The sequence below is a fragment of the Phragmites australis genome, chromosome 2, assembly GCF_958298935.1.
Source record: "Phragmites australis chromosome 2, lpPhrAust1.1, whole genome shotgun sequence".
Classification (NCBI taxonomy): Eukaryota; Viridiplantae; Streptophyta; class Magnoliopsida; order Poales; family Poaceae; genus Phragmites; species Phragmites australis.
Window position 1 is genome coordinate 37,082,997 of NC_084922.1, and position 140,479 is coordinate 37,223,475.

Sequence of the window (140,479 nt, forward strand, 5' to 3'; positions counted from 1 at the left end):
ATTGCTTAGGAACGTGGGAGAAGCACAAAAATCTTACCCGGACGTCACCCCTCGAAGGCCAAGTCTACTCGAACTTAAGGCTGAGCTCTAGTCATGATCGTGGTCGAAATCGTGATCATGATCGTGATCTAGCCACAGGATAACACGTCAGTAAAACAGGCATAACTCTCTCATAGGAAGTCCGTTTTAGGTAATCTTGGACATTTTGAAAAGCTTATAATGAGTCATTCCAATGGATATTAGCTTAACCAAATATTTCTTCTAGTGTAGTCAGAGTCGAAGGAATAAGGTGTTGCGCCACCTTTTTGGGTCTTGTCAGGTCTTATAATCGTGTCGGGGTCGGAGTCCAAGTTGTGCACGCCTCTTTCCATAGCTGCACAACCCTAGGTCAACCTCTTCATGTCCCTCCTATATATACACAGTAGCCATCGTAGTTTAGACTCGGATTTAGCTTACATTATTCTATTTTAGACAGTTTTGCTGTTTATCGGTTTGTTGAACCCCAACTTGGGTACTTCATTGGTAATTAGCAATATTCAGATTGCATCTACTTGTTCTTACTCGTGTTCTCGATTCGCTTGTAGGAAAAGCCTTCTTGGTGAGGTCAACCACGTCTTAGCACGGTTGATAACCACGGAGTAGTGGTGTAGTGGTTGCAAGGGTTTTCGATCTGATTTGTTCGGAGTCTTTGTATCATTAACGTTAAAGCTCCACCAATCAACTTATCATATTATTTTTCGGAAGATCGGGCAAATGCACATCATAAGCTTTGCATGTAAAAACTCTGTAATTCGCCAAAAATAGGGTTGACATCTGCAAGAAATAAAATTAATGTTTTTGTATGTTCTTTGAATTTCCCTCCTTCTAGTTTCCCTCTGTTGGTTACCTTGTTTTTTTGCAAGTGTTTCATTTTCGGTTGTGATTTTCGTTTTCGTGTTTGAGCTGAAAGTTTTTGCCTTGTTGGAGTCGATCTTCTCGTTGTTAGAGTCATAAAATTCGCATACAAAATATACATAATTGGGTATTGAATTCTCTTGCCTTTAACCCATCAACTTGGAGATTGTCTTCACTCGGTGTTCATGTTTTAATCTTTGGGTGATTCTTCTTAAGTTCCAAGATTTGTACGGGGATAAGTCATGGATTGATTTACTGTCAAACCTAGTGTTCTATTCCAACCATAAGACCCATCTTTTGTTGGATTTGCAAGTGTGGATTTTGAATTTTGAGCCTCTGTTCTGTCTAACTCAGAACTTCCGGTACAAACCCGAAACTTTCGGATTGAAGTGTCACTTTTGTGAGAGAGAATCTCGACTCAGAAGTTCATCCAAAACTTCCGGAACCAGATATTCCAAATTTCACCTAGAAGTTTTTGTGGACAGTGTTTCAATGATGAACATTGTTTTAGCACTAAATTCCTCTTATGGGATCTTTCGGTGTCCTTTTAGTACACTTTTTTTATCAAGTTTCCACAACGTTTTTATTGCACCTTGCTGTGATTTTCTTACAAGATGTGTTAGGTGATAAAATAGGAAAAGATCATCAGCTTCGAATAAAATTTATTAAGACATCTATTCACCTATTTTAATTGTGATTTCCAGTGCTACATAATATTTTGTTGGATCTAAAATACTCTTTCCAGTTTCCACGCGCATCGATGTGTCATTGTACACAGAATGTCACTGTGTTAACGAGGACGATCGACAAGAGGAATCACCAGATTAGCATTAGAATAACGCCGTATTTGTCTTCTTTTTTTTGGTTCTGGTCAGGTAAGAGAATTTGTGACTCCAGCAGTCCAGCTCGACGCTTCCATCGAAACGCACCCACATCCACTGTAGAGATCCCGCGTAATTACGGAGTCCTCACGCGCTCTATTTTCCGTCTATCCATCTTGCTTTGAGATCGGTGTTCCGTTCTGGTCTTCTGCTCTCGTATTTGCGTTTTCGTCCGTGGCCGAGTCTTTGCTTCTCGTGGCCTGTTTTTTTTGTCGAATGGGGAGCGGAAGAGTCTAGACTCAACTCAATATCTCGGCCGGCTCCTAGGAAAGGAACTCATTTAAATGTACACACGCTCGGATGAGCATCCTCTGATTTCACCTCTTCAAAGGCATGGCGTAATTTCACTCTGAGAAGCATTCCATCTATGATCTATTTCTGAGATTGAATCTCAATTTCACTAGAATTCAATGTTTTTCGGTTAATTATATAATATTTTTCAGTTTCGTAACTAGTTTAACATTTTTCAATTAGTTATGTAATACTTTTTGGTTTAAATTGCAATCACGGTGACTTTAAATGGGTAAAATCAGAGGATCTGTTTCGGGATTAGTGGTGTTTGGTCCGTTTTCGCCCGCGGTTGTTTGGTGTCCAGGTCGTTAGGTTGCTACTTTATTGCAACTTTCCATTTGTAGCGTCCGTGTCGTTTGGTTGGTACTGCTATGGTTCGTAAATTCAGATCTGCATCACTTTTTGAAGCCGAAACAATTTTGTAGCAGATTAAGGCTTCACATTGTAATCAGATCTAAACCCTCTATTGATAATCTGATGGATAAAAAATCGTGTGTAAACGGTGTCAGAAACACCCGTTTTTTCAGAAGTCAGAAATCGAGTGCTTTCATGCAGAAAAACACTCGAGCTAGAGAGGTCCTTGAAACGCTCGAGTAACATCATTATCATGTGCCACAGCTCACAACTAGCACTTAATAACCAGCCACCAATCTCCATCGGACGAGGAATATCATTTCAGGCTGCTCCATCTGATGCTCTTTTGTCGCTTATTGTTTCGGCACAGACACAACCAATTATTTTATCAAACCATTGAATGTTTCAGAGACAATGCTCCAATAAGCCTGGACCTTTCTCTGTATTTCTTTTTTTCTGGAGAAACGACAGGCTTGGAATTTGTGGTGCCAACATATATGCAACTGGAATATCGCCATGCGTGATGCCTAGCTTAGATGCTCAGGCCTCTCCGCTCTTCGGGCCATTTGTCTGCTCCCATCGAAGCATCTCAGCATCTCACTACAAGCAGAAAGAGTATTTTAGAGCACTGGCTTCACTAAAGCTGTCCTGCAGGAATGGCTCTGCGAGTGTTCTTTAGAGAGATTATGTCGGCAGAGGAGTTATAACGAAAATGACATGTTCTGTCAAGGTGGATAACTACTGATTTCGTAGAAAGGCATGCACTATGTTGAGTCGAAGTTGAACGAACTTCCCAAGACGGGAATTTTGCTAGTATTTGTAAGTTACATAGAACCTGACCTTCTTGGTGATGGCTAGGTGCGACAATGTTGGGCTTCGAGTCTTTTTCCTTGTTGTCTAGGAGGGCGCCATGACCGAGCTCTTGCTTTGGGGCCTCAGTCGAGCCTGCACAAGCGTGACGTTAATGGAGACATGGGGTACTTGTTAGGTCAGGCACTCATGCCTGTCCTTGTTGCTAGGCACCTTCTTAGTCTCCTGAAACTAGCTAGTAGCCCGTCAACGTCGAAGCTGACAGTGCCTCCGGCCGATCGAGCCGGCATCTTGTAAGCACAAGTCTTGTCGCGTACTCGCTCGCGTATAAATAGCACCATACCCAAACACCTCGCTGAGACGTGTAGTGGAGTGCACTCTCCGCGTGCGTGCCTGATCAACGCATACACGGACTCGTATAACCAACCGGCGCCATGGAGATGCTGAGCCGGAGCCTGCAGAGCATGGCCAGCCCCGACGCCAGCGTCTACTTCTCGGGCGCGTCCTCGCGGCGCCGCAGCGGGGCCGACGAGGTGGACGAGGAGGAGGCGCTGCAGTGGGCCGCGATGGAGCGGCTGCCGTCGTTCGAGCGCCTGCGCACGGGCCTCCTGCGGTCGGAGGCGGACGCCGGCATGCGGCGGTTCGCGCACGAGGAGGTGGACGTGCGCGCGCTGGGGCTCGCGCAGCGGCAGGCGTTCGTGGAGCGCGTGTTCAGGGTCGCCGAGGAGGACAACGAGCGGTTCCTGAAGAAGCTCCGCGCGCGCATCGACCGCGCCGGGATCCAGATCCCGACGGTGGAGGTGAGGTTCAAGAACCTGAACGTGGAGGCGGACTGCCACGTCGGGACCCGCGCCCTGCCGACGCTGGCGAACGCGACGCGGGACGTGGCCGACTGGCTGCTGGGGCAGGTCGGGATCAACCTCTCCAAGAGGAAGACCCTCCACATCCTCAAAGACGTTTCCGGCGTCGTAAGGCCGTCAAGGTGCGCACATGCATGCATGTCGCTGTTGTGTAATGTGGAGCACGAATATTTTCTTGAATCGTATTGCTTTGTCACCAGGATGACACTTCTGCTTGGTCCACCATCATCTGGCAAGACAACGCTTCTGCTGGCCCTGGCCGGCAAACTAGACCCAACTCTTGAGGTGTGTGATCGATCAGTGATATAAAAGTACTTTGAACGCGTCGGCTTCTTGATGCCTGATCGTGATGAATCGATCGTTCGGCTCTGACTTGCCTGTTTGAACGCCGGACGCAGGTGAAAGGAGAGGTCACCTACAACGGCTACGGGCTGGACGAGTTCGTGCCGCAGAAGACGGCGGCGTACATCAGCCAGAACGACGTCCACGACGGCGAGATGACCGTCAAGGAGATCCTCGACTTCTCCGCGAGGTGCCAGGGTGCGGGACGGAGATACGGTGAGCCGCCGCAGCACGTCGGGGCCGGGGCGTGTCTCTCTCTGCTTCTTCTGATACTGCAAAAATAGAACTGAAATGTCAACTACTAATCTTTTGCTGCGTCACTCATCGGCAACGCTCGCATGCGTATGCCGCGTGCAGAGCTGCTCGAGGAGCTGGCGAAGAAGGAGAGGCAGCTGGGGATATATCCCGATCCAGAAGTGGACCTGTTCATGAAGGTGTGCTGTGCACTCGATCATTCCTCATCACTTCTATCAACTAGTGATCTAGAACATGTATGTCCTTGGAGTACTGTTTAACATATTGTGTACGGACAATTTTTCTTTTGCTGTGATTATTTCTAGGCCACTTCAGTTCAAGGAGCCACTCTGCAGACGGACTACATTCTCAGGGTAAGCCCCCAAAATCGTAGCGTTATTTGTTTTTTCACGGTCGAACAGAAAATGGCTATTCATCCCTTGTCTCCTCATCCGCTACGTCCGAAGATTTACAAAGCAGATAAATGGCTATTCATCCCTGAGCTCTCTGTTACGAGAAAAAAAAAACTTTTCCGATAGAAAAAATCAGGATCTAAAAAAAGATAGAAAACATCAGTACTGTTTTAGAGAAAGCAGAAAAATGCAAAGTATTACTTAGTTCGTTTTAGGGGAGAAACTTTTTTTTTATAGGAAAAAAATTAGTAGAACATGAATCGCCCAAAAGGCCCATATATTTGGGCCTAACGAGAGCCTTTTGCTCGGCTCGGCAAGCCAATCTTGAAGTGTCTCGCCAAGCCCAACAAGGCATAAGGATCTTTTTGGATCCCTGTATCCGAATATGCATACATGAGAAATTTATATTCGTTTATCTATTCTCATATACAAGTTAAATTAGTTGTCTATATAGCGGATGGAGCCTGTATGAGTCATCTTATATATGATACGTTCAAATTGAGTTCCACTTATATTCAGACCGGACAGATACATGCTTCATGAGCTATAGTGTTAATAGAAACCACTCATCAATCTTATATTATAGAGTTATTATATAGACAATCAAATTCCTTTATAGATTCATTACAATCACTCTTACAACTAATCAAATACTTTTAAAAAAACACTATATACTGTACACCTCCGCCAAACTGTTTCCACTCACCCAGCTATACCACACACACCCAAGTCGACAGGCAGGGTAGACAAGGAAAAGCAGTTAGTTGCAGCCGCAGACAGTCGCTCGCGTCGCGTTCCCCTCTTCCCTGGCAAAATCGTGACGTCTTCGGCGATGCCCACGGTTGTGATGGCGTTGGTGGGTGCAGATCCTCGGGCTGGACATGTGCGCGGACGTCATCGTCGGCAACGAGCTGATGCGCGGCATCTCCGGCGGCCAGAAGAAGCGCCTCACCACAGGTCCGCGCGCCCCGCCTCCCCTTCCTCCCCACTCGATCCTGCCGTGCTCCCGGTCGCGCTCCCTCCGTCGTTACAGCCGTGTTTGATTTCAGGGGAGATGCTGGTCGGACCGACCAAGGTGCTGTTCATGGACGAGATCTCGACGGGCCTCGACAGCTCCACCGCCTTTCAGATCATCAAGTGCATCCAGCAGATCGTCCACATGGGCGAGGCCACCGTCGTGGTGTCGCTGCTCCAGCCCACGCCGGAGGTCTTTGAGCTCTTTGACGATGTCATGCTACTGTCCGAGGGGCAAATCGTCTACCAGGGACCCCGGGAGTACGTGCTCGAGTTCTTCGAGAGGTGTGGGTTCCGGTGCCCGGAGAGGAAAGGTGCCGCTGATTTCCTGCAGGAGGTTCGTCATTTCGTCACATTAAACTCCCTAGTGTATTTTTTCGAACATTCTTTGGCAAACGTGACATGCTTTCGTCATGAAGTCAGTAGAACTGTATAAATCAACATCTAGATTAGCTTCTTTATATGTAGGTGAGCCTCTTGTGTTGTATACTAATACCCAGTAGATTTAACACATTTAGTTTACTATTTAGAGTTCGTAGGAAGACAGACTTCTTATAGTTCGTAAAGGTTCTTGATATATCTAGTTTACTTGTCTTGCCAACCAATATAAATGGCACTCCTTCCATTAAAAAATTTGTGCTGTTTTGGAAATTGTGTAGTCAAACTTCTATAGTTTTGACCACTAAATCACTAATAGGGAAGAAATATTTTCATTGGTCATGTGAAAATCTTATCATTAGATTTTTCGTGAAAAAAAAACTTCATGATATGATATTTTTCATTCTTTCGACTAAAATATTTATATAAAAATACAAAGTTGCATGTTGGAGACCGTGTCGTTATCCAAAACACCATATATTCCTAAATAGAGGTTGTACTAGGCACAAAGCATAGCATATAGTTCTGATGGATGCTGTTTTGGAACAGGTTACATCAAAGAAAGATCAGGAGCAGTACTGGATACAGAGCGAAAAGCCATATCACTATGTATCAATTCCTGACTTTGTTGCAAAATTCAAAAAATTTCATATGGGGAAGAGCCTCAAAAAACAGCTTTCAGTTCCTTTCAACAAGAGAAAAATCCACAAATCTGCTCTGGTCTTCTCCAAGCAATCTGTTTCTACTTTGGAGCTTCTCAAGACCTCATGGTCCAAGGAATGGATTCTCATGAAGAGAAACTCGTTTGTCTATGTTTTTAAAACAGTTCAGGTACCTAAAAAGCCAGACCATATTCTAACGTGTCTCCCAATGCAGTCTTAACATCTTTGTGTACCCACAGTAGAGTACTTAACGGGGGTATAATTCTTTGTCTGATCGTCTTTCCTTTCTTTTGAAGGGAATCCTGATTGCACTAGTAGCATCAACAGTTTTCTTGCGAACACAACTCCATACAAGAAATGAGGCAGATGGACAACTCTACATAGGAGCACTTATTTATGTCATGATAGTTAACATGTTCAATGGTTTTGCTGAGTCATCTCTTATTTTGGCAAGGCTCCCTGTACTCTACAGACATAGGGACTTCTTGTTCTATGGACCATGGACTTTTACACTTCCGAATATTCTATTGAGAGTCCCTACCTCCTTGTTCGAGTCGATAATTTGGGTAGCTATAACCTACTACACCATTGGCTTTGCCCCTGAAGCTAGCAGGTGCACCATCATTGTAACTCTGTCAAGCTAAAATTATTTATAATTTGAAATTTTATGTTCGCTCTCTGACCATAACAGTAGCTTATTCATTTTGCTGCAGGCTCTTCAAACATCTGATTGTAGTCTTCTTTATCCAGCAGATGGCTGCAGGACTCTTCAGACTTGTCTCTGGCATATGCAGGACGGTTGTCATAACTAATACGGCAGGATCTGTTGCAGTCCTTCTCATGTTTGTACTAGGAGGATTCATCCTGCCAAAAGGTAACCGTCCATGATTTCTATTGTCCTCGGCAACATAGTTGGACATTGTTTGGCTGTTTTCCTCGGTGCCATGGTTGTACGATTCGAGAAATTATTGATTATTTATAAATATGAAGGGCTTGAAACCCACAGTTGAGTGCTCGAAAAAATCTCAGCATAAATAATGGGAACTGAGGAGTCTTAAAGTCAGCAAATGTTTTTTCTTTTATAAAAAAAGTTAATAACTGTCAGTACCTTATGACTCAAAAACTTGAATTATTTATTAGTAAATCCTTTTATAATGGACACTGCAGTGTTGAGTCTTATTGTGGCAGTTGGCATAACCAGTTAACCACTGCTCATTGTTATAGATGCAATTTCAAAATGGTTGATATGGGGTTATTGGTGCTCACCTCTTACGTATGCATACATTGCTCTTGCTACTAATGAGATGCATTCTCCAAGGTGGATGGACAAATTTGTAAGTTAATTCATGATCATATTATTGCTGTGTTCTAGTACAAGTAATTGCTCTTGACTTTCGATTTGTGAATCAATAGGCACCTGATGGTAGGAGATTGGGAGTGGCAGTTCTAGAAAACTCAGGTGTCTTCACCAATAAGGAATGGTACTGGATTGCAACTGGTGCACTTCTAGGGTTCACTATTCTGTTCAATGCGATGTTCACGCTGTCACTTATGTACCTAAACTGTAAGTATCTACACTTTGCACATAAATAATATGTCATGACATGCATCATGCAACTCCTTTATTTGCTTAATCAGTATTTCTCTTGTCTATGCTAAATTAATATTTTCATTGTAAGGCATAACTTGGTTATAGGGGTGTAATTGGATCGGATACGTACGGATATAGCTCATCTTGTATCCTATCCCATATTTTTTATCGGAGTCGGAGTCGGACACGGATAGTATCGGATAATTATTTCTTCATCATGTATCATATCCTACATTTTTTTCTCGGAGTTAAGTCGGAACGGATAGTGCTGCAAGCTTTCGGTTAGTTGGATAGATGGAAATTTTTCACTTCATTTGCATCCTCACACAACACATTAAACAATATATGGGTGCAATCAAAGTGAGTATAGAGAGAGTGATCGCTAAAATATGAAAACAAGAGCATTCAGTATTATCTGTTTGCGGATGTGTGACAATCTACCTACATATTATCATATTTTTAAGTGAAATCAAAATAGATTTTCTCGTAACACCTAACATTCGGATACATCGAACGGATACCAGTCATTCTGTATCCTATCTTTTTATTGGATCCAGAGTCGGACATGAATAGTGTCAAATAGTGTCGGATAACTATTGTTGCATCCCATATTTGCTTCGCAAGCCTTCGATCAAACAGTTCGGTCGGGCGGGCAAGCGGGAAATACCCGTCCTGTTTTCACCCTTATTTGTTCTTTTATATTAGTAATTCACTAAACTGATTGTCCTGTCCCTTGAATTAGCTCTTGGAAAACCACAAGCAATTGTGCCTGAAGAAACTGATACAAGTTCAGAGAACACTCAGGAAGGAAAGAAGATAACAGATATAACACAGAGAACTACAGTCCCAACACCTGAACCGTTATCCTCAAACTCAATGATCACATGTAAGCTTGCTTTGTTTCACTTCCATTTTTTCCTCGTGTTTGGAAAAAGTTATGCTACTTTACCTTTAGTGCTCAGTCTAATTATGTTTTTCCTTGTTTCAAGTGGATAAGGTGCTTGAACAATTACGTGGCCATTCCCCAAATACTTCTGATAGGTCATACATGAATGCTTCTGTCAGAACTGCTTCAGGAAGAGGGATGATTCTTCCATTTGAACCCCTATCCATGTCCTTCAGTGAGATAAATTACTATGTTGACATGCCTGCAGTATGTTGCCTTTCCGTATATTATTTTTCTTGAAACCGCATTTCCATGTCATTGCCCATTTTTATATCAATGAATGTTTTAGGATATGTGTTGGTCAAACTTTTTAAATTTTGACCATCAATATATAAATAATTATGTGGATTGAGAACATAAAATTGATATAACTATATTCATCGTTGAAAAGGCTTTCTTTTTTATTTGAAATAACAAATTCCATAGAAATCATATTCATTAGTCAAAGTGTCATATTGGAGACCATGTCAATGTCCTAAATGACTTACATTTGCAATCAGAGGGGTAATTATGTAGATAACATTTAATCTGAAAAATTTGATCTGAGTATGAATTTCTTCATGATATTGTTTCCGAAGAATAGCCATTTTGCATTGGTGCCGTTTATCAGCTAATTAATGCATGAATCAAAGCATTAGGTGTGCAGAGACTTTGTAATGTGACTATGTGAGTTAACATATTTTCTACATAAGCTCTTGATTATGCTGATGCAAATCTTCGCAAACATGATATGTTATGTTAGGAATTAGGACATATTTTTTGTGCATTGCGGTGGTTATCTCATAACCTGTAATCTCATTTGCAATCTGTGAATATATCAGGAGATGAAGAGTCAAGGAGTAACCGCTGATAAGCTTCAGCTGTTGTCAAAGATATCTGGGGCTTTTCGACCTGGTGTTCTCACTGCCCTTATGGGTGTGAGTGGGTCTGGGAAGACTACCCTCATGGACGTTTTATCTGGAAGGAAGACTGGTGGATATATTGAAGGAGAAATCTATATATCTGGTTACCTTAAGAACCAAGCAACATTTGCAAGAATATCAGGGTACTGTGAGCAAAATGACATCCACTCTCCACAGATCACTATAAGGGAGTCCCTTCTCTTCTCTGCTTTCCTGCGTCTTCCCAAGGAGGTCACCTATCAAGAAAAGAAGGTACGTTCTTGTTTTCTACTCACAGTATCAACTGTCAACTGATATCTGAAGATAGTGAGGTGTGTATTGTATTTAACTCACTGCAGTGTTTGCTGGGGAATGTTTATGAATAGTTTTTTTAGGTGAATTAGGTCGATTAAAGTGGGCTTACATATGTGTAGATATTCGTGGATGAAGTTATGGAACTGGTTGAGCTTAACGGTCTCAAGGATGCTATTGTGGGTCTCCCTGGTGTGAACGGGCTCTCGACAGAACAAAGAAAGAGATTAACAATCGCTGTAGAGCTTGTGGCAAACCCCTCGATCATCTTCATGGATGAACCAACTTCAGGACTTGATGCAAGGGCTGCTGCAATTGTTATGAGAACTGTGCGGAACACTGTCAATACTGGAAGAACCGTTGTCTGCACTATCCATCAACCAAGTATCGATATTTTTGAAGCTTTTGACGAGGTAATGCATTTGCATCTTGTGGAGATGATCTTCTCATGTATATATATACTTGTGCTATGATCCTAAGATTATAACAGGGGTAAACATCCATCAGGAGGATAGTCGGACGGTGTTAGCTACTAGGGATGAGAGATTATACTATAGATGATAGAGACTTAGAATATTATAGGAAACTAGATTAATTTTTCTTGCTTGATTACAATAATATGCGGATGTCCCTTTATATAGAGAGAAAAAATTATAATCCTAAATCAACTCTAAATCCATACTTACCAAACTTATCTCCTATTGAATTGGAAACTAAATCAAACTTATCTCCTAACCAAATCAAATCCAACTCCTACCAAACTTATCTCTTAATAAAACGGCAAGCCTTGATCTCCTGTCATAACATCTACTGAACTCGAGCTACAGTACCCACTACAGCACCGCTAGTACTGTTAACATGCAGGGGCAGTAATCCCTACATGTGAACAGTACCTCTGCGTATAACACCTGCTTTACTTAACTCTCGCCCATGACACTTGTGCTTTAGGACCTGTTTGTTTTAGTCTAGGATTCTAAAAAGCAATTTCTATACTGTAGATTTTAAAAAGTTGGATTGTAAAAAGCTAAGGATCCAAAAGCTAAGAAGTGTTTGTCATCTTGAATTCTAGGGTGAATTGGATGTTTGCTTTGGTTGCGTAATATCCGTAATACCCCTAGCTTTTCATATTTGATCATGATTATACGATAATTGAGCTGTGTGGTGTGTGTGTATTTGTAACTACAACATTTTGGACTTGTAGCAAGGTGAGAAATACGAATTTTGTAATAAAAACCATCTAAAGTAGGCGCATCATGTGAGGCTTACTGTGCTAATTGCAATGTTGGGCGACGGCGTGGGCGGCGGCTGAAGGGGCCGCAGTGTGGGCGGGTGTTGGGGTGGTGGCGGTGGCAACTGGCGGGCAGGAGGGGGCGATGGCTATGAGGAGACCGAATAGAATAGAAGGATGGGGAGAGGAAAAAAGAATGGTTCGGGAATAGTAATGGCATTGGTGGGTAATTACCCTAGGCTTGTGTGGGTGCTTCTATTTTTCCTACAGTCACAATCCGTAAAAAGCTAGTGGGAGGTAGTTTGTGGATTGTGGTAGAAAATGATGTTAGATTTTGAAAAGCTGATTGTATAATCTACTCGTTTGTTTTAACTTTAGCTTTTAAAAGTTGTTTTTCATAATCCCTAGCTAAAACAAACATACCCTTAATATCGGTTTCTCATCATGCAGCTGCTTTTAATGAAAAGAGGAGGCCAGGTCATATACTCCGGGCCATTGGGTAGGAACTCACATAAAGTTGTCGAATACTTTGAGGTGTGTGATACGATATTCAAACTACTTCCGATTATCACATAGCTTTTACTTTCCTGTTATCTTGTGTTACCTTGCAACAGATTATGCAATAATAAGGATACATTTGATCGTTCTCTATTTGAAATTCTTTCTTTGAAAGTCTCCATATCATGCAATAATCTTTAAAATCTATTTATCCTTGTATCAAACCAGGCAATTCCTGGAGTCCCAAAAATCAAAGAGAGGTGCAACCCTGCTACATGGATGTTGGATGTAAGCTCAGCTGCTACAGAGGTTCAGCTGAAGATTGATTTTACGGAACATTACAAGTCATCAACCATGTATCAGTAAGTGCAGAACCCCTTTAACTTCTTGGTGTAAATCTGTTCGGATCATTTTTAAATTTAATAACAAGAATGCATAGGAGAAACCGTAGATCATTGATTTTATGGAGATTGGGACCTGAACCCATGACTTCAAACCACCACAACCTTGTGCGCTGCCACTAGCTTCGTGGATGTCCTCTATTTGCACATCTTTTTCAAAGAAGCGAACATCTATCTGCAGTGCAGGAAGCATTGCGTCATCAACATGCACTCCTTAGAGATTTGTAGTGATACACCATTCTACCTTGAACTATACTGCAATTCATGCATGAATAGACCTGCCTCTTCCTGCTTTTTAAAGTATCCAGGTGTTTTAGGTAATGGCTGCTTTGTTGTATGGCTGACTGTTTTCAGGCGGAACAAAGCATTAGTCAAAGAGCTGAGCAAGCCGCCTCCTGGTTCCAACGACCTCTACTTCCCCACTCAATTCTCACAGAGCACCTTTGATCAGTTCAAATTCTGCCTCTGGAAGCAATGGTTGGCTTATTGGAGAAGCCCTGATTACAACCTTGTCAGAATTTTTTTTGCATTTGTTACTGCCTTATTGCTGGGGACTATATTTTGGAGGGTTGGCAGTAAGATGTATGTTCTTACCATGCTAAGTTGTTTGCTTTTGCTTTTCAGCCATTTATTTTATCGGTAATGTGTATTACAGGATCCTTAGCTGTTTGTTATTTGATGCAGGAAGAGTTCTACAGATCTTTTGATCATCATCGGATCAATGTATTTTGCTGTCGCGTTTGTTGGTTTTGAGATTGTGTAACTGTTCAACCTGTTGTTACTGTGGAAAGGACTGTCTTTTACAGAGAACGTGCAGCTGGAATGTACTCAGCTATACCCTATGCTCTCGCGCAGGTCAGTAATATTAACTAGCAATTCATCTGAACTCAAAACACATTATAAGGTCATGCCAAGTATGATGTACATAGTAAAAATGTAGCGTAAAGGAGAAGCAAAATAATTTGAAATGATGATGATGTTGTTGTTGTTGATGATGATGATGAAGTCTGATAGCATTTGAAACATTAATTGGTTCATTTCTCTCTGTTCAGGTTGTTGTTGAGATACCATATGTGTTCGTTGAGTCTGCCATTTATACTCTTATCGTGTACTCAATGATGTCTTTCCAGTGGACGCCAGCAAAGTTCTTTTGGTTTTTCTACGTCTCATTCTTCACCTTCCTCTATTTCACTTACTACGGTATGATGAGTGTCGCCTTATCACCGAACCAGCAGGTTGCTTCCATATTTGCTGCCAGCTTCTACTCCCTCTTCAATCTCTTCTCAGGGTTCATCGTCCCAAGAACGGTGAGTCACTTTCTTGCTTTCTTCAATTAACTTTTAAGGACTCCAAACCACCATGCACTACAATCTCTGTATATTAACCTAAACCACGTCTTGTTCAGAAAATCCCAAAATGGTGGATTTGGTACTATTGGATTTGTCCGGTGGCATGGACAGTTTACGGACTTATTGTGTCACAATATGGTGATGTGGAGGATTTTATCAAGGTCCCTGGCCAACCCGATCAGCAAGTCAGGCTTTTCATCAAGGACTACTTCGGCTACGACCCGGACTTCATGGGTGTTGTGGCAACAGTGTTGGCTGGCTTTACAGTCTTATTCGCTTTTACATATGCTTACTGCATAAAGACATGTAACTTCCAACAGAGATAGAAGTATAGGCCTCATTTTGAATTGCAAACTGAGATGTATGTTCGAGAAAAGAGTATCTAGGTTGCGCGAGATGTCTATTGCCGTACTTGTAAATTCTAGTGCTGGACTAGTTTGCACCATCCCAAGTTATATCTATCGTATCTATCAGTGGCTGGAGCAAGGACCCACAATGCAGTTAACTTTTTTTTGGTACCATCTAAACCGTTAAGATTAGATTTGTGCACAGAATCGTGCATAACCAGGGAGATAAGTGGATAGTACTGTACCAATTTTCACTTGGAATTAATATTTATTTATCCGTATTACGAACACAAGCCCGTCTAGCTCAGTCGGTAGAGCGCAAGGCTCTTAACCTTGTGGTCGTGGGTTCGAGCCCCACGGTGGGCGGGATGCTTATGATATTTTTTGGGATCTTTTGTTTTCCATGATTGTAGTACCATTGTTTTGCAACACTTGTGAAGAAATGCACGCAGCTCTGCAGACAGCATATCGGTGACGAGTAAAACAGGTGACGAACCGTAGCCACATGCACCCAAACGATGAAACATTTACATCTCACACCACATCACAAAAAGTAAGCCTGATACTTTCAACCCAGAGGCCGCGGGTATCGGTACAAGGAGGAGATGAATGCAGCACAAATGGCAAGCTTCTTCCGAGAATATGCCCGATTTATTATGGTTCAAGGCCGTGCAAGCAACGCAACTAGGCTGACTCCACAACCCTGGCAGCTCTGCCATTGGACACGGCCACTCCAGACACCTCGGCAATGCTGTCATTTTTGTTTTGTTCTTCTGAGGACCAATACTTACTTTTGTACCAACCATGGCCACCTACATCAGGCCACCCTACCAGTTGGACATATGCCAACAGAGCGACCTCCTCGATCGTGTCGAGAGAGCGGGGGCCGTGTGGCGCGGCACGGTGCGTGCCGTGGTGGCGGAGCCGACGCCGACGAGGCATGGGCGTTGCTGCGCGACTACTGCTCGCTCGATAGTTGTGATGAGTACGGTTAGTGTTTACTTATGTATGCATTTATATTTATAGTTTTTACCTGTGAACATCTACGGACGAGAACAAACATCAAACCTGTCATACATATGTGTATCTACGGGTATGACTTGAAAGGGCAACGCTAACGGCGATGTCGGAAGGTGGGTTGGGGCGACGCAAGACGGGGAGGAGCTGGCGGTGGTTGGGCTAGGATTGGGAGGCGGTAGTGGAGCGTGCTGGGAGCTTAGGAGAGGGAGCGATGGTGGGAAATTGATAATAGGAATACGTCAGCTAGCTGAGGAATAATTGGGGTTTAGAGGATTGAGTTGGATCTACCTCTCAGACTGGTTGCACGGGTAAATGAGTTTCGCGTGTATAAGTATACTTTACTGGTACTTGTATCCATCAGGTAATATTTTTTGTCCACGAATATATCTGTTGGTACCAAATGCTACTTATATCCTATCTTATTCGGGTATTTATCTGTGAGTAAATGGGTAATCGGGATAAATTGATATCCCTAACGCGGAGGGTCGACCTGGGTGTGTGCGGTACTATGAGAGGCCCATGAACATGACTGCACGTGGGGGAGGCCGTGAGGTGGTCTAATGAGCTTGTGGAGCTTGACCTCATAGGCCTACGGTACAACTACAAGGTGGTAGAGAGTAACAAGGGGTTTGGAAGGTACCACGCCACCTTGGGTGAAGCACGACCCCGCTAGGTGCATGGTCAAGTGGTCATTCGAGGCTGACTCGATGATGGGGTGGACGTTGGAAGGGTTAATGGAGTTCCTGGAGAAGCTAGTGCATGGCGTGGCCTAGCGTCTTGAGAAGATCATGGTGAAGGTTGATGGCGTGTAGATAAGTGCACATTGGAAATATAACTTCGTAATGTGGTGCGCACACATCTTCTATCTCGACAATATATTTGCATTGAGATTCATATTAGAAGTCTAGTGCCACTCTATTGTTTTCACAGTTCTTTCCCTTTGAGTTGATATTCCTTATAGATTTTAATATGAAAAACTGAGTCAAAATTCAAGCCTATCTCACATAGTGAGAGTACCATACTAAAAAACATTATAAGCGTGATTGGATGAATGACTAAGGGTACAACCAGTCCCACAAGGTGTGGATTACATCCTCATACTGGTTGAGTGTGACCTGACTTATTCCTTAGTTACTCAACTAAGTGTAACCTATAGTTTCTATGTTCCATTTAGAATGTGAGATTTTTCGTAATCTCTTTTTATAATTGAACTATTTTTCTATAAAATTATTACTAAGAATCTGTCAAATTCCAAAATTCATACACGCCCTACTTCGTTTTCCAGCTTTAAGCAACAAACACCGCAAGCAGCGCCAACGAGTGGCGTTGTTAACCTGTTAGGCCAAGAAGGTGCAAGCAAAAAACTCTTTCGCCAAAATTCAAATTTCCTGATGGTCCCATCTCACTGGTACGTGGTATGCCCGCCGCTCGCACCGTCGTCTCCTCCCGCCTGCGCGACCCGGCCCCGCCGCCCCTAGTCTGCGAGGCGAACCTCGCCGCGGCCCATCTCGAGTCCTGCGCCGATGCGCGTCACCCGCCCCGGATCCACGCGCGCCTCCTGCGCCGCTGTCTCCTTATCCTGCCCTTCCACTGGAACGCCCTCACCCGGGCCTACCTCCGCGTCGGCTCGCCCCGCGCCGCGCTCCGCGTCGCCGCGCGCATGATAGCCCATGGCGCCGACCCCGACCGCTACACGTTCCCGCTCGCCCTCAAGGCCGCGGTCCAGGCCGCGGCCCCCGGTTCGAGCCTGCGGCTGCAGCTCCACGCCGCCGCCACCAAGCGCGGCCTGGCGCGCCACCCCTTCACCGAGAGCGGGCTCGTCAGCAGCTACGCGAAAGCTGGCGACCTGCGCGCCGCCCGCAGGGTGTTCGACGAAAACCCGCACCGGGGCCTCGGCTCGTGGAACGCAGTAATAAGCGGCCTCTCGCAGGCCGGCGAGTCTATGGAGGCGTTGGCGTTGTTTCATGAGCTGCGGAGGGGCGGCATGGTACCGGATGATCTGACCATGGTGAGTGTTGCTTCGGCGTGCTGTGCGCTTGGCGATGTTGGCTTGGCGAAGCAGCTGCACAAGTGCATGCTACAATGCCTGCGCTCTGGCCGACTTGATGTGACGCTGTCCAATGCGTTGGTCGATATGTATGCCAAGTGTGGCCGCAGGGACCTCGCAGAAAGGGTGTTTGAGAGAATGCCTTTTAGGGATGTGTCTTCATGGACAACCATGATTACAGGGCTTGCTACACATGGTGATGAGCAGGGTGCATTGGACATGTTTGATGATATGCAGAGGGAAACGGTGCAACCGAATAGGGTGACGATGTTGGCGGTGCTCTCTGCTTGCGCTCACGGAGGGCTGGTGGATAGAGGGATGGGTTTGCTGAAGCAAATGGAAGATGGGGAGATCAAGGTAGTGCCAACTGTTGAACACTATGCGTGTGTGGTGGATATGCTTGGTAGAGTTGGCCGTGTGGATGAGGCACATGCTTTGGTGGAGCAGAGAATGCCAATGGAGGCAAATGTGGTGATATGGGGAACATTGCTCGGTGCGTGCGAGAAGCACGGAAATGTGAGCGTTGGGAAGTGGGCAGCAGGAAGGCTAGTAGAGGCTGAGCCATGGAACGATGGGGTTTATGTGGTGTTGTCAAACATATACGCTGCTGCTGGGATGTGGGGTGAGGTCGAGAGGGTGAGGAAGATCATGTCGGAGAGGAAAGTCATGAAGTCTCCTGGTTGCAGTCTGTAGTTCATGAAGTGACCACCATTGAAGTTTGCTCTCTGCTCATTATTTTGTTTTTCTGTATTCTTCTGTAATAGTTATAAATCAATCTTTTTTTAAGAAAAAAATAAACATTTTCATTTTATCATCTTCTGATCATACGCTTGTGTCCATTGTTGTTATGGTGCCAACTACAGATATAGTGGATGGGATGGTACAAACAAACTGCCAGTGCCTAATTAAGCAGAATATGACAAGCATATGATTGTGATATGGTAATTCATATCTTTGGATGCTCTCTTTTAGGCCGAGTGAGAATTGAGTATAAAGTAGTAGTTAAGTAAACAGCATTTGTCTGCTAGTGTCACAAGGTTTGTTGCCAGTGCTATACCATTATTACACTTTAATATTTCCCAGTACTTGATTTGCTCGAGTTAGGTTACCATCCAATATTTTTATCCATTGCTAGAGACAAGTTCCCATCAAATTCTGATACTTGTGTACATATTGAGCATGACTGTATGAAATATGTTAAATCTTAATAAAAGATCTACCTTAAATAATGTTTACGCTTACTGTCTTTCATGATCTGAAACTACTTTGAAGAACCATACTCGATATCAGTCTTAAGGTCAGTATTAGTACAGGACTCGAGGGCAGACATGACATCCCAGAGATTAAAGGTATGTGACTGAGAAATTTCAGCCTTGATATCTCTTACTTCGCAATTTAAGTGCCATTGCATTTGGAAGAATACACTAGTAACTACACAGAAGATTCTCACGTGATTGGTTTTTGTTTTAGTTGTAGTTCTTGTTAGTGGTAGTCTTCTTTGCACATTCTTTCACACGACACTTGGCGATTACTGCATCAATCTACTAAAATCGCTTTGCTGGTACTCGAAAGCTGTGCTGTTTTTGTCTGCATAGTCTGGTCTCTCAATGCTGTCGAAATAGCAAGTGCAGAAAGCACTCACGGGTGCATCACATGCAGATATAGCATGGGTCCTCAGCCATACATCTTTTAACTTCACCAGATTCCAACTTCCCTTTCTGTTGCCACAACATGCTTATAGGAAAAAGGTAGCCTAGACAAAACCGTGTACTAGTAACACAACAACAACTAGGAGCAACACTGATGGGTTCCATGAGTAATGGCCGGAATGGCTCGGAGGTTGGCATCCAGATGCCACCGGCGGGGAGCAAGACAGTGCTGGAGCCAATGGCACTTTTGGTGACTGCACCTCCAGTACCAAGATGGCCACGGCTGGGAATGGTCATGGTGGCAACCCGAGCTGCAGCCTTGGTGATGGCGCTGCTCTCAATGTCGCTGATGGTTTCCTCCAAGCAGCGGGGCACTCTTACCATCTTCGGCATCAAAATCCCGCTCTATGCCAATTGGTCCTTTTCTTATTCTCTGCAGTAAGTGTTTGAGCTGTTATAACTTGAAATGTGTAGTTATGCTGTGAAAATACTGACTTGCTCGGTTGCTCCGATGGTGTTGCTCGTGACTTCAGATTCTTGGTTGGGATGTCTGCAGCTGCAGCTGCCTACTCGCTGGCACAACTCCTCTTGATTGCACACAAGTCTGTGAAGAAAGCATCCATGGTTCCATCCCGGCGCCATGCATGGCTGCTGTTCGCTGGTGATCAGGTTTGCGAGTTCTTGGTCATTTTGATGTGATTTTGCAATGTCGATCTAATTACCTTAATTATTTGTGTCATGATGCATCTAGTGTGTGTTGTTTTATACTTTTCATCTTGTTTCGTGTGGCTGCATCTGTGTGCTACTATGATTCCTCTTAACTATTTTATGGACGGGTCAGCATCCAGTACTGGTGTAGGTAGTTGTCGGAGGATGAACTCCACAAGCGGGGATCCGGAGGGACCCCCTTTGAGATTCGATCGGGGATGATTCTGAATCTACCTCGTACGTAAAATAGATGGGAGTAAATGAGATGCATGTGGGTTGGATGATCAGATGCAGGAGGAAATAAATGCTCAGGGGATTTTAGACAGGTTCGGGTCGCACGGAGCGTAATACCCTACTCCTGTATGTATGCTATAAATGCTCTGGAAATGCCTCTCTGAGGTTCTCTTGTGTTACAAAAGTTTTTGTCTGAGTCTAGAGCTTCGTGCTTCTTGTTCTTCGTTAGTTTGTCTCGGTACTGAAGGACTTGTTGTCTTCTGAACCTCTGAGACCTTTGTCGAGCTTGATCTCCTTTCTCCGGGGAGCCCGCCCCCCTTTTATACCCCGTCGGGGCGGTTAGCGTGTCCAGAAAGGATGATGCGAGTTCCAAGACGTCATAAATGAAAAGCAACCATCATGGGCTGCAGTTTGATGTTACGGGGGGTTGAAAACGCGCCCCCGTCTGGTCCTGTCGTCATCATTCCGCTTTTCAGCGGGTGCTGCGGGGAGGGCCCACCGGGCAGTCACCGAGCAACCCCGCGTGCCTGCCCGGTCAGAGCGAGCCTAACACAGCAGAGCGGCAGGCGATATGCCTCGAGCCCTGCGACGTTATCCCGAGGCGCGCCGGATGACGCGCGATGGGACCTGCTGCATTAAATGTCCCCACACCTCCCTGCCAGGCAGTGGCAGGGACTGACAGCAGGCGTGGGGGGAGTGGTTGGAAGTGACAGGTCACGCTCCCTCTTAAATGCAGCATCGGGTCTTTCACCAATTGACACCTCACTGCTGAGCCCTTGTGGGGTCCACCGGTAAGGGGCTTCTCCAGTCCTCGGGGAACTCTGGGTGCTCAGGGACTACTGTTCATAGCCCCGAGCACTCTCTCCCGGATATGCCTTTTCTTGGTCTTCGGGGAACTCGGATGCTCGGGGGCTACTGTTCATAGCCCCGAGCATTTTCTCACGGAACTGTGTCTGCTCGGGTAATCGGGTACTCAGGGACCACTGTTCATGGCTCCGAGCGCTCTCCCCCGGAACTTGTACTTCTCGGGGAACTCGGGTACTCGGGGACCACTGTTCATAGCCCCGAGCACCCTCTCCTGGAACTTGGTCTTCTCGGATCTCGGGAAAAAGTCCCCGAGGGAAGGCGCCACGTGGCACTCTGCTGTCCTGGTCTCGGGACTCGAGAACCCCTGGTTCCCATGTCACCAACAGTAGTGTTGGTTGAGTTAGTTCAACTTCGAATTAGGACTGAATTGAACCAAGATCTTTCTGGCAAGTGGCACCTTAGAACAATTTATTTGCCTTTGTTATACTTGCTACCAGCTTGGCGCAACCATTTGCTGGCTACATAATAATAGTTTTCCTTCACTTAGAAAAAAATATTGTTGTTAGGAAATTCGAGGATCTGCCACTCCACAAGTATTTGGTATTTCAGATATGCATTATGCGACCCCATGTCTCCTGTTTCTTGGATCCATTTTCCAGTGAAACATGGAGTGACATATCTAGAAATTCAAAGGGGTAGCATATCCTGCAAGGCCTGAAAAACCTGTTATTGTAAAGCATATCATTGGAAATTCTAATCCTTGTGCATGTTGTTGTGGACTGCTGTAGGTTATTCCATTTTTCTCTTGATTACTGAACTTCATAGCCTTGTGTGTGTAAGAATACACTAAACCACCGCTGTGCAGAAGAGTAGGGTTTGTCACTTGGGCCACCATAGCTAAAGGCCTCAAGCGTCACATGCACTTAGTTTTGCATGTCTGCAACTATTACCAAACTTCATAACAACACCTGTTTTTAAGTGCATCACTCAAACTTTTTTTTCCTTGAGAACACTTCACTTCATGTTTTTGTGATATTTATGTTTCATGAACAAATATATATGAGAACATGCGAATAGCACGGTGGTAAGACCTCTAGGTGTGAGGCTACCAACTAGGGCTCAAATCCTGTTTCTTGCAAAAAAAGATCTCTCACCGTGTGTTTCACGTGATCGTGGTGTGGTCGTTTAGCAATAGCGTGCGGGTTGTAGTTGGCTTTCGGGGCCTTTTCTCGACCTTAATGCAATGCCTTCAGGATGTCTTAACCCTTAGGTCGAGTTTTTTTTTTAACAAATATATATAGCTAACTCACGCATATTATTTCTCATACTGTTATTGACTTTCTGTTTCATTTATTAGACGAAGAATAATTTACAAGATTTATTAGATGAAGCTTTCAGAAAATGTAGCACACGAGAGAGGCGACTGAGCTGTGTGTGGCCCGGCAATGGATAATGCTTGTTGGACAAACTGATGCATCTTATCTTTTGAGTATCGACAGTAAATTACAACTGTACCTTTTGACAATCCACGTTAAAGTGCTTGTGGATATCTGAAAAATATCCCAGCGAACTAGGAATCATGTAATCCCCCTGAGGTCGATAGATAATGTTTTAATGATGTTCATCCTTAGCTTTTTGTTTGCTTCCAAAACGTTCTTCATGGCCTCATCCTAACCTTTTTGGCCAATTGACCTCAGGCTAACCTACCTTTCCAAACATGTATATTCTAATCTCGTTAGTTGTATCATTATAGTTTTCTTTAGCTCAGCAAATACAATCTGAACATTTGTAACCCATGAATTCAAGAATAACAGCCAACTGTTGCCAACACGACAGGTGTTTTCACTGGCAATGATGAGCGCCGGATCGGCAGCAGCGGCGGTGGCAAATCTAAACCGCACCGGCATCCGGCACACGGCCCTCCCCAACTTCTGCAAGCCGCTGCCACGTTTCTGCGACTTCTCGGCGGTCTCCATCGCGTGCGCCTTTCTCAGCTGCATCTTCCTCGCGACGTCCGCCGTAATCGACGTTATCTGGTTGTCAAGTCTGTGAGATGATTGCTGTACCTGTACCTGTAAGATAGTAATCGACTGAACCCAAAATGTTTAGGCCATTTGATGCACTATGTGCTGCTTGGACAGATTGGAGTCGCCTGGATGTTGATGTGCAGCGTCGCGGTCTGAAAGATTAAGTCAAGTCCCGTTCGAGCACTCCACTGTCCCAATCATCACACCACCTACTGCTGCTTCCAAATTCCAACCACTTTTCCATGTTTCGGCGTGCTATTCGCGGCGGCCGTCCCCGGCGACGCATCGCGTGACACGCACAAGCCCAGTCGCGGAGGAAAGGTGAGAAGACGACAATGCCGACGCTCCAGAAAGAAAATGATAATAGTCTCGGTCGGCTCACGAGAGGGAGGTGGTAACTGAGCGGTGACTTGACGTTGCCGTGGTGTCCATCCCGACTCACTCGAGTTCTTAGAGCATCTCTAACTAAGTTCTCATATTTAACTTCCTATTTCTCTTATTTAGAAATTTTTCATCCAAATTTCATCTTCTATTTCTCAATGTGTTCCAACTAACCCCTCATATTTGACTTTATATATTCGAATCACTTCTATTTTATTAATATCCGGTAACTCTCTCTCCTCTCTCTCTCCTCTCTTCCTCTCTCTCCCAAATGAGGGGTTAGATGAGGAGTCTCTAAATGTAGGGGTGAGTGAAGAGATTTGTGAGATTCTTAAATAAAGGAGTCGGTTGAAAATCAATTTTTTTTTTTAAATATAGGATAGAGGATGGGAAGAGAGCTTGATTGGAGACGCTCTGATCGTCTTCGGCTCTACTGCTTCTACTTCTACCGGCCCGCTACCTTTTAACTCCACCGCCCGCGCGCGGTAACGCCTGCACTTGTGATGCTCGCATCGACCTCACCTGCCGTGTCGTCCGCTCCCCTCCCACTCCCGCCGCCTGCAGATGCCGCCCAAGGTGGTCGCCGTCGCCGCGGGCGAGGCACACACGCTCGCCCTCACGGGTGAGGACCGAGGACCCCCGCTTGCTCGCGCGAATTTTCTCCCGGCCCTCGCCGGGTTTCGGGGATCTGATGAGAGGTTCCGTGGCCTTTAATTGCAGGTGACGGGGAGGTGTACTCCTGGGGCAGGGGCATGTTCGGCCGCCTCGGGACCGGCCGCGAAGACGACGTGCTCGTCCCCGCCGCGGTGGCTCCCGCGGTCGCCGTGGCCGGAGGAAATGCGCGGCCCAGGTTCGTCGCCGCCGCCGCCGGCGCCTACCACAGTCTTGCGCTGGACGGTTCGTGCTCTGTTGCCTCAGCAATTTTCGGCTTATCGTAGCGTTAGAAGCTAGAAGTTGGGCAAGTTGAACGGCGACGAATCAGGCAAACATAGTTAGACTTAGTGGAGTAGGTACAGCATTTCTGAATTATGATGCCTCCGCGGTTTGTGGAGACTGGAGAGTAGTGGAATAGACGAATCACTCCCGACTAAGAATTGGATTTCTTGTTACTGTGGCCCAAAGCGTGAGCTTGCGACTGGCACTTCGATATTCCGGTGCTACAGATTGTAAGTTAAGTGATGGCCAGTACAGTTTGTCCCAGGCCCTACGTGCTTGCATTAGACGATAAGAGTGCTTGGCTGCTCCTGCACAATGAGCACAGGCCTTTCAATATCTTTGTCCTGAATTTTTCTGCACCTGCTTTGGGCGAATTCTGATATAGTCTGACCTAGCTGTGCATTAATGGAAGAATTGATGATGTTACAGTGGTCACTGTACAGAATATCCGCAGTTTGTCTAGGTTTTTGTATGCATATAAAATTTTCTTTTAAGAGCATCGCATGCATATAACTTATGTTTTGCATTTGTTATGCCTATCTAGAGGTTTAATTCTCTTCAGTGCTGAATGTTTGTTGCTGCAAATTGTTTCCAAAAACAATTAAACACAATCAATCAAGATACATATGCAATGACTGATACTGATTACTGAATAATATTCTATATGGCAGATGATGGTTCACTCTGGTCATGGGGCTACAATATCTGTATCCTTCATTCCGCTTAACTTATTTTTGAACGTTGCTAGATGCAAATCACTCAACTTATATTCTTGTCATTGTTGGGTATGTCACTACCTTGACTATTTAACGGATGGTCAGCTTGGCTATGGGGAAGAGAATTCCCTTTTTCCCTGTTTGGTTGAGCGTTTTCAGGATCTGGGTTCTCCTGAAACACTGGAAGATGAAGCACAGAGCACCAGCGCACGGACTTCCTTGAAGGTATGGGCATATAATCATTTTTAACAATGCTCAAACCGAATAATTGTTTTTCTGAGAAAGTTTGGCTTTCTATTTTGCTAATCCTGATGGTTGTTTTGTTACAGTTGTCTTCTGTCAAAGCTGGTGGCATGATGTCATTTGCCATAGACAGTTTGGGGGCCCTGTGGATGTGGGGAAATTGCCCACAACAGACCGATGCTGGAGAGTTCTGTATTGCAAGTAGCTCTGTTCCTCTACCTGTGTGGGATTTCCATGGATACACCGTAGTTAAGGTTGCATGTGGTAGTGAGCATGTAGTAGCCGCAGTTAGTGCTGGAGAGACCTATACTGGAGATGACCTTGTTTGTTACGCTTGGGGAAATAACAACCATGGCCAGTTGGGTCTAGGTGACAAGGAAAGCAGATCTCGTCCTGTGCCTATCTCAGCATTTGGTGAAGGATCTTCTTGGGACGTGTATGAAATTGCATGTGGAGCTTGGCACACTGCTGTGCTCACCAATAAGAAGTCTTTTGACCAGGATCTAGAATCTCGGTGCTGGACATTTGGCCTTGGTGATAATGGGCAGCTTGGCCATGGAACCACAGCCACCATTTGCTCACCACAACCTGTTGATGGTTTACCAACTGGATCCTTCCTTATTTCTCTTGATTGTGGATTGTTCCACACAACTGTTGTCTCCTCTGATGGAGAGGTGTGGTGCTGGGGAATGGAGAGAGGTCTCGGACTGTGCCCAGATGCTAGCTTTTCAGGAGTTGATGCAGGGGATGCTCTATATCCAATAAGAGTTCAGTCTCCTGAGACAAATGGGTTCAAGTTTCTTGGTCCAGTGCAGGTGGCCTGTGGAGCTGCCCACACTGTTCTTGTTGCTGGTGATGGGTATAGGATGTGGGCATGGGGTCGAGGCCGCAGTGGTGTGCTTGGGAGAGGCCAGACTGCTGACAGTTACATACCATGTGTTGTGATGTGGCCTCCTCTTGATGAGAACTTCCGAGAGATTCACGAGGACCGAGCGGAGGCATCAACATCAAGAGTGAATGACCGCACTAGCACTGAGTTGGAGCAGAAGTTATCTGCTGCCTCGGAGGAGTTACAGTTCCTTAGGTCAAAATTGACACTTATGGAAAGATATGCTAACATACTTCACATCTCGATCTTTCGTAAGCCGCTAGATGAACGGACGCTACCAAGTTCACTTCAGGATTCTCATGTCTTTGATATCAGGAAGGAGTTTGAGAACATCTTGGATGCAGCAGACACTGATGAACTTAATCGTTTGGAGTTCTTCTACCGCAGCATGCTTTCTGGCGTGAAGGACAAGCTTCTGAAGAGAAGAGTCCAAGAAATGGTCCAACAGTGTATTGTTTCGCTCTCTGCAGGGAGGCAAACCCCTCAAGGTCAGTGAATTGGATGATTATACTTGTTACCAATCTGCAAGTTCCACTGTACAGTAGCACCAAATTTGGTGTATCAAAATTGCAATAAGTCGTCTTGGTTTCGACCCATTGTTGCATCTGTTTCTTCATATATATTCCGAGTTAGTCGAACTATACTTATACGGTTGTACCAGAGATGATCACCTGGTCAACCATTTGATGAGGACAGCATTATTGACATGTCAACAATCAATGCAATTTAATTATGATGTTCTTTATATGACAAATACATAGTAGATTAATTTTATCGTGTGGAAACAATTTCTCTATAGATTATCAAAGATGAGCAAGACTATATGTTTTTCTGTGTTTAATATATTCAAGAGAACCAATTGAGATACATGCATAAGTTACGTGCTCCATGTAGTTAATTTACAAAGTGAATTGTGATGCAGTAGACAAGTGGCTTTTCCTTGCGTGTTTTATTGTGCAGTCCAAAAATTGGAGCCTAACATAGTGGGTTTTTCCAAGCTCTGACCTTTCTGGCTCTAGAACCCAGCTTCTGAAGAAGCCCTGGATTGCAATTTCTACGTAGATGGAAATTTGACTCGTATAGGTGGAGAAGCCACATGGTTACTTCTCGCTTGTACTCCGTCTTGGGTCCTTCGGTGTTTGGCTAGATTTTTCCAGCTCCCGGTAAGAAGCTCTCGCTTGTAGTCCATTTTGGATTGTAGATAAGCTGAGCTTACCAGGCTTTGGAGTCCAGAGTGTTCGGCTACAATGCTAGATTGTCCAGCTTCGGTAAGGAAGCTCGGCTCTAGAGTGAGGCCAAACCCAAACCACACCTTAAGCTCCAACGAAATTATTACTCCACCGCTAACTGCGGGCGAGTGAGGAATTTTTTATTTATATATTTTTTTTCTCAGTATTTGCAAGATTACACGGCCGTTTCAATAAATTGCAATAAAAGACTATTGTCATCCATTCATCGGACGAGATTAAGGACTCTTTCCCGTTCACCTTACGGGTCCCATCGGTTAGAAGATTAAAAAATACGATCATAACACCTATCACTGTTCAACAGGCTTGTAACATCCCAATTTTTAGCCAAATTTTAAATTTCAAAATCAGTTCAAAACAAATTCAAACCAAATCCAAATAAATTGCAAAACCTTTTCTTTTCCCTCCGTCGCCGCCTCGACTGCCGAGTGTGACTTCTCCCTCCCAGTGCCGTGCGAAGTCTGCGCCTCTACACCGCCGGCATTTACACGTCTTACATTTCCTCGCGTCGTACCGTGCGTGCATTGCCGCCGGATCTCACTGCTGACTCTACCGCTCTCCCTTGCCCGGTTATAAGAGCCCCTCCTCGCGCTCCCTCGTAACTCAACGTCGCTCGTTGAGCTCACTGAGGCAAGCATCGCTCCTCTCCCTCCCTTTCTCTCTCTCGCATTCTCTCTGTGCTTCCCTTCCGATGGCTGCCATCGTCGATCCGTCAACCCCGAGCTGCCGTCGGCCAGTTGAACCCATGGTGAACTTCACCAAACCTAACTCCACCTCTATAGCCCCTCTAATAAGCATTTCCACCTCTCCCGAGCTTCCACCATGCCACCATGGTCGCCGCACCCCCCCCCCCTCTCTGTCGTAGGCCGCCGTCAGTACCCCGTCGACCAAACCAAGTGACGACATGTGTTCACTACATCACGTACAAGCTTCCAGAGCCGAAAATCCTGACCCAAAACCATCTCCCCGTGGATTCCGACTTCGGGCGCCGCCATCCCCAACTCTAGCAAGAAATAGACCATGTTCCGGCCATCGCCGCCACTGACGTGCCCCCCCATCAGCTCTGTCATGTCGCGCTGAACATCCTAGACCGCTCCTCAACCCAATCCGAGGCCAGGAGCCGCCGATGGCGAGTTTTCCAGCGAGCCCCCACCGCAGACACCTCGGCTCCGCTGTCCTAGTGCCGCCACCTCGACGCTATCTCCCTGCAGTCTCCCTCCTCTCTGTGCGCAACCCAAAACGGGTGGGCCCAATCGTTAACAGTGTTGCCCGCCGTTACCTCCTTAGCTTGGGCTGGAATGGGCCGCCTCGACCCATGGGCTGACCTAATAGCTTGAGCCCAGCAGAAGCCCGCATACGCAGTGTAGCCTAAAGGAACAATAGCATTTTCTTTTTCCCGAAAATCCAATTTTTCCTGGAATACTCTCCGCTTTTCTTTTCCAGAATTAAATTGTCGATCAACTTTCGAAGCCCATTTCTCTTCTGTTCCAACTCCGATTTTGACGATTCTTCCACCAATATTCATCTAAATTCAAATTCTATCTCTTAATACTAGTTTATATTTATTTCAAATTTATTTATATTTTATTTGTATTTATTTGTTTGTGTGTTGGTACTGTTGTCTATGTGTCGCATTTTAGAAACCGGAGAGTTCAAGGAGGTGGAGAATGAGCCGGGAACGCAAGACTTTGAGCAGGACCCCTTCGAGGACCTTAACAAAGGCAAGTCTCAATCCGTTTCCCTTTTGATCATATTAAACCCAGTTTTATCACCTCATCCTGTAGCAGCTGTTTTTCACAGATTAATTGCATGAAGTATTATTTAAAGGCATAATTTAAACGGTTGACCTAGTTATGACCTACTATAGATTAGCCAGCTTATTTATTACCATCCTGAATATAATCTTGATAAACTTAGGAGATTCGTCTCGACTACTCTAATTAGGCTAAGACGATTACCTTGATAATAGTATGCTTAGGACTGTATACTTGCTGTTACTTCATGTGTAATCACTATTAGTTTTGTGAAATGGGTGAAACTTGGTGCTTTTGTGGTGCGTGAGTTGTGGGATAGGAAAACTTGTTGGTAATTGATAGCAACCGAGAACTAGTTAGAGCTGGGAAAAATCAGGGTTCCGTTGGGAACGCCTTGAGAGTTGAAGCTCTACCTGTGTGGTAGGCTTTGTGAGGAGAGCTACCTGTGTGGCAGGTTTTATGAGAAGAGCTACCTGTGTGGAGATATTTGTCTTGACTCGTTTAAGGATCGAGTTGATGTGACATCCTACTTAGTCTTCACAGTGCAGCCACTTAGGCGACTAGTGAGGTGATGCTGTGGTGGGTAATGATTTTGTTGAGTCGCACTACCATGACGGTGGTATGTGCCAAACTCACTTTGTGTAACACCCTGTGTTTAGTATTTTAGAAAATAGCAAAATTCACTCTAAATTAAAACTTTTTTAATTATTAAACTAGTATAAAATCAAGGAAATATATATTTGAATATGTATATACTTGTATGTGTGTATTCAAATATATTATTTTGGTTAAGTATTTCAAAGATCACTAAATTAATTTCTAAATTAATCGTTGCAATAAATTGAGCATATGCATTTTTGGTTTAGTGATTCTTATGGTTCTTTGTGTGGCGATTCGAATTTGAATGTCTCTCAAATTCAAATCCGTATAAGTTACTTCGGTAATTTCCTTTTCCAAATCAATCCATGAAAATTAATCTTCTAATCCAACTCAAATCTATAATTCACTTATTCAATTGAATTATCCCCATTTAATTTTGCTCTACTCAAATTGAGTCTCTCTTCAATTCGAATGTGCTCTAGTTCTTCTCTGCATCTCCTAATGACAAATCCAAGTTTAGATCTAAATTCAAATACTCATATTTGAATTTAATCTCAAATATCTCAAATTCTGATTTAATCAAATCTTTGTCGAATTTGTCGGTTTTGTATTCAAATGCAATTCGAATCATTCGATTTATATTCGAATACTTTCCGGTTCAATCGCTTCGCAAATTCAATTCAAATTGATTCCATTAATTCAAATTGAATTATTATACATCTCTTTGCAATTGAAATATATGCATTTGAATTTAGCCAATCTGATTCAATTCAATTTATTCAAGTTGAATCTTTACAAATGCATTTACAAATCCATTTCAAATTCATGTCATTCATTTGAATCATCATACATCTCAATTCAAATGCAATCAATTTGAATCATCGAATCATACCAACACAATGTCCATTTCAGTTCAATCACAATTGAATCATCCGTTCCGATCTAATACGATTTACTCAATTTGGATATTTACAAATTCAATTCAATTACATTCAAATTGGATCATATAAATCCAGTTCAAATTCAGATACATCAAATTGATTTATCACAAATATCTCACATTCTCTCTCATCTCTCTTTCTCTCTCACATCTCAATCTCTCTCTCTCTCTCTCTCTCTCTCTCTCTCTCTCTCTCTCTCTCCCTGATCTTCACATCACAGCAACTGTGCAAAAGTCCTCTCATCTCCACTTTCTTCCTCTTGCATTCACACCATGCCCATGCCTCCCTCTAATCTTTCACCCCAAGCAGGCAAAAAACCAACTTCCCTTTCCCCTCTCCTCTTCCTTCACCTGCAAGGCACCCTCCTCCACACACATACATGCATACATACAAATGAGCACACACACAGCACAGCAGCAGTAGCAGCACCAGCACCCTCCTCAGCTCTCCTAAAACCCTAGCAGCACCGGCACCCTCCTCAGCTCTCCTCTCTTCCTCGCTACTCCTCTCCGAGCATGCACCACACACGCACAGAAGAACAACGGCTCCACTGCACCGCCAGCTCACAACAACATTGTCTACGCTGTCGTTGAGCCGCACCGTCGCCGTGCGTGCTACTACCGTGCGCGCCACCACACATCATCCCGCCGTCGCGTCGCACCGCCGTCGTCGCTCAACACCGCAGTGAGCTCATCTTCACTCTCTACTGCTCTGTTGAGGTCGTTGCCGCCGGGAGCTCTCTCCTCCCTGGCCGGCCTCACTCCCCACCCTCCTTTGCGCCGTCGCACGGCGCGTCCCGCGCCCCGCCACCACACGCAGTCACGTTGTGTCGCCGGTCCGCGTCGCCCGAGCGCTGACCCTCCACGTCGTAGCGCCGTTCTGCCTGCGAGCCGCCCACCCACGCGCTCGCCGCATTGCACCGATGCCGGCCAGCTAGCCGCCCTCCGGCCATCTCCCCACTCGGTCCGCACTCACCGTGCCACCTCATGCTGTGCCACGCCGCCACGGCCCGAATCCGAGCCGCCGCCGGCATGCCGAGCCCCCTCCTTTCTCTGGCTTCCCTCCGGCCTCACCCCACTGGACTTCCTCCGGCCGCCGCCATGCGTGTTATAGTGAGTTCATTTATAGTGCTCCATTTATATGTATTTTTTAATTATTTCATATGATATTCTCTTCTTAATTCAAACAAATTTATAAAAATGTTTCTAATATGCATATATGCATATGCATATTAGTTAAAAATATTTTGTAGCAATTTATGTTGATAATTTATTAGCAAGTCTACACATAAGCTATTAGTACTGTCGGTGTATTTAGAACCAGGGGTCCCTAAGTCCCGAGGCCAGGCCGGCCATCCACCACATGTCACCACCCTGCAAGGTAGGTAGAAGCTAAGTCCCGGGAGAAGGTGCTCGGGGCCGCCGCTTCTGGTTCCCGAGCACCCTAGTTCCCCGATGATCCACAGAGCCCAAATACCAAGAAAGAAGTGCTCGGGAGAGAGTGCTCGGGGCTGCACGTGGCAGCCCCCGAGGACTCGGTGCCCCGAAGGTCCCACCGAAGTGCTCGGGAGAGAGTGCTCGGGGCTGCACGTGGCAGCCCCCGAGGACTCGGTGCCCCGAAGGTCCCACCGAAGTGCTCGGGAGAGAGTGCTCGGGGCTGCACGTGGCAGCCCCCGAGGACTCGGTGCCCCGAAGGTCCCACCGAAGTGCTCGGGAGAGAGTGCTCGGGGCTGCACGTGGCAGCCCCCGAGGACTCGGTGCCCCGAAGGTCCCACCGAAGTGCTCGGGAGAGAGTGCTCGGGGCTGCACGTGGCAGCCCCCGAGGACTCGGTTCCCCGAAGGTTCGCGCAAGATCATTCAACGACCCGAAGGGTTCCGTCGTCAGGGTGTCATCCAGTCAAAGGCCCAATGCCGCATTTAATAGGCACGCGCGGTCTGACATCCTGACATTCTCAGCTGCCCACGCCCCAGTGTCAGACCCTGCCATGCACTGGCAGGGGGCCGTGGGTCCATTAAATGCACGGGTCCCGTCCCGTTTCATCCAGGTGCCTCGGGATAACGTTGCCAGAATCAAAGCGCTCCGCCTGCCACCCTGCCCTGGCAGAAGAACAAGACAGGGTGGGCGCACTGGGCACCTCTGAGGCTGCCCGGTGGGCCCCTTTTAGGGCGCCCCGAGGCTTCCGCAGCGGCTGGTGGTCGAATGCGCGCCGCATTTCTCCACCGCCCCTGTCACTTCGCCAAGATGAAATGATTACGCCTTTCTCCGTGGCACCTTGGCATTCGCGTTCCCTCTTTCCCATTCAGGATATGTTGAGGTCGGCGCGCCTATAAAAGGAAAGGATGAAGAACACTAAAAGAAGAGAGCAAGAGCCCCCGACCACAAGACGACCAAGAGACCAGACAACCAACAATCTCCGGCGAACCAGGCCAAAGATAGATCGACAGACACTCGAACCAGCTCAAGTTAAGCTAGAACAGAAGAGCCTCAAGCTCTTTGTAAACAGTTCTCCCCTTAGAACCAGATATCTCCTTGAAGAATCTCCTTCAAGGATAAATATAGCGCTCATACAGGAGTAGGGTGTTACGCCTCCGTGCGGCCCGAACCTGTCTAAAACCCGGCGTACCCACTTTTCCTTGCATTAGGGTGATCGTCTCCCACCAGCCATCGCATTTATTTCCGTTCCCGATTATTTCCCACACAAGCTTTTCCAGGATCACCCCCCCGGCTGAATCTCTAAAAAGGGGTCTCTCGGGATCCCTGCGACAGGAGTTCACTCTCCGACAAGTACCGTTACAAATAACTTGCAAATGCATATATGCATGTTGGAAACATTTTTATAAATTTATTTGAATTAAAAAGAGAATATCATATAAAATGATAAAAATACATATAAATGAAACATTACAAAGAAACTTACTTTTTTATCAAATAATCTAGGATTGTAAGTATTTTAATAAATTAGTACATCATATGAAAAGAATGTTAGTGAATTTTTTCAGATTTTTGGGAATTTATTTGAGACATTAAAAATTGGTAAAAGTTATAAAAGTATGTTTCTTTAGAGAATTTTAATTAAATATTGATTTAAGATTTTTGGATCAAACCAATTAAAATGAGTTGCTAGTGAGTTCTATTTTTCTTATAAAAATATTTATAATTTTTAGACCACTCTTATACTCTAGATAAAATCAAAAATTAAACTTAAAAAATAAGCACACATGTGTTCGTAATGAAAGCGGCAGGTACAACCGTACAAACGAGCGGACCGACGTGTATATAAAAAGGTATCGCATCGCTCGGATAGTAGGTGATAACTTTTGTGGGCATGCTGATGTAACATCTCGCTAGTTTAGCCGTTAAGAGTAAGATATCGCCTATTAAATAAATGATATGTAGTCTCATCATATTTTTTGTATTTTTTAATCTTTTAACCGTTGGAGCTCATAAAGTATTATCTGCTTATAAGGGACGGACGGCGATAATTTATTATTACAATTTGTTGAAAGTGTAATCTTGTAAATAGTGAGAAAAAATATAAATAAAAAAAATTCGGCGAGTGAGCGCCTCCCGTTCGCTTGACCTGCGCGGCCGGCGACACTGTGCGCTTCACATGGGACGCCGGCCCGGCCTGCCGCGAACACGAAGCCCGCCCGCCCCGGCGTGGGAGCGGACTACAATAATTGTGCCGGCCGCTCAGCGAAACCCGGATCAAAACAGAAACAAAACGTGCTCCCCGCTAATCTAACCCCCGCTGTTTTGCCACTTCTGGGCCAGTACTTTGCGTCCCGGATCGCGATTAAACTAAGCTAATCCCGAGCTCGTTTGCGCGGCGAAGCCGGTGGCGCGTGCGCTCTACTTTGCCCCTATCGTACAGCGCGGAGGCGTGGCCCCGTGCATGGGGCGCTCGAGTCCCTCCCGGCTCCGACCCGACGTGCGGCCGCCGTCGCGCCACGTCCCGCCCCGAAGCGGCAGGCGCCAGCTGGCACGTGGGTCCCGCAGCGGAATATATAAAGTGGACCCCGCTGACAGCGACCGTCCACTCGATGGGTCAGGCGCCGGTGGGGCTAATGCTTGGTTTCCCTACGGCTTGCGCGCTTTTGGAAACCCAGCGACTTTTGATCCACTTCGTGACGGTGCTTTCCCACGCGAGCCGATCCAGGTATGAGTGTCCGACCGCTGGGCCACGCAAGACACACGGGCCCGGATGTCATTAGGAGTGTGTAGACTGAATCCAGTGCGGTATTGGTTTCCGTCAAGATGATCCGTCGGTTTCCATTATTAGAAGGGCCACGCCACCGGAGGCGTGCTCGAGGCAAATATCTTTGGATTTTGGAATCGCCTGGGAGTTTCAGTAGACCGGTGAAGGGCTCGAGGATTAGGTGTAAAGGCCGCGTGGAACGAGATAACGTCAGAGAGCATCAGTACCATTTTCTGCCGTGCCATCAAATGCGGACCCGATCCTCTGCCTTAATCGTGATTAATACAAAGAATTACTGTGTAAACAGTGTAATAAGACAACAGCTACAGTAGCCTGCATTAATTAATTGATATTATAGTAGTAAATACTGCAGCAACAGTACTGTGAAATACTGTAGCAAACAAATCTGATCTATGGTGCGCGTTCACTTAATGCAGATGACTGTAGCCTCTTTGTATGGCTCCAACATGAGATTAGCACAGTGCAGTATCTACAGTATTTTTCTACAGTACACAATCACATCGATAATTTGCTACGGGGTCCGGCTGCAAATCCCTTTTCACACGGGCAGGGATAACTGTTCTTCTCTGACTTTGCCCGAGCGTCGCTCGAGTTTGGTGGGTTCGTCGTCCCCCGCGGTGAGCGAGAATTTCGTGGCGTCAAGATGGCGTCGTCGTCGGTTCGTCTCTGCACTGCAGTCGGGTTTGGTGTTTAGTGCGGTGATACTAGTACTGTGCCGGTCGCTGTGCTGTGGTGCTGCTTCAAACTGGGGCTGGTTTGGGAGCGAGGTGTTCGAGGGTAAGGGTCGCGGGCGTTGTGCGGCTGGGAGGCGGCTATCGAGGCGAGGCGAGGCGAGTCGACGCGAACTAAAGCAGCACCGATTTAAAGAGGGTTTGTGTGGCTCGCTGCTCGCCTCTGCTCCACTCCTCTCACCTCACCTCCTCTCCTCTCACCTCGCGTTTGTGCGGCGGGCGGGCTCAGGTGGCTGCCGCGAGTGCTTCAGATCCTTATCTCCTTGCTGCTACGGGGCCGTTTGGAGTTTGGAGTTGTTGCCGCTGGCTTGGATGGGGTTGCGGGAGCAGCGGGTGGATGAGGAGGGTGCAGCGGATCGGAGGTGATCTGGCCATGGGGTAGAGTGGTGGAGGTGTATGGTATGGAGGCCTCCCGTGACGCTGGCGGCGGCGGGCGGCGGTTGGGGGAGGCGGAGGCGCAGGCGGAGGGCGAGGCAGCAGAGGAAGGAGGAGGACGAGGGGAGGAAGGGGGAGAGGTGAGCCTGCGGGAGTGGCTGGACCGGCCGGGCCGCGCAGTGGAGGCGGCGGAGTGCGTGCACGTGTTCCGGCAGGTGGCTGAGGCGGTGGCCGTCGCGCACGCGCAGGGGGTGGCCGTGGGCAGCGCGCGCCCGTCATGCTTCGTCGTGTCGCCGCCCTTCGCGCGTGTCGCCTTCATCGAGTCCGCATCGGGCTCCGACGCCTCGGGCTCGTGCTCGGGCTCCGACGCCTCCGAGGACGCCGACCCGACCGCCTCGCCTCCGCAGCGAGGCGACGGTGCCGGCCGGGGGGAGGAGCGCGCTGGGAAGGCGTTCCCGCTGAGGAGCGTGCTGTCGATGGAGCTCAATTGGTACACTAGCCCGGAGGAAGCGGACGATAGCGTTGGAGGCGGCGCTACCTTCGCCTCCGACGTGTACAGGCTGGGTGTGCTCTTGTTCGAGGTGCCTTTGCTTCACATGTAGGTGCTTCCATTCTGCGGACTCTTCTTGCCATCGCTAATATTTGAGACTCTCGGATTGCAGCTGTTTTGTACCTTCGAAACTATGGAGGAGAAGATGCGGGCAATGGCAAATCTGCGGTATCGTGTGTTGCCGCCACAACTGCTGCTCAAGTGGCCCAAGGAAGCATCCTTCTGCCAGTTACTGATGCACCCCGTGCAAGAAACAAGACCGAAGATAAGGTGCGACGTGTGACATTTACCCGTGTGTGAGTATATTATCGTTAACGCTGAGCAGGGTTGCGCTAGGGTGTTGCTTTAATCACATTGCACAACAGGAGGTACTTTAGTATATAGTTGTTAGCGCAAGAAGATATCTTGCACGAATAAGTGCGACGAGAGCTTACTTACAGGAGTGGCTCAAGCTTGAAGGAGTGGAGTGGAAGGAACACAAAATATGTTGATGGTAAAACCGTAAGCGACGATGTCTCAGTAATAACCGTAAGCGACAATGTCAGAATCTGATGTAAGCAGCAAGGCTCGAAGGTGTAGATAACGTCAGAAGGCCGTTGAGATGTTGGCAGAAGCACCATGTTTTGGAGTCCATGCGGAAGCCGGAGTGAACCTTTCAATTTCTCTGATGATGAGTCTTCTACCACTTGAATCGTCATTGCGGGGGTCGTGCGTGGAGGCAAGATATTTTCTTTATTCTCGACATAAGTACTAGATGGCGTGTGGTAATGGTAGTGCGTTTGACGGGATCATGTGCAGTCTCATTTGGGGTCTTGTGCCCACGATTCTTGCATGCGCCGAAAGGGGCTTGGCTCATAAATGCGATGAGACAAGTGCGCAAAAACCCAGGGTGCCACCGTAGGATGCCCCATGTGGGCATGGATTAGCCGGGGCGTGGCCACAAGCCCTTCAGCTAATAGCGATGCGTCTGACAGGGTCATGCATAGTTTTGCTTGGGGTCTGGCGCCCCCGACCCTTGCATGCGCTAAAAGGGGTCTAGCTTACAAATGTGATGGGATGTGTGCGCAAAATACCCGGGTGCCACTGCAGGATGACGCCACGTGGACAGGGATCAGCTGGGGCATGGTCACGGGCCCCCGGAGGAGTAATTGGAACTGCCGTGAAATGACGCACATGGTGTGCAACCATTCGGCCTAGCTAGAAAAACTGGGGCTCACCTAGCTGATCCTTTCTTGCTTGTGTAGGGGAGCGTTTCTCCTTGGTTTTTTAGAGTATGGTGTCCTCATCGTCGGAGATGTCGATGTTATCGATGGCGAGGTCACCCTTAGCGCTGGCACCGGTGCTTGCGACGTTGGAGCCGGTGGCCATGGTACTCTCCTCCTCGCAGAGGGGGCTACCTCCCATTGCTCTGTCTCGATCTTCGGTCCAAGCAGTTGCTCCAGCCGAGACCATCGCCATCTCCGATGACGAAGAGGAGATCGACTGGGATTCTCTAGAGAGGGAGATTGATGCGGAGGAGAAGGCGGATGCAAAGAAGGAGGCGACCAAGGCGAAGAAGGAAAAGGTCGAGGAGGGGGAGAGAGCCACGGTGGAGCTTGTTCCGTCGTCCTCTAGCGACTCAGGGATCGGCTACTGTATTAGCTTTTGTAGTGGTAGGCTGCAGATGAAGTGCATCAGCCGCGACATGCGTCGCTGATTGTAGCATCCTTGATCGTCACCTTGTACTCTTTAGCTCTCTTAGGATTTGTTTTTTGTTTGTCAATGTCTCTTTTGTAAACGTCCTTTGGATGTGCAAGTTTTTAGTAATGAAAATAAATCCTTGAAACTGTTTGATGTCTTTTCTCAGATCGAAATGTGGGCGATCCTCCGAATAGGTGGCCAGACGTGTGTTTTATGTGCCTTTGATCCCTCAAATGTGGTACCTTCCTTGGTTTTTTCACACGTCGTGGTTATGTTGGCAGCCGGAGCAACGAGCCATCTCTTCTATCCAAAGTTGGTACAGACTCCACTCTAAATTTGTTTTAAATTTCCGATTCAAGGCAATATATCCAGAGCCTAGTGGTGATTGCTGGGGATGAAGCTATCGAGAGGACCGAGGGAGGCAGTTCGCGACCCCCTCGGCCTTTAACCGCGGTGAAGCTCTGGAGGCGAGGCCACCTGGAGTCCCGCGGCAGTAACCGGATGTGAAGCCGACGATCGAGCCTAACCTGACAACGCCCTCTGGAGTCCCGCGGCGGTTGCCGGAGGTGAAGCCGACGATCGGGCCGAGAGAGGCGGTTCGGGACCTCCTCGGCCTTTAGTCGCGGCGAGGCTACGGAGGCAAGGCCACTCGGAGTCCCGCGACGGTTGCCAAAGGTGAAGCCGACAATGGGGCCGAGGGAGGCGATCTGCGTCCCGCTTGGCCTTTAGCCGTGGCGAGGCTTCGAAGACAAGGCTACCGGAGTCTCGCGGTGGTTGCCGGAGGTGACGCCGACGATGGGGCTGAGGGAGGTGGTCTGTGACTCGCTTGGCCTTTAGCCGCAGCGAGGCTCTGGAGATAAGGCCACCCGGAGTCCCGTGGCGGTTGCCGGAGTTGGAGCTGACGATCGGGCCGAGGGAGGCGGTCCGCGACTCCCTTGGCCTTTAGCCGCGGCGAGACTCCGGAGGCAAGGCCACTCGGAGTCCCGTGGTGGTTGCCGGAGGCTGAGCCGATGATCGGGCCAAGGGAGGCGGTCCGCAACCCCCTTGGTCTTTAGCTGCGGCAAGGCTCCGGAGGCAAGGCCATATGGAGTTCCGCGGTGGTTTACAACACCTTCGAATGTAGAGATATATTTAAAATTCTACTGTCTACTGTTTGAACAGAGGTGTAACTCAAACTAGGTTTGGTACCTTACCGTTGTCGGCAACTAGGTAATTGGCAGTATAAGTCGTGACTAGGCCGAACCGAGGCATGGCTTAGGTTCTACTACCTACTGCTGGACCGAGATATAACCTTAGACTTAAGTTTTTGTACCTCCGACATCGAGGCTTGCACCATCGACTCGCTGGAGGGGTCTTGCCTGCCGCACGCTGGATAATATTTTCAAGCAAGAGTACAACTTTTAAGCTAAGCTTCATACTTTACTGTTGAACAGTGATAAAGATTAAGTAAAGCTGCTTACTGCTGGGCAGAGGCGTGACCTAGGTTTTATAATACCCTGCTGCTGCCTATTAGTTATCTGTCGCAGAGACTTCCTAATAGCTAGGCTAGCTCTTTTTAGGGTATGCCGACTTTGCTATATAAATATAAACTAGCTGGATAAGCTATTGCTAGGTGGCTATAGACGGGCGTACCTTTGCAAAAATGGAGCCTTCGCCACAAGGTCAGGGGTCAGGGAACCTTCGCAGCTTGAAGGCGCTGGAAGGGTTGGTTCCCCCGGCCGTGGTTGTCTGTTGAAAGGTTCCCCCACCCCTCCGGAGGCCCAGGTGGGGCTACTTGTGCGTCTCAGTCCCCATCACCAGGGAATTGCATCGTTGGTGACGGAGCTGGAGGCGGCCTTGCGGGCCGAATGGGGCTTGGTAAGATCTGGCCTCTTGCCCGGTGGCCCGCTGCAGCCTCACGACCATCGAGTCGCCTGTTGCCAGCTTTTCCTTCTGTCGGGCGTCTCGTCCTCGTCCCGAGGTATTCTTTCCGAAACGTTACGAGGGTCCGACAGTGATTGGTACTGTAGCCACGTCTGGCCCCATGCAAGATGCAATGGTATTCTTCTGATAGTGTCGGAGCCTATGGTCGGTGCCCTCGGTGCCGGCAGGATCCGCAAGTATCGGAGCCTGTGGTCCCCTCGGAACTTCCTTCCACCCACAGGGGGAACCTCCTCGCCGGGTGACCAAGCTCTCGGAGGACACTGGCTCGACGGAGGTGCCGGGGATGTCGCCGCCAGAAGCATCTAGGGGTTGGGCCTAGGCATTGGTGCCCTTGGGCTCAAGCGCCCAGAACCATTGGAGGGTGGCCTGTTTTGCAACAGCCTCGGCTCGAACCTCCTGGGGTGCGGCGAGGTCCTCATCGTGTCACTGCTAGAAAGCTTCTTCGTCGATTTGGGCTTCCATGCCAACCTAGGCTATCGGATCGACGTTGGTTGGAGGGCTGCCACTCTGCCCAGCTGTGAAGTAGGCGGGGGCACATAGGGTGCCCGGTCGTAGCTGCAATGTGTACTCCTGCATGAGTGTGGCGATATAAGCGGCTGCTTGCGCTAGCATCTTGGTGGTCCTTGGTGGCGTCCTACCTCCCCTTATACTTTTATGTTCAGATCCTCACGGACGGCACGCTATTGGTGCAAGAAGATATTTTATACGAACAAGTGTGGAGAGAGCTCACTCACAAGAGTGACTCAAGCTTGGAGAAGAAGTGGAGAGAGAGGAACACCAAATATGTTGATGGTAAAAAGGATCGGTCCCTTGGTTTGATAGCCAAGGGTTTGTATTTATAGAGCAATTCGGGGTGCCGATGTACAGGTGTGCCTTTATAGCGATACAAATATCGCAATACGTCAAGAGCCTAGAGCCAATTAAATCATACATCATGGGTCTAGGTGGGATACCTTTGCCCCAAGTTTAGAAGATATTATCTACTATGACGATATAGTGGTGCAAGTGACCCTAAAGACGTGATATTTTACTAGTCATCAATTGCGGCGCCGCACTGCCAAGAGGTCAGGACGGCCTCTACTTGCGTCGGGGATGTCAGGATGGCCTCCACTTGTGTCGTATTAATTGTAGGTCACTTCCTTGCATGTGGAGGACGGCTAGTGGGTCTTCTCTGGTTGATCTTTTTTCAAGGTCTGATGGTCCTCCCTTCGGGCTCCGAGAAGCCTACCCAAGCTCTGGGAGACAGGGGCCTCCGGGAGGTCGGGGCTTCAGGAGATTGGGGCTCCGGGAGGTTGGTGAGACCGGGGCGTCGAGGGTCCTTAGAGACGACCCCCAACCTCCCTCGGATGATGGCTTCTTCTCCTGTCTTGGGGGACAGTAGCCGGAGGGGCCTACGGCCTCCAGAAGCTAGGCTTCTTGTTTTGGATCCAGAGCCCAAGGGCTCCAGAGGAGCTTCTGGTGGTGACCTTTTAGCAATGTCTGTGGTGTGAGGTATTTCCCCCAACAATAGTAGTATTACTTCTCCTCAAACCTGTGCACTGCATTAGTTTCCTAGTACATGTGCTGTAGTGGTACCCTTTACTGGATATAATACATGGATTTGATAGACATGGGGCACTGTCGATTGGTGACATGGAGTTGTTTGAAGATCAAGATTGCCTTGGAAATGTCAGGTACTAAATCTGGGAACAGGAAAAAGGCACCGCAATACTTACGAGCACTAGCACAATCACTGGATTTGTTATCATCAGTTAATAGAGTGGAAGTTATGAATAATGCACCACATATTCTAGATTGGACATTCTTTTTTATGTTTCACTTTTAGAATAAGTGCCAATAAACAATCAAAGAGTTATGACAACTAATCATCCAACTAAGAGATTGCAGGCCACTTCTGCCGGTTCTCTATTGCTCAGCTACATTGTTATCATGTGCTGTTGTTGCTTTGATACCATTCATGGTTCATGTTTACTTTTCAAATAAAAAATGGCTCTGTTGCAGCAAAAAGTGCCTGCACACTTTGCATCTTTGAAAATTTCCCAGCTTCTTTTAGGTATATACTGTAACTTGCTTATATGAAAAACATTTCCAGTACAACTAGTTCCTGAAATGTGAACTATGAATGTGTAATATTGGTTCGATTAAATTGAACTCAGTACAAGATGGTGCAGGGTGTTTTTACTTTAATTTCTCATCAGATCTTTATGTATGGCTACAAAGACCTTTTTTAGGACTTATACCATTTGGAGTAAGTTCAGGCCAACATCAAAAAGTAAATTTGCTTCATTGCCTTCTCTCTACTGCAATGTGTTAGTTGGTCATACAACCTTGTCTCTTTTGATTTAACATGTACAAGCAGTTGTTGTCTAAAGAAACAATAATTTTGTAGTGTATTTCATTCATGCAAGGTTGCTGATCTTTGGTTTATCTTGCTAAGATGTATATTTATCTAAGAAAATTAGGACAGTAAAGCTACATCTCGATAGATTAGCTTTGTGTTTTCCTATGAGGCTGTACCTCCCTGACTTTCCCCCCCTTGTTTGTTCTCTTTTTTGTTTCTTAGTGAGGTGCTACAGAGTGATTTCCTTAACCAATTGCGGAATAACCTGGAAGAGCGCGAAGCGGCACTTAGGTTACGTGAAGAGATAGAAGAGCAAGAATTACTACTGGATTTCCTTCAGCAGTTGCAGAAAAGAAAGCAAGATATAGCAGACAATTTGCAGGACACTGTTGCCTTTCTCTCTTCTGACATCAATGAGGTACTCCACCAGCAATCAGCTCTTGGACAGTGTGTAAACTTTTCATCCGATTTAGATAAAGAGGTTTGCTCTGGAACTGTTGAAGATCAGAGTGATTGTGGATCCAGGAAGCGTAGACCTGAGCTGCAATCTGTTGACACGGAGGAACAGAATCATAGTCTGGAAGAATGTTCCAGAACAGTGCCATCCTCTGTGCTAATTCAGGAAAGTGTTTTGTCAAAAAGCTCCAGGTTGATGAAGAACTTCAAAAAACTTGAAACAGCTTACTTTCTAACAAGGTCCAAGTTGGCAAAGCAAGTTGGCAACCAAATAAGTAGTCATCATCAATTTGTCAAGAGGGCTACTGGTTCAGCTGTTGGGACTGAAGGGAGTTCAATAGATGATTTTCCTTTGGAAGGACAATATGGTAGAAGGAAAAGAGGTTGGGTGAACTCTTTTCTTGAGGGATTGTGCAAGTACTTGTCGTTCAGTAAGTTGAAAGTTCGGGCAGAACTGAAGCATTGTGATTCGCTGAACTCATCAAATTTGGTATGCTCCGTAGGTTTCGACCGGGATAGAGAGTTTTTTGCAACTGCTGGTGTAAATAAGAAGATAAAAGTGTTTGAGTATAATATGATTGTAAATGAACATCGTGACATCCACTATCCTGTGGTAGAGATGTCTAATAGATCAAAATTAAGTTGTATTTGCTGGAACAGTTATATGAAGAGCCATATAGCATCTAGTGATTTTGAGGGTATAGTGCAGGTAAGCTCCTCCTGGCATGTTTTTTTCTTTTAAAGTTGAATATAATACCATAACAGACTCTTCTTTTCAGGTTTGGGATGTTACTAGGAGTCAAGTTTTCATTGACATGAGGGAGCATGAGAGGCGTGTGTGGTCGGTGGACTTCTCTATTGTGGACCCAACAAAATTGGTCAGTGGGAGTGATGATGGTTGTGTCAAGCTGTGGGATATGAATCAGGCAATTTTATTCTCGCACCTATTGTATGTCAGCTTTTGAGCTACGGATAACGTGGCTATCGAACTTATATATATGTGATGATAGAATTATTTTTCCTCCATTGTTGTGACACTTTTCCATGAACTTTGCAGGCTGGAAGTTTTGGCACTATTAGAACAAGGGCAAACGTGTGCTCTGTGCAATTTCAACCTGATTCTGCTCGCTCCATTGCGATTGGCTCGGCAGATCACAAAATTTACTGCTATGATCTTCGTAACATACGAGCTCCTTATTGTACACTAGTTGGGCACACAAAAACTGTAAGCTACGTGAAATATCTAGACGCATCAACATTAGTATCTGGGTCTACTGACAATTCACTGAAGCTTTGGGACCTGTCTATGAGTCAAGGAAGGATAATTGACAGTCCAATTCAAACATTTACAGGGCATACGAATACAAAGGTTAGATAGCACTTGCATGTACTTATCTTTTCATAACATTGTTGTACAAGTGATTGGTGTCTAGTTTATCTTTTGAATTTAAATTAGGATAATATCCCACGTAATTACCCAGCTATTTTTGAAAATACAATTGTACTTGCTATGAAATTCTAGAAAAACTACTAACTACTGTAACAATTTATAAAATGGCTATATATATCCTTGACATCTTGACATCCTATTGGTATAGAGGCCAGAAGTTGTACTTCCTTCATCTAAAAAACTACTGTAACAATTGCATGTGCTATACTTAGTACAACTATAGTGCCTTTGATTACAAACATAACTGTATCTGCTGTAAAACTATATCTCCTTTTTACGGATTAGTGTGGGAAGGAGGTGCCTTAAATCCCACCACACCTGTTGATTATAGATATGTGGATTGCTCGACAGTCTTAAGTCGTTACTCATTTCATATGCTTCCTAAGGATCTTATCACTAGCTTATCCCTGCAGCATGTTGCCCTAGTGGTTTGTGGTCCGATCAGTCTCTTGTTTCATTAGAGTAGTTTAGCACTTCAGTGGAGTTCAAAATTAGTTCTCTTGCATGTACTCAGAGGTTACTCTCCAACGTCAGTTATTATGAAATTTTCAACATGCCCTTTGTACAATTAGTTTCTTTCTGTGCTGGAAGAAAACAACATTTTTGTTGAGTGTCCTATTTACTTATTTGTTGAACCTTTTGACCAGAACTTTGTTGGCCTTTCCGTATCTGATGGGTACATTGCTACTGGCTCCGAAACAAATGAGGTATGCATTCTAAGGCTAAGCTTCACCATACACGGGATATCTCACTGGTAGTTACAGTGTCCAGTGCAGTGTTACCTGGACACGGACACGGGTATCGGAATCCGACTCGAACTCGGGTGTCCGATTCGGCAAAGAAAATTTGGATATGCGAAATACAACTGAATCCGACTCGGATTCGGGGTGTCCGATTCGGCAAATAAATTTAGACACGGGTGTCCAGGTAACACTGGTCCAGTGGAGTACTTCAGTAAATCTTGCGTTTGTTGCAAGGCATCTTCATGTTTAGTATTGATAGACAACTCCTTCATATCTGTATTTTGCACACCTTCCTTCTGTTGTGTTGCTGGACGCGGAGCTTGGGCCAAAATTCAGAGGGGGCCGATGAAGCTAAATGGGTTCAAACTAGGTCATAGAGGAGGCCGAATCAATGAAATATAATAGATTGGACCTAAAATATACTATAAAATGCAAAAAAAAAACACTACAAAATACAGAAAATTTGTTAGGCCAAAGGGGCCATGGCCCACACTGGCCACAACAATGCTCCGCCCCTGTTGATGGATATGGTTTATTTCACGTTGCCCATGTTTGACATAAGTTATACCTGTGCATATGCCATACATAGAGACAAGAAGTCAGGAACAGCTTTCATATAAATTACTTGCATGTTGTTTTATAAGTCAGAACAACATAGCTAACTGAACCTTTAAAGTTCTCACCTCATGTAAAAAGAATGAAATCAAAGTACTAAGATGGAATGCAAACATTTACTGTGTCAATAGAGAAATGTCCTATGGATTGGTGGGAGAAGAAATATGTTGGTTCCCTTACAGCCTACTATGCATGAGATTAGAATTCCTGACAATGAACTTTGGTGATCGGTGTTGATAACCTAGATATTTACTGCAGGAACTTATTGTATTCTAATCTTTGATAGATTGATATATGTCTCCATTCCCTTTACACATCTTTTTTCTAGGAATTGTATCAATTGAAATGCCTAACCTGCCTTTCCATCTTACTTTGTCGCAGGTTTTTGTTTACCACAAAGAATTTCCGATGCCAGTTTTGGCATACAAGTTCAGCGTCACCGACCCTATGTCAGGCCAGGAGATCGATGATCCATCACAGTTCATTTCATGCGTATGCTGGAGAGGGCAATCTTCAACACTTCTTTCTGCTAACTCCAGTGGAAACATTAAGATCTTAGAAATGGACTGACTCCACACGATTGGAGTGTGCGTGTGCCCAGTTTCGGATATAAATGGACCGACTTCTTACCAAGGGTGTGGGTGTGTGTGTGCCTCGCTTCAAAATTTCTGGCACTTGAATGCAGAGAGGCCAACAGGGCGAAGTGTAACTTCATCTGAGTTGCTGAGCTGGGAGTTAGGTTACTGGTAGAGCGGTGGTAGCTGTAACTGATTTAGCATGGATTGATAGGATAATAGGTTAGCGTGATAGCAAACTTAGCATAAATAGGAAAAGCATTTGAGATGTTCAGGGCCGAAGGAGGGGTTTTGTACATCATTGGTCAGAGGCATACTTGTATAGGCAAATCAATCCAAGTTTTACCTAATATGAGGCTTATGCTCTCGCGTTTCTATCTATTTAACTTTGTTCCCTTGCTACAGCTCTGCTTGAAATGTTCAAATTGACATAGATATGTTTAGCCAGAGATCGGAACTTTCTCTGGTTACCTCTCTCTCATTTCCCTTGTGTCTGTGCGTTTATTTGTTCCTTGCATTTTCTCAATTTTTTATATTGTCCGCATCTGTTGGTAGCAGTGTATAGGTTTCATGCATGCTGTGTATCAGTGTAATCAGGTAACCTTTTCGTGCATCCAGGGTGACGCATTCGCAAGATGGGTTGTTGTGAACGCGCTGCCGGATCAATTTGCTCCTCCACTGACTATTCTATCTTGAATCGTGTGGTTTATTTCAGCAGCGCATCGAGTTTGTCCCGTGGCTGCCTCGTAAACGTGAGCGAGAGAAAACACACGATCCCCCCCCCCCCCCCCCTCTGATCCATGTCTGACGCATGAATCAGGGATCCATCGTGATCCGGCTGCAGTGTTGGGGACCAGTAGGCCCTAGACCGCATAACAGCGGACAGATCGGTGCTCCGGCCGTGGATGTGCACGGAGATTATGGTTTTATGCAATAGCCCAAGAATATTGGTTCTGCATGTGAGATCGGGTCATAACATCGATGGACTGTTTGTGATGTTTGGAACTTTTGATACTCATGTGATTGATCACTGATGTTGGTGTGGAGCACATATTAGGACGGTATAGCATTTTTGTCCTTGAGCGACCGTGATTGGCGAGACGTACGTATGTAATGTACGTACGTGAGGATTGAAAGCGTTCAGCAAGCACGTCCAGTACTCCAGTGCGGCTGTGAGGGTCCTGCACGAACACATCAGGCGAACGCATCAGGCCTGGAGCTGGGAAGAAAGAAGAACCTGCAAGATGGACCGGCCCACGAGGGTGGTCGTCGAGCACAACCTGCGAGCGAAGTTGGAGGTGGCACGGCCGGCCCGAGCCGCCAGCACGCCGGCCTGGTACTGCTAGGCCGCTTTGCCGGGTCTCTTCGTGGTCTTGGTTGGCACTGTGTGACGTGCGGTGCCGCGCGGTGCAGTTGGGACAACGGGAGATGCATCGGCGGCGAGGGTTTTAATGACAGTGAAAATAAATTTTATAAGATCAGATTTTATAAAATATTTTTTATTATACGTGTTTTCTTCTTTTTTATTTTAATCTAACCGTTAAATCAAAGAATGTATGGTTGAATCAGAATCTTACGAAAATCTTTTATAAAAAATTCTTATAAAATTTAATAGCAGTAAGCACCGGCTCCACCAACACGTCTTATACGCGACTCCGCGCACGCCGCGGCTGCGGCAGTATCGTGCGGCTTCGTGGTGGCTTTCGAACTGACTAGCGACAATTGGATTGCAGTATTGCACGGCTGAACATGCTGCTTGATGCAACACTAGCGTCCTCGAACTGATAAAAAAAAAGAAACAACAACACGAGGCATAGAGATACAGGAGCTCAGCTTTATGCCCTTATCACAGGCGCGTTTTGCTAGGATCAGCAGGACAGCAGCTCGCATATTCAAGAGAGTTTTTGAAGAGATAGCTTGCCAGCATATACATATTTCCCTGCACGGTTACACCTGATTTATTGCACGTGGCAAGTGTTTATCCACACGAACGTACGGGCAAGCGGCACACGCCCAGCACACACAGGAGGGAGTCTCGCACACAGCTTGCCCCTGCACCCGAGCCCCTCAAAGGTCCAGAGCCAGAACCCAGAGCTAGCACTTGGCGGGGTCCTGCGGCGCGAACGTGAAGTTGCCGGCCGAGTAGCGCGCCTGCAGCCCGTCGGGGAGCATCACGAACCTGCGGAACTTAAGCGGCGACCCCATCTTCCAGCCGGGCTTGACGGCCACGCGGCACCCTCGCGCCGGCGACCGCAGCACGTACACCTTGCAGTTCTTGCTCGTGAAGGGGGCCGCCTGCCTCCCCGTCTGGATGAGAAAGTAGCCGTGCGCGTCCGTGGCGTTCCACACCGACAGCGCCCGCTTGCCGCGCCGGCACCGCAGCAGCGCCGCCGAATCTGCGCGCATGTGTTAAAAGAGGTCGTCGCATGTACTGTGACTCGTGCATATATACTGGGATAACAAATGATTGAATCAATGAGCACAGACTAACTGAACGTACTCGGCAGAGGCGACGCGTCCTTGGACTTGACGTAGCGGGCGTACCGGCAGCTCTTGCACCAGACGACGCCCTCGACGCCGATAGTGAAGTTCGGGTCCAGCGGTGGACGGGTCTGACCCATGGCTGAGCCGCGGGATGGCAAGCAGCCAAGGGCGAGGATCGCAAGGGAGAGGCAGGCCAGAAGGCATCTCGCGAGCCAAGCCATTGTAACAGAAACAGAGCGTATGAATTAGTTATCGAAGAGGAAGCTATGCTGCTGTAATGATCATGGCAAGCCCGAGAAGAGATCGCAGTTTATACTAGCACGTTGAGTCAGAGATAGTCAGATAAGATCGATGATTTCGTATGCTCGTAAGATGCGTGCATGGCATAGGTACATCGGGGCTTACACATGCATGTGGCTTGGCGGGTGCATTGCAAGCGAGTTGCATCCGTGATTGTGCGAGTTGGCGGCTTACACATGCATCTGTACTACTAAAAGCGGGTAATGTTGGCCGTGCGCTGGATAATGACGCATTAGCTGTTGCTCTTGCTAGCAGCAAAGGGGCGCCGATACTTCAATTTGCATGCAAAGTGATGTCTTATTAGACTAGCTCGTGAGTTGCTTTCATCACATAATCGACGCCTCTCCGCGCAAGTCAACCCAAAATTTTCAGCCATAGTATCGTCATTATCTTACTCCTATAAAATACATAAGTTGTAGCAGATCTGATCGATCTTCACCACACGAGTTAATCAAACGGTCACCATACAAAATTGGATATTGTTCTTCATTTCAAAAATACATTTAATCTCTAGTATTTATCTCTCATACCTAAACATCTAATATTTACATTCCAACAATACATTCAACTAGCAAGTTGACTGACGCTAATAGTGTGACTAGTCTCGCTACAATATTTTATCACGGTACCTTTAATTAAAAATTAGTCTTTTAGCTTTTTTATGAGATTAGTATCATTTAGTTACAAAACGCATAAAATTAGAAGATTAGATAAAAAAATAATGTTAGTGGAAGAGCAAATTATTTATGCTTCAAATTTATACTCGAATCATATACATGTTTTAATTTGATTCCTATATATTTTGATCAACTGTTAAAATCATACGTCAAGTTTAGATGGCCCAACCAAAACCATAATAGATTTGTCTTACTTGCGTGTTGTGCATTACATGCTGCCTACTTAATGCGACAACCTTTAGCTACATAGTGCTTATTAATTTATTATCTTAGTAACAATTTTAATTTTTTATGTTATGAATTTTAGCTATTGATTAATTGTATTTTTTATGGATTCTTTATTTAGGAATTCAATTTTTTTCTAAGACTAAATTTGATATGTATTCTTCTTTTTTCTATTCTAACCATAATTTAATTATTATTTATTTATTTTATTTGGACTCTTTATTTAGATATTTTTCTTTCCAAATCATATGGAAATCAAATTGCTATTTTCCCATCATTTTTAATTCTTAAATTTAGCTATTTATTAATCGTATTTGATATAGACTCTTTGGTTTATGAATTTAGCTATTTATTAATTGTATTTGATATTAACTCTTTGTTAAATCTAGACCGTTAGATGTTCAAATAATGAGTGGTTTAGATCATTTTCTTTTTTTAAATTAACTGGTGATTTTGTGTGCTTGAGAGTGAACAAGGTGGCTCTTTTTTCTCCTCAAATAATAATATAATAGATCTCTTATTATTTGTCTTTCATACCTAAACGTCCAAATTTATCTTATTTACATTCACCGTCGAGTTTTGCCAAATGGTATGCCACATCTCTCACTTCGCCTACAGCGTCGGATTTCTCCAGAGGGTGTGATGTCTCCGCACTTCGCCTACAACGCTAACTTTCTGGAAAGCGTGCATCACCGCCCACTTCACCTTCAGCATCATCTACCATGAAGTTCGTCTCCATCGAACTATTTTTACACCATGTTACTTTGCGATAATTATTTTTATCTTTTTCGCAAATCGGTCAACATCTTAATCCTTCTCACATCGTTGCTACAAATGACCAACTTTGAATGATACGGTCCAACCTCTTGTCTAGTACTTGTTATTCTCCTCCCTCTGAAATTACATTAACATGTTGTGAATTTCGTGTATACAAATCTCTTTTGTTAAATTATATTTTTTTTCTTCAAATTACTATATGCTTATATTGATTCTATATGTGTGAAACATATATACAATTGCTAGTATATCTAGATATGTGTATCAACGTGTACTTTGTCTCATGGAGTCTTGGCCCTTGGGAACCTTAATTGCTACGACATTCATGTCAATCTTGTTTAGTCCTCGACATTCATCTTTATGCATTTACTACAGGCGCGCTATGCTAGGATCAGCTGCTTGCACCAGAGATCGGAGAGGAATAAATTTTGGAAGAGATACCTTTACATATTATCCTACGCCAGATCAATGTTGTTACACGATGATTATTCCCCTGCAAACATGTATATCATCTGATTTATTGCATGCCAGCTTTAAAGTATTTATCCACACGGCCGGCGGCACACTTCCATCACACAGAGGTCTCACACATAAGTAGCCCTGCACTCGAGCCCCTCCAACGTTCAGAGTCAGCTAGAGCTTGCACTTGGCGCTGGGGCCCTTCGGCGCGAACGTGAAGTTGCCGGCCGAGTACCGCGCCTGCAGCTCGTCGGAGAGCGGCACGAACCTGCGGAACTTGAGCGGCGACCCCTTCTTCCGGGCGGGATTTACGGGCACGGCGCACCCGCGCGCCGGCGACCACGGCACGTACACCGTGCAGTCCTTGCTCATGAACGGCACCACCTGCCTTTCCGTCTGGATCAGGAAGTAGCCGTCGGCGTCAGTGGTGTTCCACACCGACAGGTCCCAATTGCCGCGCTGGCACCGCAGCACCGCCGCCGCATCTGCACATATCAAAAGAGGCTACATCACATGTACGGACGTGTGTTGCCTACGTACGTATGGCAAATGAGCACAGATGACGATGAATGGGGGAACCACGTACTCGGGAGAGGCGACGCATCCTTTGACTTGACGTAGCCGCCGTACCGGCAGCCCTTGCACCAGACGACGCCCTCGACGCCGATGGTGAAGTTGAGTTTCCGCGGCGGCTGGGGCAGGCCCATGGCCGAACCGCGGGAGGGCAGGGAGCCCACGGAGAGGATCACGAGGTAGAGGCAGACTAGAAGGCATCTCGCGAGCCAAGCCATTGTAACCGGTTGTGTTCAAGAGTCGACGAAGCTGTGTTGTTGCAATGATGATGGCAATTCTGAGGCGAAGAAGGTGCAATTTATAGGCTTCCACGTCGAGCTGATCGAGGCGAGCTGTGGGCGGGTCAGAGATTCCGTTTTGGCGCAAATGATTTCGGTTTGCACGGAAGAGGCATGCGTGCATTTCAGATGATTGGGGAAACGGGGCTCACACGTTGGTCGCCGGGGCTTTGCATGCATGCATGTGGCTTTGGGGCGCACTGCAAGCGAATTGCACACCTGAATTTGATTGCTCCTCCTCTACGGAGTATATAACTATATACTATAGTAAGTGGATAATGTTGTATTGCTTAAACGTAGGAACATGAGCGCATCTACTCCAAAATCATACACTTAAAAGTCGCCAGCTGCATCGTTTCTTGTTTATGTTAAGCTTCAACATATATATCTGATCCTACGGAATCTCTGCCTAGTGAACATTTACTACTCCGTACTAGTTTGTTCTAAAAAAGAAGCTAAATACCAGCGAACAATTCTTTGGTACTGTTGAGTTAAAAAAAATGTAAATTTCAATTCGAAAGTTTCGTTAGTAACCAGGAGTCAATAATGTTCAGTAGACAGCAGAATCTCTTCGTACATACTGCCTCTGTTTAGAAATAGTAAGCATATTTTTTGATTTAATCTTTAAAGTTGAATTTTAATTAAGATTTTCTTATAAAATGTATATTGTGAAATTATTTTATATTATAAACCTAGTTATATAATTTTTATACACTAAACATTCTTATAATTTAATTAAATATTAATCAATGTACATAAAATTTAACTTTTTAAAACAGAAATACGCTTACAATTTCTGGATAGAGTATATAAGGCCGGCAGGAGAACGCTGCACCGGCCGTACGCTGGATCATGCCTGGATTTCGCTCTTGCTCTTGCTAGCAGCAAAGGGACGCCCATATACTTCAAATTGCATGCAAAGGAACGTCTTAATTGAATCATGATCGCTATCTAGCTCATCATTAGTTGCCTTCATCGCATAATCGCCGCCCGGCCCACCACGCAGACAAGAAAGTCAACCCAAAATTTTCAGTTAGCCACGGCTTCGTCAGTTGTTATATCCAAATACACGCGTTGACCTTGGCCCCTAGGGTAGCTTAGCTGCTGCATGCTTCTCCTCCACGTACATGCATATATGCATGCCAATCTTGTATAGTGTTGTCCGCACCTTACGTCCTACGTAGCTGCTCCTATGCGCTAAGCAAGCGGCGGCTGTTCGACCATAATATGATAGTGATGAGTATGATTAGGCGGATCCAGTACGCTTGACGTGAATAAAATTATAGGAAGTGACTTACTGAGTTCATATGTACCACTGATCTCTTTATACATAGAGTTTTTGAATTTCAGTGGTCAAATTTAACTGAGATAATATATAATGGGGTGTTTATGGAAAGAAAAAAAAAGTTTTTTTCTTAATTGCACTGGCACATGTGCTTAGTGAGAGAACAAGAGTTTACTAAAGTATCATTGTTTATATTAGTGTTAATAAGATAGTTAATATAGTCTTTGTTTGTATTAAAAATTATAATTTTTATATAACTGTTTAACACTCTCTTTCCTTAAGTAACTAGTCATAAGTATTTAATATTGTTCATGCCCTGACTATCTATAAAAAAGCTCTTTGTATTGATCACACAAAAATATTCACTTTAACTAAAGTCAAAAAATTTGTCAGAATTACTGACAGCAGCAAACTGGGATTTTTCTCTTTCTTTGACTACGGGCTAGTTTTTAGAGGAACGGGCTTTGTAGATTGGCCCGTGGAAGGAAGCATGGAAAAAAATGGGCCTAGATTATGGGCCGAGTAATAGTGAACGGCTCTCCAGAGGTCCACAGCAGAAATCTCACAAGTTTCTCCAAGATGAACACATTCGCTTCCCTAAAAAAAAGATGAACACATTCTCTCGAACTCTTTTTCATTATTTGGGGTTCAAGCCTTCAACGGAAACAGACTACTGAAGCATTTAAAATCATGCTTTGAGAAGCCTAACTGCTTCGGTTTTTCAGCCTCTGAGTGTTGTATTTTGTCTCCATGATATCATGCTACATCATATTCTATCATGTCAGAACCACGTCGTCTACCGGCAGCCAGTAACTTAGGTCGCCAACGCATCCGCACTCTCCAGCACTTTTGAACCTATGTTTTAATGGCTAGCAATTTTGGTCAACTATATGCTCAGAAATGACTGCTGGGGGCCTACATGCTCCTCTCTTTCTAGTTTTCTACCTCCTCGACATATCCCTATATCTGAATGGACCCACGGAACTACCATTTTATAATGATAGGCCCAAACTTTGATATCCTGACCTAGAACATCCGTGGGCTCAATCATCCTGCAAGGAGAAGTGTCGTTCGTGAGATCCTTTCAACAACGCCTTGCCATTTAGCTTGCCTTCAGGAAACAAATTTGTATGTACAGTTGATCATGAAATCGCTTCTCACATGGGGGGAGTAGGCTATCAAAATTTGCCTTCAAACCGGTAGTGAGAGTTAGGCGCGCCAGAGGTGGCCTCCTCCTTCTTTGGAATGGCAATGCTTTGCACCTTGAGAACATCACAACGAGTGACTTCGACACCTCAACGGATGTAAATCTTAAAGATTGCTCCACCTCCTTCAACCTAACTGCTATCTATAGGCCCGTCCATGACAATCTGAAAGAGGAATTCCTGAATGAGCTTAGGGATTGTAAACATGCTTCGGGCTCCAAATGGCTCGTCCTTGGGGATTTCAACCTTATTTACAAATCGAGTGATAAGATCAATGCAAACTTAAACTACAAGCAGATGGCGTAGTTTTGGCTGGCCCTAAATGCATGTGAGCTGCATGAAATAAACCTTCAAAATCGAAATTTCACTTGGAGCAATGAGTGCCAAAACTCAACCTTGGTTCGTCTTGACAGAGTTTTCTGCAATGCAAAATAGGACGCTGCCTTTGGCAAGCACACCCTCCTCGCTCTGTCCAGCTCTCACTCATACCACTGTCCACTGCTACTATCAAGTGCTGAGGGTCCAAGGCGTCCAAAGCCTTTCAAATTTGAAAACTTCTAGACCCGCCTCCTTGGCTTTCTCAACGTCGTCACTATGGCATGGAATCGACCAACTATTCATCTTGACCCCTTCCACATCCTAGACCACAAGCTATGAGTGACGGCGACGGGGCTTAAAGCACGGAGTAAACGCCTAATCTTCGATGCTAATCTCACCCTCCTCATGGCTATGGATGTCATCTCTCGCTTGGACAAAGCACAATAATCAAGATAACTATCCCTTCAAGAATTCCGCCTGCGCTCTAGGCTAAAACAATGCATCTTGGGTTTGGCAGCCACTGAGCGAGCTAGAAAGCGATAAGCTTCCGGAATAGCCTATCTTAAGGAGGGGGAATCAAATAAAAAAAATTCACATCAGAGTCAATGCGAAGAGGTGGAAAAAGCACATCCAAAGACTCAAGTTGTCACAGGGGTGGGCCACCAGCCATGATGACAAGGCAGCTATCATGTAAGATCACTTTGTTGCGATGCTGAATCGGCCTATGCCTCGGTTTTTCAACCTCATTTGGGGGCGGATTAGCCATACGTCTGCCGACTTGCAGTATCTAGTTGCCCCACTCACCATCGAGGAGATCCATCAGGTCATCCTTGCCATGTCCTCTGATAAGGCACCTGGGCTAGACGGTTTCATCGGAATCTTATTCAAAAATTGCTAGTGAATCATTAAAGAAGACTTGGATGTTGCGGCGCAAGCATTCTGTCATCTGTGGGCCATGGGGTTCAATCTCCTGACCTCAACTAACATTGTCCTTTTGCCAAAGAAGAAGGGGGATGAAAAAATCTCCGACTATCACCCAATTAGTCTCATTCATTCCATAGCAAAGATAATCTCCAAAATTCTTGCACTGCGGCTGGCCCCCCACATGGACTCCCTTGTCTCCTGATGCCAAAGTGCTTTTATAACGAGTCGTAGCATCCATGAGAACTTTATGGTGGTCAGAAACATGGCTTGTCGTTTTCATCGCAATGGCACACCCGCTTTGTTCTTAAAGTTGGACATTGCAAAAGTTTTTTATTCGGTTCATTGGGAATTCTTACTCATCATTCTCCACCACATGGGTTTCCCAACTCGCTAGTGTGATTGGATCGCCTGCCTCTTGAGCATGGCCTCATCAAGAGTCTTCCTTAACGAAATCCCTAAGGCGTCCATTTTGCATGGAAAAGGGCTAAGGTAGGGAGATCCGCTATCTCCATTGCTCTTCATTATAGCCATCGACCCGCTCCAGCGAATCATTACTATGGTGGTCGACGAAGGGCTTATAAGTCGATTTAGAAATCATACCCCTATGTCCGGGTCTCCCTCTATGCTGATGATGTTGCGATGTTTATAACCCCAAAGCTTAAGGATGCTCAAATGTTGGTGGAAATCCTAAGATGTTTTGGTGAAGCTTCATGTTTACAAACAAAATTGCACAAATCTTTGGATAAGATGCAAAGCTCTCCCTCTACGTGATATCCTCACCATGCTTCTTGCAAAGATGGTTGCCTTCCCCATAAAGTACCTTGGACTTCCCCTAACAATACGATGATTGAAGCGAATACACTTCTAGCCGATCCTGGATAAGGCGTGGGCCTCCCTCACTGGATGGAAAGGGAAGCTTATGGTGCCAAGTGGGAGACTGACCCTTGTTAGGTAGGTTCTCTCCTTCCAACCGATCTTCTTCGTGATCACAACTAATCCTCCAAAGCAAGTCCTTAAGGCATTGAACAAGATCAGAATGTGCTTCCTCTAGGCAGCCATAGATGACTTGATGGGTGGCACATGTAAAGTAAATTGGAAGAGAGTCTGTAGGCCGACTGGCCTAGGTGATCTAGGCATTCTTAGAGAGCTTTGCTAGAAGCCTACAGCTCAGATGACTTTGGCAACAATGGAAGTCTCATCCTCTGCCAGGGGTGGGGTCGGAAATCCCTTGTAATGATATGGATGAGCTCTTCTTTGCAGCATGTACCACCATCACTATTGGTAGTGGCAAGGGCATTCCTTTCTGGCGATCGGCTTGGCTTCAAGGAAAACACCCAAAGGATTTAGCTCCTTTGGTGTTCCAGAAATCAAATGCCAAAAATCTTACCATATAGGAGGCTATTACTAATAATGCTTGGATACCGGGCCCTAAGTCTAAGGGGGGAGGCTTGGCTCGCTTTATTGCAGAGATAGTGGATCTTTTGAAAGCAGCCTAGAGGGTCGAGCTACGTCCAAGCGTGTGCGATGACATAACGTGGAAGCTAACATCTTTAGGCGAATATTCGGCTGCCTCCGCCTACAAAGCATATTTTTATGGTGCCACTGACACTAAATTTCAGGCAATCATATGGAAGGTTTTGGCCCCTACCAGATGTAAGTTTTTTGCTTGGCTGGCCCTTCAAAGACAGGCTTTCCCTCAGAGGATGGCCTCACAATCCACTATGCCCGCTTTGCAGATGCACCTCGGGAAGCCATTACCATTTATTCGTGAAGTGCAAATTCTTTAGAAGGGTTTGGGACCTCCTTGTAGATCAGATCATCTAACTAGCCTTGTATTCTACATCGTGGATGCACTCAACCACCATGCTCCAATGGTGGAGACCTCTTTTAGCCTGCCCATGCATTCCTAAAAAGGGATTAAAATCCCTTGTTGTCCTTTCCTACTAGGAACTTTAGAAAGATCGCAACAAGCGGGTTTTCAGTAGGAACGAGCAATCTATGCTCACCTTAGCCTAGAGGATTAGATAGGAGACAGACATTTGGGTATCTGCAGGAGCACGATGCTTAGGGCGCATTTTTTTCGGGAGAATAGGTTTTTCTGTCTTTTCGGATCAGATTTTTTTTGTTTCCCTTATTCTAATGGTTTTGTAAACTTTGATTCCCCTTTTTAATATAACGGGTCACTCTTCTGCTGGTTCGTTTCAATTTTTTTAAAAATCATCACTGAAAATTACTCAGCTTGTGACTCTAAGGAGATAATGCGACCAAAACGCAGAGTGGAGCAAGAAAATTCCAATATACTGCTACACCTGTGCGTATAACAGTAGTGTACATCGATGTGCACTTGTTCTTGTGCGTGCCACCAATCTCTTTTACTGAGCAAAAATCCAAAATTAGACTACATACATGAGCGTATTTGCCGAAATAGATAATATATAGTCGTATTTACTAATTTAGCATCCGCATTCGGTACACGGTGTACCGAATATGGCACTGTAGCCCATATTCGATACACCGTGTGCCGAATATGGACTGTATTTGGCACACGGTGTGCCGAATACGGCGATGTAGCACATATGTTTGAACATACCAAAATATGCATGTTGTTATTTCATGTAATTGCCAAATATGGTTGTGTCCAGCTGTGGTTTGATTCTGTCATTTGATACCGGCATGTTGTTATTTCATGTAATTGGCAACTTTCAACCAAATTTGAAATTATTTGCTAATTTAATTGTCATTTGATGCCAGTGTGTTGACATTTCATGTAATTGATAACTTTCAACAAAAATTTAAAATTATTTGCCTGTGTGTTTTCATTTTATGTAATTGCCAACTTTCAACAAAATTTGAAATTATTTGCTAATTTAACTGTACATTTCAAAATTCGTAATTCACCATGCATGTAGTCTCTAAAGCAGTGGGTAGCCTTAACACTTAGGTATGTTTGAACATGCAGCAAACACGCCGAAAGCAACAAAGCCACAAAGCCGGCCGAAAGAATAAAGCAAAAGTAGGAATCGACCACGACGTGACGTCACAGGAAAAGCCATTTTCAACATACCATATTCGGTACGCCGCGGCACACCGTGTGCTGAATACGGCACATATTCGGCACACCATGTGTCAAAAATATCTTTTTCGGTATACTGTGTGTCAAATACGGATGCTAAATTAGTAAATACGACTACATATTATCTATTTCAACAAATATGCTTATGTATGTTGTCTAATTTTTGATTTTTATCCTTTTATTGGAGTAGTGTTTAAAACCAGACGTATTCTTTCCCCGGTAATTCCTGGCATGTGGCACCGGTATAAGGTATAAAGAGCATGGCTAGGCATGATTAACGTCCTCTAAAAAAAAGGCATGCTTAACTAGATCAACTAATTAGACGCACATGAGATCTTAGATTGCGTACAATAAATATTACATTCCAGAAGATCGATGATTACGTATTATATTCTGGTCCAATTTTCTGGTTAACCATTCTGTCAGAGTTACAGATCACCGACGACTTCCAAGATGTGAGCCTAATTTGAAATCTGGTCGAGTGTTTCAGATCGATCGGGCAACTGGTGGCCGCGTACCCCAAATGTCAGCACCAAAAAGAAATGCCAAAGGACAGGTCACAAGATCGTGAGAGATTAAAGAACTGACGAACCAATAGGATTATATGAATGTCAATGTCACACCAATCGACAAGGAGCGATCGAAGAATCACCAACAACCACCACTGCCTCGAACGAACTAGAACTGAACTTACACTGGCAGCTACTACTGTACTAGCTAAGAAGTACAGCGCCACAATGCAATGCAATGCCTGCACTTATTACTTACTGCCTGGAACGGATCGACCGAGATCGATCGTACGTACGCGCGCACGTTCGCCGTCGTCGAACGAACGTGCACGTCGGCCACCAGTGGATTTCGCCTCTGTCCGACGGGAACAGGTCGTCAGTAAGGGCACTGGCCTTTGATGGCGGGGCCATAGAAGAGGACGTTGGTGGGGGTGTAGAGTCCCTGCAGCCCCACGGGCGGGATGGTCCTGGACTCCCTGACGAGGGAGAGTCCGATCCACTTGTTGGGGGGGTACACGGGCTTGTTGCACTGCGGCGACGGCGACGAGCCCAGGTACATCTTGCAGACCTTGGCGCGGAAGTTCTTGATGTCGTAGAACATGATCAGGAAGTAGCCGTTGGCGTCCGTCACCGTCCCCGTCGCGTTCACCACCTTCCGCCCGTAGCACACCATCGTCGCCGTCGCGCCTGCGCAACAACGTGCTCGGGGATTGGTAGTGGACAGGGCCACAGCGACTTAATTTGATCGGCTTGATTAGGGGACCTTGCTAGGAGTTCATGAGCAATGCAAACCTTGCAGAGGCGACGCGTCCATGTCGCGGTTGTAGCCTCTCCCCTTGCAGGACTTGCAGTAGACGACGCCCTCCACGACGACGAACGGCAGCGGCGGCGGCAGTGCGGGGGACGGTGAAGGCGCCGAGGCGTTGCCGTAGGACGAAGGCGGCAAGGCCTTGTTGGCAGGCGATGAAGGCGGCATGGCCTTGTCGCCGGCCGCATCAGGCGCCGCGGCCTTGTTGGCGGGCGATGACGGCGGCACGGCGATGTCGTTGGCTGACGTCGGCGCGCTGGCCGTGTCGGCGTATGCCGCAATCGCGTGGTGGGCAGGGAGCAGCACCGCAGCAACGACGAGCGCCGAACCGACCACTAGGGCGCGGCTACTCAGTGAGGCCATCTTGGCTTGACACGCTCTTTGACCAACACGAGTGAGCTAGGTCCTCAAAATCTACCGCTCCTCTTGCAGCACTGGGCAACTGAAGCTGGAACGCAGTGGGTGATGAGGCGTGCTTCGGACACGGGCTGATTTATAGGGCGATCCGGGCCGCTCGATCGCCGCATGGCCCGTTGCCGTTTGACCAAATGAACAGTGCGGTTCAAATCAGATTCCGTTCACAGGTAACGACTTAGTTGTCTTACCAAGAGCAGACTGGATTAATGCAGAAATAAGCTCAAGAAAGAAACAAAAATGTGTACTATAGGGAAGAAGTTTGCCACCTGTCATTTTGGCTGTCCGAACAGAGAACAGTAATTACTACCAACTGTTGATCTTAATTGTGCTTTAATGGGCGCTGAGGTGCTGCTGTGGTCATGTAAGTGTAGCAGTGGCGACGGCGGTCTTCACGTAGTCTCAGCATCTTTAATGATCGGATTAGAGTTTTAGATCTGAGAGAAACAGTTTACACTTACGTGTGTTAGGGTCTGTTTGTTTTAGCTGAAGATTTTGAAAAGTAGTTTATAGAAGCTGGATTGTAAAAAGCTGGATTGTGAAAAACTTTTAAATCGTAGATTTAAAAAACTTTAATGCACAGTTTAGTAAAATAGATTTTCATAATCTCTCAAAAACTGAAAAAAACTAACTTCTCAGATTCTCACAATTCAATCAGTAGATTTTAAAAAGCTATAATAAAAAGCTGTTTATTTATTTCAGCTTCAGATTATAAAAGCTAAAAGCTACAATCCAAAACTGAAACAAACAGACTTTAATTGTAATCACGCTAAAGTCTTCAAATTTATATAGTGCTGCATAAAATGAGACCGTAATGTTGGTTACGTCCCCATCAAAGTACGTATATGAGGAACAGATTCCTCTTAGGACTTAGGTCTCTGATCATCTATGATGAAACCAATATCGAACACCAACACCACCGCATGCTTCAGGCAGTACGTTCTTCCCCGTCTTGTTTTGAACTCGTTCCGGGGTGAAGTATCGGGATCCCCGTTGCTCTTGAATTCTAAAAGCTGCGCTATCCTGTGCGCTGAAACTGATCCGTTCGTGAGAATGCGCGCGGCTGGGCCTGGCTTGGAGCGGAGCGGAGCCGAGCCGAGCCGAGACTTCGTTTGACCTGCCCATGATGATGGCTGCGCCTCCTGCGGGCAGCAGCTTCGCGTCCCGGCGGATTGTTTAGTCCCCCGGCAATAAATGGCGTCTCTAAGCACAGAATATTTATCTGCCATTTGGCCCATCAGATCATGGTTAACTGTGTCAAGTGCTAGCTGGATGCATGCCTGGATGCACGGCCGTGACACACGTAAAAACCATCGATCGCGGCGCTGACCGTTTCACCAGTAAAATTACGAGTCCACTCTGACGCCGAGGTGCAGCAGAAGGTCTAGGCAGGAGCAGAGAGGTTCCACGCATCGCTGTTACAGCTGTACTTTTTTTTAAAAAAGAAACAAGAGGCACACACGCACCATCGTATATACATACTCGCACAATTTTTATTAAATGTCGAAGATCGGTTCAAAGATCGATGAAATTACCATAAATGATTCGTTATTAATAGGAACTTTTTTACATATTAAAGAAAAATCCTGTTTTGACAATATAAAAAAAACAAACTTATGGTTTGATCATGGAAAATAGAGAGTAAACCACCTCCACTCAAGCCTGAGCGTTGTTCCACTACTACACAGCACTATTTTTTCTTCCTGAGGACTTGATCGACGCTTCCTGTTGGCATGGTGTTGCCACACGGCCACGGTAGCTTGCGATAGTCGATTCCTCTGAGATCGGATCTGTGGGAGAATAGAGAAACATCAAATGCTCCATGTGTGCATGCATCAAAATCGAATATTTACATATAACAATGTCGGTATATATAGTTCACGAAACGGATTTTGCTACATGCACTACGAAAATGTAAAACGGATTTTACTTCAAACTGTGGACATCTTTTTGCTGAGAGTTGAAGACTTCACAACAGAAACTAAGTTTGTTTTTTAGAGGGTCACACCCGAAAATAAGTGATGTCGCAGCCTGGGCCATAATATATTCGAGCCCATAGTATTTGTGAGCGACAACATTTACCTGTAGAGCCCATTTAACATTTTGCTGTGATTTCTGGGCCAAAAACTAACAGGCCCATCAGTAGTTTACATATTGGCTACCCAAGCCCAGCAGTAGTTCCCCACATGGCGCGGTGACTGGGCCAAGCCACCGCGCTCTGTGGAAAACGAAATCTCGTCCATTGCCACACGATCAGACGGACACAGTTCCACATATCTAGGGTTTCCTCCCCACCTGTGGCATAGCCGCCGTTAAAAGGCCGAGGTGTTCTGCGCGGCGGCGAAATCCCATCTCCTCCTGCCGTTTCTTCGATTCCTTCGCGTTTTGATGGCCTCTTTTCGTTTCGTGTCTACTTTGTCCGTTTCATTGTTGTGGTTTTGCATCTCTACTGTCTTTGGTTGCTTAATCTTGGGAGCAGCGGTGAGAACATTCGACGAGTATGATCATCAAGATGTGATTATCGATCTCTATATTTCCACGTTCTTGTTGAGCTCCTTGCGCTCTACGCGCTCTTTGTTCAAATCTTCCACTTCAGAGGGTTTTTTTTTTTTCTGATTACAAATGTATGTTGTTTTAGCCTCTTTAATTATTCTCTAAATGTAAGTTATTTTTAAAATTTTATAATTTTTTTTTTCCCTTCTCACTCTGGTTTAATGAATATTATCACTCTCACAAATGAATACGTTATCTTTTCTAATACATAATAATTAAGAAGTAACAAGATCATTCGATCTACTTTCTTAATTTTTAATACACAATTCTAAAACGATCTACATTTACGATCAGAGAAAGTATTAGATTTCTTCTGCTGTTACTGGGATCTCTCTGTTTCCCTCTAATAGTTTTATTGATTTGATGTCCGAAATAAAAAAAAGAACGACTAAAACAGAGAAGAAAAGAACTAAAAAGAACAAAGCGAAATCAACACTGTATGTATGGATTTGTGATGTAGTGAGAAGTTAAAAAATTATTATAAAAATAAACAAATAAGTCCAAAAAAAGATAGCGAATTGCATAAAATTTCAAGTATTAACACAAAACTATAATTATTATAAATAATAATACAAAAATACAGGTATTATGCACTAATTTCACATAAAATCTAATTATAATTAGATTAACCCAAAAAATAATTTTATAATTCTAAAAACCCTAAAAATTATAAATAAACTTACTTTTTCATCGTATAACTTAAAATTAAAATAATTTTAAAAATTACTCTATAATATAAGAAAAATATTAGTTATTTTTATATTTTTGAGATTATATTTTAGTCCCTAATAATTGTTAAAGTTACAAAAATAGTCTTTTTAGAGAATTTTAGTTAAATTCTACATAAGTTTTTTTGTTCAATCTAAATGAAATAGATTATATATTGATTACAGAACACATATAAAAAGTTTTAGAATTTTTGAATAAAAATAATACCATTTTTAAAATCAAGTTTTGTATAAAATTAGTATATAATACCTACAATTTTGTGTTACTGAACATAATATTTATAGTTTGTGTTACAAACAGCACAGTACGTAAAATTAAGATAAAAGAAAAGGTAACAGCAATAATCTGGAAAGGGACGACAGGGTGAAAATGAGAACATGACTCTAGAAGCGAACAAGTAGAAACACACAGTGGTAGCATGTGATGAATGGATAACATGTGAACGATCCAGTTGGTTTTGGATAGTAGTAGATAAGATAAATGAAACAGATAGTTCAGAACTACAGATAACTTCTCCCAATGTGCCTGCCTAATACATGATGCTTTGATGTAAGAATGCTAGTACCAAAGAGTTCATGTTTTATTGTCACAGCCTACAGACACTTTCAGATGGACAGTGCATAATCTTTCAACCTGACATTACTCTGGACCTCAAAGCAGCACAAAAGAGACAGCACTGTGGCAGAATCATCTGTCCTCGATCTGCCATCCATTGCTAGTTGAAACCTGCAAATGTTTGCAGCAAGCGTCAGGATAGGCACTTGTTAATTAGGCTGAACTGAAGTTTCACGACCCTTAAAATGCAGCAAGCTTCTCAGAATCTACCAAGTTTGAGGTCCAAGCCACTGCTTAGCGAGGTGGACCCGCCTTCCACGTCATTCAGGGTCTGAGCATGAGCAAGCTGTGGGCAGAATTATGAGAGCAGAACCTAATTAGATACTAAACAATTCTGGGGAAAATGAGAAATTAGTATCTCCAAATTTTGATAAACGAAGCAGCAGCAAGAAAGTGAAAGTTAACAAAGCAGAACAATCAAAATTGCTCATCTCGATTGCTATGTACCCAAGAATAGCTGTGCCCTTTACCTAGGCTCCATACCTGTACATAGCTTGATGCAGTTGCTTGTACTGTGGTAAAGCGACAGCTATTCCGACTGAACTTAAAGGCACAGTATGGACGGGTCTAGTCTACAATTCTACATGTTATAGCTTGGTAGTCTTTGCATCACTTTCTGCCTTGTAATGGACCAGGCCTCTCATGAGTCATGACACTACTACGACTAGCGCATGCACGGTTCCTCTGAATGGACTGCATGCTATTTTCTTTGTGTCTACTTTTGTAGGCAATCGTCCTATTTCATGAATGCATAAAGAAAATGCCTATTCTTGCTACAATCTGTATCAAGTGTTAGACCGTAACTAAGGCGGATTTAACCTTCTGTGACCAATGTTTCGCTCATTGAACTGTGCAACTAGTAGTACTCTTACCCTCGTAAGACGCTAAGAGTATAGGTAGTCTTGACGTGGAGGGTAAGTTTAGAATAATGTTTGGGATCACTTGCAGTGTGTGTCGATTTCAGTTAAGATCATTCCTACCATATTTCCTTTATTTCGTTTTTTTTTCTAATTTATCTTCTCGTTCTCGTTACTTTATTTTCTAACATTTACAACAATTTCCCTTTTAATGAATTTATAAAAGAAAAGAAATAAATTTATGAAAGAAAAGAAGAGAATCCCGTTGGAAATGGCATTAAAATTCTTTCATGACGAAAACCGTAAAAAAAATCGTTAGAGCGGGAATCAAAATCCCTTTGCGGAGGGACTTCCTTATGATGGTCTAATGTCAAATCTATGACAGTATAAGAGATTCAGTATTTTTGTTCCAGGTATACTTGCGCAGAAACACTAGTGCCTAATGTGATTTGTCATTTGCATACGATGAAACACAGTGAAAATGAAACAAGGGGCTAACTGAACGGCGGAGTAGCCCAAAGACTATTGGTCACCTTGTCGCACAATCCGTACCGCTCCTCTTGCCTTCCCTTGATCTGCATGCAGGACCGAACAGATAACAGGAACGTCACTATGGCAAATGGCAGAGGTGCAGTGCAGTAAGAGCATCGCTTAATAGCAGAGGTGCAGTGAGAAAAACGCCTCAAGGTGGCATGAGCAGTATACGTACAATGTTCTCGAGGTAGTTGATCTCGCCCCCAATCTTCCGGTCCTTCTCGCAGCGCACCTTGTACATGGCCGCCTCCAGGTTGCGCTCCAGCACCTCCAGCGACGGCACCGTGTACTGCTCCTCGTGAGCCAGCATCATGAACCTCAGCTCCTTCTCCAGCAGCTCGCACATCCTGCCCACGTTCTCCAGCTCGGCGCGCCTCTCCTGCCACGCCATAGCACCGGACACATTAGTTCTCGATCGAGCAGCATCCATCCATCACACGTACCCCGCACACAAATTAAGCGCATAACTCGTGCATGCTTACGCCAAGTACGCACCACGTAATTACTACTACTCACCTGCCGTATATCAGTCCAAACTTTGGTGTGCGTCGCGGCCTCGTACCTCTCGACGAGCTCCTCGACGCTGCAAATTGAAGTTATGGAAAAGAAACACGCGACCGACTGATAAGCACACATGCATTTGTAGCAAGCACGAGTGGGGCAGATCAGGGATCATGGCTTACGACGGGACGGTGGGGGAGAGGTAGTGGTAGAGCTTGCCGGAGGCGGAGAAGAGGAGGAGAAACAGGTCGACGTCGCAGAGGACGGAGAGCTCCCGGGCCTTCTTGAAGAGGCCGTCCCTGCGCTTGTAGAAGGTGGACTGCCGCTGCGTGGGGTTCTCGATCCGCTTTATCTCGCTGCGCCCCCTCCCCATCTCCCCTCACTTGATCCCCTTCCCGATCTCGCAAACGCGCGGCGCCGCAGCCCTCCCTGCCCGCCACCGAGACGTTGCGAGAATAAGGAAACCACCACTCCACTAGCGCCGCGCGAGCGAGCTAGCTAGCTACCACTGTGCGGCGTGGAGCAGCTCGCCGGATGTAACAGTCGGGGAGCGGACGGGAGGGCGACCGGCTCGGGCCTCCTTGAAGGGAATAGGATCCCACTTCAGCCACTGCTGAAGTCGGGGACTTTGAGTGCCTGAAGTACATGATGTTAAATTGATATAAACCGTTAATTTGAGTAAACGGATTTTACTTTCCATTATGAAACAACATACTGTTTATCTTTCCACGTTTTCGAGGATTTCGATCCCCTTTAAAGAGGGTGAGGTGAAGTGGACATGATGGTCTAGATGGTCTAGACTTCTAGCTAGGTATTCTTTGTGTCAGGTGCGTGGCCGTGGCTGCTTGGTCGCTCGCTCGCTCGCGTCGATCGCAGTTGCAGCAGCCTTGCAGGGGTGGAGGGAGCACGGCTGGACCGGTGCGAGACCAGCGTGAAATGACGGAGACGTGTCGAGGGCAGTCTGGCAGTGGATCCAACGATCAATGCAGGAGGGCGGAGGCCTGCTGCTGCTTCTGCCGCGGCTGCGTGCGTTGTACAGGTGTACGAGGACTACGTACGTACGAGTGGAGCAGGGTCAGTCTCGCCAGGTCGCGCGACGTGACCTCTGCGCTTTACTTTGCTTCGCTTTGGTTAAGGTGAATGAATGAAAGGGACGCGTTGGCCTGGCTTCCTATGCATGCATGTGGCTGTAAAGTTTGCTCTTTGCTAGGAAGAGGGTTTTGAAACACATGTACCCGCTATCCGAGCCGTCCGGAATGGTTTTGAGATTTGGAAGGGGGCTATTTACTGGAACCGGACCAGAGTATTATGCCCAATTAAATAGTATTATGTCCAATTAAGTACATGTGAATAGTTACACCATATGCTATACGGTTTAATGGAAGCTGTCGATTGGTCTTGTTTTCGGATCGTGAAAGGACGACCACCGTCCGGATAACTCCTCCATGCGTCTATGATCCCGACTTTCCATTCGAAATTCCAATGCCAAACGACTCGCACAGTTCCTCTATGGTAGCCGCTCCGTCGTGCCACCTCTTCACTGGCGGCGAGAGGCACTAAATCATTCTGCCACCTCTTCACTTGGATCTCTGTTGCGGCCATCCATTCGAGATCCGAGCTCTTTCTGTTCTTCGTCCGACTATGTTTGGTGTGAATCTTACTGAAATATGGTCATGGTGGATCGTTATGAACTTCTCCTCTGCGTTTAGTGAAGAACGATTTCATTCCAATTTGGAACCCACGGAGCACTATAACAATGCGAAAGCGAAGTGGTCATGCTTTGTACTTTGGTTGCGGAGAACTGTTTAAATTGTATTAGAATTAATCATTAGAGCAATTATTTATACAGTCACGATCATAATGACTAACAAGAATACAATTTTGGTAGTCTCAATATGTGTTTTGTGCCAAAGAACACATACATTTATAATATGATTAATCGTATCAAGATATAAGAAAAGGTGAGTAATAAAATTAGATTACAAGTCTTTAAGTGATTATAATTTTACAATAATTTACATAACAAATATCAGGAGGATAAAATACAATTTCATCTCCTAGTGGGTTAGAGTCACTACGCCGTAGAAAAACACATGAACGATAAAAGATAGGGAGTGTTATGTGCCTATAAGCACCACCCTAAAAGACATCTCCTGAGTAAATAGCACTACTCTTTCCCTTCGCCAATGTTGACAGACGTGAAGTAACCGAACACTAACTCTTCCTCGCTTGAAAAACAAAGCAGCGTGAGTATGAAATTACTCGCAAAACTTAATCCATAATGAGTATTTAATAATAACCCAACTCAAGGAGAATGCATTTGAAGATGTGTAGCAAGGAATCAACCATAAAGGTTAAATTAATTTCATATGCAAAGTAGAATTTGACTTAAGGTGTGAGCATGTACGCCTAACCATAAGCAACCTTCTATTCTGAGATCATCAATATAACACATCTATCATTGGAACCATCTCAACTCATAATCAACATCACCATTCATTCCCAACATACCATGGCAACATCCTAATATCGAAACTCTATTATTGATGCAAATGGACAGAAGCATGCTCTTAACCGAGAGTACGGGAATTCGAATTGATCTTATACCCTACAGTAGGTACATCTTTACCTACATGACACGAGGATCATTCGGCTTGTATTACCCGCTAAAGTATATACAAGGGGTACTCGTGACAATCTTTTACAATTGAGTCTAAGACTGTTTGAATATGTAACTATAGGTGCGGAGGTCCACTAGGGCTACTCCCGAATCACCATAGATATGACTAAAGGTGTGGAGGTAGCTAGAACTACTATTTGAGCAAATTAGATACCTCTACAAGTCTATTATACTCACAACACCTTTACGACGTTACCTTTACAAACATATTATACCCACGACACTATAGGTCAACAAGCCAAAAGATCACAGCTACAAAAGTATTCGACTTATCTTACCATTATCTCAAAATGTGGTAAGTACGGAAAGTACTAGAGCCAACTGTAACAACGGACTGTGCTTAACTGATGTAAGCGGTCTATGATATCTGGGTTCCTTCCCTGACCTATCCCTAGCATCTCAAAACTCATACATCCCAATATTATTATTATCCTTGAATGTAATTAAGCCTATAACTCGTAAATGATGAAACATTCCACCGCTCGACTTCTACCAAAGACCTATGCATTACTAAGCATTTTGAAAAAAATTTAAGTTAGACACTAACCTAGTTATACCTAGGCTATAAAGATTGAGATCATCAATAACAAGATATGGATAATGCAACGAGATAGGTGCTACCCGATTTCTCTACATGGACTAGCTAACATGCATAATATACATAAAGCAATAACTTATCAAATTTGACTTCTCATGATCCAAATTATGAGGTAAAATATGCCGAGATGCTTGTCTTGATGCTCAGCTTCACAATCAACAACCACCAACTTTGGATTGCCCTCGATCACGCCCACATCATGCTCTGGTCCTTTGTTCTCTAAAGAGAAGCACATGCAATGTGATGAAAATTAATGAGGTGCAATCAGATATGCCACATGATGCGTAAAGAATGAGGATGCAGTGCAATAAGCTAAGAGTACAATGACACGCGAAAGAACAAAGAAGTTTATGATCCGGGTAACATCGGAACTTCCGACTTGAAAGTCGGAACTTCTGATCGATCGGACCTTCTAAACCTTTGAAAACATAGGCTCTCGGTTAGCAATTTTTATTTAACTAGAAGTTCCGGTATTAGGGTCGGAACTTCCGGTGTTAATCAGATACTCCAGACTTATAAAAAATGAGGCTCTCAATTGGGTTAACTTGAGTTTAATCGGAAGTTTCGATACAAAAATTAGAACTTTTGATCCTTCTAGATTGCCTAACTTCGCGTAGGAACCAAGGCCGATTCAATTTGTATGTCTCGACACAACCCACAGAAGCATGTATAGACACTAAAGCGTAGGTTCTAAACCTAATTTACTCACTCCACAACCACGAATCGCTTGCTCTTCTCATCCAAACATTCTTTCTAGTTCTATTGCCTTAAGAACACGATGGTGCTTCGCCATTTCTCGATGGCAGCCCACAAACTCATCCAAAACCAAACTAAGAACGTGCATTGCTACCATGGGAACCCTAGGGACTTACCCAAGGTTATTTTCCAAGGTTGGTGACCGTCAGTGAAGGAGAAATTAGCGGGAAAAAGAGCTCAAAAGAGAGGCCCAAGTGCTGCTGAAAATCAGTGAAGAAGAGGTGAAGAATTTGATTTGGAAATCACCAAAATCCTCATGCATGCGTGAAAGAATTGGATGGATGGGAATCTAATGAGCTAGGAAATGCAATGGTGTGACCTTGATTCTTGCTCTTGAGAGAGGGATTTGGGGGAAGAAAATGAGAGAGCTTGAGGGAGGAGCAACTGCTCGGTTTGGATGGGAGAGAGAGAGTGAGAGTGAGAGAGTGAGGTGGGGGTGGGGTTACTGTGCAAGTCCTAAAGCTGTTGTATGTAGGTTGTATAGATCAAATTTGTGTAAATTTGAATTTGGCTTAATTTTTTGAAAATTTTGAAGTGTTGTTCAGGTAATGTACTTGAATGAGGTAGGTTTGGCTAAAGTGTTATAGATCATATGTGCTTGAGCTGAATTTTGCTAAGTCCTTGGATGTGGTCATGATGCACTGTTGGTATAGTTGTAGGTCAAATTTGGCTAAGTCCTCGAAGATGAGCATATTTGACAAAGAAAAATTGTGCCAAGGAACTGTACTACGAGGAGTCCACTTTGATAAAGCAAATTTTGTGACACTGCTTATTTGACCAATGCATCACTTCATCAGTTGCAAAAACATAAGAACAAATTCTAGTACGGGCTACAAGCAGCACATCAATGCAGCATAATAAAATGGAGGACGAAGAATAAGAGGAAAATAAATTCTAGCAGCCCCCTACGAGCAGCACATCAATTGCCAGGCCTATGGCCATATTCGTTCTACAGCACAAGGTCATAGCCAGAACTATTTCTCAATTGAACAAAATGCAAAATACCTCTTTGAAATCTAAACCAGTTGCCAAAACCATTTCAGTACACCTAAAATTAGGATACTTTCGCGACATGGAGATTCACTACTGACAAGTGAAATCATCTTAAGAGATATCCATTAGGTTATCAGTCGAAGTTGGGTTGACCCCACCATTGTTATTGTTTTGTTGAGGGTTGACTCCCACGATTAAGCACTAGGTCGAAAAAGGCTTATGCTCATACTCCAGAAGCACATGTTGAGAAACTGCACAAAATAAATATGTTACTGTAAGCTTATGATAATACATTTGGATTGTTCATGAATTTACAATATTATTTGAAAAACTACTGCAGGAATATGGCAACTTGTTCCTCAACTGAGCTATTAATTGTGTCTTTAAGCAAGCGCCTTGTCCTAAACAATGTGCATAAGTGAAAAAAAGAGCTCTCCTCATGCGAAGCTGTTCTACACGGTGCTGATCATCAATGTGGAAAATGAACCTAAGGTTTTCCATCCTAATCTTGTCTCTTTCAGCTAAGGGACCATAGGTGATAGGTGGTGTACGGCCTGCATGCCTATACACAAACAGTGTGTACGTACACATTGTAGCAACTACTCCAGCAGCCTGAGCAATGATTTTACGCCGCTTGACAGTCAAATCATCCATCTGACCATTTCAACCAAGCATAAATTGCAATTAGATTTAGAAATATACATCAAATTCACATATGGAAAGGAAAAACAGTTCTATTATATTATACCATACCAGTACTGAAATTAACATACTACTGGAGGTAGCATTGGCATCGGGACAAGGGTGACACTTGGCATTTCACTAAAAACCATATGGGATGAAACATTCAAACCTTTGCTTTTCATATAGTAAAACATTCTAGCAAATTCAATTTTCTCATAGCACAAGCTTATACCCATGAATATGAACCTTCAACTCTATCTAGTATCTACTATCCAAGAGATAAAGGGGATACTACTGTTACTAGCTACCAAAGATACTAACTTATGATGTTGTGATGGCATAAAAGGACCTTGTCCCTCATGTTTTCTAGTGCACCAAACCAAAGATACTAACTTGAGGTAGTAATAAAGTCTAGCTCATCGCAAATAAAGGATAGTAACAATCTTTGAAAATGTACTTGAAACAATCTCGTGATGAATCTTTTACTATCCAAACAATATATTTCATCAAATATAACTATCTTGTTATGATGATATGGTTGTGATTGAGATTTGCGTATGTGCTGGGAGTAGATGATTGGCAGGATACTAGCAGTGCAAATTGGAATGGTCATTAGAACTTCTACAAGAAATTTTCTTGAGTTGTGTTTTTGTCCAACCCAGCACATACTATGCTACTGAAGCACTATTCAAAGCTCCACATTTGCATAAACGCAGGAGAAATTGAGAGAGAAGAACATAATGAGAGGGATGCAAACTTACCTCGCTGCTTCGGAAGGGGAGCTCACTGGAGGATGGAGGGGACTCCTCGCTGGCGTTGCGAGGACCTGTAGAGAGAGGAAGAAGTGGTAAGCCAACACGCAGCCGAGCAAGCTTTGCCGCGTGCGAGCCGATGCATGATCACACCACGGCCGTAGCGTGCACCATAGCCTCAGCTCTCAGCCACAGCAGGCGGCGGCGGGACACTCAACGCAAAGGCACAATCTGGGCGGTGATTCCCCTAGTACATGCAGATTCGCCGGAATCGGGACCACCTCTCGCCGCCATCGGCACCAGCACTACTGCCATCGATGCACCTAGAAGCAAGGGAGGGGAGGATCCAGCCAAAAGAGGGGGTGCCTGCCAAAATCTGAGGGGGATCCGGCCGGAGGAGGGGGTGCCGCCCGTGTACTCACCTAGAACGGACGGATCTCGCCAGAGGTGGTCGATCCATCAGTGGGATTGGAGACGCTTCGGAGGGATCCAGCCGAAGGAGGAGGCGGCAGTGGAGGCTCATGGGTGCAGGCACGAGTGGAGGCTCACTGGTGGAGGTAACCCTTACCACCGATTGGGGAGGAGTTGAGACGTAACAGTGGAGTCACGATGCATCTGTTCAACCAGGCTAAGGAGCGAACCTCGATTCCGTCCTCGCTCGCCAGCTAGGATCGCACCGTATTTTTGCATCGGTGGAGCCAACTCTCAACAATATACGTAGGTAACCAAACGCTCTGCTTTGTGAGATTATACGCATGAAGTGAGCAAGGATGGCTGATATTCATGAACCAAACATATCCTATAAGATCATTTTCAGTAGATACTTTAAAAGTTTATCCTCTATAATACTATTACAACATCTTCTAATACTATTACAATAACATTTTTTATTTTCAACCGTTATCTTATTTCTTATCTTGTATTGACTTTCTTCTTTCAAACCCACGATCATCCTTTATAAACAGTGATACGAATATAAGAGAGAATTAGTAAATTTAAAATATGTATTTCTCTCTCCGTAACACTATAGTGACACTTTGGCACTTGAACCTATCTCTGTTAGAGCACATTTGCAGGTCATATGGAGTCTATATCTGCACTGTAGGACCGGATACGGACTCCACTGAGTTGACATAACAGCAGGCGATCACTGTTCCTTTCCCGACCATTCTTCGTTCGATCTTCTGGAAATCAATCGAGTCGCTCGTCTATCCCCGAATCCTGCAGCTTCCACTTGAGCTAGGCCACGAATCAATCGTCCAGGGTCCAACTATGCGACCCCAGAGTGTGTTTGAGTGACAAAAACGCCGTCCCGGAACGGCAAAAGGTCCGTGCCCGGTAGGTGGGTGGGGAGTGAAGCACCTGGCTGCGGCCGTCTTTCCATGGGATCTCGTAGGATTTGGGCGGACATGGGCGAGGAAGGCAAGTGGCAGCAGCCGTAGCTACGCAACAACAGCTAGGCATGGCTTCGCTCCTTTCCTAGAGCCTACTATACAGTACTGCTCACCTAGGTACAAGAGTACAGAGAAGAGAAAGACAAGCACTCTCTCTCTGCTCGATCTTGTGACTGCTACGACGCGAGTACTGCAGCTTACGCGACCTATCGTCGGTCTATCCTGCATCTTGAGATGGCCTCAGGACTAGACTAGGGAGTGCGTACTCACTAGTCGCTACTCAGCAGGCGAGACCCAAAGACGCTGGGCTCCAAGGTGCAATGCGCGCTGTACACACGTGATGTCCTGGCACTGCGTGCTACATGAATAATTGTCGAGTGGAGTACGTAGTTTCCTAGTAGTATGCCAGTATGACACTGTGAACTTAATACTAGTAGTTCTGTATATACGGAGTATGATTATACTAGTGTACTCCCGCCGCTCTTTTTTATTTCTAGTTCTAGGATCTGTAAAAGTTTGACCACTCATATGTTCAAATATCTCGATAATTGTTACATCAGAATTATAACGTTAGATTCATCTTTTGGAACTCTTTCATAAAAGGCTAAGGGAGGCCACTGGTGGTGAATATGAAGTGAGCTTGTCGTCCCAAGAAGCTTGGTGGCCTTGGAATACTGGACCTTGAACTCTTCAGTTGGGCTTATGATTACCCTGGGTGTGGTACGAGTGGACTGACCTGGGCCGTCCTTGGTTTGGCACCGTGCCGCCTTGCGACGCCACTGACAAGCAACTGTTCAGAGCTAGCACTTGGGTCACTGTGGGGGATGGACGAACGGCAAAATTCTAGCAATGCAGCTGGCTACACGGACAAGCACAAATGGACATAGCACCAAGGCTTTACGAGTTTGCTTGGCGCAAACACAAAACGGTGAGGGAAGACCTCACATATCACAGCTGGAGAGGACTATGGAGAATGTCCAGTGCAGAAGAGGTGGCTGAATTTGTGATGCTTTGGGACGCCGTAGAGCAAATTCATATTATAAATCAACCGGATGAGATCTCCTGGAAATGGACGTCGCATGGGTACTACACTGCCAAATCTGCCTACATGATTCGATTCCAAGGCTCTTTTCCGCCAATTCGATGGACAAACGATCTGGAGAGCACACACCGAAGACAAACACAAGTTCTTTGCATGGCTACTACTACAAAGCAAGATCCTGACGGCGGAAAATTAGCAAACCGCAGTTTGCCATGCAGCCACAAATGCCCGCTCTGCGATCAGGAGCAAGAAATGTCACCAGACCTTTGCTTGCATTGTGCTTATGCAAGAGAAATCTGGGATAAGATGAGATTACGGATCAACAATGTAGTCACTGTACTGGCTCCTGATTCTAAGATTTTAGTCTGTTTGGTAGAGTTTTTTTTATTTAAATTCTCTGCGGAAAATGATTCTCTAGCTAAAATAATTTTGTAGCTAAAAGTGATTCTCTAGAATAAATTATATGTAAGAAGTGATTCTGTGTGGGAAGTGAATCACAAGAAGCTGTTTTTTTAGTCTCCAGCTTCTAATTCATTTCAGATAATCAATCTCACAAATTCCACTCAGAGAGCTAAAAGCTAAAAACTACTATTTGGTAGAGCTCCGCTGATTTTAACCGAAAAACTACTCTAAAAATTCTGCTAAACAGAGCTTAGTTTCAGATTGGTGGACTATCGTACTCTCGCCCCTTTCAAGATAGCAAACCCATCAGGAGAGTTTTTTTTTTTTTTTTTTTTGACAACAACTCGCTTTCGACAGTGCATGTGTTTGGCCTCTCCTGCTTTGTAAAGTGTTCTTGGTATAAGCGATTATTTTTCCAATATCACTTTAAAGAATATGTAATACAAAATCCCTAGAGTGATTTAAGGTTTAAATATTAATTTTTTAGAGAGACAATTGGTGTACCAAACTTTCATTGTAATATAATCCTGCAACTGAATCCTTTGATTGTAATATAGGAGATTAAATACTTGTAAATATAAAACCTTAAATAATAATTATATTATTAAATATGAGAAATAAGTGATGTTGAAATTAACAAGGATGACAACAATAATTTAAAAAAAGATAGAGGACACATATGATTAATAAGGATGGCTGAAATTAATAAAGGCGAGAAATTAACGATGTTGAAATTAGTTAGTTGGTCGCACAAAGTAGAAAATGATCTACAAGTTAGAGGAAAAATAAAATAAAGATTAACCGTATGAATTAAATATGCTTATCACTTGGGTGGCACACCCTAATCTCCTCTTGTGTATCGATCTCTTGTGGGCTATTGGGCAAGAACAATCATCTTTTCAATATACACGTCACCATTGCCATACAAATTTATTAAGGTCATATCCAACGGAGACGGTATTTTTGCCTTTTTGAGTGCTATAGTAAAATAGGGTTCGATCTCAGCCAGCAAATCATCTCCAACAGAGACTGTAAACTCTATTTTCCTTTGCTACAGTAAAGAGGGATGGATAAGGGACACGGCAAATTTGCAGCCAGAAAACGGCTCCTGTAACACTATTCATAGTGTATGCGTGTGGGTTCGGGGGAGAAGTAGAGTAATGGAATGTAGGAAATATGATGTCTATTGGAGATGAAAAAAATAGGGGATGCTGTAATAGTGATATGGGATGTTGTAATAGTGTTATAGGGGATGAATTTTTAGAGTTTCTGTTGAAGATGACCTAAGGGATGGATCCTAGAATAACATTTTGTGTGTCGTGGTTATACCATTGACCCTATGTGAAACTTTTTTGCTGCAACTAGGTATAGGCACCGTTACGGAGCCCGGTTTATAACTTGATCATTCTCATAGTTGTTACATTTCTCTGTAGATTTAATTATCATATTTGTGGCCAAACAAATCTAGGAAAGGCAAGAGACAAACAAAAAGATTTACATAGTAAAAAACTATGTTAAAAACTCCCGATCTGCTTTAATTGTGTGCTACATGGCACCTAAACACCATTTATCTCTAAGAGGACTACTCACTCATCGCAATAGAAATGAAGCTCATGATAATAACGGGGAAGATCATCATAAAATAAATAAAAGAATATAATTAAAGTCAAAGATGAATAATTTTTTTGATGCGATGAATGTTTATACCGAAAAATGATGGAGGAGATCTATTACAATGGATCTAATAGATGGGAAATGGATGGTCTATGGTGGAAATGGTGGTGATTAGGTCTCCTGATAGTCTTTTGGTGTCTTGTGGTGGTTTTGTGGTCGCTCTCTTTATGTGGATCAATGTGTCTTTAAATAACTATTGAGATAGAGTTTTGCGCAGCCTTTGGAAGTCATTTGTCATTGCCGCCTTCTTGAAATTTGTTTAGTTTGACAAGCTGAACCTAGAGAAGGTGGCACGGTTAGGCGGTACGGTCACTACTGATCGTACCGCACCCCCTCCAAACCTTTTGAAAACTCCAATTGTGGTGCAGCTAGAACGGATAGCTTTGTTTTTGTGAGATCTTCTCATCTATTTGCTTGGATTATGCACAAGCTTCCTTTTTCTGAGGGTTTAACAAAAAGAAATATATATATATATATATATATATATATATATATATATATATGTAAATCGCTGTTAATTAATGGTTAGCTGAGCAATAATTATAAAAATATTCATGAAATCAATAGGAAATAATATACGTATTTTGAACGCATCAACCTCATCAAGGAAGAAATCTCACTTCGCCGAACAGCTTGCGGAAGCCCAGAGAAAACTTAGTTTCTTCAATACTACATCTAGAAGAGTTATCTCTTCTATTATGTAATAATGATCATGTAAAACTCTCATGATTTCTACTTAAATAATTTAGTAGTGTTCCTGATTTCTATCAAAAAAACTTTCCTAAAAATATAAATTTATTAGCACACAGCAATATAAAATTGCATAAAGTTGTAGTCAAATATGTACCTCAAAGACCGTAAAAAATCAACAACTGCAAATAGAAAAGAATGGAAGGAGTAATTCATTTGCACATATGTATGATCTCTTCATCACAAAGAAAAATGTCCATGTTTTGGGGGAAAAAAAGGAAAAATATCTCTTCGATTGGGCGGCAAAAAGGAACTTGAAACAAGCCCACTTCCACACTAGGCGAGAATGCCAAATAGATTTGGAAGATGCAAGCAAGGTTCTTATAGCTAGGCACTTCGGGCCAGACTATTGTTTACTCAGGCCTAGTATTATAGAGTTTTCTTTTCTCACTTTGGGCCCATTTGATAGGAGTCTACCAAATCCTAAAGATCTCTTTAATAGATGCCCTTTCCTAAAAAACAAAGTCCATTTGATTTTATTTTTTTTTTTGCATGGAGTACAAATGTACAATAATCTACGGATCGCCGCTTCTTGAAGAATTTGAGAATAGCAAAATGCCATCGAGTCATAAATATATACACATGAATTATCTCAAGGAGCACACTACTTCAATACAACTTAGCAAAAGTTAGCCATTGGTATACAAAAGAAGAAACATGAATTAGTCATGACATAAGATGCAATTGTGCAAAATTCAAAACATAAGGATCATGTTTTATTGTTGCAACCATACATGAAACAAAAACTAATTTATCACAGAAAATAAAAGTAAAATATACTTATTTTTACTCTAACCACCAATAAATTGAACAATACAAACAGACACATAGAAAAGTACACAACCTAGCACCATAGCCAGTAGGGTGGGTACTACTACTGACATGCTAAGCACAGAGGATGTTGACACAGGGTGACCATGTGATGGTCTTGGCACTAGAGTTGGCACTAAGAAATGAGGCAATTGTTGATTCGGTGATAATGGTATAGGAAACTGTGGTTTTTTAGTTGGAGAATCGGCACTGGAGAATAAATAGTTGAATACTCAATGATTGATGGGGATGGTATGCTGAAAATGGCAATGGAGCAGGTGAATGTGGAAGAACCTTGGAAGGAGAGGGCGAAGGTGGGTGAAGAAAACACAATTGGATTTGAGAAGGGTTGTATGCATGGGATGGCTTAGAGGTCAATGGTGACGACAAAGGAGGGAGGGGGGGATGAGGTAAAGATGGTCCATGATGAACATGGCTAGATATTAGTGAGTCCTTAGAGTTGTGTGGAGAAGGCAAATGTGAAATGTGAGATGAAGACAATTGAAAAGTGGGCCTAGAGATTGGCGAGATTTTAAAATTTGGATGAGATAGCAAAGGTGCATGTGATGATGGAGAAGGTGCATGGGATGGGCTTGAGACATGACTAGGGATTGAGCTGATTTGAGATGGGGATGGTGCATTAGAAATACTTGCTCTAGGAGAGGCATCCTTAGAGGTGGATGTGGATGGTGATGGCGCATGAGACGATGAATGTGTTGGTGCTACCCTAGTAGATTTTGGTTTTGGAGATCGTGACGGAGGGTTAGAGTAGGTTCATGAATGTGTTGGTGCTTCCATAGGGTTTTTTGTGGTTCTAAAGATGGTGATGGAGGGTGGGAGGAGGATGGTGAATTTGTTGGTGCTACCATAGGGTTTTGTGGTTTTAAAGATGGTGATCGAGGATGTGACACTGAATATAAAAGAGTTGTTCTAGATTTTGATGGCAATGGAAAAGCCTACTGAGAAGGTGGCATGGTTGGAGGAAAAGTCTGCGGGTGAGGTTTTGGAGGGAGATGTGGTGTTGATGAAGATGCGGAAGGTGCTAGTATTGGGTTAGAAGATGGAGAACTTTTGGGAGGCACATTTGAAGTAAAGGGTGGATATATCGAAGGTATCCTCGAGTTTCTATGTGGCAACAGTGATGGTGAAAGCAGTTGCAATGACTTCTAAGCTAGAAATATGATATGTGATGGACGGTGCGATGGAGTCGGTGACAATGAAGGAGCAATCCAAGGCCAAGAATGTGGGTAGGACCTACTCGGTGTTGGCGCTGGGGACACTGAGGGTGATGTCGATGGCACAAGAGAAGGCGAAGGCGAATGCACTGTCACTAAAGTTGGTGATAGCGTGTTTGAATGTCGCTGTGGCGGAGCTCTTGGCGATAGCATGGGTGACACGGATGGCCCCTCGGAATATGGGTATGTCAGAGGGGTTATGCTATGTAATAATCCGGAGAGGCTCCAATGGTGGATGGGGGAAGCAATGGGATGGGGAGGGAGCCTGATGAGATCAAGAATGATTAACATGCATGTGTATGTGCACGCACATTACGTACCAAGAGTGTCGACAACCTTGAATTGGTGGCGGCTGGCCCAGCGGTCGTAGCTCTTGGTCGGCTTGCCAACCCACCAGCCGTCCTTGTCACCGACGTAGAACACGTCGCCGTGGGAGGTGTCCGCCGAGTATGCTGCCATGAACGCTGCGAAAGCTAAGGCTAGAACAAGGCTCGAACTACTACAGGGCCCCATCTCTGTGGATTTCGATTTGAGTCGTGTGCATGCACATGTATGTGCACAGTGTGGCAATTGACTCAAATGCCGTGCGCTTATAAATAGGTGGCGCGGATATGGTCACCGTGCAGCAGGGAGGTCGCAGGTGAGGCTAAGATTCATCTGTTCGGCACCAAGACTAGAGGTGCTTCTTCCTCGAAGTGCGCATGCCCATGGCTCCTTTGCGTAGTAGGCGTGCTTGCCGTAATCATAAGGCCCAGAGGGTAATGGGAGGTTGGCATGGATGCACCTTTGCGTACTAGGCCTGCCGCTTCTTGAATCGGGGCGCAGCTAGCGTCGACTTGCCGTGGAACTCGCGCGGAAAAAGGCATGGATGTTGCGTTGCTGTGTCGGTTTAGATTTGTGGAGTATTTGCCTTCGCTGGCTCGGAGACTTGGAGATCGGTGTTGTAATAGTGTTGTGCTCGTGATTTAAGTTTGGATCTTATTCGTATTCATCGGCGTGACCTTTTATAGGCAGGCGTATGCAATTATTTTTGGATTACAGGATTAGCCAGGTAGTACCATATCACCGTGAACGTTTCGACGTAGGGATGAATTATTCATCTGTTCTACATGTAGGGAAGACCGCAAACCGCGGCCTTGGCTACGGAAAACAACGTGATTTCTGTGTCCGATTGTTTTTTTTAACAGGCATGTCCAGTTGCAGTCATGTACTAGTGTAATACACATGTTTTACTGCAGGAAATGTGTACTAGCAGAATACATATACTTGTGAAAGATGCCCATCTGTTTTCTTTCTTTTTTGGATAGGAAACTCTTCCCGTGATGTCTGGGCTGTGAATGCCACTTTGCTAGCCCATTCTGTGTAACACAGGTCATTTGGGCATGGGCCGCACGGTGTACGACTTCCGTGGAGTTTTTTCTCTTTGGAGTGATCGAGTGGGGGCCTCACAATAACCGGCATGATAATTTACGTGCTGGTCGAGTGATCTAGAGTGTCTTCTTCTTCTTTTTTACAAAGTGGGAGAGATTTTATTCATATATCGTGTAAATATATCCTCATTTTACATTCAAACTGGAGCTAGCGACGCAGAACACCGAGGACCTTCTTCTCCCTTCATCAAAATTGACACCAAGATGTTGTAAAGCCACATCAGCTAACGACACTCCAACCGTATCTGGAACATTGAACGAACATCGGCAACCTTGTAAAGAACCGCAAGCTAGCACCATCACCCTCAGGCTTGCTGAAGCTGGAGACCCAGAAGCTTCACCCGGCGTCACCAAACAGCAAGGGGATCCAAGAAATCCCTCACAAACCGGCGACCTCACCAAGGAGATCTGAGAAATCCCTCCAATCACCATCAACACAACTATCAGAAACACAAACCTCCCACCGAAGCCAACAGACTCACCTAAGAAAGTCCAAAGGACCAAAACCCACCGAGGCACCATCACTGGCACCACCCGAACTAAACTTATTCCAAACTAACCTAAACTACACCCTAAACAACTACTAAAATACTCACTAGCTAGCCCGGACGTCGATCCACCGATCCCCCTCCTTCTCCAGTGCCGAAAGGCCACCGACGGAGGGGAAAACGGGCGGATTAACACCGGAAACGACGAGTTACCGAGCTGGAGAACGACGGAAGAGTGGAGAGAGAAATAAAACTGGGCCCCGGCTTTGATGCTCTTGAATATGGTCTCGTGGTCTTGAGGACATGATTTCTGAAGACTGTCAGAGAAAACAGTGTGCTCACTGCCGAAACTGAAAGAGTAGTGTTGTTGAACCACAATCCATGATACTGGAACCTTGCCTCTATCCAGAGGTACACGAATTAATACTGTTTTCTAATTTACCATATGATCGAAATTGATGGCTTGGTTTACTGGACCGCGTACTAAACATGGCACATTCTAGCTTTGAGCAGCCTATCATTCTGATAAGACTGATTGTCATCGCTACGTGCCCACAGCTGGCTCGTTCCAAATACCCCCCCCCCCCCAGACAGGTGAAACCGTGAACTCCACGCACAGCTCGTGAAACAACCTCCGCATGCATAATTGATTTCTACCCCAGCAACCGATCGAGGTCGTACAGGCTCGTAATGACAAGTGCCATATCGGTGTCGCTCGGCCACGCCGACGTACGTGCATGCGTGGCACATGGCCGGCTCTGCTCCGCCCTGATGCCGCGCCGGTAGGCACAGCACACTGCTCCCCTACGTATCGAACTTATGGAACCACAGCCAGGTAGGTGAGAGTTAAATTCGTGAACCATAGCAGCAGTAGCTCGTGTTCACTGGAGGGGGAGACTGGAGACGGGGGGCACCATTAACACCCCACCTACGCGCGTTGCAGGGCGAGAGCGAGGGCACGCATGTACTGCACGGACGCCCCATGCATCACCGTGCCCCTGGATGAGAAACCCTCGTCGCGCCGCGTGCATGGCCTCGTCGCGGTGACGACGACACGGCGGCACGGCATGCACATGGCCATCGGCCGTGATACTCTGGCACCGCCTGGAAGAGTTGTGCCAGTGAGCCCGGTGCGCATCAATATGTTGTGTGTCGTGCTCGTGCACCTGGAAGGCGATGGACGACGATGCTATGCTCCGCGTCGGTGCATAGTGCGAGTCTAAGCTGGGTCGCGATGGTGAAAGGATGTACTCGTGTTAGGAAATTTGGAGTTTCGTAATTGAATGTGTGTCTGTTTTGAATTTTTAAAAGATTCGACTCTATCTTTTAAGTATTTTTAGTATTATATATAGAACATAACATCTTATTGTAAACACATATGAATAAAAAATAGATAGTATTTTTCCTACATATCCTCTTTTGTAATTGTTCTATCAAGAGATCACTGAACTACACCTGATAGCAGTGGTTTCTTAACACGTTATCAGCACGAAACTCTGTCGGAAACCAAGCTAGCAGAACAAATCTACACTGCATCAACATCATCGTCAAACGGGCAGCTCATAGCCTAGTCTATATGCCCTACGCGGTATGAATCTATTCGCAAGAATTGAAAGATACTGTCGGTGAATCAGGAACCAGGGGTCCCCAAATCCCGAGGCCAGGCCAGCATTCTGCCACGTGGCACCTTCCCGCGGGGTTCATCTTCGCGAGGTACAAAAAGACTAAGTCCCGAGAGAGAGCGCTCGGGGCTATGAATAGTAGTCCCCGAGTACCCGGGTTCACCGATGATCTGCGAAGACCAAGTGACTGGGAAGATAGTACTTGGGGTCATGAACAGTGGCCCCCGAGCACCCGAGTACCCCGAGGACCCAAGGAAGGTAGTTCCGGGAGAGAGTGCTCGGGGCTGCGAACAGCGGCCCCCGAGCACTCGGTTCCCCGAGGATCCGAACAGTCAATTCCGGGAGAGAGTGCTTGGGGCCGTGAACAGTGGCCCCCCGAGCACTCGGTTCCTCGAGGACCAAGAGAGGGTGTTTCCGGGAGAGAGTGCTCGGGGAGGTGAACAGTGACCATCGAGCACTCGGTTCCCCGACGGCACAAGACGTCCTTCGTCGATGGCCCCCACAGGGGTCCAGCGGTGAGGTGTCAGCTTGTGAAAGACCGATGCCGCATTTAAGAGGGCGTGTAGCCTGTCACCTCCAACTGCTCCTGCCACGCTCAGTGTCAGTCCCTGCCACATTCTGGCAGAAGGGCGTGGGGACATTTAATGCACGGGTCCCATCTCGCGTTATCCGGCATGCCTCGGGATAGCATCGCAAGGCTCAAGGCGCCCCGCCTGCCGCCCTGCTGTGTCAGACGAACAAGACCGGGCGGGCACGCCGGGCTGCTCTGCGACTGCCCGGCGGGCCCTCTACATGGCGCCCGTTGCCAGCGCCATCATGACGACCGAAGACAGGGCAGGGGCGCATTTTCAACCCCCCGTCAGTTCGTGCTGGCGAGCCCATGATGACTGCCTTTCCATTTATGGCGCCTTGGAATTCGTGCCCTCTCTTTTGGGGCACGCTACCGCCGGCGAGTATTTAAGGGAGCCGGCGGGCACGGACAAAAAGAACCCAAAAACTGAAGAACTCTCGAACTTTTAGAGAACTCAGAGACACTTGCTTAGAGACCAAAGAACATCTTCGTACAAGCATAGAAGCTGAGACCACCGAAGAACAAGGAGCCTGAAGCTCTAGGATAGATAAACATTCTTGTAACCAGCAACATTCCTGAGAGATATTCTCAGGGCATTTATAGCATCCACACAGGAGTAGGGTATTACACTCAGTGTGGCCCGAACCTGTCTAAAAATCCCTCCCGTGCATTTTCTGCGTTCTGCATTCGATCCTTCCACCCCACCTGCCATCGCATTTACACCATTTATTTCTCTCGCAAACATATTCAGAATCATCCCCCGGCCGAATCTCAAAAGGGGTCCCTCAGGATCCTAGCGATAGGAGTTCACCCTCTGACAGATACGATCGATTCGGTACGTATTCTCACTACTACTATTTTTGCGGCAAAATAGATTTGAAATCGCATAAACAGTAATGAATCGCAAGAAGCAGTAGTGAATCGCATGAACAGTAATGAATCGCACGAATAGTAGCATCGTATGCAAGAACACATCGCAGAGAATGACATTGCATCATCGTTGTGAACACTGCTGGTCGGGCCCGCAGCTACCACCACGCTGCCAGCTGGCAAATCGGCGGTCATCCCCCTACACAAGAATGCGGTGTCTTGAAGGCTACCGCCACATATCAAAATTGAAAAAAAGGTATACCGTCGGCATGAAGCCAGTTGCCTTCTAGCATATGCGCTTCCTGAAGCGGCTCCACCGCCGCCATGCCGGTCGACTGTAGCCCGTCGCTCGCCATGCGCCTGAAGCTGCACAGCTCGAAGCAGCCTCACCGCGCGTCATGCAGGCCGCCAATCGCGCGTGCCTCTCGGTTGATGGAGCCACTCCGTAGGGTGCCTCCTCCCTTGCTTGGCCGCGCTTGGCCACCGTGGCTTGAAGCTGGCTGCCCACCGTCGCCTACAGCACATTGTCAAACTCACCCGCCGCGTCGCTGTAGCTCCTGTAGGCCTGACCCATCGCTTGCAAGCGGCTGGGGAGCCACTGGTCACGCGTCACTGCATCCTCCCTGGCCAGCACGCCGCCACGCTGTCGCTTGTAGTCGCTACGACCCCCTCACACCAATCGTCGATGCTGCTCCTCATCACTGGCCACGCAAATGCCACACCGCCCTGCACTGACCGCCAGCGCTACCCCGCCACCAGTTGCCGGTGCCACCCCGCACCGGCCACGCAGGCGCCGCTCGCCGCCGCTGCGTCCCCCCTCGCACCGTGCGCCGTCGGCCTGAAGTCGGCCGTTGCTAGGTCAGAGTGGTGGCTAGGGTTTGGAAACCCTAGCTGCCTTGTTTTTTGTGAAGTGCGCGAGCCAGAGTGGGCCGAGCTGGCCCAATGCCAACGGGTCGGTCTAAATAAGGAAGAAGGCATGCGGGAATAAAGAAAAAAAAGAGAAAATCTGAAATTTTGCATTTAGCCCCTTAGGGTTTCCATTAATTAAGCACAAGCTCTGTACTTTTGCATTTAGGCCCCTGGTTGTTCAGAAAATTAGCCAAATGCCCTATTTTTGCATATTAGACCCAGTGGTTTTTGAAAATTACGCAAATCCTGGAAATTTTGTGTATAAACCCTAGCACTTTACAGAGAATCTCAAAGATATATTTTCTTGCAGAAAAGTACCTCTAGAATTTGAATTTCTCATCTGTTTTAGCAATTATGCAGTATTTATTTCTATGTTATTATAATTGTTTAAATTTCTTGTTATACGTTTAAATTAAATAATATCCATATAGTAGCATAGAAAATATAAAAAATATATAGCAATTCAATTTAGCAAAATAATGCAACTTTACTAGTAGTAATACTTGCGTCATTTGAATAAGAACATAGTTGGTATCATGGACAAGGAGTTCGCTGAGCTGAGTGCAGACGGCTACAACTATCTCACTTAGGCATCGGATGTCTGATTTGTACTTGGAGCGAAAAGACTCCGCGCTACCATCAGACTAAGAACAAGTAGTGCAATGGTTCCCACAGAGGATGAGAATGATCAGACACTTCATTTTCTCCGCCGCCATTTCTCTCCTACTTTGAAGGATGAATACATGACAATGACCGGTGCTAAGGCACTATGTGATGCACTATAAGAGCATTTCGAGCGCCTTAAGTACATTACCAAGTCTCTTGCAGAGAAAGAATGGGTCCGACTCTGTTTTTTTGACTACAAGCATATCAGATAGTACAACTTTGCACTGCACCGTATTTGCACACTCTCGTGTCTCTATGGGAAAGAGATCACAGAAGAGGAGAAAATTGAAAAGACTCTCTCCACTTTCCACCTGAATACGGCAGAATCCGCACACAATCACCGTCAATCAAAATACAAGAAGTATTCTAAACTTATTGACGTGTTGCAGTTTCATGAAGTTCATGATGAAGTCATAAACAAGAACTCATTATCCTAGCCATAAGGAAAGAGCAATGGTCTAGAAGAGAATCACAATTCTTTCAAAGCACGCAAGAACCACAAGAAGAAGCAGGGGAAGGGAGAAAGGAAAGTGGTGACAGACAAGGTCATGCCTGGTGATGATAATGGCAAGACAAAGAAAGAAGTCAAGCCATATGGTGAGCAGAACCAGAATCTACAAAGTACCAAAGCATGTTGTGGAAGCGCACCAGAAGAATAAGAAGGAGCAGCCAGAAGCACACCTCACTATTTCAGTGGGATAGAAGTAGACAAAGTTGCCGCAATTGAACGGGAAGCATCTCACATGAAAGTTGATGTTGCTCCCATACTGATAGTAAAAGACCTCCCAATAAAGAATGCAGATGCCTCTACTTTACCCTCCTCCACTGCCATAGAAGATGCCATGAAGTATGAAGTGGAAAAGAAAGCCATTGAAAAAGAAGTGGCTGAATATTTCACAGACTCTATATAGAATTAGATTATTTAGCTATTTATCTAGTTGTTGAATTTAGAAGGATTGAATGAATGAATCAAATCTCTAGAAGAGCAAGCTTAGCTGCAAATAATAATTTTTGATATTTAATAGAATATGTGTGGCGCCCGTATAGAGGAAGTGTGTATTGTGGATAGTGAAACCACAAACACCATCTTAAGAGAAAATGTGTATTTTTAGTCTATTAAAAATAGCTCTGGAAAGTGATGATTGTCACTGGTAGTGATAATTGCGTAGTATATTCAAAAAGAGCCATAGTCATACTACCTATGGAAACTACTATGCATATCGAATAAGCATTGTTGTATCCTGAATCTACAAGAAATCTCTTAAATTTTAAAGATATTCGTGCTAACAATTTTCAGATAGAAACTAGTGAAGAAGATGGTAGGAGCACCTACTCATCACTAAGCGTGATAGTGAAGTGAGAATATTAGAAAAACTTCTCTCCATGAGCAGTGGCTTGCACTACACTCGTTAAAGCACATGAAGTGTTCACTCGTAGTGCAGAATTATTCGCCCTATGACATTAGGTCACCCTGGTCTTAGAATGATAAGAAACAAGGTCATGACATAAATGTAAAAAAAAATTCCAAATCATAAAGATTTTTTATGCCCTACATGTGCTACCTGAAAATTAATAATAAGACTGTCTACCTTGAAGGTACATGATAAAATCTCTGTATTTTTAGACTGAATCTAGGGGATATTTGTGGTACTATTCAGCCGCTTTTTGGTCCATTACGGTACTTTATGATATTAATAAACACATCCTCGAAGTGGTCGCATGTATGTCTATTATCTACCCACAACCACGTCTTTGCAAAGTTGATTTCACATATCATACAAATTGGGAATAATTTTTCTGACCATCGAGTGAAGTCCATTAGAATGGACATACTGAAGAATTTACTTCTAAAAGTGTTCGACGATTATTGCATTTATATGGAATTAAAGTTGAATATTTTGTACCATACATCCACACTCAAAATGGACTAGCTGAAGCACTGATAAAAAGAATAAAGTTCATGCTAGACCTTTGTTGTAGTACTGTAATTTGCTTGCTACATATTGGGGACATGCAGTCTTACATACGGCATCTCTCATTAATTATAAATCATCCTCATATAACATCTATGAAACTAGTGCAAGGGGTAATTCTAATTTTTTTTCATTTACATAAATTTAGATGAATGGTTTATGTGCCAATATGGCCACCACAACAAACCACTATAGGTCCAACAACTAAAAATTTGTATACGGTCTGCTTCGCTGATTGCATTTTTAATGAAAACAATTTACCTTCATTAGGGGGAGGATATATACCCTTGGATAAAGAATGTCAGAAAATTATTTGGCAGGTTGAAAGAACCGCGGCACATAATCCTCGCACTAGTGAAGCATATGATAAAGTAAAGAAAATTATCGTTTTGCAGAAATTAGCAAACAATTTGCCTAATCATTTTTTGATTTAAAGAGCATGATTAAGTCGGATGTGCCTGCACACAAAGCACTGGAGAGGGTGGAAGTACCAAAAGAAGGTACCCCTCATCTTGTCATAGGAGCTTCAAAAAAATAAATAAATGACAAGAAATCCGGTTTCTCAAATCCCAAATAGTCAAAAACGTCAGGTGAAAGTGGGAAATAAGAGTTTGCCACAACCGATCATAAAAATGCCTAAAGGAAAATAAACAGGAGCCAGTTGAGACCTGGCGATGATATAAAACCTCAGGAAGTAGGCATACCGGATTTGAATATTCCCATGTAGGAAGAAACCAGCGAGAATTTGTGTGCTGAAATAGAAATTAATGTTGGTAAACTAAAGGGTCTTACTCCAGTTGTAAGAAATAATGAAAAAGCACCTGAAAGTGCATGTGAAAGAAATAATGAAGATTAAAATGTAGAAGCACTGAAAGTGCAACCCATGATGAAATAACAATGAACTATGTAAATTCAGGAGAATCCTGTTATAGAGCAACCACAATAGTTGACTAATACTTCGAAAATAAAATTACCGTAGTTATAGATCATGACCCTTAGCCTCCATCGTTCACTGAATGAAGAATGAAGTCAGATTTGGAAGACTAGCAGAAGGCAATAACAATTAAACTGTTATCCCTGAGCAAAAGAGAGATTTTTTGGCTAGTATGTCGCACACCTCCCCACATCAAACCAGTAGGATATAAGTGGGTTTTTTTTCGTAAGATGAATGAAAGAAATGAAATTGTGAGGTACAAAGCACGACTAGTAGCAAAATATTTCACTCAACGATCAGGTGTTGATTATGAAGAAACCTATTCCCCGATGATGGGTGACATTATCTTTGGATATTTGATCTCAATGACAATCAACTTGGAGTTAAAAATAAAATTGATGGATATTGTGATTGCATGGGAGCCTTGATTCGGACATTTATATGAAAGTACCTGAATAAATACCATTGCCGGATCAAGATAGAAGAAATAGACACATTTATAGTGTACAATTAAAGAAGTTGCTATATGGGTCGAAGCAGTCAGATCTCAGGATGGATTTGTGCATATGAAGATGATCTAAATATCATCGGTACAGAAGAAGAAATAGATGAAGCAAGTTTATTTTTAAAGTATGAATTTGAAATAAAAGATTTGGGTAAAATTAAGTTTTGTTTAGGCCTGCAGCTAGAGCATGCGATCAAATTACACTCAAAAGGTGTTAGAGTGGTTTGGTTTTGAAAAATTATTTTCCTCTAAAACCCCCATGATCGGAAGATCATTGCAAATAATCAAGATCCCTATAGGCCTAGAGAAGAGGGGGAGGAAGTTTTGGACCGGAATTCCTAATACAAGGCAAAGCTAACTAAAAGGCATTGGAAGGGCGTGAAGAAAATTCTGCATTACTTCCAAGGTAGCAAAGATCTAGGTTTGATCTACTGAAAAAATCGGGACCTAAGTGGTTGAATACGCAGTAGCTGGGTATTTGTCAGACCCGTATACAACGAAATCACAGACTGGCTATGTTTCCCTATATGGTGGGATTGCAATTTTCTAGAAGTTGTCAAAACAAAGAGATGTATCTACTTCGATAAAGCACTCGAAACTAATAGTTTTATATGAAACCGCACGAGAATACGCATGGAGAAAAGTGACCAATCATATCCAATAGTCATGTGGTTTAAACACTACTAATACCCCCACCATTATTCATGAAGATAATGTTGCATGTGTTGCACAAGTATAATCGGGATATGTGAAAAACAATTTAACGAAACATATCAATCCTAAGTTTTTTATGCTTGTGAATTGCATAAGATGAACGAAATAAATGTGATACACACCAAGTCATGTGAAAATCTTGTAGATTTATTCACTAAGTCTCTCCCTGCATTTATCTTTGAAAGATGTGTCCGTGGTATTGGGATGATGAAGTTTAAAGAGTTGCATATTTTAAGGGGAGAATTTTCACATAATATCGATATAAGGAATTAAATCTTAGTCAAGAAGATTAAGTGTCCAAAGTTAATCATAAAGATTATATAAAGTATTTCAGGTGAATTGTACTTTTTTCCCTTAAATAAGTTTTTTGAAGTTTCTCATGTTAAGGTTTTTAACGAGACAATTTGTGTGATCATGTCACGAGCTATGTACTTTTTCTCTCAATTTTTTCACTGGGTTTTTGAGAAGTTTTAATGAGACATATGTATTTTGTGAGAAGTTCCCAAGTGAGAGTGTTAAGAAATTTGGAGTTTCACAACTGAATGTGAATCTGTCTCGATCTCTTGAAAGATACGATTCTATCTCTTATGAATTTTATCAATATATATATATATAGAACAAAATCTTTTATTATAAATACAAATGAATAAAGAATAGATAATCTTTTTTCTACTCTTATATCTCTTTTTATAATTTTTTTTTAAAAGATCGCTAGTTTACAGTGGCATTACGGTCCATCTCCATTTAAGTGAGCTGCGCAGGGCCCCAGCGAACCCGGACACGTTTCGCTCTTGGAGTTTCTGTGCAGCTGCTTGCAACGTGTGCGCTCCTGCCGTGTGCAGAGTGCACATTTTATACGCAAGCAAGAAGGCGCGAGCTGCCGAACTTGTTATATAGACACCACTCCAGTCACTACTTGAAAGCTCCAGCAAGATTCGGCTCAAAGCTCCTTGCCTCCTTTAAAGGGGTTACAGAGATGGCTAAGGCTCTTATTGTGTTCGTCTGTTGCTGCCTGCTGGTGGCGTCCACCACGGCAGCGCGTGTTCTAAGCGACGGCGAGCGTTTCGGCGGCCAGAAGAACCCCGCCGACCCGCACCATTCTCCGGATCCGAGGCGTACGAATCCTAGTCTCTGCGATCTTTATCCGTTACTAAACTGACACGACGTGAAACGCGCATGCATTCCTTGCAGGCTCACACAGGACTCCGCCCTGCTCTCCGGCGCCGCCACAAGGTGGTGGTGAAGGGTACTACCCACCCTCGCCATCCATTGGTACGTCCCCGACCACGCCTGGTGGCGGTGGCGACGGCTACCCGCCCTCACCATCTACCGGTACGTCTCCGACCACGCCTGGTGGCGGTGGAAACTATCCACCATCGCCGTCCATCGGCACATCCCCCACCACACCGACCTCACCTGGTGGTGGGTACTACCCACCCTCGCCGGACATCGGCACCTCTCCGAGCACGCCTGGCGGTGGTAGCGGGTACAACACCCCTCCTTCCCCGTCCAGTGATATTTCTCCGACCACGCCCGGCGGCGGTGGTGTGTACAACACCCCTCCTTCCCCGTCCAGCAACACCTCTCCGACCACTCCTGGCGGCGGTGGCGGGTACAACACCCCTCCTTCGCCATCCAGTGACACGTCTCCGACCACACCCGGCGGCGGTGGCGGGTACTACAGTCCCCCTTCGCCATCCAGTGACACCTCCCCAACCACGCCCGGCAATGGCGGCGGCGGGTGCAACACCCCCCCTTCACCTTCTAGTGACACCTCTCCTACCATGCCCGGCGGCGGTGGCGGGTACTACGGCCCCCCTTCGCCATCCAGTGACACCTCCCCGGTCACGCCCGGCAGCGGCAGCGGGTACAACACTCCACCTTCGCCGTCCAGTGACACCTCCCCGAACACACCTGGCAACGGTGGCGGGTACTACGGCCCTCCTTCCCCGTCCAGTGACGCCTCCCCGAATACGCCTGGCAGCGGTGGCGGGTACTACGGCCCCCCTTCGCCGTCCTCGGACACCTCCCCCACCGCACCTAGTGGAGGGTACTACAGCCCCCCTTCACCGTCCAGTGACACCTCTCCAACCACGCCTGGAAGCGGCGGCAGGTACATACCGACGCCAAACGTGCCGTTACCGCCTATCAGAACAACGCCAACACCTTTCTCTCCGCTGACGCCCACGCCGACCACCCCCACGCCCTACGATCCCAACACCCCGCCATTCTTCACCGGTCCGAGCACGTACGTAGCTTCCTGAACCTTAAAATCCTCTAACACATGCACGCTCCATGTTGCTACTAACGTACATATCGCGCGTGTTTTGGCTCGCAGCTACTGGATGACGCACCCGGGCGTGGTCTGGGGCCTGTTCGGGTTCTGGTGCCCGCTGGCGCGGCTGTTCGGGCCGAGCGCCGCGGTGCCGTTCGGGCACGACCTGACCGTGCCGGAGGCGCTGGCCAATACGCGCGAGGACGCCGTGGGCGCGCTCTTCCGCGAGGGCACGGCGTCGCTGCTCAACTCCATGGTGAACAGCAGGTTCCCCTTCACCACGCAGGAAGTGAAGGACGCCTTCGGCGCCGCGCTCGGCTCTGGCGACGACGGCGCCGCCGCCGCGCAGGCGCAGCTCTTCAAGGAGGCAAACAAGGGGCATGTCAAGCTCTAGGCAACTAGCCCTGTGTCCCGTGGACGGAATGTATAGGCATGCATGCGATGGCAGGCGCACGCGCAAGCATGCATGTGTTTGTTCTTCTGAATCGAGATCATGATCTTGTCTGCACGTGTATGATCATGAAGTTAGTAGTAGCTCTTAAGTTCCTTAATTTGTATTAGGTGTGCATGCGGTCTTAGTGGACGGGACTGTTTATGTGGCTTTCATCTTTTCTGAAGCTGTGATATTTTTATTTTGGTGTAGTATGCGCGTCTTCTGGCTGTTTCTAGTTCCACCTGCGGTCTTTCTTTCTTTCTGGTGTTTGTCCTTGAGAATTTATTATTTCAGAAGAAATCAAGTGGCAGGAAACGTAGCAGAAAGTTGATCCTGGCATTAGATGTGCATGTAAGCTGCACTGTTGTGTGCAGTACTGCACTGTGCGATTATTGATGCCGCTCCACTGAATTTTAAAGCAGAGAGCCAGGTCCCTTTTCTTCGGTTTCTTCCTGGAGATTATCCAGTTATCCAGAGTAAATTTGACCGTCAGAGGGTGGCTACACCGATCACAGTGCGCCTTGTGCCAAATCCGATCCGGCTTGAGACGGTGTCTCACCTTTGCCTCTTCACCATCTAAGTTCGGTCGCAAGTGTTTTCTACTCACTGTCTTTATTTACCACCGCAAGTTGCATTTGCCAAATTTTCCATGTTACAGAGACCGGTGGTACGAGATATCGCAAGCTACGTCAATAGCACGCGCGGATATACCTCTATGGTCTTTGATATATATAATGTGAGATATTTGGAAAGAACATGTCAGAGTATTGAGTAAGGTATCCTAGCTAACAAATTTTATATGGGATATGGTGTCTGACAGAAATATTTTCTAAATCCTGTTCCATCGTGGGACCAATCTTTGACTCACACGATCCACTTATAAATTTTCATTATCTTATATATAAAGAGAAGAACATATCTAGCAAAAGAGAACTCATTTGTAACTAGTTTATAAACACTAATAACAAAATACACATGATATAAAGATGTTATCCTTCGAGAGGTCTGAATCTGGATAATCTATGTATTCTCGAGTTCATCACAAACACACGCACACTACAAACGTTATTTACACGCCTACCAACCGTACACTCCAGAATCGTCAGAGTCTAACTCTCAACAAAACAAAATCACCACATCTTCCAGAGTTAATCCAAACTTGAAAATGAGTGGCCCGACTCGCATGAGGTCGCACACAATGTTTTTACAGGAGTGAAATATTTATTTTACTACTCTGTTTGTGCCCACTGTATTATAGGCCTCGGAGCCATCACCGTTAGCTATAATTAGACACTTTTATTCTCTTAATTAATTTAGTTAGAATTTTTGCCATTGGAAAAAATAATTTTGAGTAAATTTTAAAAAATTATAACTATTTCGACATATGTTACAGAAAACTATAACTTCTGATACCTATTTTAAAAAACTACAACTATTTTAACATATATTAAAAAAAATATAACTTTCTCACTGGAGACCCACATATCATACTCTATAGCTTGTAATAGGAGGATTAATCGTAGGCTCATATGTTACTTGTGGATGACAAGTAGGTTCACGATAAGAAAGTTATCGTTTTTTTACGTATAAAATAGTCGTAGGTTTTTAAAATAAATATTAGAAGTTGTAGTTTTTTTTATAATGTGTAAAAATAATCATAGATTTTTAAATTTTACTCAATACTTTTCGTTTGAACAGATATTCCTCCGAAAGTTGGACACCTGCGCTTACATTGTATTTGGGCCTAATTCATTGTACTGGGCCGGGCTCAAATGTCCATCTAAATCTGGACCATGCTGTTCTCGGTCTGCGACGTTACATTGCGTATCATTTTTGTTTTTTTAAACGATTTTTTTGGATACGAAGACGTATCAAACTTTATGGTTGAATTAGTTGTAGTTCCATATCTAGCTACTAACTCATCATGTCACTATCATCTGACTATTAAAACCAACTATCTATGATCTTCGACTAATCATGAAGAAGTCTAAGTTCGCTTTTGATCGTGAGCACAACTGATATATCAGTTTTACACTCTACAGAGGTTGCACATTTTACTCACGAGTCGTGATTCCCGTCTTGCTTCACATTTCCGAGGTGTTGAGCTGTGGTCTCACTACAAGACCTTTACAAAACGCCTTCAAATCTGTATACACCCACTAATATTTTACCGCTAACAGTGATTTCATCCACTGCAAAGGCCCCTCTTGTGCCACACAAAAGCCAACTAGTTCATACAGAATAAGGAGGATATCTAATTAATTGAGCAGGTTGTATCCATATAAACCGTGTTGTTGCGATGTTGTGTCAGATTACATGCTCTACAAACCAGTGATTAGGATCCCAAATAGGTACTATCATCAACCCATAGTGCATACTCCCACCTGTGCATACCCGCACCATCATAATACCAACTCTTGCTCAGAATCCCTATGTTCCATATTGCTAAAAAGATTATCAGACTAGTTCATATTGTATACACCATTAAACAGATTAACATTTAAACTACATAACTTAACAGCACAGCTAAGCAATTCTACCAACGACATCCAAACTACAACACGTGCGACAAAGATAATCATAGAATAACTTAGTAAAACCTAGTTATGGGATTCATATTGACAAGATTGTAATAAAAATAAGACACACTTTCCTATAATGGGATCAATGTGATAAAAAAAAACACTTGCCTTCTCCAAAGTACTCCTCAAAGTCATCGAAGTCTTGATCTTGAAATTCCTCGAACTATTTTGGAACATTATCGACTAATCGTGAGAACTACCGATAAACAACACAAAAAAAATACTAAGAACAATATACAAAATAGTAGCAAGGTGCTATAAAAATCCTACTATCAAAAAGTGCTCATTGCTATGATCGCGTGAGAATAAAAATCGTCTAAAACATAGCTATAACGAAAAAGCTAAAAAGGTTTTAAGCTGCATGAGTCTTTCTATAAAAGAACATGGACTATTTGATAAAAAAAAGTCTAGGGGCTTATTTGTAAAACTTAAGGGGCATAATAAATAAACTATAGGGTCTAAATTTAAAAAATAGTAATGATAAGGGTCTTTTTGTGAAAACCAAAAGGTATAGAGACCTAAATGCAAAATTACCTAATTAAAAGAATTAATAGATTACTTTTTAACTATAAAACCCTATTTATTGCGTCATGCTAGCGTCACACGCTGACTAGACTCGAGTTGCTAATTGGACCGCCACGTGGAAAAAAGATGCCAATGAGGCTCGCTGGCGTGGCTACACATAAACCCGGTCATCAAAGTGGACACATGACGCGATCTGATTGGCTGGCAAAGAGGTATCTCACCTTTTAATCTCGGGTGTTGATCTAGGATCGGACGATGGATGGTGGGCTACTTGGCTCCGACGTGAGGGGGACGGCGATGCTGGGCAGACACGGTGGCGTGGCTCGGAAGGTCGCCAGAGTTGAGCTCCGATGGCCGGTCTTTGAAGGCAAGCGGCGGAGCACGGAGTGGAGACGACGGCGAACCCGTTTGATGGCTTGAATGGTGGCGGGGAGATTGGAGAAGCTCATCGACAGAGAGGCTTCAACAGTGGCTTCGGCGGCCTCTGGAGCTCCGTGCGGTGGCTGGAATTTGACGGCGATCGGTTGCGGTTGATAAGATGCTAATGACGAACACCGGCGAAGGCTCAGATGACATCAAGGCGGCGCGAATTGACTCAGAGACGGCGGCGGGTGCAGCAAAGGTTCGGTGATGGCGCACAAGCTCTCTAGAGAGGGAAATCTGATGAAACTTAGGGGCTTGGGCGCGGTGAGGCAAAGGGAGGCTCGGTCGAGGATCGAGGTTGGGTTTATAGCCGCGTGAGGGTGGTTGCCGAGTTGGGGTCATGTGTGCGCCGGAAGTGGGGGGGGGGTGCGGTTTCGATAGGTGTAGTGGGCGAGGGTGGGAGGTTGGGAATAATAGGCGGGACCCGCATGACATAGAGGAGAGGGAGATCACATAGAGGGGAAAACGGGCGTCACAATTACGCATGGCGACGCCGTCTGTGAGTTGTATAGGGCTTGGAGGAATGGAGACGACGGAGAAGTGAAAGCAAGGAATCAGTCTTTGTGAGTTGTCGAGGGATTGGAGCCGGAGGCTGCAGCCGCCGAAGCACCGTGGAATCAATATTTGTGAGGTATCGACATGAGGGATGGTTCTTCTCGACCTCGACGAGATCGTCCTGGCCGCCAGGAGCCCAGCGTCAGCACAGAACTACAAGCTCCTTCCTTGGATGCTCAACATGGCAGCACTACTGCCCTGGACAGTAAAGAATCTGCTGCCAATGGGATTGTGCATGTTTTGGAGGCGAACAAAGACGAAGAAGAAGCAGACCGTGCAATCCAGCACCTGAATGAACTAGGCTTGGGAGAGGATATCAGCCATGAGGAGTACCCTACTTACCTTGGACAGTTTCCATGCCAGTCTCCTCATGTCGATACTTCCACTAAATTGCATGACGTGAGGCTCACTGAGTTCGATATATATCTGCGCCTTGCATTGCATCGCATCAATTATGTCAAGATTCTGTTCATAGTCCTATCCGCCGCATTACCTTTCATGCCCTTTAGTGTTGTCTACAATTGTCACTTGCGTGAATATTACATCACTTGTTCTATCCTACATATGCTGGTTGGCTAACCTCCCATTCGCACTTAATAATGTCATTGCTGATCTTATTGTTATCAGTTGTTAAAGCAAGTGCCCAAGAATGAGCCGCGCAATGATAAATTGAAAGTGGACTACCTTGTTCAGGAGACAATTGACTGCTTCGAGGAAGATGACCATAAATTGAAAGAGAATTGCCCTCTGGAGTTGCGGAGAACTTTGAGCGCTTTGAAAAAGATGGCAGTAAACTTCAGGGATTTCTCGAAGAACGGGGATTTTTTAAGCGCTTTGAGAAAGATGGCACATTAGATTGGTCCTTCCACCCCGATCACTGCAGTCTGCTTGCCTGGATGACTACCAACGTCTAGTCGCTCGAGATTATGTATGCATTTTCATATACTGATGCATGGGTAGCCCTGCAATTCTTCATTCGTGTTCCATGGTACGTGTTAATACAACCTAATGGTGGTTAGTGATTACAATAGCATAACAGTCTCCAGAAATTGTATTTGGAGACAACTGTTCTTAGAATTTTTTTAACCATGATATATACTAAATGAGAATCTCTATAGTGATCTGGTTTCTGCAAGAAACATCCAAAATTATTTAAGTACCCCGATTGTAGATAAACTCACACTGAGTTTTTTTCGCGAAGGGCTCACACTGAGTTTTTGTAGATGATTTCATGCTACGTCTACTGATATTTGATATCTTTGCTTTAAACAAAGCACCTCATAAGGTTAATTAGTATATGCTTGCTGGCAAGTGCAGCTCATCAATTTATCAACCCCCGTTGTTAACCGTCCAGTTTTGAATATTCAAATATAGTGCCAATGCTGGACATGTTCTTCCACCTTTCTGCTCTTCTTTTATGAAGTAGTTCTATCCATTTTTCTTTTGGCTGTCATGAATGGTAGACTGTGATTGTCAAGAGCGAGAGTTAAGTAAGATCGAAGATAAAGCGGTTTAGATAAATTAGAAAGGAAATAAATTAGAATTAGAAATCAAATTTAGATTGAGATATGTTAGAAGAGTTGAATTAAGAGAAGTAGGCAAGTTAGGATACGTTTGGTTGTTTAGCTGAGATGGGCTTGCTAGCTATAGCTCAGCTGGGAAAGCTGGGCCATTGTAGCTATGCCATCCTTGCCTTATCATTTGGTTGTTTAGTTTTGGGAGTTTTTTTTATTTTTATATTTTTTTAGTTAAAATTTAAATAAATATATTCCTGGCGAAGGTATTTGTAAAATTAGGCACCTGCAGCTCTCTGAGAGGGCGGTTACGGGTCCTAACCGCCCCCTGAGAGGGCGGCAGGCCTAACCGCCCCCTATTAGCCCCTCTTGCCACCCTCTGAGGGGGCGGTTAGGGGCATTTTTTCCTTTAAAAATATTTTTTTCCATTTTGTCCTTAAAAATGTAATTTTTGTGTAATTAAAGAAATAAAAAGGAAGGGGTGTAAGGAAATTAAGAATTTAAATTTGGAGTAGGTTATGTAATAGCCGGAGAAAAAAAATCAGTAATTAGTAGTCGTAGCATTTTACGTGGGTATGGGATGCGAACGAGGACAAACATAGTATTAAACATAGGGTGAAAACATTACAATACACTGTAACCGTGACGACACGATGAGGAAACAAAGGTGGCATGTACGGTTCGTACTAAGACCTACTTATTAGTGCGCCGATCCTAATCATAACATGCCTTAGGGAGGGAAAGTATGTCGGGTTACATTAGGTAGTCTCTACTGCGTACATCTAGGATACTTTCTCTTTCGGAGGGCATCAGGACTTGCCGCCTTAGCATGACGGGCTCTCTCCTGCTTCCTTTCCCTCTCAACCTCTCGAGCCTGAGCCACGTTCCGGTCGTGCGCCGCCTTCCTCATATGCTCTTCTTCCTCCCGCTTGAGGCGAAGTTCCTCTTGCTGTTGCTCGTACTCCCGATGTGCGTACGCTTCCCTTCTCCACCTCATGTTCATGTCGACCGACTGCTTCTGTGAGTTATTTTGCTCATTATCGAGCCACTGAATAAAATCACAGAGCGGTGGAGGGGATTGAACAAATGGAACAAGATGAGCGGTTAGTACCTGTGCTTCCATCGCTCGTCTATCGTCAGCAGCTCTCCAGGGCCTCGTGGGCGAAACACTCCTAGCTACGTCTGGTGCTCGGCGGATAAGAAGCTGCGATGCTTCTTGTCCACAGCAGGGTCCAAAAGCTTGGGAGTCGTAGGGTGAGCCATCTCTGCATTTGAAAGACATGTACATTAATACATTGATAAATAAATACAGTAACAATATACTTTGAATGCAAATTAACTATATGCGAAATTAACGAATATTAAAATGGTACAAAAGTAGCACAACACACATAAAACTCACCTAGACAACAGGTGCATCACCACCTGCATTTTTGGGTCAATATTTATAAGTGTGACCTACTTCATTGCACTGACTGCATCGCTTAATCCTAGGGCCAGCCTCGGATTCATCCATATCGTTGCGAATCCGACAAGTTTGTCTTCGGCCCAATGCGTTCTTCATCTTTCCCAAACTAGGCACATATATTCTTGCAGACCCTGTGTTACTTGTAAAAGTATCAACAATGTTGTAACCATACAGCTCTTGGTTCCAGGTGTTGAGTATTTGATCTTTCATAAAATACTGTGACACATATTGCCTGGGAAGCATATGGTGCTCCGCGCACGCAGCTATGACGTGTGTACAAGGTTTGTGGAGTAATTGTGGCTTCTGACAACTACATATGCATGTCCCACTCCTTAGCACACACTCTTGAACATGCCGCTCACGTCTACCCCCCTCCGACCCTTATCCCGACACAGGACACTGAACCTATGCTCTGCAGTGCCCTCTTGATTTGCACGATGCATGTGGGCCTTCTTATTAGTCTTCTCCATATACTCACATAGCATCCGCCCGTAAAGCATACGATTGTCCTCCATTACAAACTTAGCAGCTGCATACCGATCAATAAAGTACTTACAGGTCCCATGCAAAATGCCTTCTACAATTCCAACTAGTGGTAGGGACCTCATTCCTCGTATGACCCAGTTATAAACCTCTGCAAGGTTTGTAGTCATTACTCCATACCTTGCCCCACCACTGTCGTACAACATAGCCCATTTTTCATTCGGCTCATTGCGTATCCACTGTGAGAAGCTCCTAATAGATGAACCTAATCTCCTTACAATCTGCAGAGTATCGGTTGGGAGAGGACCGAGAGCTATTGGTTCATCACCGTTAGGTGCAGCCTCCACAGTTTGTTTTAGAGTCAGTTCATCAAGTCTTGCCCATAATGCATTGAACTTACGTTGCTGGTTCTGACTGCACAACTTCTTGAAGAGCTTCATTAACTCTTTGTTTTTAAACTGTCTGTAGAAGTTCGCACCCATATGGCGCATGAACCACCTGCTTTTGAGATCGGGCCACTGTACGCTATTATGTTGCATATCCAGCAAAGCCTGCAACAATCCTGCATGTCTATCATGAATGAGACACACATCTGGTCGGTCAAGAACAATTGCAGGTTTAACCCGCTCTAGGAACCAATACTAGCTGTCCCCGTTCTCACTCTCTACGAAAGCAAACCCTAGTGGCAGGACTTGGTTGTTACCGTCGACCCCTATTGCAGTCAAAATCTGCCCTTTGTACTTCCCAATCAGGAATGTTCCATCTAGGCATATGATGGGTCGGCAATATCTAAATGATTTGATAGTTGCAGCGAATGCAAAGAAAACACGCTGCAACACTCTTTTTCCGCTATACTCCACATCAGTAGAAGGGTAATGCTTGATATCATAGTAGCTGCCTGGATTTCTTGCACAAATTGTGGCTAATTGACGAGGTAGATTGTGATATGAATCTTCATATGTACCGAACCTCATCTCAATAGCCTTTTGTTTCGCCCTCTATGCCTTCGCATAGTTTATTGTGTACTGGAACCTTTGCTCAATAGCACGGATTATTGATCGTGGCTCATACCTTAGGTTGTCCATAATCTCTCCGTACATAACATTTGTAATGAAAGCAGAAGACAGATTTCGGTGGACGAACTCTATTTCCTCAATGTGACAATTATGTTCCTTAATTATTGAGCATCGCTAGTAGTCTACCTATTTTCCTCTGATTGCGTGCACCCGCCAAGGGCACTGAGGCACCAAGCACTTCACATCGTACTCTCTTTTACTTGATTTAACAACCTTGAATTGCTTATGAAGAGACAACGACCAGAATTTCACTGTATCAATAACTGCCTCTTTTGTAGGGTACATAGCACCCTGTGACACCTTATTCTCATGGTACTGCCACGGTGTCTGGTCAACCTCGCTAACCACCAACTTCGAAAATTCATGATCCTGCCACTCTGCAGGAACTGGAGCATTACCCTCCTCATCAGAAGAATCCCCATCGATAAGGCCTTCCTCCAACTCTTCATCCTCCAAATCCATATCTTCAATGATGCTAGGGATGTGCTCCCCTTCATCAGCTACACCCATCGGTTGCAGCTCTGGAACATCACCAACTTCCTCCATGGACCCTACATTAGTCGCCTCTGACTCATCTTCCACTGCCTCACTTGGTCTTGCTACTGCTTTTGCAGAGTTCACCTCATTTTGATCTTTCAGGTACACCTCAGCTCACAAAACAAGCGACAGGCCACGTTCACAGCATATATCTACATACTGCCTCCAAGTTGATGTGGCTTCGATGGGAACAAGCTCACCAAAGTATCCATGACTAGCACGGCTCATGACAGCTTTCAACTTCAGCTCATATTGCTGCGGATCCAGTTGAAAAAATCGCATGAGCCATTTGCACACACCCACAATAGTCCTCTCATTAGCTTTACTAAGCCCCTTCATAACATGACGAAATCCAAACAGATCTACACCGTTAGGACCGTACCTAATTTCACCCTCACCATAATATATCTGAAAAATTAATTTATCTGCCATCCCTGAAAACACTCGCAAACATAACCCATGTTAAGACAACAAACTATATTTTTTATTATCGGATAAAATAATTTTTAAATGCTACCCTAGGTTCGCAAATTATCATCTATTGTTGCCTCCTACGTCCACAGGTACAAATAATATACTAAAAATAATATACTACAAATAACATACTGAAAATAATATACTAAAAATAATATTCTATATTGAATTGCTATCGTACCATTTTCTAAATAAATTTGACAATTTTCTAAACCCTAGATCATAAATGTCTAAAATCTATGTCATATACTACTACTGCACTAATTAACAACAATAAAAAGAAAAAAAAAGACTTACCTGAAATTTTCCTTCAAATCCGCGGCCCAAATGCAGCAGGGCTTCGCCGACCTCTCTTCCTCTCCTCTCCTCTCCTCTCTTCTCCTCTCTCTTCTCAACTTTTCCTTTTTTCGGATTTTTATGATTTTTTGGCCAATTGTCAGCCTTTTTATAGCAAAGGGGGCCGGGCGGGCGGTGCGGCGCGGCGGGCGGGGAGGACCCCTTACCGCCCCTGAGAGGACGGTAAGGACCTCTACCCGCCCCCTCAGGGGGCGGTAAGGCGTCGGGCCGGGCAGGAAGGCCGTACCCGCCCTCTAAGGGGGCGGTTAGGCCTACCGCCCTCTCAGGAGGCGGTTAGGACCCGTAACCGCCCTCTAAGAGGGCTGCAGGCGCCTAGTTTTGCAAATACCTTCGCCGGGAATCTATTTATTTAAATTTTAACTAAAAAAATATAAAAAAAAACTCTCGCTTTGGATGCAAGTCGCGGTGGCCAGTTTTTTCTTTTTAGCACAAACAGTTTGCAGTTATGTGGAGAACGAGGCCTTCGCGAGCAATTACTAACGCACGCGCATTTTTGCCGTCGACGGCTAGCCAATTCGGCTCTCCCTCGAGGGCAATTTTTTTCTCAGCCACAGAGGCTAGCTTGTCTAGGAAAGCTAGGATTTTTTCACGATTCCAAATGCCAAAGCCTTGCTGAGCGAGGCTAGAAAATCTTTTGCTTGGGATCCAAACATACCCTTAGATTTAGTTAGGATTGGATTAGAATCGGCTTGAAGGAATAAAGAGCTGTAATAAGGGATGACTGGAGATAGAGTTTATTTAGAACTTGAGTCCTAATAGGTTTAGATTCGGCGAAACTCTCTATATAAAGAGCAGCTGCAACTTCAGGGAATCAACAAGTACGAAAAATTAATCTAGTCTCCTCCTATACTCTAAACCTCTCTCATTTATAGTCTTAACGATGAATAATAGATAGTTACCATATCTGAGTACTCTAGAATTTTTCTTAATTTCTGAGGTATATCTTTATCTCTAAGAAGAGGATCTCTTGAAGAAAGAAAACTACCTACAAATACCTAAGACATCTCGTAACCAAGAAGATCTATCTTCAAGAATAAAAATGAAGGTTACAGAGGACATAAGACACCATCATATATATACGGAGCTGAGGGACCCTGCGAAGGACAAGTCATGAGAAATAATTACAAGTCGAAACAAACAATACAGGCCAACAGAAGCCAAGGAAGAAGTTGCCGACTAGGTTTAGGTCCATCTAAGCTAGCTACACCCCACTTGTAATAAGCTCATATGAATACAAGACAAACATGACGTAAGGTAATTATCCTCAGGCGGGTCTGAACCAGTCTCAAAATCCACATGTGTTCCCCTTGTGATCCATCTACTCAAAGCATCCCCTATTCTTCAACAAGTTCATTAGATTAGTGATTTACTAATCGTTGTCAGCCGGTGCCGTCCGTGAGGATCATGAAAAAAGGCGTTGAAAGTCTACACACAACATGCCATCAACATCGCCCAAAGCTTCGCCGAAAACTGTTTTTTCAAATGAAAGGTTCTATGACAACTTTACCTCTCTTCCTGATGAATCGATGATCAATTGGGTGGATTTTTGGCAACAAACTTTTTGGTGATGATTCAAGCGACGAGGTAAGTCAATTTATGGATCAATGCACCAAAGGTTACCGCATCGAGTTCAAACCACTCGGCTGCCAATGAATGTTTGATTTATAGCAAATCGGGATTAATCCTCGCAGTTTCTAATAACATGGATTGTCAAGATACTAATCTGAAGTAATCCGATGAAGCATTTATGATGCATATAGACACCTCCTCTAGTGGAGATTAGCCTCGAGAAGTCTTCGCTATCGGAGACGGAGGTGATGATCTGGGTCATCATGATGATGACATAGTAAACGGTCAAGGTCCTCCGACCCCAACAGCAGGCAATGGTCAGCCTCACGTGGGCACACCACTTCTAGCCCTTATTGGGGCCCTGGTAATATAGTCTTCTGATTATCAACAGGGGCTGACCACTTTAAATTCGTGACTGCTAAGAGAATCCTCCTTCTACAAGAGGCCCTCATGCGCCCTCTGACCATAAATCTGGCTACCCCACCCAGTAAGGTTTGGGTGAACTTGATGGTCAACTTAACAAAGGAGATCATGCTCCAGGCTGAAAACTCCCATCTGGCCCTAGCCTAAAATAGTACTAATTAGGGCAAGCCAAACAATCCCTCATCACGAGAAGCATCAGATCCGGAAAGGCACAACCACCGTTGAACCTCACCAGTCAAGGGTCCTCTGATCAATGACTTGCGTCAGGTCATCGACAACTGGTGAAGACACCCTGGCCTTCTGAGGAGGCTTCTTCTACCCCTTATCGATCTAATCGGGAAACATACCGACATCGATCAAATCGGAACCGATCTCCGATCGCCGTGGGAAAGACTCTCAAAGGCGTTGGAACCAAGCAAGGCGCCAACAACGGATGCCTAAGCTTCTCTCCAGATCTACAAAACATAAGTTGGTTAGTAAGGTTCCGCCCCGGGATGACTGAGAAATACAATGGAAGTATAAATCTTATTGAGTTCCTCCAGATCTACACCACGGCCATCCAGGTGGCGGGGGGGGGGGCGAAGGTAATTGCGATTACATCCCCACGACCCTTGAAGGAGTAGCCAGGACATGGTTGACTAATCTATTACCAGGAATAATCTATTCATGGGATTAGCTTTGCAACATGTTTTGAGCTAACTTCTAAGGTACCTATGTTCGCCATGACACGAAAAACGATCTCCATCGCTGTGAGCAGATGGGGAACAAAACCTTGCACGAATTTGTGCAATACCCGAAATACCGTCCCCAAAATTAGCGACTACGATGTCATCCAAGCATTCACTCAAGCGGTTGAGAGCTAGCGTTGTGATGAAGACATCGCCAGAAAGGAGTCTAAAATGGTTAAGGAGTTCGTGCATATTGTCTTAAATCTACTAGGGCCGAGGATACACTCCTCTATGTTAAGGAAAAGACTCGGGGTATTAAGCGTCCTCAACTCGGGCTCGACGGCGACAAAGTCCAGAGCAAGCGAAAGAAGAACACTAAGGGAGGTAAGGGCAAGAAAGCTAAATCTAATGAAGTTTTTGCATATCTACACGACGTTTGTCCTGACCAGCACTCCGGTCTTCCCGAAGCAGAAGCTTTATACCAAGCTCTGGGGAACGAGACGAAAAACCTTGGTGCGACTTCCACCAAACCAACAACTACAACATTTATGAGTACCACCTTTGAAAAAAGTTGGTCAAGGCGGAGGTCAAAAAAGCAACTAAGAGAAAAAAAAATCTAGGTCACGGCCCAAAGTAGGGATTCTGACTCGGATGGCAATGAGGACAATACAGACACGATGTCTTTCCAGCCAGGCGAGAGGACAATCAACCACATGTTCGGTGGTTCCATGAATAATGAGTCCAAGCGATAGTACAAGACAGTGGCCTAAGAAATCCTAGCTGCCATCCATAAGGGGTCATCAAGCCATGAAGTGGTTGGACACTGAAATCTCCTTTGGCCAAGAGGACTACCCTAATAACTCTGTACGACCAGGCTGCTTCCCGATAGTGGTTAAGCCTACGATAAATAACTGGAGGGTTACCCAAGTCCTTATCGATAGATGGAGTTCCCTGAACATCCTTTTCACTAACGCTCTTCAAGGAATGCAAATCTCTTAGTCTGTTATCAAGTCGGTTACTCAACCCTTCCATGATATAGTACTCGAGTCTTCGACCATTCTCATTGGCAAGATATCCCTACCTGTTACCTTCGGAAAGCAAGACAGCTTCCGAACAGAAAATATTCTACTCGACGTGGTCGACTTCAAGATGGCATACAATTGAAGACTCGAAGACTCCGTTGTGACAATGAAGACTCAACATGGCAGTTTAACACCAACCAAGCGAGGAACCCAAAATCACAAGGATCAAGGTGGATAAGAAGCTCATTCATAACCGCAATCACAGCACCTCGAGACGCAAACCCAAGGACTCGGGGGCTCAGCTTCATGAATAGTCCAGAGGCCATAAAACAACATCTACGCTACCTTCGAAATAATAAGAGTCACTACTTATTGGTTCAATCTAGTCTGTGTCATTTAGTTTAAGATAATGGGTCGACATAGCTCGAGGGTCTTCAGGAGTTTTCTGTATGTTCTAAGTGTAAGTCCTTAGAGTAATTTTTCGTAATAATAAAGATCATATTGCCTATGAAGTCGATCGATTTTCTTTTTCTACCTTTCTTATCTTTCCATGCATCTTCATGTCTGACAAATGGGGTAAGTCGATTTTTGGATCATGCATCCTAAACGCGCACCCAGGGTGGCAAAAAGTTTGTCTCGACCAAAGGGCAATATACGTTCCTTTTACTTTAAAAGATGTTTCTTATTATCTGGACTACCCACCCAAAATTTCTATTATGAGTAGACAGTCGGGGCTTAATAAGTAGTAGGTGCTAGAAGTCAAAAATAACATATTGTGTGTTATCTGAAAACATATCCTAACGAGAAAGGAAGAACTATTGCGTTATGAACTTGGGGTTGCGAAAAGGCTGATGTCACATTGCACGGATGACTGGAGGCTTCGATGCCTCCCACTCAAGTGGACCGATGGACAGTCATAATAAGCGCTCCGACTAGTGATCAATGTGTCCTAAACTATTCAAAGGAATAAGACAATAAAAGACCACAATAAGCTGTCAAAAGAGTCCAACACAAAGTACTCCCATCAAGCGATGAGAAAAATTGAAGTTCCCAACTTAAACTAACAAGATGCACCTAGTTTGCTTATAGACTTCAGGGTAATGGTAAAAGAATTACATCAAGAGCAAGAAGTCCAGCAAGTCCATGAAGGCCTTGGCCACTCCCGTCACCTCCTCAACCTTATCGGCCGACAATATTTCTGACTTGCCCACGAATCCTTCCAGGAAGATGTTGGTGTTGTTACTCCGGTTGATGAGTCTTCATGATAGCCACCGCACAAGTGAGTGTCAACTCCACACTCTATCGAGAATGGCTCGAGAGGTGTTCTGTGATCGTCTCTTGGAACCCACCGAACGCCTCGTTAAGCTTGGTAACCCGGACAGCGAGCCCGAGAGCATCCTCTCTGCGGGTAGCCTCTGTCTGGATTGCAACCCTGACAAGCACCTCTTGGAAGACGTCACGTCGTGACAAGCTATTGGTGGGCGGGCGGCTGCCATTTGGACCCCTTTTTGGACGATATCTTCTCGGGCCGTGGAGAGTTCTGCAAGGTGATATGTTAGGAAGACAAAGGAGAATAAGCAACTTGTCGGGATATTGGAGGCTCACCCTTCATTCAGTCCTCCAACATGGCAGCCACCTTCTGTTTCTCGGCTGTCACCTAAGAGAGTTGTTGGTGTAGTTCGGTGTTTTCCTTCTCGAGCTCAGTAACTTGGGCGGTGGCCTTCTCGACGTCGCAATAGGTCTTCCCCAAGCGGTGCAAGGCAAACTTCAAAGACCGACAAGGTCAATACCAATCATTTTGCTAATTGGGTTTCTAATCTGCTGGTAGAATCTTACCGCGAAGAAGGCGTTGGACACCAAATCCCGCTAATGGCCTACCCATCCCTCAAGCATCCCCCCCCCATGATGCCTCCAGTGGAATCCCATGCTCCTTCTATAGAGGAGTAGTGATGACCTCAGTACTGGCTACTTCCAGTTCCTGACTTGTGGCCACTAATGCCAAGGGCTTGCCAGGTTTGCTGCCATCTCCTTCAGAGGAGGGAGGTGTTGGAGGTTGGGGAAGTCAGAGCTTGGATACTATCAGCGGTATTTCAACTAGCTTGCAGGAGAGACAAATTCAAAACAAGCATTCCACCAAGCATAGGAAATAATTCTTAAGTATACCTGAGCTGTTTCCTAGTCCCAGAAGGCTTCACTGGGACTAGAAGAGGTGCCAATTCTTGCTCCCTGACGCTAGCTGGGCAAAGCGAGTGTTGCCCGATGGGCTCATAGGTACTATTGCTTTCCCTCGCTCTTGGGCTGAAGGCTAAAATGTACTCAACATATTAAAGAATTGGCACAACCACAAAGGGTCAAGGTAAATGCTTAACTTACCAAGATCGAAGTCGCTGTCGAAGGCGTCACTAGGTCGACGAGAGCAGAAGGAGCAAGAGTTGTTGCCTTTGGTGGCCTAACATCATCTGCTACCGAGTCCACCCCCGCGAAGTCATCACCCTCCATAACCATGCTATAGTTGAAAGATACAATTTGCAGTGTGCCACTCCCAGTCTCACTTGGACCCTTGCTCCCTATGATAAAAACATCATCCGGGTCTGTAGCCAGGGCTCCTGTGTTCTCGACCTCCAGGTCAGGACCTCCGTGTCCGGGAAGTTGCCCAAGTCGGCAATAATTGTCACTACAAGTATGACTACTCAAAAAGAAAGAAACGAATCAAGGAGGTTCTTTATGCTACTTACCGACATGATTCTTGCTTGAGTTTTGAAGTCTAACTCTACGATGAGAGCCGGGACATCCTTGCAGATAAAAGAAGGGATAGCTTCAAAAAGAACCCTAGCCTTCTTGTCGGCAACCTCTAGTGAGTACACTACAAGAAAAGGAATTTTTCAATGAGCATGGATCTTATAGATCCCTTACATATGGCTACTCGATATCAGGAATGACCTATCCGGATTTCAGGCTGGTTCCAATTTGGCTGGAAAAAGCCAAACCCCGGTAATCCTTGACTTCATAGGACAAAGGTGGCACTTGATGAAGTCCCTAGCAACATCGTATGCCACTAGATCCCTTTCCTTCAGTAGCAAGGTCTCCTTGATAAGATTCCAGCAAAAGGTGGTCATCACTGGCTCCTCTGTCCAGGCGACCCTTGACAACTACACTAGGCCTCGGTAAGGAAGTCCCTTTGGGCTAGGATGGCAATAGAACCACTTCTTTTAGACGAGGCAGCAGAAGTGTCAACAGAGCTCTCTAATATAATGCAAACAACATGTACTCAGATTTCACTACTAGATTACAAAGAATATGTATTCATATTTCAGTAGTTGATTACATTCAATGGACAACTGTGTAATCCAAAGTTATGACAGATAGAATCAAGACTATACCATCATTGTCCCAAAAATTTGATGAAGCTCCATGAGACTGTACTGGTTAGTGCATCCTAACCATGGCCTTTGATGGGTCAGCTGCACATAAGAAGTCGAGTAGTTAAATATTGGAAATGCATACCAAGTGCTCAAATGTACAAGCACCAGACCTTGATTAAAATTGGTTGCTTTGCCTTGGTTGGACTGTAGTGCAGGGGAGGCAGATCGAGGCTTCTTGTGCATATTTTGAAGCAAACTTACGCCAACCTGGTCAAGCATCCAATTAGCAAAGACCACATCGTGCTTGATCAATGCTGAGCGCATCAAGCTAACTTCTTTCATCAGTTTGGCATTGTGTAGTTTAAGCTGGTCCATTGCGTAGCAAGATTCCTGCAAATGTGCAAACAACACTCATTGGTACTTGATTCAAATAGGATACTAATTCATTGAACGATGTTGAACACAATATAACTTACCGATCCAGGGTATTTAAGTTTGAGGTAGGTACCAAAATCACCAGGATGTATGAACATAGAAGTCTCAGGATTGATACTTGGTGCACCAATTTGAACAGGAGGAGACATATGATTGGTTAATTCAACCTAAGGTGATATAGGGTCTTTCCTGACTGCTGGTACATCGACTACTTGGAAAGTATGTCTCTTGTACGTAGATGAACCAGGAGGTCATACCTATGCACAATCAATTAGGCCAATATTAAGTTTGGAAAGAAATGAAACCTAGCCCGACTACTCGTAGCTACATAAAATTAATGGAAGAAGGCAAAATAAGTTAGTTACCCCCATGAAGTATAGGTAGTCATCGCCTGATTGGTCTGAAACCATAAGAATCAACTTCTAAAGCATCACAATATCAAAAACTTTGATACGAGTAAGGATGTTATGTGGCTTGCTCAAAGAGCACATGCAACATTATCGAAGAACAATATCTACAATCCAGATATAAATGCATTACTTACATAAGCTATGGTGAAGGAAACAGATATAACTCCATATATACGCTAATATAAGGAAGCATGTGTGCCTGAAGGAAAAGATGCTTGGCTATGTTGGAGACATGATGGTTCCGACTGAGAGCTTCATGGACCTTCTGAGCAACCTCCAAAACATGACCATACATATATCAACACCAATTTAACATATCTATCGTGTCTAGATTCTTAAGAGGTCCCCAATAATCAATGTTGTCATGGTCATATTTGGCAAATGGAGCTAACAGATGACCCATCACAAAAATAACAAAAGCCATCTTGAATCTATCAATCTCCTGCCTACTAGAGTTCTCATCGAGGTACTCTTCCAACACACAATCCAGTCCCTTCAAAATCCTGGCATCTTTACCATTCAAACCTAAAGTATGAAAAAGTAGATGTACTAATTTTGGCACTAAGGACGTCCATGTCTCCACTGGGAATACCAAATACAATACCCACATCCTTCTCGTGGACCATGATGCTTTGATTCTCAGTCAAAACCAGCTGACTAGTATCAAGATCCAGCCTACTGAGCAACCAGATGCTAAGCTTGAGGTTCACCTTGCAGATGCAGAGAACATCCAGGATGCCACCAAACCCCATCTCCCACACAAGCATATTCTTGTACTCGCTGAGCTTGGATACAACAAGATGCACTGCTCTCATTGAGCATCAATTTGTGACACTGCTGGATCCACCACATTCATCATCACTACTTATTGGGGAAGCAGGCGTAGAAAACGACACCCTTGTACCATGAGCAGGAGGAGCCGATGAACTTACATAGGCTGGCCTCCGAGGATATGTAGGAAAACTGGAATCCAATCATCGGGTCGTTTCTCGACCATTTTTGCAGGACACGGGAGCTGCATTGGGAGGGTTGTGCCAGGGGTAAGAGAGAATATTTTGTCTGGACGCCGGTGGTGAAGTAAAATATCATAGTGGTTCTAGGTTGGGTACTACGTACAGTTCGTTGGTACATGTTGCAACACCTGGGGGTACATCTTGGAACATAGGCGCCCAGCTCTGGGGCCTTCGTTCTGTACTTGTTGTACACCACCCAGCCTCATCGAGGACCACATGAGTCACACAGGTAGAACGTGCCATAGTACCACAAGTCAGCACAAACTGTGGGCGCCAGCTGAAACTGTAGGACTCTATTGCCACCTATTATGTACTACTTGTCAGGCGCACGGCCAGCAAGGCAACTTTTAGCCGACTTGTCCAATCGATCAGGGAATCCTTTGCACCGCGCGCTAGCCAACGTATCTGACATCAACAGTAAACATCCGAAAAGAAATCATATACGCCATTTATACAGCCCCACTACCAACCACTTCCCCCATCCCAAAGCAGCATCGACGGTCCAGATGCCGAGAACACGAATTGCTGGGAACAAATGTGATTGGTGAAGTGAGAATCAAGAACAGCAGTGGCTTCCAACAGGTCTAAAAGACTGAAACTAACCATTGGCCTCTTTCATCATTCCCTATCTACAGTAGCAAAAGGCGACCCGTCTGATGATTTTGAGAACCGACGTCTATCTTGCCGAAACTCCCACCTCCTGGTGCCTCTCTGGCAGCAGGGGTGTGGGGGTTTCGTCGGATTAACATTGGGTGCAGCTTTTAGGGTAGTTAGTAGTTTGTTTAGGTATAGATTTGGGTTTTAGGGTTTCCGATGGAGGCGTCGGCGGCGACTCCATAAGGCTTTTGTCTCTCCAAGCTACCTTGGGTGACGGTGCCTTCTCCGGCGAGGTCTCCAAGGCGAGCTGTGCGAGGTTTATATTTGTGTTTGATGCGTTTGGGTGGGGTGATCTTTGTCCTCGGGTTTGTGCGTTGTTGTTTTTGGGCGCCGGTTCTCACTCTGATGGTGCTGAAGGTTCTATCTGGGCTCCCATCCTTGGTGTTAAGGGTGGAGGTGATCTTTGTGTGTTTCCTCTGCTGGAGTTGGAGAGGAAGTTGCCGATGTCTGTTCAGAATCTACGATGTGCTCCGGTGGGTCACGGGTTGCTGGATTTTCCGGCTCCTATAATGCTTGGCCTTCTTCGTCAATACTAGCAGGAGGACTCATGCTTTTGTTGATCTTCGCTATTCTACGCTGCTACGTCAGCGAGTAGATTGGCGAAGGTCGTCGGAATGGAAGATGATGGCAAGGAGGATCGTGGTGTTCTCTTTTGTATTTTCTTCTGTTACCAGGATGCTCTTTATAATTCGGAGATGTACCATGCTCAATATTTATTATAAATTTCTCCTTTTGCAAAAAAAAAAAAGAACAGCAGTGACTTGAGACGATGGTATCATGCATCTGCAGCACTGCAGGGGACCAATCTTGACCAGCAGAGACGCGAGAAAGCAGGTCCAAGGACCGTCAGCCGATAGATCTCGCACGTACTTACTATAGCTGCACGGTGTTGGTGTTTACTGCCCATTGACGGGGAAGAAATAAGTTGTTGCTGCCGGTGAATCGTCCATAGGGTCTAAGCCAGCTGAGAAGCGTAGAAGTCTTCATCATAATAGAACAGTGTAGAACAGTAATTCCGTATTGATTTAAAAAACCGTCAGGATCAATTAACACCGACAAAATAGTCTGGCTCCACACCTGATCGTCCCTACTGTCTGTCTCCCCTGTGTCGCATCGATTTCACTATCAGTATTTCCCTCGTTTCAATGCTCGGTCATGCCGTGAGCGGTCAGAACAGAGACGTACTGAAGCAATGCTATATCGGCTGATACCGGCTGAAGTGCGATCTCCGGAGCTACGCATAACTCTGCTCATTCTCTTCGCAAGTACCAGTGCCACTAGCATCATTAACTTCGACTGGCCACCTCCATGGCTGACCATGCGGCGTCGAAACAAGAGAGCCTGAGCCGGCCACCTCAGCCCACGCACCGTCACATGGACGGATCGTACGTTTAGCCAGACAAGGCACATAATGCGAGCCCTAAACCTTACGATCTCGTGAGAGCGAGACGCGGCACTGCACCAACGGATAAGTTTAGCCATGGGACGATGCGTCCTGTCCCACGAGGCGGCGTCGACTCTCACGGAGGCCCCCGCGCATGTCACCGTCGGGTTCTGTCGGTGCCTCGGCGGTCTAGCTCAGCAGCAGCTCTCCTCTCGCTGGCTCGGGATGGAGATGAAGCAGGGGCGAAACTAGCGTCGGAGATAGGAGGTGTGTTGTTTTTTACTGTTTATCGGAGTTACAGTAATTTGCTGTTTATCATAACTAATTTTAATAGTATTTTTATAGAAGAGGATGCATATGTACCTTCACTCTGTAACCTAGCTCTGCCACTTAGATGGAGCATAATGGATAAATCTCCTTTAATTTAACTTAATTAATTAGATAATTTTTTCATCTTATTTTATAAAGTTAATTATGTAAGTTAAACTAGTGTGGATATATAGATCACTCTACTCCCATCGCCGTCGCACAATCGGGATCGCTTTCCGGGGGGGTCAAATCCGGGAACCCCATCGCCCATTCGCCCCGCCCCTCGCTCAGCAGAATTCCAGATTCGCCAACAGGGAGCCGGCCTTCGGTTCGCCACTCTCTTTTCCTCCCCCACACCCCACCTGTTCTGTCACTGCTCACTAACTCGCAGCTGATGCTTATAACTCCCCGCACCACTGCACTCCGTTATCCTTCTTTTCCTTCCCCGCGCGTTGTGGTTGCTCGTCCCACTCTGCGCTCTCCATCCTGTCCTGTACGAGCGCTTCGTTACTCGAGCGGGCGCTCGGGCTTAGAAGATAGCCCTAGTTCATGAGCAGCAGCGAGTCGGCAGCATCGTTTCGAGTGACTTCGATAGCATACTCTAGTAGCTAGCAGCAATGAGGGTGTACATCACGGCGGCCGCGGACGACGTCATGAAGCCCAAGGCGCCGCAGCCGCAGCAGCAAGCGGCGCGGCGCGGGTGCCGCTCGGCTGTCGTCACGGGGCTCCTCGCCGGGGTGCTCCTCTTCCGCGCCGCGCTCCTCGCCATCGAGGCCGGCGCCTCCCTTTGCCCTTCCTCCACCGGTAAATAAGTTAGCACTCACTTCCTTCACAGTAATCGGTCTACTCACTGCTGTGCTCAGTACTAGCTGCGCCCTACTCCATTTTCGCGCGTGATTAACCTTGACGCGATTCATGTTTCAGGATGCCTGGACTGGCGGGCCGGGCTGGGGGACTGGCTCTACGGCGGCGGCGGCGGCGACGCGACGGAGGTGAGTTACTTCGACCTGGCTCTCCCGAGTCCTGACTGACTGGGCTTGTCGCGCGTTAGGCTCGCGTTGGTGCGTACCAAACTGTGTTAGGAGTCGGAGTTTTGACATTTTTTATGTCATGCGCGCGGCGGGCAACGCGGTTGCTTAGTTTATTTATATATATACATACGTTATATCTTTAATTTTATTATATATATGTATTAGAATATAATACATACATGAATGGTATGCGTATGTGACTGCGCGTGCGCGCGTCGGGACCAAAGAGCTTGTGACGAAAGGGGAATGGGGCACGCAGCACCTCATGCGGTTATGCGATTTTCACGCGGTGGTTCGGCTCTTTGCAGTAAGACCATGCTCAACCAATTCCCTTCGCTATTCAGAATTTTGTCGTGAAGAAATTTTTGTTTCTTTCAGCGCTTCAATAATTTCTTTTCATAAAATAATTTTTAAAATCATTTCTTTTATAACGGGATTCTCTCATTTCTCATTACAAATCATTTAAAATAAAATTGTTAGAGACGAGAGAAAATAAAATAAATAAGATTAAAAAATTGAATGAAATGAAAGGGAAGTGGTTGAGATTGTTTAAGCGTCGTTCACGGGAATGGAATGTTATGGCGGGCCGTCCTACTAACAGGTAGGCCATGTCGGCCGTTGGCTCTGTCTGATCCAGGCGCCGTACTTGCAGTTCGCAGGGTTTGACGGCTGACGACAGTTACTACCCAACGCTGCATGCTATGTCTCATCTTTTTTTTTTTTTACTCCTCGCCAAAGCATTTCCAAAACTAAATGCGTTCTGCTCTGTCATTTGAAAAGGTTAATTAGGCATGCAAAATAGTGGTAAACTAGTGCTTCGTAGTCAAGCCATGCCGAAAAACTGCCTAATTTGGTGAGGGCCGGCCGGGCAGTACAATTCCTATGGATTGGGACTACCAATAGATTCGTGTGACCAGCACAACCGCACTCCATTATTGTTCCTCGAGGGTCCTACGAGTTGGTGGCTTGGATGGGATATAGTGAGTTGCCAGCCGCTACGGAAACTGAACCCCTGTGACTTGTTCGCTAGGATTCCCTTTCTCTCTAGGACGCCCAGAGGCATGCAAATCCAGCTTGGGCGCGCTCGTAAGATGGGGCCTCGCGTTTGGAGCTACGTGGATTTTCCAGGCCTTGTGGACTCGTGGTCTCGTGAGCCGTTCAATTCATACACCCCCTTAGATATTCAGGGGTTATTTGGCTGCTACCCTGAATTAGATTTGCCGGAGTCTGAGCATGCACGAGTGATGTTGTGTGGTGTTCAGTTATTAAACTGAGTAGCACAATGACTCAGACATCCCCACCAAGCTCACGTGGAAACAAATTCCGTGAGACCTTCAGGCAAAAGATCTATGTGAGATCTCCATCTGTACCGTACACTTTAGATCTAACGACTTGCGCGTATGCGTGTAGGCATGATAAAAAACACGTGTCACGCAGAGACATGAGTCTACGTGAGATCCAATCTCATATAATTTGCTTCCAGCTCAGTTGTTTAAAATCGAGCGATTGAGCTCACGCCTCTCTAATTCATCCACGCTTGAGCTCACTCTTCTTTCCTTTTTCAACCAAACAACTGTTTCCACACCATGCCTGAGCAGACAAGCAGTACCGTGCCTTAGCAAGCACCCTTTTCTCTCAGGCACGGTGAGGAGGGCAACAACCAAACAGCCCCTCCGTGATGCAGAGCGTGCTCAATAATCTTTGCCTCCATGTGGAGCACCTACTGAACCTGCTTGATCATTGGTTGAGAAGGTTATTTTGTGCTGGGCATATACACTGGGAGAAGCTAGGGTCACGTACTGTACCGTACATGAACTAGATGCAGAGACGTTAATCAAAGGTTTCAGGCAAATAATTAGCACTTGTTTTACCACTGTTATGCAAAGAGAGAGCTAATTGTTGCTGTCTTGATTCATGGGATGGCCAGGAATTTATGAAGGAATGGAGGAGGAGTCACAGGGAAGCCACCCTGTTGGATCCCGTGGTGGTGGAAGCAGCGCCGGATTCCATGGACGGCCTCATGGCGGAGATGGGCACCATGCTCGCGTCCTACGACCGGCTCGACATGGAGGCCGTAGTGATCAAGATAACGGCCATGGTACGTAGTGTAAACTTATCATCATGTTCCGACGAATACTCTGTTATGGCCTTTACTGAACTTTTGATAAGCTGGCATCATGTTTGCATGTTACTGCCTTAGCTGAAGTGAGCGCTTTCAGCTTTCCACGGCGAAAGGCCGCATCATATGGTCTCCCTTTTCGCGCATTCTCTAGAGTAAAACGTATGGCGTACGTGTACATTACAAATCCTGATCATGCTTATCCAAATGTGAAACATACAAATTAAACCAGCAATTATTCACACATGCCAGCCTGTGGCCATATGGTCCTTCCCATTGCTCGCGTTTGAGTCCTATGAACTATGATCAGCTTGCTAAACCGGGAAACTTTCGATTCACGTTGGAAAGGAATTGTTTCCCGTGAAATTTCGACGAAGTTCAAGCCCCTGCTTACGTATTTACAAGAATTTATTACTTGATTTAACTCTTGGTAAAAATTATTTTCTCTCAGCTGTTGAAGATGGATCGGAAAGTAAAGTCATCAAGGATCCGGGCTCTGTTCAACCGGCACCTGGCCTCGCTGGGCATCCCCAAGAGCATGCACTGTCTCACCCTGCGGCTAGCCGAGGAGTTCGCCGTGAACTCCGCGGCGCGCTCGCCCGTGCCCCCGCCGGAGCACACCCCTCGCCTGACCGACGCCTCGTACCTCCACATCGCGCTCGTCACCGACAACGTGCTCGCTGCCGCCGTGGCGGTGGCTTCCGCCGTTAGGAGCGCCGCCGACCCTGAGAGGCTGGTGTTCCACATCGTCACGGACAAGAAGAGCTACGTCCCCATGCACTCGTGGTTCGCGCTGCACCCGGTTTCGCCGGCCGTCGTCGAGGTCAAGGGCCTTCACCAGTTTGACTGGCGGGACGGCGATGTCATCGCCTCGGTCATGAGGACGATCGAGGAGGTCCAGAAGAGCTCGCTGGATTATCACCAGTGTGACGGATCAGCTGAGAGGGAGTACAGACGGCTCGAGGCCTCCAAGCCAAGCACGTTTTCGCTCCTGAACTATCTCAAGATCCATCTCCCAGAGGTAAATCAACGGATGCATGGTCACCTTTGATGAATGAAGTGGTGGCACTTACTGTGTGCTATTGGCATCTGATCTGACGTGTTTGCTTGAGCAGTTCTTCCCTGAGCTTGGGAGGGTCATGCTCCTCGACGACGACGTCGTGGTGCGCAAGGACTTGGCCGGGCTGTGGGAGCAGGACCTGGACGGGAACATCATCGGCGCGGTCGGCGCACACCTTCACGACGCATTCGGCGGTGTCACCTGCATCGACAAAACCTTTGGCGATCACCTGAATTTCTCTGACCCTGCAGTACCATCACTAGGCCTCCGCAGTTCGCAGTGCGCGTGGTCGTGGGGCGTCAACATCGTCGACCTCGATGCGTGGCGACGAACAAATGTTACCGACACGTACCAGTTCTGGCTGCAAAAGGCAAGTTCGTTGTCCTGAACTCTGACCATTTATCATACCAGGAGCAAGATGTTCTTAGTCATACTGACATTTCGTTGCGTTATCTGCAGAACCGAGAAACGGGCTTCAGGCTGTGGCAGATGGCATCTCTGCCACCGGCTCTGATAGCGTTCGACGGCCGGTTGCAGGCGATCGAGCCGCTGTGGCATCTGCCAGGCCTCGGCTGGCGCGTCCCGGACGCCGAGCTGGTGCAGTTCTCCGCCGTTCTGCATTTCAGCGGGCCGCGGAAGCCGTGGCTGGAGGTCGCGTTCCCGGAGCTGCGGCAGCTGTGGCTCGGCCACTTGAACGCGTCGGACAGTTTCCTAGAAGGCTGTGGTGTGGTCGAATAACACATTAACACGGTGTTAGAACAATGGAAGATCGACCTGGGAAGAAGAGAAAGTACAGTAATTTGGTTCAAGATATACTGGGTGCAGAGCTGGGGTTCTGAGGAGAGGGAAGTAGGTGTTGCCTTCAGTCTCTCCTCGCATTGAAGCTCTACATAGGACATATCCTACTTAGTTCAGTGTGACACACTAGAACTACTCACGATGTATATACCAAGGGGGTTATTTTCGGTGACAATATTAGTTGGACTAGGCGAGACTAGCAATCTGTGCCAAACGCCCAAACCTTTACTCTACATGAAAGTGAGTTGCACAATTGTTTTAAGTGGGTCTAACTATTTTTCAAGCGCTTGAAACCAATTTCTTTTTCAATTGTCATCCTAGGACCCTGGCGTAAGTTGTTTTCAATCGCTCGATTTTTTTTTTACAGAAAAACCGTGGGGGAGTTCCCCACAGTGCAAGCCATTTTTGTATTATATAGAAGAGTATTTACAAGCAGGAAACCGAAAAAATAACAGGAAGGGAAAAAAGCTAAAAATTCTCTAGCCATGATTGACTAACTAAACTAACTATGGCTCTCTGGATAACCAGGGCAAACTCTTTTTTTTAAAGATAATTGCTTGAAAATTAGTAACTCTTATTGTAATGTTCCGTATGCACTTGCAACCTAAGACTGGACTACCCGAATCTTAATTCAGATGAGCCACTATCAGACTCCTGCTTCAAGGCTCCAGCTATATTATTCTTTTGGCATTTTGGAGCTATCTTTTAATTTTAGAGAATATAGTTAGCTTTGGTGGTATCTGATGAGAGACATGTGATTTTTTTATTTCTAAAATCGAAAAATTGTAAAAATAGGTGTCCATTTTAAAAAGTCGCACAAAAATAAACATATAGTCCAACGAGCGACATGCTAAAAAAATAAAAATACAGCATTCCAACACTCTCAAAATTCAAAACATTATCGAAATAGTCTTGAAAAAATCTTAAAAAAATATATATGTTGTAGAGGATTCTATAACCTAGCTCTTAAAAAAAACTCAACTCAAAAAATTACATGTACAATGACAAACAAAAAGATAAATTTCATTGTAGACGGTCACATCATATTTTTGTCCCGTCCTCTTATCTGACTGGTGCAACTCCGGATGGCCTCTTGCCTCTCTCAATTCAGGGCGCAAGTGGCCCAGGCCTGCCCACAGCCATCGGCCCGCTCACCCGTCCCACAAAATTGACCCAAATGGATATTGTGGCCCAACTGCCTACTGGAGAATGTTATTGCGGACTAAGCCAAATGGCCCAGTGGGCTGAGGCCCGCGTTTGAGGTGACCGAGGCCTATCGCTTCTCCAAAGGAAAGTTTTTTTTTCCGTCAATCCTCCAGCGGCGGCGGCGGCGGCGGCGGCGGCGAGTGTGCGCGGGGAGCAGGGGCGGCGGCCGGCTAGGATCTTTGAGGAGGAGCGACGGCTGGATCCGTGCTCACGAGCCTCGCCCCAACCGACGGTGGATCCGAGCTCGCCGGCCTCGTCACCTCGTATTCTTCTCTCGTAGTCGTCGCCCTCCTCCTCCTTACCTCTACTGCTACCAGAAGTGCAGTTCCATCCGGACTCCGATCGGATTCTTCTTTTTGTTGGCGAAACGGAAGTGCGGTGCCGAGGCCCGCATTACCCTCCGCCCCTGATGTCGAGGCTGCGAGCTCTGTGGCAAGCTTCCTTCAACGCCACCAAAAGAGGTAGCTCCCTCACACAAACCCCTCTGTTGCGGTGGTGGTGCTCGCCGTCTGCTGTTGGGTTCAATTCCTTGACAAAACCGATGTAGTACTGCTCTTAGCTGTGTGTGCATATTCTTTCTGATGTTTACGGCCGTCCGAAATGATAGGCAGAAAAGGTCCATTTGAGGTTATCCCCCGAGTGATGAGGACTTGACTTTCGTGCGTAAGAATGGCACATAAAGGTTAGTGCATTGTCGGGATGTAGGATAATAATTTTACTTTGAATTGCTAAAGTGTTGAGCTTATACACGAGATCAACATTGACATGCATTTCTCCTCGATACTAATCCTCTTGAAGCTTCATTATAAATAGAATATAATGCCGATTTCATTCCAAGTGTACACTGCTGGTGCCAGTAGCCTTTGGCTGGTCTATAACATACTAGGCGGATTGGCGCGCCTACGCCGCATATGTTTTTTTTACACAGAACATGATAAAAGAAGATTAAAAAAATTATGTTGATCAATTTTAGGCATCTCAATATTTATTTATGAATTTATTAATATTTAACACATTCACGTAATTATAGGGAAAACAATATTATTTTTATAAATGCATATAATTTTAATATGTAGACGACAGTAATACGAATCTAACAAAATTTGTTTCATATTTTTTTAGTTTTAGATATTTTTCTATGCATTTGGATTATTTCAACCGATTTATCAATATAACTATTATACCTTTCGCTACTTTTCTAGAATTTTCTAAAAAACTATATTATATATGTAAATATATGGATACGTATATACATACATACACGTATATATATGTACATATAGGTATATATATACCTATCCGTATCTATATACATACATATATATACGTAGGACCCACATAAACAGTAGCTACATTGTATATATGCTACAGTAGCTACAGTCCCATAGCCTATGAGAGACCTCCAAATCTTGACTTCTAAAAAATTACATTATACATGCAAATATATGGATACGTATGTATGTACATATATATATATATACATACGTAGGATCCACATAAATAATAGCTACAGTGTATATGCTACAGTAGCTACAGTACCATAGCCTATGAGAGGCCTCCAAATCTTGGCTGGTTAATATATAGTATAGATTATATTGCTATTTAAGTTGATGTTACTCATACATGTATGTTGAAATTCCTGTATCCAAGGAACTTTTAGACTTTCCTGCTTGAAGTAAGCTGGATAAATTCTTCTGGGGAATACATGTCTCCTTAATTATTTTGTCCTATGCTTTAATTTTTCTTGCCCACATACCAAATTGGTAGCTCTTGTATGGAATTCAGAAGATCTAATTCCACCGAGTGAAAGATTCATCTTCAATTTCAATTCAAAGAGATGAGCTGAAAAGATGGCACTTGTATTCAGATGCTGAGTATGGAGGTAATGCCTCATCTTGAAATTTTGCTTGTATAAAAATGAACTGTTGCAGTTTCTCTGAATTACAAGAAGTCTGAAATGATAGAACAGTTCATTTGTTGTGCTTTTGTGATTCTGAGAAACTCATGGATGATTTGTATTCTTCATGACTGGGTGGTGCTGAAGGTCCTGCTTTGTTTTTGTCCCCGGTAAATGTGAAGAAGATGCTATATTGACTTTCTGAAGGCTTACAGTACAAAAATGTATAGCAGTTGATTCCTGTCCTTGTAGGTTCCCAACATAGTTCTAGGATAACCATAGCGTCATCTTAACCAATATCTTCCTAATTTATACTCCTTTTCAAAGGATACAGACTAGTATAGTTTGTTGAAAAACATTACAGTTCATCTATTCATGGAGTTCTCTCTTTGTTGCCTGCCTTTTCTCCTTTCCTTCGCATCACCATGAATGTTCTGCAAAGGGCTATATCTTGTCAATTCATTATAGCTTACTGTTCATTATAGTAAGACAAATAGTGTATTATCTGTTGCTAGTTGGGGATGTAGCTAGGTGTGCATCTATGGGTTACTTAAACACTAATAGTTTAGTTTATTATTTATTGATACACTTGTACCACGGAATAATGCATGTAATGGCCTTCTTAGCTCCTGTTGGAATTCGATAGCCTAATTTTTTTTCTCTCCTGTTGAAACACTCAGGGAATGCCACCTTTTGCTGCTAGTACCAAGCTTCTTATTTGCATCTATACTCTATGACATAATATGATTGAACAGAGTTTTTATCCAGGTTTGTCTTCTGCGTCATTGGAGATAACTGATGGCATTGCTGGTGGTGATACTTCATTAACTGGTACTATGAGTTTGATGTTCTTAACTTTTTCAGCGCGGTCCTTTTTATTTCATGGGAAACTCGGTCCAATCTTCTGAAGCAAAGTTCACATTGTGATTCTGGTAGAAAAGAAAAACAAATGACTTATATGTATTTTCTGTCACTTAAAGGCTTAGAGCTAGTATGAATAAACCTCATGGACTATGGAATGCTTTCTAGTGTTTTTCTTAGCATTTGTCTGAACAAGTTTAATTATTAGGGGATATCAGCTGGTGTCTTTGCTTTAATTATTGAATAGAAAACATACAGGTTATTTATTCATTATTTCCTTAGACTGCATCTTAACCTTTGACGGTTCTTGCTCCTGTTTTTTGAACATGTGCATCCTGAAAGGTGTCTTTTCGGGTAATCTTTCTTTGGATATGTCCGAGGGATCAACATGGAGAATCAGGCGTAGTGGTTTCTGTGGAATGCGATCGAAGAAGGTACAGTTCTTTGTTTTAGGGCGAGATTACGATTCTTACCTGGTTAGTTCAATGAAGGCTCTGGCCATTTTGGCACTGCTATGATGTGCATCACTGCACTGAGGGATCTAATTAGTTATAGAGTCCTAACAAGTTTGATTAAAATGTTGCAGTTAAAGCTCTTGAAAAGAGATGGTCAGCTACTTAACCGAAAATAGCAAATAGATGTGCTTTTAAAAAGCCACCACAACGCTAGGCAGACCATTAGTTGGACTTCATTTAGATCACCTTGTATTGTTCTTTAGAGCTTGGGTCATTCATATAGACTTTGATAAGCAATGGTTAGTTAAGATTTCCTTTAAAATCTACCAAATAATAAAGATGTTTTTTTCCTTAAGTAGATCTGTGCCCAATAGTTTTAGAAGCCATTCTGTTGACAAAAATCCTTCTTGTCATTCCCTGTTTCAGTTTGATGGTTTCATTGATCTTGATGCATATGATACAATAGCAATGAAGCTCAAAGGGGATGGAAGATGCTACATATCTACTGTATGAATTCTCGTCCTGAGTCACTTTGAATATTTGATGTTCATTCAATAACCGTTTTCCAAAAAAATGTTCACTCAATATCATCTGTGCAATCTGAATTGGAAATGCAGATATACACAGAGAATTGGGTGAATTCACCTGGACAAGAAGAAGATAACTCGTGGCAGGCTTTTGTGTACATACCCCAGGGCAGATGGCAAATCTTGAAGGTAAATTACAATTTACTCAAAAATGGAAATATGTGAAAAATTCATGTGAAACACCAGCTGCCCTTTCTTTCAGGTCCCTCTTGATCGATATTTACCTACATGGAGAGGAAATGTGATCGAAGCAAAGTTGGAAATGAACCCTGCTCGTATCGTGGGGATGTCTCTCTCTGTAAATGCAGAGGGCGGTGTTCCTGGTGCTAAGACTGGGCCAGGTGATTTTAGGCTACAGGTTGATTGGATCAAAGCACTGAGAACGCTGTGACTTCCTCAAGTCAGTCCTATTTCAGTGCTTGAGTTTCACATCGGCTTTTTTCCTTTTCTTCTGTTTCATCACGCTCTACCATAGGTGAAACGTCATCAGGTACCAAAACCAAAACCACATAGAGTAACCATAGTGCAGATTGCCAACTCGGCGTTTAGATGCATGAAATGTTTCTGTTTGTATCAGTAACCATGGAAGGCTGCTGCTGTTCAGCGAGCGCCAATGATTTTCCTTTTGAGGTTTCTGAATGATTGATTAAATATGGAGCACTTGTCATTTGACTAAGGTGTCCCATTTGAACATATGTGGCTTCTCGGTAGTATCTGATCTCTGATCCATTGATGTTCTTTCTGTCCTGCCAATTATACCAGGGCAGGGATCAACTTCTTAAACAGCTCAGATTTACTATTTGATATAGAATTTAGATATGTGCACATATTTTTTTCCCTGAAGGAGATTATAATCAAATGCCAGGAGGCAGCATAACCGCTGTATTCAGAATTTTCAGCCTGCTAAATTGCACGTTTTGCTCGAGCTGAAACGATTAGCCAAGACCTGTTTCGTTTGGTCAAAAACACATGTTTTTCACTAAAATGGCTTAGACCATGTGACAGTAAGCAATGGAAACTTCTCCATGCCTTGATTGGAGGGAAAAGGAAGACACGATACATTTCCACCAGATGTGCAAACCGAGAGTTCTCTTGTAACAAAACGAGATGCAATGTGACTACGGACCACAGGAAGACGAACGAACAAAATAGCCAATGCAGTCAGTTTGTGTTCTAGTCCGAGCGCTCGCATAGACATGTACGAAGCGGTCTCGTTCGACTCCATCTCTAAAAAGCTGTGGAAATAAATTTCACTATTAAAAAATAAAAAAAAGGCCGCCCAATTACAAAGGCAATTGGCGAATGGTGATGACTAGTCTCGCATCTGCACACAAAACAAAGGACCGGTCAGACTTGTCATCCTTCGATGAAGCCGGTCATGCGCAGCACGGAGTTGCGCAGGTGGCTGAGCTCGCGCGCGCGGCCGGGCCCCGACCGCAGCGCGAACGCGGCGGCCGCCCTCTCCGACCGCCTCCGCGACACCAGCACGTGCGGCGGCACCATCGTGCCGCAGCGCCCACCGTCGTCGTCGTCGTCGCTCCGGCGGGAGGAGCGCGCGGCCGGCTTGGGGATGTCCACCGGCCTCGAGCCCGGGTACCGCGGCTTCTCGGGGACTACTCGCCGAGCCGGCGTCGTCCTGGGCGGCGTCACCGCCACGGACGACGAGCTGCAGCCCGGCGCGCTCGCCGGCGAGTCGTCGCCGTGGGGCGCCTCCGGCCACAGCACGTCGGACTCGTACAGCTCCTCTCCCGTCACCATTATGGTCGATTCGTCCGTTTGACGAGCTTCTGAGTCGCTCTGGATGCTTCGGAATTTGGTTTGGGCGTCGCCTGGTTTGCGACGGACAAAGGGTTCTTGTGCTACCAATGGAGCGGGAGGCGCGTATTTATAGGCGCACTTGCGACTGCAAGTATCGCGTAGCTTCCCACGTACGGCAGCCCGTCGGGGGAGACGGAGCTTACAAAATTGATTATGGGGTCTTGTTGGCTAGCTTGGATTCTGGATAATTATTATGTACATAAGATGTTGCAGAAGATTATTAGTAATCAAATTTTGAGAATGAATTGTATAACTTAGAGAAGTAGAATTCGTTTTTTACTAGATTTTTAGGAAGCGGATGGTATAAAAACATAAACTATAACAAATAAGAACTATATGATCGTAGTAATTTCTGTCAGGTCCAAATCAAATATAGAAATATATTCAGATCAAACACAGACTCGCGGGTCAATAAAGGGTTTCGATTTTTGATTGAACGGGTGCACAAAAGAACAGGTGGCGTGTCAGACTAACGTATAAGCGTGTTTAAAAACAGTCATTTTGGGTGTGGGAAATGTGGCAATTTCTTTTCAGGAAAGGTATAGTACTAGTGATTTTTGACTGCTCAAAAACCAAGTTAATCCGGCTGCAGGTGGCTGCATCGAAGCTCCTGATGACGAGAAACTTTGATTACTTGAATATATTATTTTTTAACGCAAAGGCAAGAGCTATGTCCTTCAATTAAGTAGGAAGAGACGTGTACGATACAAATGGCGGGCTTAGAGCCACGCTGTCCATTACACAAGGTATGGATAGATGCATCAGCTTCAATTGCCAAAATTGGCTAGGACACAAGAAAATTAGGACCGCTGATTGAATATATTATCGCTGTGTCAATTCTCTAATCTCTACATATCGGTATACTTCCAGGTATTTCGGTTGTATCCCTAGGCATCGATACATACTCTGTCATGCAGGCACACAGCCATTGGTATATATATTGTGTCCATGCTAGTATTTATTACTCCCTTTGGTTTTAAATATTTAACGTTTTAATTAAGATATGGTCAAATTTTTTAAATTTTATCAATAACTTTCAAAATAATTAGTTTGAAAACATAAAAATCGTATGCATAAATTTGTCTTAAAAATATTTTTATAATATTATATTTTATTAGATATTATAACTATATTTTAGAAGCTATTAATAGTTAAAATTAGATCGTGGTTAAATCATAAAAGCATCAAATATTTAAAAATAGAATGAGTACCTTACCTTAACTATTAGCTCGTGCCTTGTGATAAGTCGCACTATATGTGTAGTGGGAAGTATTTCATGTACAGTTCATTTTGTACAACTCAACGTGGTGTTTTTGGCCTATTGATTCATCAATGGGCCACCGCTCAGGTGATGTGACCCGTTTGATCCCTTGGTTGTAAAGGAGTTGTGCCGATTAATTAGTCGTGTATATAGCAGAACCGATGTGTATTACTATAGGGAATAAGTCTACTTACCTCTAAAGTATTGAGGTTTGTCCAGATAACCCCTCGTCTAAAGTATCGGGGAAATCCACGGCGCCCGAGCGGAGTAGCGCCTAAAGCTACATGCTGAGAAGCGTCCACGTACGTGCGCTACACTAGACGCGTGTCTGAATCTGCAAAATGGAAGGCCAAATCCTTCGTATAATAGTATGGCGTGCGACAGGATGTGCTCTTGAAGCTAAGCCACGCTTGGCATGATTCGCCCACGAATGTTAGGGCGACGCGTTCCTCATCATCGTTGGCGTTTCCGGACCAAAGAAACGGGCCGATCTGGCAAGTCAATAATGTTCGTTATCGCTAGCGGACAGCACGATTATTGTAAGGATAAGAATAACGTTTTAGGTTGGGTGCAGTTAAGATTTTAAAATTTAGCTATAAATTACTTTTTATATATTAAATTTGTATATTTAAAAATAATATTAATAAATTTGTCTTAAAAACAGTTTTTTAATAATATAATTATTATATTATACAAATATACTATATTAAAAAAATAATAGTTAAATATGTGTTTTTAGAGACCATGTCAATATTCAAAACACATTTATTTATGACTAGAGGAAAATACTAATCTATACATGGAAAATGACCCATTGTTGGTGGGTGGGCCACCTCGATCCTGTACTTTTTAGGACTTTCTGCATCTTCTTTTCCGGTAGGAATTATTTTTCTACCACATCTAATATTTGTTGAATACTAGTATACTGAATACCCACCGGTGGAACATATGCAGTCTCAGGTTTTATATATGGTGGATGTGCTTCTATGCTGTAAAATAAGGTGTTCATTTGATCCTGAATATTGTGTCCATGGCCTGTCGAAGTTGCAGTTCTTCTTCGACATCAGGCTTTCTTCTTTTTTTTTGTCCCAAAGAACGGAACCCACTAATCTTATGCCATGGTCTGTTGGAACTTGGAAAATGACCGGATCATCGGTTTATGCCACTTGACGCCTAATATTAACCATGTTTTTAAATATGTTGTGTATTTTGTATTATTGTGATAAATTACACAAATTATGAGCAAACCATATATTTGGTAAAGCCGTGAAAAAACCAGCAGCAAATGGACCTAAAAGGGGATAAGGTTGTACTAGGAATGTAAGTTGGTACTTAATGAGTAGTTCTAAGTTAGCACTTAGTTTATTTTTTATTAACTTAATTGGGTGGGATAAATCGTGTCTGGCTAATTGCAGTTGGTGTTCTCCTTTTTCAGATATTCCTTTCGGAGGATAGCTACTTCTCCAGTCTCAAGAGGTGATGGCAGGAAGGGTCCACTGTCTCTGGTAACTTTTAGTTTCTTTAGGGAGTCTAGAGTCTGAGGGCTTCGGATAAACTTTTTATAGCATCTTCTTAGTATTATTTGTGGGGCTGAGATATTTTCCCAACACTAATATTTCTAAAATAAATAAATGAAGGATTAACTAATCTTATGGCACTCTCTGTTGGAACTCTGAACATGACCATTTCAGTTTATTCAGTTGCCAAGAACCGGAAAGCAAAAAATGGTTGAGACCATAAAGAAAACAAACCCTGGAAATTTTCAAAGCCACGATTGTATATGCTGCCAATCCGATATGTCCCATCTATCGTTGCGCAACGTAAGCAAGCTTTGGTTGTTGCGTTTTGGATAGAAGAAACAATGGACGCTTCTGGTAAGTCAATGATTATTTCACTAGTTTAGTATAGGAACATGCGACTGGGAGAATGAACAGGTGGAGCAGAACCTGAAATCAAGAAATATTTAAGTATGCGTATAGTCGCCCATCCTTGCCATTGTGGGCAAGGAATCCAAACCAGCGTACGTGCTCACGTTTTCATCGGGTTCAACCAACCAACCAACGGAGATTAAAATGTCAGCAACGGATTAGAGTAATGTGTTGCATCTTGCATGCTCACAAACTGCCAACAAAAGGGTGACACCTACACGTCCATACACCTGTGCTTCTGTACATCTGGATGGGTAGGAGAGGAGGATCAATGGTTACTTCGATGGAAGTTGTAGGAGAAGAAGATAACGTTACGTACGGTGGTCCAATGAGTATTAATGAGAAATAATTAATCTGCTTGGGTTACTTGTGCTGAGGCATGTGCTAGTCAGCTATTAGCTGTAATTCTTATCAAGAGGGTTAATTTGAATTTTTCAACTCTTCCTGAAAATAATATCCTTCTGCTTGTAGGATAGGTTTCTACTCTATTTGCTATGGGAGATTTCTTTAATTTCAGTATTAATGAGAAATAATTAATCTGCTTGGGTTACTTGTGCTGAGGCATGTGCTAGTCAGCTATTAGCTGTAAATCTTATCAAGAGGGTTAATTTGAATTTTTCAACTCTTCCTGAAAATAATATCCTTCTGCTTGTAGGATAGGTTTCTACTCTATTTACTATGGGAGATTTCTTTAATTTCATTCTGAGTGAAAGAATAATGCTCTAATTGGAGATCTCCAAAGGTAATCCTTTTAGTTACGGAACTTGGAAGATAGGTGTGCGTCCTTTTCTTGTTTCGTCGAACAAGATGAACAAACATAATATCGTTGGTTTTCATGTTCATCTCGTAGCTAAAGTGGCCAAGTTCATCTGAACTGACTTTGGATTCCACTGCGTTTTACTATCACACACCTACAGCGTCCGTTCTTACTACAGTAACTACACGACGGTCTTTAGAATAAACCGTGTGACCACGCATCCATATGCATGTGTGGAAGAAGAAAGAAGACGTTACATGAGCTCATCCTTTCACTTGCATGCAGTCACGTCGATTCAAACTTGCAAAAATGAACTCAAAACTGCTCCTCCGATCGAGCGAAACGAACGAACATATTTCCCGCAAAATTTTCAGTCCTACTCTCGCATCTTCCACGCGGCCCTCGTCCTACCGCTTGGCACGACGAACATCATCATCGCCTTGTTCCTCTTGGCCCTCCGATCGACAATAGCATGCGGCGGCACGAAGACATGGCTGCCGATGATGACGTTGCCGCCACCGAAGCCGGCGCCATGACTCACGCCGACCTTGCTGAATCCGGGCGTTGGTCTCGAACCTTTCCTACCAGATATTGGCGCTGACCTTCCGGCCGGGGATGTCGATGGGGGAGTTACAGCTTCATCGGCCGGTACTCGCTGTCGTCCTCGTCGTCGGTGTCGACGTGAGAGTAGTACACGTGGGGTAACTCGGGGACTTCTGCTGCATCTGGCCATAGGATGTCTGCTTCTTGGAACTCTTCCTCCTGCTGCTCGATGTGTAGCATCTTGTCGCTTGACATGATTGTTTTGTATTTAGGAGAGGATAATTGCGTATTATGTGCTAGATTGTGGATATATACCTACTAGCGCTATCTAAGCTGAGTTGGTTCCTTTGCTGGTCCTCGGGCAGCTGATCCGGATTCGATTCCAGCGGCTATCTCTGGAGTCGCTCGCTCAGCACCTCTATTGCTGGGTGAGTGTGAGCCTTCATATTGAAGGAAAAAATATTTTGCTTGTGTTGGGTTGAATATTATCAGTTAGGAATTGGCACGAGTTATTGCACTTGTTTGGTCAGTACATACTGTTCCTTGAACGAGTAAAGATTCAAGAACTGATAGATGCAGCAACGTGTAAACGTGCGCGTATGAAGAAACGACCAACATTTTCCATTTTTACTCTGCAACCAAGGGGCGCATTCACCCATGCACTGATGCACATGATTGTTTTACATCAACACACTACACACCGGCCACCCAATTCACCTCACATTTCGTATGAATCTAATTACAAACGAATACAAATGCCTCGCCGTTCTTTATAAATCTCAATCCACGGAGGTTATTTACAGCTAATTAACCAATGAAGTAGACAGCAAGATCGACGCCTGCTTGGGCGCCGGAGCCACTAGCTAGCCCTCGATGAAGCCGGTCATGCGCAGGACGGAGTCGCGCACGCGCCGGAGGTCCCGGCCCTTTAGCGTCCGGCCCTGCCCGGAGCACATCGAGAACGCTGCCCTGCGCCGCTCCAGCAGCACGTGCGGCGGCACCACCTCGCCGTCATCAGATTGGTCCTCCCGGCTCGCCTCCCGCTCGTCGACCCGCGCGCCCGAGGCCGCCGGGATCTCGATCGGGTCCGTGAACGGCCGGCGCTCCCGCTCCCGCTCCAGCGCCCACGCTGCGCACCTCGCCGACGCCGCCGCGCTCTGCGACATCTCTCGCTGATCCGCTCTGAATAAGCTTGGAATCGCAACGGGCTAGTAGTGAATTGTGATGCTTCTGCCTCTCCGTCTGCCGCTCGGTGCGGCGCGAGATATATAGGGCGCGCGCGCGAGCCGGGACGACTTGGCCCCGGCGGCAACCTATCTCGCTCGCTCTATCGGTAGCTACCCGTCCGCCAATAGCAAGCTAGCAACCCAGCCAGTTTCCGTGTGGAGCTGCGCCGCTTGGTGTGACAGACAAGTATGCGGCGGTTTTGGGCTTTGACGGGAAGGGAAGGAATAATTCGGCCGGCGGTTCAGGTCGACCGCCGGTCGGTGCCGTGGGGAAGGCATCAAGGGCAAGACCAAATTCCGACGTGTCCCTTCCCTTCTAATTCAGCCCCAAGCTAACGCGCCTCGCTCGGTTGCGCGGCGGCGCAAGTTTGGGGATCTTCGCGTGCTACCACTTTGATGCTTTCGGATGCGCTTCATCGCTGACAACTGTACCAGTTTGTCGTAGCGCCAAGAAAGCTGATCGGGTCGTTTCTTAACCGGTTGTTCGTCCCCACGTGTGCGCATCTGCGTGCGTATGCACCTTTGCACATGACACTGACGTCCGGAGAAGGAGAAGCTAGCGTTTGCACGCGTGGTACGTGCAGAGAGAGAGAGAGAGAGAGCAGTCTCATGTTGCCCACGATCCCGAACATTGGGTTGCCTGCCATATTGCCCTCGATTAAGTTGGCAATCCCACGCAGGGGCGGGCACACGTGAGGTCATAGGGTACAGATGTACACTTAAATATTTATTAAAAAATATTACTAGTTTGGTTGCTCGAAGTTTTTGGATTCACAAGCGATTTTTGCGGAACGACATCCAAACGACAGCGATTCAAACTTTCCATACAATCGGGTCGAATCGCTGTTTCTCCCCATTCTCTCCCGATTCAGCCCTTCTATTCAGGTGTTACGAGATTGCTCAAAAATCCATATTTTCGATCTCTTTTCCTTATAAGTTTAGACTTTCTAAAAGACTCAAAATATCTACCAATTTTTTTTTAGGTTGTATAATCTATAAGCAATCCATTTTAACTAGTTGCACTTAAAAAGCCTGAACAGAATTCAAATTAAAATTCATTAAAGTTGATTGTTTTTGCACATTTCATGAATTTTTAGAGCTTTAAAAGAATTCCCAAAAATAAGGAAAAAAATCGCCAATATTCATCTTAATTAATGGGCTAATTTCTAAAATTATCTCCAGATATAAGTTATATAGTGAAATTTCAAGCTTCTTCATATAACCTCACTTTTTATGAATTTGATCAATCTCAATTAAATGCAAATGCACGCAACAATTGTTCAAAAATGATCAGAGATGATTCTCATGTTGTATATGTATATCAATTGTTGAAACTGAAAAAAAATGTTTTCAGAGAAAATCTGGAACCAAAATATTTCTGAGAGAATCCAAACGCTAGGCGGGGCGCGGTGACGGCGCTGGCATGAGCGAGATGGGGCGCATACGGCTTCGCGCGGGCACGATCACGATGAGTATGTACATACAAGTTGAAAATACTAGACCCGTCACTGATCGCACGTGCCTATTTGGGCATTGCATGATGCAGACTGAGTATGCCTTACTGGGAAAGAATTTACTAGTGATCATCATGAAAACGAGTCGACTTGCTAACCTATGAAAACTATGGAATGATCTATGCGTCGACTTGCTAACCTCATTGCATATGCATCTTCTCTTATTTAAACAAGTGACATTGGCATTCGTAGGGCTGCGGAGAAGAAGCATGGTCAAGGAAAACAAAATTCATCTCGAGAAAACTAAAAAAAAAGGATAGTATCAGCTTGGACAACTGGGTTTAATATATGTCAACCTTATAGCTAATGCAAACTACAGTAGTAATAACTAAAAAGCAACCAACGCAGTAAGTGCCATCAGGGTCAGCTAGGTTGCATTCACAGCTAGAATACTAGTATCTACACATACCAAACACGCAACTCTCCGGTGAACATTTTGATTAGGACGTGAACGGGTTGTTTTGGTGTGCTTGACATCCGGCTGTCTGTGTCTGTAACGAACCTAACGTATATCAGCTGGTAACTGAAGGGAAATAAACACGGCAATGTCTAAGGCTGAAAAGCAAAACCAAAAGGAGAATGCATGCCACATTGCTTTTGCTTGACTTGAGGGGCCTATCAAAATTGCAAGCTACTGTACTGCAAGATAGGCTGATCCGATCCGGCCGGAAACATGCATACTTTGACGAAAATTGCAATGTTTTTACATCATTTTGCCTTAGTCAAAATGCTGCTTGCAATGAAATGCTTCGCATATCCTTTTCTTTTTTCCACCTGGAACTGATATCACATTGTTACAATGTAGATGAGGTTCTAAAATTCATCTCGCTGCCACATGCTGGCGATACTTCAATTGGTTTCCCTTCACAGTGTGAGCATCGATGCCAAAAACAAAACGCAGGGACCTCAACCACGGCTTTCTCCTCGCTTTCCTTCGTGTGAAAAAAATTCCCCTCTCCCTAGGGTTTCAAAATTTGACAGTTACCAAGCGAAATTCATGATTACCGACCTTATCGTTTCGAATCGATAATGAAATGCGAACGGCTATCAAATTTGAATTCAAAAAATTCAAATCATATTTAAAAAAATACATAAAAAACTAGAGACAATTCTAAGACTATCTGTGAAAACAAGTTAAAAAAATATGTTTGCATCGAGAAATATGTGCTCAAGTATTGTAACATTGAAAAAAGACCAAAAAAAAAGAAAAAGACTGAAACAGGCCTGTCGGATGGTGAACTCCTAAAACAGGGATCCGAAGGAACCCTTTTGAGATTCGGCCGGGGGGATGATTCTGAATCTGTCTTGTAGGAGAAATAAATGGAGCGCAAATACGATGGCAGGTGGAATGGAATGATCGGATGCAGAATGCAGTAAATGCACTGGAAGTTTTTAGACAGATTCGGGCCACACTGAGCGTAATACCCTACTCTTGTGTGGATGCTATAAATGCACTGAGGATGTCTCTCAGGGATGTTGCTGGTTACAAGAATATTTGTCTATCCTAGAGCTTCGGGCTCCTAGTTCTTCGGTGATCTCAGCTTCTGTGCTTGTACTTAAGCTCTGTCTTGTTCCTTGGCTTCCTTCGATTGAATCTCCAGAGAGACTTTCCGTGTCCACCGGCTCCTCTTAAATACTCGTCGGCGATAGCGTACCCCGAAAGGAAGGGCACGAGTTCCAAGACGCCATAAATGGAAAAGCAACCATCATGGGCTGCTGCGCGAAGTGATGGGGGGGGAGGGGTTGAAAACGCGCCCCCGCCCGGTCTCGATCGTCATGATGTCGTTCTGCAACGGGCGTCGCGGAGAGGGCCCACCGGGCAGCCACCAAGCAGCCCGACGTGCCCGCCCGGTCTTGTACGCCTGACACAACAGGGCGACAGGCGGAGCGCCTTGGGCCTCGCGATGTTATCCCAAGGCGCGCCGGATGACACGGGATAGGACCCGTGCATTAAATATCCCCACGCCCTCCTGGCAAAATGTGGCAGGGACTGACATCGAGCGTGGCAGGAGCAGTTGAAAGTGATAGGCCACGCGCCCTCTTAAATGCGGCATCGGGCCTTTCACTGGTTGACACCTCACCGCTTGACCTTTGTGGGGGCCACTGGTGTAGGACTTCTTAGGCCGTTGGGGAACCGAGTGCTCAGGAGTCACTGTTTGCAGCCCCAAGCACTCTCTCCCGGATATGCCCTTTCTTGGTCCTCGGGAAACCGAGTGCTCGGGGGCCGTTGTTCACGGTCCCGAGCACTCTCTCTCGGAATTGACTGTTCAGGTCCTCAGGGAACCAAGTGCTCGGGAGTCGCTGTTCACGGCCCCGAGCACTCTCTCCCGGAACTAACTTCCTTGGGTCCTCGGGGTACTCGGGTGCTCGGGGGCCACTGTTCGCAGCCCCGAGCACACCCTTCCCGATACTCGGTTTTTCTGGTCGTCGGGGGACTTGGGTACTCGGGGGCCACTGTTCACGGCCCCGAGCACTCTCTTCCCGGCACTTGGTCTTCTCGGATCATCGGGGAACTCGGGTACTCAGGGACCACTGTTCATGGCCCCGAGCACCCTCTCCCGGGACTTAGTCTTCTCGTACCTCGCCACGTGACAAATTGCTGATCTGGCCTCAGGACTCGGGGACATCTGGTTCCTGATTCACCAACAAGGCCGAATGCACAATGCAAATGGCCCGTTTCGGCCCAACTCAATGGGATAAGACTGCCTGCCTCCGCGGCTCCACCACGTGCTCATCCCTGTGTTCATCGCTTCAGCCACAACAAAAACTTCACCTCCGCCTCGAGCTCTGCCAGATCTATCGAGTAGTCGAAGCAATTTGGAGGAGAAAGGTCAGAAATCAGTCGGGAGAAGGCGGTAACTGAGCGCATCGTGGAGAACTTCAAGTGTTTGGCGACTGAGCGCATCGCAACGGTAACCGAGGCTTTGCGGGTGGTAAGTCGCTAAATCTGAGCGATTTCTTGTTTAAATATGTCGGTTACCGCTAGTAGGAGCTTGGCAGTGTGGTTCGGCGTCGATACGGTGGATTTTTTTGTGCGATTCGCTCGGTTATCGGTGGGATTCGCTCGGTTATCAAGCTTGGTAAGGGTTAGTTCCAAATGGTTAGTGTCGGTAAGGGTCCGTCTTTAGGTTGTTAGGGTTGGTTAGTGTCAGATAGCGTTGGTTAGCACCTAGTACTTAGATTGGCTCAATATTTACTTGCTGTTGGAATTTGTGGAGTGCTAATAGGATGATATATGTTGTTTTGCAGTAATCGATGATGGATAGAGATGCGGTGTGGCAGCATGGGGACAATTTAGCCACGGGGTTTAGGTGCAATAAGGAAAAGAAAGGCGGTGGTGCCACAAAGTTGAAAGAATATTTATCAGGGTGCGTATCGAATGTTATACATTATGATATGGTGCATCCAGATGTGCAAGGAGTAGATAATATGATTAAACAAAATATAGCAAATCTCATGCCATATTTGTTTCTATTTTTCTTGAATGTTTTGTTATTTTTATGATTTTTAATGATTTTCCTTGAACTTCATGGAAATTCAAATAATTCGTTTGATAACCGGCAAAATTTGATCGGATATCACCAAAAGTGCTCAAATTTGACTAGTTTGGTTATCGTAAAAATCATTCGATAAATCGCATAAACCGATCGGTTACCGATCCAATTCGCTCGGTAACCGACAGGTTTTGGCACCGATTTGCAAATTTGACCAACTGAATTGGTACAAATTTTCACCGAATTTCGAGCGGTTATTGCGATAACTGTGGTTTTTCGGTAACTGCTCAGCCTCGGTTTTCGTGCGCTAAACGAATTTGTAAACCTTGGCACTCCCTTGCTTTCACCGCATCGCCAGCCGTAGCAAAAAAAAAACTCAAAAATTAATCTCTCTATGTCCCACATAATCAAGGCCCCCTCCGCCGGCCGTTGGTGGCACTAGGGACTAGGCCACGGGAGTCAACGCCATGGGGATCTCACGGCAGTCGACAACATCGTGCGGACAAGGCAGGAGGAGATGGGGATGGAGAAGGCTGAGGGTGTTGTTGTGTGGACGAACCTAGTGGAGTCCTTTACCCAAGTCATGGTGGAGCAGCCCTTGCTTCCAGGGTTTCAAAATTCGACGGTTACCGAGCGAAATTTGCAGTCACCGACCTTACCGTTACGAATCGATAATGAAATGCGAACGGTTATCAAATTTGAATTCAAAAAATTCAAATTAGATTTGAAAAAAAAAATTAAAAAAATCCATAAAAAAACTAGAGGCAATTCTAAGACTATATATAAAAAAAATTTAAAAAAATAACATTTGCATTGAGAAATATGTGCTCAAGTACTGAAACATTGGAAAAAGACCGAAAAAAGAAAAAGGCCGAAACGGGCCGAATGCACAGTGCAAACGGCCCATTTTGGCCCAACTCAATGGGATAAGACTGCCTGGCTCCATGGCTCCGCCGCGTGCTCATCCCCGTGTTCATCACTTCGGCCACATCAAAAACTTCACCTCCACCGTGAGCTCTGCCAGATCCACCGAGTAGATGAAGCAATCCGGAGGAGAAAGGTCAGAAATCGATAGGGAGAAGGCGGTTACCCAACCCATTTGAGCGGTAACCGAGCACATCGCAACGGTAATCGAGGCTTTACGAGCGATAAGTCGCTAAATCGAAGCGATATCTTGTTTAAATATGTTGGTTACCGCTAGTATGAGCTCGGCAGTGCAGTTCGGCGTCGATGCGGTCGATTTTTTGTGCGATTCGCTCGGTTATCGGTAGGATTCGCTCGGTTACCGAGCTTGGTTAGGGTTAGTTCAAAGTGGTTAGTGTTAGTTAGGGTCCGTTTTTATGTTGTTATGGTTGGTTAGTGTCCAATAGTGTTAGTGAGCACCTAGTACTTAGATTGGTTCGATGTTTACTTGCTGTTGGAATTTGTTGAGTGTTAATAGGATGATATATGTTATTTTGCAGTAATTGATGACATATAGAGATGTTGTGTTGCAGCACAAGGACAATTTGGTCCCGGGGTTTAGGTGCAATTGCCGCAATAAGGAAAAGAAATGCGATGGTGCCACAAGGTTGAAAGAACATTTGGCAGGGCCGTCCGAATATTATACATTGTGATAGGATGCATCTAGATGTGCAAGGAGTAGATAGTATGATTAAACAAAATATAGCAAATCTCATGCCATATTTGTTTCTATTTTTCCTAAATTTTGTTATTTTTATGGATTTTTTTTGTGATTTTCCTTGAACTTCATTGTCGGTGATATAGGATCCGAGGGTTCCCGAGTCCCGAGGTCAGGACAGCACGGTACCACATGGCGCCTTCCGTCAGGGACTACCTCCCCGAGGACTAGAGGGAAGCACGGTCCGGGAATGGGTGCTCGGGGTCAGGAACAGTTGGTCCCCGAGCACCCAAAGAGCCCCGAGTACCCGGCAAGCCCCATGCCAGTGGACCCCGCAGGGACTCCACGATGAGGTGTCGGTCGGTGGGAGGCCCCATGCCGTATTTAATGGGGAGCGTGGATGGTCACATCCAACCACTCTCCCCCACGCCTGTCGTTCTGAATACGTCAGTCACTGCCGTCGCCTGGCAGGAAGACGTGGGCACAATTAATACGGCAAGTCCCATCGCATGTCCCCTCGCAGGGCCCATGAAGAAAGACGGCTTGATGATATCTCTGATGGGCTTGAGGCTTATCGCCCTGTTACATCAGACCGCGTTAGACCTACTCTGACCAAACGAGCATGAGAGAGTACTTAGAAGCTAGCCGGTGGGCGCCCCTGCGCCTGCTAAAGCTGGAACGTGAAGACCGATGGAACCTTCTGAGGGATGTATTTTCAACCCTCTGTAACATAAATTGTAGACCAATGATGATCACTTTTCATTTATTGTTTACGGGAACTTGTGCCCTCGTTCTGAGCACTTTCTGAAGGGCCTCCTCCCCCCGTTAGATAAAAAGGAGGGAGAACTTTGGGGGTAGGGCACTTGGAAAAAGAGACTAAAGGAGAGGAACATTGACAACATACTGGACACACAGGAGTAGGGTATTACGCCTCCGTGTGGCCCGAACCTGTCTAAATTCTTAGTGCATTCATTTCTACTAGCTGACGACGATCCATCCCGTCTAAGTCCCACTCGCATTAATCTCGCATACGAGGTAGTTCCAGGACCAGCCCCCTGGTCGAATCTCAAAGGGGGTCCCTCAGGATCTTTGCTCGCGGTGTTCATCCACCGACATTCATGGAAATTCAAATATTCATTCCATAAATGCCAAAATTCGATCAGTTATCGTCAAAAGCGCTTGAAGTTGACCAGTTCAGTTATCGTAAAAATCGTTCGATAAATCGTATAAACCGATCGGTTACCGGTCCAATTTGT

General features: G+C 45.0%; 13 protein-coding genes, 1 non-coding gene and 2 pseudogenes across 17 annotated transcripts; 9 read left to right on the forward strand and 7 right to left on the reverse strand.

Annotated features, from left to right (window-relative positions):
* The first annotated feature begins 3,611 nt into the window (after positions 1-3,611).
* LOC133908633 (ABC transporter G family member 38-like) lies at positions 3,612-14,715 on the forward strand. The gene is given in 23 exon segments (XM_062350746.1): positions 3,612-4,212; positions 4,291-4,375; positions 4,489-4,648; positions 4,790-4,866; positions 4,993-5,040; positions 5,946-6,036; positions 6,129-6,430; positions 7,021-7,302; positions 7,430-7,746; positions 7,847-8,007; positions 8,358-8,467; positions 8,547-8,697; positions 9,467-9,610; positions 9,714-9,877; positions 10,492-10,824; positions 10,986-11,276; positions 12,542-12,625; positions 12,818-12,951; positions 13,345-13,572; positions 13,675-13,742; positions 13,745-13,845; positions 14,043-14,297; positions 14,396-14,715. Coding segments are annotated over 23 exon segments (4,404 nt in total). The 5' UTR covers positions 3,612-3,664; the 3' UTR covers positions 14,666-14,715.
* A 264-nt stretch (positions 14,716-14,979) lies between these two features.
* On the forward strand, positions 14,980-15,052 carry TRNAK-CUU (transfer RNA lysine (anticodon CUU)). The gene has a single exon. It is a non-coding gene; the product is annotated as a tRNA-Lys (tRNA).
* Positions 15,053-17,123: 2,071 nt separating this feature from the next.
* On the forward strand, positions 17,124-18,446 carry LOC133906528 (pentatricopeptide repeat-containing protein At1g77170, mitochondrial-like). Its single transcript, XM_062348460.1, has one exon. It carries the CDS (start codon positions 17,124-17,126, stop codon positions 18,444-18,446), a length of 1,323 nt encoding a protein of 440 aa, XP_062204444.1.
* A 153-nt stretch (positions 18,447-18,599) lies between these two features.
* On the forward strand, positions 18,600-23,625 carry LOC133908636 (CASP-like protein 3A1). Its single transcript, XM_062350750.1, has 3 exons — positions 18,600-19,840; positions 19,936-20,071; positions 22,988-23,625. Exons 1-3 carry the CDS (start codon positions 19,557-19,559, stop codon positions 23,201-23,203), a joined length of 636 nt encoding a protein of 211 aa, XP_062206734.1. The 5' UTR covers positions 18,600-19,556; the 3' UTR covers positions 23,204-23,625.
* A 370-nt stretch (positions 23,626-23,995) lies between these two features.
* LOC133908635 (ultraviolet-B receptor UVR8-like) lies at positions 23,996-27,088 on the forward strand. Of its 2 annotated transcripts, none has more exons than XM_062350748.1 (5): positions 23,996-24,181; positions 24,280-24,456; positions 25,167-25,202; positions 25,309-25,436; positions 25,541-27,088. In XM_062350748.1, the coding sequence occupies exons 1-5, from the start codon at positions 24,124-24,126 to the stop codon at positions 26,837-26,839; spliced, it is 1,698 nt and encodes a 565-aa protein (XP_062206732.1). In that variant the 5' UTR covers positions 23,996-24,123; the 3' UTR covers positions 26,840-27,088. The 2 variants fall into 2 exon arrangements, with proteins under 2 accessions (XP_062206732.1, XP_062206733.1); XM_062350749.1 differs by having other exon boundaries at positions 24,022-24,181; positions 25,317-25,436.
* An 8,550-nt stretch (positions 27,089-35,638) lies between these two features.
* On the forward strand, positions 35,639-46,938 carry LOC133908637 (protein SPA1-RELATED 4-like). Of its 3 annotated transcripts, XM_062350751.1 has the most exons (8): positions 35,643-36,791; positions 36,873-37,030; positions 41,971-42,036; positions 42,927-43,869; positions 43,940-44,086; positions 44,218-44,529; positions 45,258-45,317; positions 46,350-46,938. In XM_062350751.1, the coding sequence occupies exons 1-8, from the start codon at positions 36,237-36,239 to the stop codon at positions 46,536-46,538; spliced, it is 2,430 nt and encodes an 809-aa protein (XP_062206735.1). In that variant the 5' UTR covers positions 35,643-36,236; the 3' UTR covers positions 46,539-46,938. The 3 variants fall into 3 exon arrangements, with proteins under 3 accessions (XP_062206737.1, XP_062206735.1, XP_062206736.1); XM_062350752.1 differs by lacking the exon at positions 41,971-42,036 and having other exon boundaries at positions 35,646-36,791; XM_062350753.1 differs by lacking the exons at positions 45,258-45,317; positions 46,350-46,938 and having other exon boundaries at positions 35,639-36,791; positions 43,940-44,109; positions 44,218-44,517.
* A 1,530-nt stretch (positions 46,939-48,468) lies between these two features.
* Positions 48,469-49,289, reverse strand: LOC133910062 (non-classical arabinogalactan protein 31-like). Its single transcript, XM_062352584.1, has 2 exons — positions 49,044-49,289; positions 48,469-48,939 (listed from the first exon to the last, which is right to left on the reverse strand). Exons 1-2 carry the CDS (start codon positions 49,246-49,248, stop codon positions 48,638-48,640), a joined length of 507 nt encoding a protein of 168 aa, XP_062208568.1. The 5' UTR covers positions 49,249-49,289; the 3' UTR covers positions 48,469-48,637.
* Positions 49,290-51,374: 2,085 nt separating this feature from the next.
* LOC133910064 (non-classical arabinogalactan protein 30-like) lies at positions 51,375-52,292 on the reverse strand. Its single transcript, XM_062352585.1, has 2 exons — positions 52,052-52,292; positions 51,375-51,950 (listed from the first exon to the last, which is right to left on the reverse strand). Exons 1-2 carry the CDS (start codon positions 52,254-52,256, stop codon positions 51,640-51,642), a joined length of 516 nt encoding a protein of 171 aa, XP_062208569.1. The 5' UTR covers positions 52,257-52,292; the 3' UTR covers positions 51,375-51,639.
* A 7,418-nt stretch (positions 52,293-59,710) lies between these two features.
* Positions 59,711-60,915, reverse strand: LOC133910065 (non-classical arabinogalactan protein 31-like). The gene is made up of 2 exons (XM_062352586.1): positions 60,423-60,915; positions 59,711-60,317 (listed from the first exon to the last, which is right to left on the reverse strand). The coding sequence occupies exons 1-2, from the start codon at positions 60,799-60,801 to the stop codon at positions 60,007-60,009; spliced, it is 690 nt and encodes a 229-aa protein (XP_062208570.1). The 5' UTR covers positions 60,802-60,915; the 3' UTR covers positions 59,711-60,006.
* Positions 60,916-64,588: 3,673 nt separating this feature from the next.
* On the reverse strand, positions 64,589-67,268 carry LOC133910066 (MADS-box transcription factor 32-like). Its single transcript, XM_062352587.1, has 6 exons — positions 66,824-67,268; positions 66,657-66,723; positions 66,316-66,519; positions 66,140-66,181; positions 64,960-65,035; positions 64,589-64,860 (listed from the first exon to the last, which is right to left on the reverse strand). Exons 1-6 carry the CDS (start codon positions 67,012-67,014, stop codon positions 64,850-64,852), a joined length of 591 nt encoding a protein of 196 aa, XP_062208571.1. The 5' UTR covers positions 67,015-67,268; the 3' UTR covers positions 64,589-64,849.
* A 24,699-nt stretch (positions 67,269-91,967) lies between these two features.
* On the forward strand, positions 91,968-94,010 carry LOC133908639 (protodermal factor 1-like). The gene is made up of 3 exons (XM_062350754.1): positions 91,968-92,208; positions 92,285-93,341; positions 93,432-94,010. The coding sequence occupies exons 1-3, from the start codon at positions 92,070-92,072 to the stop codon at positions 93,760-93,762; spliced, it is 1,527 nt and encodes a 508-aa protein (XP_062206738.1). The 5' UTR covers positions 91,968-92,069; the 3' UTR covers positions 93,763-94,010.
* A 21,274-nt stretch (positions 94,011-115,284) lies between these two features.
* LOC133908640 (probable galacturonosyltransferase 15) lies at positions 115,285-120,316 on the forward strand. Its single transcript, XM_062350756.1, has 6 exons — positions 115,285-115,851; positions 115,972-116,039; positions 118,006-118,176; positions 118,649-119,218; positions 119,313-119,627; positions 119,717-120,316. The coding sequence occupies exons 1-6, from the start codon at positions 115,665-115,667 to the stop codon at positions 119,993-119,995; spliced, it is 1,590 nt and encodes a 529-aa protein (XP_062206740.1). The 5' UTR covers positions 115,285-115,664; the 3' UTR covers positions 119,996-120,316.
* A 1,020-nt stretch (positions 120,317-121,336) lies between these two features.
* LOC133908641 (probable complex I intermediate-associated protein 30) lies at positions 121,337-125,754 on the forward strand (annotated as a pseudogene).
* A 315-nt stretch (positions 125,755-126,069) lies between these two features.
* LOC133908642 (protein S40-1-like) lies at positions 126,070-126,905 on the reverse strand. The gene has a single exon (XM_062350757.1). It carries the CDS (start codon positions 126,817-126,819, stop codon positions 126,418-126,420), a length of 402 nt encoding a protein of 133 aa, XP_062206741.1. The 5' UTR covers positions 126,820-126,905; the 3' UTR covers positions 126,070-126,417.
* A 4,288-nt stretch (positions 126,906-131,193) lies between these two features.
* LOC133910067 (uncharacterized) lies at positions 131,194-131,678 on the reverse strand (annotated as a pseudogene).
* Positions 131,679-131,968: 290 nt separating this feature from the next.
* On the reverse strand, positions 131,969-132,908 carry LOC133910068 (protein S40-1-like). Its single transcript, XM_062352589.1, has one exon. The coding sequence runs from the start codon at positions 132,532-132,534 to the stop codon at positions 132,232-132,234; it is 303 nt and encodes a 100-aa protein (XP_062208573.1). The 5' UTR covers positions 132,535-132,908; the 3' UTR covers positions 131,969-132,231.
* Positions 132,909-140,479: the final 7,571 nt, after the last annotated feature.

Bases quoted from the DNA above. Each gene is read 5' to 3' on its own strand.
- LOC133906528 (XM_062348460.1), top strand. From the start codon at position 17,124: ATGCCCGCCGCTCGCACCGTCGTCTCCTCCCGCCTGCGCGACCCGGCC.
- LOC133908636 (XM_062350750.1), top strand. From the start codon at position 19,557: ATGGGTTCCATGAGTAATGGCCGGAATGGCTCGGAGGTTGGCATCCAG. The intron at 19,841-19,935 runs GTAAGTGTTTGA...TCGTGACTTCAG, and splicing joins TCCTTTTCTTATTCTCTGCA to ATTCTTGGTTGGGATGTCTG. The intron at 20,072-22,987 runs GTTTGCGAGTTC...CCAACACGACAG, and splicing joins TGCTGTTCGCTGGTGATCAG to GTGTTTTCACTGGCAATGAT.
- LOC133908635 (XM_062350748.1), top strand. From the start codon at position 24,124: ATGCCGCCCAAGGTGGTCGCCGTCGCCGCGGGCGAGGCACACACGCTC. The intron at 24,182-24,279 runs GTGAGGACCGAG...CTTTAATTGCAG, and splicing joins ACACACGCTCGCCCTCACGG to GTGACGGGGAGGTGTACTCC. The intron at 24,457-25,166 runs GTTCGTGCTCTG...TCTATATGGCAG, and splicing joins CCACAGTCTTGCGCTGGACG to ATGATGGTTCACTCTGGTCA.
- LOC133908637 (XM_062350751.1), top strand. From the start codon at position 36,237: ATGGAGGCCTCCCGTGACGCTGGCGGCGGCGGGCGGCGGTTGGGGGAG. The intron at 37,031-41,970 runs GTGCGACGTGTG...TGGATTTGATAG, and splicing joins GAAACAAGACCGAAGATAAG to ACATGGGGCACTGTCGATTG. The intron at 42,037-42,926 runs GTACTAAATCTG...TTTGTTTCTTAG, and splicing joins GATTGCCTTGGAAATGTCAG to TGAGGTGCTACAGAGTGATT.
- LOC133910062 (XM_062352584.1), bottom strand. From the start codon at position 49,248: ATGGCTTGGCTCGCGAGATGCCTTCTGGCCTGCCTCTCCCTTGCGATC. The intron at 48,940-49,043 runs GTACGTTCAGTT...ACATGCGCGCAG, and splicing joins GGACGCGTCGCCTCTGCCGA to ATTCGGCGGCGCTGCTGCGG.
- LOC133910064 (XM_062352585.1), bottom strand. From the start codon at position 52,256: ATGGCTTGGCTCGCGAGATGCCTTCTAGTCTGCCTCTACCTCGTGATC. The intron at 51,951-52,051 runs GTACGTGGTTCC...TGATATGTGCAG, and splicing joins GGATGCGTCGCCTCTCCCGA to ATGCGGCGGCGGTGCTGCGG.
- LOC133910065 (XM_062352586.1), bottom strand. From the start codon at position 60,801: ATGGCCTCACTGAGTAGCCGCGCCCTAGTGGTCGGTTCGGCGCTCGTC. The intron at 60,318-60,422 runs GTTTGCATTGCT...GTTGTTGCGCAG, and splicing joins GGACGCGTCGCCTCTGCAAG to GCGCGACGGCGACGATGGTG.
- LOC133910066 (XM_062352587.1), bottom strand. From the start codon at position 67,014: ATGGGGAGGGGGCGCAGCGAGATAAAGCGGATCGAGAACCCCACGCAG. The intron at 66,724-66,823 runs GTAAGCCATGAT...TTCAATTTGCAG, and splicing joins CTCTCCCCCACCGTCCCGTC to CGTCGAGGAGCTCGTCGAGA. The intron at 66,182-66,315 runs GTACGTATACTG...TCCTGCATGCAG, and splicing joins TCAACTACCTCGAGAACATT to ATCAAGGGAAGGCAAGAGGA.
- LOC133908639 (XM_062350754.1), top strand. From the start codon at position 92,070: ATGGCTAAGGCTCTTATTGTGTTCGTCTGTTGCTGCCTGCTGGTGGCG. The intron at 92,209-92,284 runs GTACGAATCCTA...CATTCCTTGCAG, and splicing joins CCATTCTCCGGATCCGAGGC to GCTCACACAGGACTCCGCCC. The intron at 93,342-93,431 runs GTACGTAGCTTC...TTTGGCTCGCAG, and splicing joins TTCTTCACCGGTCCGAGCAC to CTACTGGATGACGCACCCGG.
- LOC133908640 (XM_062350756.1), top strand. From the start codon at position 115,665: ATGAGGGTGTACATCACGGCGGCCGCGGACGACGTCATGAAGCCCAAG. The intron at 115,852-115,971 runs GTAAATAAGTTA...TTCATGTTTCAG, and splicing joins CCTTTGCCCTTCCTCCACCG to GATGCCTGGACTGGCGGGCC. The intron at 119,628-119,716 runs GCAAGTTCGTTG...CGTTATCTGCAG, and splicing joins ACCAGTTCTGGCTGCAAAAG to AACCGAGAAACGGGCTTCAG.
- LOC133908642 (XM_062350757.1), bottom strand. From the start codon at position 126,819: ATGGTGACGGGAGAGGAGCTGTACGAGTCCGACGTGCTGTGGCCGGAG.
- LOC133910068 (XM_062352589.1), bottom strand. From the start codon at position 132,534: ATGTCGCAGAGCGCGGCGGCGTCGGCGAGGTGCGCAGCGTGGGCGCTG.